At 39.4% G+C, this 144,179-nt stretch overlaps 3 protein-coding genes and 3 pseudogenes across 3 annotated transcripts; 5 read left to right on the forward strand and 1 right to left on the reverse strand.

Moving 5' to 3' along the window:
• Window positions 1–6,652: 6,652 nt before the first annotated feature.
• WDHD1 (WD repeat and HMG-box DNA binding protein 1) lies at window positions 6,653–63,122 on the reverse strand. Its single transcript, XM_030855032.2, has 26 exons — window positions 63,022–63,122; window positions 62,697–62,789; window positions 57,099–57,210; window positions 52,515–52,666; window positions 51,734–51,845; window positions 51,508–51,558; window positions 50,430–50,525; window positions 46,665–46,757; window positions 45,729–45,835; window positions 45,369–45,510; window positions 41,177–41,387; window positions 38,359–38,546; window positions 36,319–36,503; window positions 33,267–33,508; window positions 31,004–31,141; window positions 29,229–29,385; window positions 19,760–19,874; window positions 18,761–18,892; window positions 16,479–16,702; window positions 16,276–16,394; window positions 16,029–16,085; window positions 13,533–13,576; window positions 12,931–13,101; window positions 12,177–12,307; window positions 10,319–10,457; window positions 6,653–7,425 (listed from the first exon to the last, which is right to left on the reverse strand). Exons 2-26 carry the CDS (start codon window positions 62,771–62,773, stop codon window positions 7,225–7,227), a joined length of 3,396 nt encoding a protein of 1,131 aa, XP_030710892.2. The 5' UTR covers window positions 62,774–62,789; window positions 63,022–63,122; the 3' UTR covers window positions 6,653–7,224.
• On the forward strand, window positions 57,761–59,020 carry LOC115852313 (Krueppel-like factor 17; annotated as a pseudogene).
• A 76-nt stretch (window positions 63,123–63,198) lies between the features above and the next one.
• Window positions 63,199–82,457, forward strand: SOCS4 (suppressor of cytokine signaling 4). Its single transcript, XM_030855033.2, has 2 exons — window positions 63,199–63,484; window positions 75,913–82,457. Exon 2 carries the CDS (start codon window positions 76,005–76,007, stop codon window positions 77,325–77,327), a length of 1,323 nt encoding a protein of 440 aa, XP_030710893.1. The 5' UTR covers window positions 63,199–63,484; window positions 75,913–76,004; the 3' UTR covers window positions 77,328–82,457.
• Window positions 82,458–84,028: 1,571 nt separating this feature from the next.
• Window positions 84,029–99,187, forward strand: MAPK1IP1L (mitogen-activated protein kinase 1 interacting protein 1 like). The gene is made up of 4 exons (XM_030855038.2): window positions 84,029–84,170; window positions 92,411–92,432; window positions 93,127–93,834; window positions 94,835–99,187. Exons 2-4 carry the CDS (start codon window positions 92,415–92,417, stop codon window positions 94,844–94,846), a joined length of 738 nt encoding a protein of 245 aa, XP_030710898.1. The 5' UTR covers window positions 84,029–84,170; window positions 92,411–92,414; the 3' UTR covers window positions 94,847–99,187.
• A 14,749-nt stretch (window positions 99,188–113,936) lies between these two features.
• LOC115852025 (large ribosomal subunit protein uL23 pseudogene) lies at window positions 113,937–114,350 on the forward strand (annotated as a pseudogene).
• A 21,662-nt stretch (window positions 114,351–136,012) lies between these two features.
• LOC115852316 (calpain small subunit 1 pseudogene) lies at window positions 136,013–136,847 on the forward strand (annotated as a pseudogene).
• The last annotated feature ends 7,332 nt before the right edge of the window (window positions 136,848–144,179 follow it).

The raw sequence follows: 144,179 nt of genomic DNA on the forward strand, positions 1-144,179 counted from the left end.
TCAGGGAGAGAGATGGGATCACTGAATACTGGGGTCAGTCATGCAATTCTGGTGCAGTGTGGCCTGCGGAAGTGACAGCAAGTGATATGTGACTATCCTGGGATGGTTCTCTGAGAAGGAGGTCTGAGCAAAAAATTGCTGTCATTTTTATTACAAGGACCATAGGAGTTAGAGAGATTAAGTGGTTCCCAGAGCCACATGGCTCCAGTGGCAGAGGCAGTATATAAACCCTAAGCCTACCAAGTTCCAAAGATTACACTGTATCGACTGTGCCAATCACGCCACCAACACAGCTCTTGACCTTGAAAACCTGGGTCTCTTGGTGAGATCAACAAGCATCTACAATTATTGATATAATAGAGACACATACAATCCGACAGAAAAATATACCCGGAGAAAACAGCAGACAGAGGTCTATTAAATGAAATACAATTTACAACTAAAAGAACAATAGCATTCTTCTCTTTTTAAAAAAGTTTGGCAGTAGTTTAAATTTATGCTTATATTATTACCCTCATTATAAAAATACATTAATGTGTTTATGAGCCCTTGGGTGAAATGGTTCAGTAACATACAAAGTTAATTCCATACAGTGTCAGAAAAAACCAGAATGCACAAATCCCTTTAAACAAGATACATGCTTTATGCAAGACACTTTTTGTTCTTTAATCAACATTAACTGACTTTCTAATGTTAGACCAATGTTGTATTCTTGTGATTAAGTCAATGGGGTAACTAAATAGTATCTTTTTTAATACAGTGTTGGATCTGGTCTACTAAAATTTTTACTTAGGAGTTTTCTTCTATGTTCATGAGTGAGATTGGTTTAAAATTTTCCTTCTTAAAACTAACCTTGTCAGGTTTCAACATCAAGGTTATGACAGCTGCTATACTAGATAATTTGTAGAAGATTATAACTTTTACTTGACTGTGATAGAACTTGACTCTTCACCCAGAATTTTAAATATAGACTAATTTTTAAAATTGGTTACAGACTATTCTGATTTTCTATTTCTCTGAGTCAGTTTTTTTCTTCCAGTTTTACTGAGACATAACTGATGTACAGTAGTGTATACGTTTAAGGTGTAAAACATAATGATTTTGGACTTCCCTGGTGGCGCAGTGGATAAGAATCCGCCTGCCAATGCGGGGGACGTGGATTCGAGCCCTGGTCCAGGAAGATTCCACATGCCGTGGACCAACTAAGCCCGTGAGCCACAACTACTGAGCCTGCACTCTAGAGCCCGCGAGCCACAACTCTGAGCCTGTGTGCCACAACTACTGCAGCCCGTGCACCTAGAGCCTGTGCTCCGCAACAAGAGAAGCAATCACAATGAGAAGCCTGCGCACTGCGATGAAGAGTAGCCCCCACTCACTGCAACTAGAGAAAGCTTGCGTGCAGCAACTAAGACCCAACCAGCCAAAAATAAAAATATAAATTAAAACAAAAAAACCCAATGATTTGACTTACAACACGAAGTAATTATCACAATAAGTTCAATGGATATCCATCATCTCATATAGATAAAAAATTAAAGAAATTAAACATTTTTCTTGTGATGAGAACTCAGGATTTACTCTCTTAACTTCCATATATTGATATAACATATAGCAGTGTTAATTATATATATCATGTTGTACTTTACATCCCTAGTACTTATTTGTATCTTACAGCTAGAAGTTTGTACCTTTTGACTGTCTTCATCCAATTCCCCTCCCTTCCACCCCTGCCTCTGGTAACCACAAATCTGATCTCTTTGTCTATAAGTTTGTTTGTTTTGAAGTATAATTGACCTACAATACTTTGTTGGTTCCCATTAACACAACGTGGTGGCTTGATATTTTTATACATTTCAAAATGATCACATAAATCTAGTTATGATCTATCATCAAAGATATTACACAATTATTGACAACATTCTTCACACTGTACATTTCATACCCATGACTCATTTATTTTGCAACTGGAAGTTTGTACCTTGATTCAGTTTTTTTATAACAACTTTATAGAGACATAATTCACATGCCATATGTTCATCCACTTAAAGTGTACAATTCAGTGGTTTTTAGTAAATTTAGAGTTGTGCAATCACTGCCACTATCCAATTCCGGAATATTTTTGTCACTCCAAAAAGAAACCCTGCAGTCAGCCACCCACCCTTTCCTCTTAACCTCCAGCCCAAGGCAATTACCAATCTACTTTCTGTCTCTATAGATTTGCCTAGTCTGGACATTTCATAGAAATGAAGTCATATAAAATATCATCTTTTGTGACTGGCTTCTTTCACTTAGCATGTTTTCATGGTTTGTCCATGTTGTAACATGTATCAGTACTTCATTTCTTTTTATTAACAAATAATATTCCGTTGTATGGACATACCACTTTTGTTTATCCATTCGTCACTTGATGGACATTTGGGTTGTTTTAACTTTTTGGCTATTATAGATTAACGGTGCTCTGAACAATCATGTACAAGTTTTTGTGTGGACATGTTTTTATTACTCTTGGGTTTATACCTAGTTGTGGAAATGCTGGGTCATTTGATAACTCTGTGTTTAACCTTTTGAAGAACTGCCAAACCACCATTTTACATCCTACCAGTAAAGTCTGAGGGTTCCAATTTCTCCACATCCTCACCAACACTTGTTATTGTCCATCTTTTTCATTATAGCCATCCTAGTGGATGTGAAGTTGTATCTCTTTGTGATTTGATTTGCATTTTCCTGATGCCTAAGGATCTTGAGTATCTTTTCACATGCGGATTGGCCATTTGTATATTGTCTTTTGGAGAAACGTTGATGTATTTAAGAGTTGTTGATACATTTTAGTTACAAGTTCCTTATCAGATATATGATTTCCAAAAAACCTTTCCCTTTCTGTGGCTTGTTTTTTGCACGTTCTTGATGGTGTTCTTTGAAGCACAAACATTTTTAATTTTGATGATGTTGACTTCACCTATTTTGCTTGTGCTTCTGGTGCTATACCTAAGAAACCATTACTTAGTCCAAGGTCACAAAGATTTACACCTATGTTTTCTTCTAAGACTTGTAGTTTTAGTTTACATTTATGTCTTGATACAGCTGGGATTTTTTTATATGGTGTGAGAGAGGGGTCCAACTTCATTCTTTTGCATGTTTCCAGTTGTCCCAGCACCGTTTGTGGAAAAGACTATCCTCTCCCCATTTACTTGCCCTGGCACCTTGTCAAAAATCAACTGACTCTAAGTGTGAGAGTTTATTCCTGGACTCTCCATTCCATTGATCTGTAGGTCTATTCTCAGGCCAGTACCACACTGTCTTGATTAATATAGCTTTGTAGTTTTTAAATTGGGAAGTATGAATCCTCTAACTTGTTCTTTTTCAATATTATTTTGGCTATTCCAAGTCCCTTGATTTTCTATATGAACATTTGGATTAGCTTGTCATTTTCTACAAAGAAGCCAGCTGGGGTTTTGATAGGATAGCATTGAAGCTGTGGATCAGTTTGGGGGGTATTGCCATCTTAACACTAGTAAGTCTTCTGCTCCCTAAACACAGGATCTTTCCATTTATTTGGGTCTTCTTGTATGTCTTTCAACAATGTTTTATAGTTCAAAGAATAAGTTTTGCACTTGTTAAATTTATTCCTAAGTATTTTAGTCTTTTTTGTAGAAACTTGTTCATTTCATCAGAATTTCCCAACTTACTGTCAGAAAGCTGTTTAAAAGTCTCGAATTAGTCAGTGTTCAACTGGAGAAACAGAACCGGTAGGAATATATATATTGATTTATTGCAAGAAATTGACTCACATGATTACGGAGGCTGGAAGGCAGGTCTGAAATCCCAAACCATAGGGGAGACCTTCAGGAAAGGCAGGCTGAAAAATCTCAAGGCCTGAGTGGAAGCTGCGATCTACAGGTGTGGTATCTTCTTCTCCCTCAGGGAAGTATCAGTGCTGCTCTTAAGGCCTTTCAACTGATTGAGTTGGGACCACGCAGACTATCTAGGATAATCTCTTACTTAAAGTCAACTGATTATGAACTTTAAGACAATCTATAAAATACCTTCACAGCAACACACAGGTTGGTGTTTGACTGAATAACATCTGTAGCCTAGCCAGTTGACACACAAAACTGACCATCATAAGCCTCGTACCTTTAAAAAATCTGTACTGTTTTTGTAGTTAATAATTTCCTTTTCATTCCTAATATTACTTATTCATGCTTTTCTCTTTGTATCATGATTAATCTTGTCAGATATTTTTCTAATTTATCAGTCTTTCAAAGAACCAACTTTTGGCTTTCTGATTCCATTATGTTTACTTTCTACTCCATACGTTTTTGCCCTTTATGACACAGCTGCAGAGTAGGTAGAAATTGGTGTCAATTACAGGAACACTACAAGCAAAAGGCCACACTTTAAACTGCAGGCTTGAGTTGTTTTGTTTTTTCCTTTACGCCTCTACTCAGCATGAATTTGGACTGCACACCTATGTAACAAAAAACAAAAAACACATATACAGAAAAACGCCTAATGACATACACTAAAATGTTAACAGTGGTTATCTCTGGATATTAGGATTAGGGATGATGTTCTTCCTCACTCTTTCTTGTATTAAAAAGTATATACTTCTAATAATTAAATACAATTCAATATTCTTTTTTAAAAAAATATTTTGTTTGTTTATTTTTGGCTGCATTGGGTCTTCATCGTTGGGTCTTTGTTGCTGCATGCAGGCTTTCTCTAGCTGTGGTGAGTGGGGGCTACTCTTTGATGCAGTGCACGGGCTTCTCACTGCAGTGGCTTCTCTTGCTGCAGAGCACTGGCTCTAGGCGCACGGGCTTCAGTAGCTGTAGCACACGGGCTCAGTAGTTGTGGCTCATGGGCTCTAGAGCGCAGGCTCAGTAGTTGTGGTGCAAGGGCTTAGTTACTCCATGGCATGTGGATCTTCCCAGACCAGGGCTCGAACATGTGCCCCCTTCATTGGTAGGCGGATTCTTAACCACTGAACCACCAGGGAAGTCCCAATTCAACATTCTTGATTAATCCTAGATTTGGCGGGGGGGAAGGCTAAAAAGGGTACTTTGGGGGAATTTTTTTTTTAACATTTATTTATTTGGCTGCACCAGATTTTAGTTGCAGCATGTGAACTCTTAGTTGCAGCATGTGGGATTCAGTTCCCCAACCAGGGATTGAACTCAGGCCCCCTGCATTGGGAGTGTGCAGTCTTGCCCACTGGACCACCAGGGAAGTCCCAAAGATTTTTTTTTCTTAAAAGAAGTTTAATATTATATAGAAAAGGAATAAGTATGATATTTCTTGGTTTCAAAGTTCTGATTTGTAAGTTAAACCAGGTCAATACAAAAACCTTCCTTCAACCAAACAAAAGTAGGAGATTAAAAAAATCTTTTGCAGGGACTTCCCGGTGGTCCAGTGGTTAAGACTCCACACTTCCACTCCAGGGGGTATGGGTTCGATCCCCGGTCGGGGAACTAAGATCCTGCATGCCGCACGGCGTGGTCAAAGGAACAAAAGAAAGAAAAAACCTTTTGAAAATCCTTGGTGTTATCAGGTTCCTATGGATCTGAAATATAACACTCAAGGATTATATCCTTAAGTATTATACACTGTGGTAATAAGCAAGTTGAGGAAGTAAAAACAAAATACATGTCTATAAACATGCTTTCCAAAGTAATATAAATAAACTTTTCCTTCAGGATCTTGAAATCAAAATTAATTCATACATAATTAATTCAGAATCAAACCTAATGACAAAGCAAGATGAACCAGCCAACAGCATAGTAACAATAGCTGATATGTATATAAAACATTACTATGTGCCAGGTAAGTGCTTTTACCTCATTTAATTCTCAGAACAACCCTCTAAAGTAGTTACTATTAATATACCCATTTTACAGATGAGTGGACAAAGGCTAGAACTTACCCAAGGTTATTTAGCTGGTAGTATTGCAGTGGTCCTTTGAGCCCAGGTAGTCCGGCTTTGAAATCTGTGCTCCTAACCTCTATGCTACAATGTTTCTCAATACCAGGTACTAACTAAAAAATCAGAAATGTATTCCTTCGCAACCTTAATCATCATGAGACAAGGAATATCCTTTGGCTCCTATACAACTAAATTTTCAACATATTTTGTTCCTTCCAACCTATAAAACTACCCTAGATTTTGAGCCACCTGATTTTATTTTACTACTATCCCTCTACCCCAACCTCACCCCTTGTACTTTGCCCTCATTAAGTGGCTGCATTTGTATTAAGTTCTGCTTAGAATACTAACCAAAAAATGTATGAACTACTTAATTAAATCTTGTTTGTTCAAAATAAAAGAGGAGTTAAACACTTTCCATTACTCTTCAACCACTCTCTTATCAAGGCTTCAAAGACTTGCTCAGAAAAGCACTGCTGATGCTGATAACCAGAGTAGCTTACAAGGAGCACATTACGTGCTGGGCTGTAATGCTATCAAAACAGTATCTTCAATTCTCTTCTGTGTGTATACTGTGTAATAGGATGGGGGGTGGTAGAAATTACGGTAATAAATATAAAATATATTTTCTAGAAATACTTCCATTTCATGGAAATACAATGTGAAGACCATATCAAGCTAAATATGGAAATGTGAAAAAATTTTATTTTAAAAAAAAGGCTACACAAATAATTAAAGGTAATATATGAAGAAACTGCCAAAACAAACAAAAGGTCTCATCCACAAAATTATTTACATGTTTAGGGCCCATACTAAAAAAAAAAAAACATGGTCCCCTGGGGCCAGTATAGACATAGAGAGCAGTCTATGGTAGCACACTTGGGAAGAGGACTTTTGTAGTACTTCCCAGTACATGACGTGAACCAAAGAAGGAAAACCCTACAAGGTACTTCAATGTTCAGAGGTTTTAAGACCTTGGCTTTGATGATTTTTAAGGTAAGAAACAAAAACAAATCAGCTTCCAATGGGACATGACACTGGCCTCCAGTCAGTGACCATGACCACAATGCTTCTGAATGGCCCTCCATTTGGGGGCAGAGCAATCTGAAGAGATGATAGTTTTTACAGATGCCCTGCTACCTACACCAATAGAATTACTACAGTATCTTATAAAGACAAATAGCAGTCTTTAAACTCTTTTAAAAATATATAAAGAGTTTCCTAAAGATTTTTTTTAAAAGGTCTAGATTCATCAAAGATGAGTAAAAAATCCATTACTTTCCTAAGTACACTTCCTTACTCTATTCCTGATTAAATGCAAAAGCTGACAGTTTCTGATTCGTAGAAAGATCTAAAGGTTTTTGCTTTTTAGGCAAATTCAGATTCTCCTTCGTTTTTTCTTTCTGGTTTTCAGTTTCGTGACTATCATCGACCACACGTTTTCGTTTCTTTTCTTCAGCTCCATCACTTGCAGTTCCTCCTTTGGCCTTGGCAGCCCATGCCTTTATAAAAATATTGCAGGAGAAAAGTTTTTAGGCACTAACAAAGAAATAGGAAGGACATGATTTCGTTACTTTTGCAGGCAACATTCCTTTATGTAAAGCAGCATAATTAGCATTTGAATTGTTAAACTAATCATTAAGGGTTCTTTTTTTTTTAAACAAATCTTTTATTACTTAATTGCAGGGCACGTTAAAAAATTTACATTCTACCTCTATAATATTTAAATCTAAACTCTGCTTGTATTTAAGCATATGAAGTGCAAAACACTATAACTGCAGGTACTTTTTTAGAAAGAAAACCTTTTAAGATTATTATAGATTTCCATGCAGTTGTAGGAAATAATACAGAAAGCCACCGTGTTCCCTTTACTCAGTTTCCCTCAATGGTTGCATCTTGCAAAACTGTAGTGCGCTATTACAACTAGGATATTGACATTGATAAAATCCCCTTTTTTATTTCTACTTGTTTGTGTGTGTGTGTGTGTGTGTGTGTATAATTCTATTGTAGGCTGTGTATTTACCACCACATTCAGGATACAGAACAGTAGTTCCATAAGCATGAGGATTCCACATGTTGCCCCACCCCACTCCTCTCCCAGGCCCTAACCCCTGGCAATCAGTTCTCTGTTCTTCATCCCCATCACTTTGTCATATCAGGAACGTTATATACGGTATACACGCTTTTGGGATTGGTTTCTACTCACTAAGCAAGAACCTAACAAGCTTCACTCATTTCATTTACCTCTTAAACCTCTTTTAATCTATAACAATTCCTCCTCCTCCTACTTTATTTTCCTTCCTAGTCATTGTTGTTGAAATGGGACCATTTGACCTGTAGTATTTTTCACATTAACAGACTGGATTTAAGAAATGTTTAAGGTTTACACTAAAAATATTGATTACATTTTTAAGTGTTCAAGAACACAATCACAACTTTTGCCAAATCTCTTCCTCTTTTCCTAATGAGGTCTTATTCATTCAGATGCCATTTTATCTAATTCTTTACAATTTTTATCCTTTTATAAATACTTATAAAAAATGAGAAATACAAAGATGCTAATGAGATTCTAAAGGAGGCTAGAGGTGGTAAGACCAGTTTCTAGCTTCCTAATTTTGCATTAGTTTTATTCATAAAAACCAGCTTATCAAGGTAAGTAACTATGTCACAAGGTGCCCATGCTGCACGCAGTCATTCCTAGGGAAGGGAAGTCTGAGATTTATTGATACAACACACACAATCCTTCCCCTTGCAAAAGAAAGCTGCTCTTAGCCTTCTTTCACATGGCAGAAACTGACATGAGGAGCAATAGGTACAAGCCACCTGTCCTACTTTCCACATGAACAGAACACCTGATTTTTCCCCCCAAAGCAGTATTCTCATTTAGTATTCAATGTGTAAGTAAACAGCATTTTAAGAAATTCTGCTTACAAGGACTTTAGAGTAGTAGTCCAAAAATGTGAATTAATTTCATTTTTACTTATTAATCTTTTTTGCTTTTGGTAAGTAATGCACTTTTTCTTGGGGTATTCCCCTAACTTACAATATGCAGAAACTTATACAGATGTAAGCAGTACATCTGCCAAAAAATTAACCATCAGCACTAAATAATAATTATTACATATCCATAGGTTCAAAGCTGACATTTTGCTTGTTGTATTTCCTCTCCACCAAGAGTTTATCAGAATGTATTCAATTTCTAAAAACAGAAAAAGGCACTTTCTTTAAGAATTTTTAAAACCTGGGAAATCACTGAAGTCGCCATCTCAGTACAATTATCCTTACAAATGGGACCTAATGAATCTTAAAAGCTTTTGTATAGCAAAGGAAACTATAAACAAGACAAAAAGACAATCCTCAGAATGGGAGAAAATATTTGCAAATGAATCAACGGACAATCAAAGGATTAATCTCCAAAATATATAAACAGCTCATGCAACTCAATATCAAAAAAACAAACAACCCAATCAAAAAATGGGCAGAAGACCTAAATAGACATTTCTCCAAAGAAGACATACAGATTGCCAAGAAGCACATGAAAAGCTGCTCAGCATCACTAATTATTAGAGAAATGCAAATCAAAACTACAATGATGTATCACCTCACACAGGTTAGAATGGGCATCATCAGAAAATCTATAAACAATAAATGCCAGAGAGGGTGTGGAGAAAAGGGAACCCTCTTGCACTGTTGGTGGGAATGTAAACTGACACAGCCACTATGGAGAACAGTATGGAGGTTCCTTAAAAAATTAAAAATAGAATTACCATATGACCCAGCAATCCCACTACTGGGCATATACCCAGAGAAAACTCTAATTCAAAAAGACACATGCACCCCAATGTTCACTGCAGCACTATTTACAATAGCCAGGTCATGGAAGCAACCTAAATGTCCATCAACAGAGGAATGGATAAAGAAGATGTGGTACTTATATACAATGGAATATTACTCAACCATAAAAACGAATGAAATTGGGTTATTTATAGAGACGTGGATGGACCTAGAGATTGTCATACAGAGTGAAGTAAGTCAGAAAGAGAAGAACAAATATCGTATATTAATGCATATATGTGGAACCTGGAAAAATGGTACAGATGAACTGGTGTGCAAGGCAGAAATAGAGACACAGATGTAGAGAACAAATGTATGGACAGCAAGTGGGGAAAGTGAGGGCGGGGGGATGAATTGGGAGATTGGGATTGATATATATACACTAATATGTATAAAATAGATAACGAATAAGAATCTGCTGTATAGCACAGGGAACTCCACTTCGCTGTACAGTAGAAACTAACACAACATTGTAAAACAACTATACCCCAATAAAAAAAAAAAAAAAAAACCCTGGGAATTCACTAAAGTCTCATTCTCAATACAATTATCCTTACTTACCTTCCTTTCTTCAGTTGACAATACTCTAAATCGAACCATTCCTTCTTTTATTATGTCTGCTTCATCTGAAAAGTCAGGATTGTCAGACAAAATATTACATCTGTTTTCTTCCAGCCACATCTGGAACCCGGTCTTTGGCCTAAAATAGCAGTTATGTAAAAAAATTTTATAATTAAGACAGTCTTAAAAGTGCTTCATGATTTTTCAGGTTAGTGATTAACCATTAGCATACCTATATATAAAGTAAGAGAGACACAGTTAATTACACTTGTTAATATTCATAATTACATATTACTTAAAACTGCCTAGAGACTGCAGGAATAATGAGCTGAAAAAATCCTTTATAAGATCAATTCAAAGGGATTACTCACATTTGTATTTTCCAAGTGCAGCAAAACTCTGAACTTTCAACTCTTTTATGAATGTTGACAGGCTCAAGGTCTCCAATCCTACTTCGCCCCTCTAGCCCAATATAACCCTTCCATGTATCTTTGGTAGCCTTTCTCCATTTCCCAAACCAGCTATTGGAAATCGTCATGACTTCTCTCAAGCTCCTCACCCCTGCCCTCACAGTTGACCTGAGAGTGTGGGTCCTTTCTTGTACCATTATTATGTAAAGCATGGACACAGCATACTTGTCAGTTTCATTAGATTTCAGTTCTGACACAAACTGTCTTTAGGTCACAAGTGAAGATTTAATGCAAACATTTAATATTTACTGAGCACTTTGTTTCTGTATAGCCTGTTGATAGTATAAAAAATGGAATCTTCTTAAATAAAAATTTCACTGTTTAATATCTAAATTAAATTCAGAAAATAGGAAAAAATAAAAACCACAGCTATCCCTTCAAATTAAATTGGTTAACATCAGATATTGGTTAAATGAGATACATAACACTAAAAATGAAACGGTGACTTTTTCAATTTAGCTGATGTATTTTAAATAAATCTAACATACAAGAGATCAAGAAATTTGGTAACAAGGAGTTGGTGGACAAACAGGATATGGACAAATAGGAACTCTCATATTGCTGGGGGTGTATAAAATAATACAACATCCATGCAGAACAATTTTGCAATATCTATCGAAATTACAATTGTACATTAGCTTGAACCATACAGGAATCCATCTTACAGCTATAGGTATATAATATTCATATAAAGTTATTCACTGTACTACTATTTGTACTAGCAAAAGACCAGCAACTACCTTTTGTCCACCAGTAGAGAACTAAATAAATTATGGTATAGCCATTCAATGGAAGTAAAAAGATTAAAGAAACTCTTCATGTAGTAATAAGAAATCATCTGCAAAAGCTATTAAATGAAAAAAATAAGGCACAGAACAATGAGTACACTACCATTTCTGTAAAACTAAAAAAAAACAGATAAATCTAAGTGTACATGCATAGGATATTTCCAGAAGGCTACATAAGAAACTTGTGCAGTGACTATTTGTGGAGGGGAAACTGGGTGGGTAGGGAAAAGATTTACTCTTCATCACAAATCTCTTTCTATCTTTTGACTGTGTTTCTCCCATGTAACTATACTAACGATTTGAAAACAAACAAATGAAAAAATGAACTAATTATAAAATACAGTGTCCCAGCAAAACGTATCCACAATTTAAAACATGTATGCAGTTTATCAAAGCATACTTTAATAAGTAATATAAATAGACATTAATCAATATTTGTGGCTTCCCTAAAGTTACAAGTGTTCAGAATGCCTACTACCCGTGCCAATGTATTATTTACATGAATGAATAATAGGGCCACATAATTTTGTATTGCTACTTCTGTATGCCTTTTACTGGAATACTACATCTTGAGACCACTAAATTTCTCTACGTACTGACCTTTGGTTTTCAGTGTTTTGAGGACACATAGCTGGGGTTTCAGATGATGGATTTTTAGGATTTTCTTCTTTTACTTCCTCAGTCCTATCAGCTTGGGAAGTTCTTTTCCGGAAGAAGGATGCTGCAGATGCCTGTAAAAACAAACATAATGAACACCGCAACAAAATCTAGTATGATTTTATATGTTACAAGCGAATTTTGAAAAATGTGGAGAAATATAATTATTTAGAATTCTTACACCAACATGTAAAGTCCCGAGAGGTTCTCTGTTGAAAATAAACATGTATAAACACACACACAAAACCCAAAAAAACTGTACCTCAAATTTCATGTATTCTAGATGAATAAAATTATATGAAATGGAAATTACAAATGATAGGTCTATTTTACTGATGACAAATCTGTGATAAAATACCAAAACTGGGACACAATCTGGGAGGCAAAATCAGAACACAAAACAAGGAAAGATTAGGGCTAGGTACTAAACCAGCTGTCGTTAAATAGGGACATGCATCAGAACCATCTGGAAAATGAAAAAAAATACAGATAGATGCATGAGTCCCTGTCCTGGGTCTACATATTTTTAAAAAGTGATTCTGATGCAAAACCAGAATTGAGAACCATTGCCCTCACTAGACAATCATTTATAAACAACTGGAGCCTCCTGTCTCATACCCGAAAGAGTGAACAAAACTAAAGTAAGACAAACAGACTATGAGTTGTGTACTGCAGATGGGGGCAGGTGAAATCATACCTGCTTAGACTTTGGTTTTGGAACCAGAGGCTTTATAACTGGAGACTTTTCATAATTTGTAGCTCGATTAAGTGCAGTAGATTTCTTGGATGATTTGTTCATATTGTCTAAAATATTAGTTGAACGTACTGAATTCACTGAAATGGATGGCTCTTTGGAATTGCCTGATACCTACAAAGCAAACTAATATTAGCATTTAATGTTTAAAGCAGAAAAAAAAATGCCAAGAGATTTATTTTTCCTTTAAATTTCTGTTAAGTTTGTATTGTAGTCTCACCTTCGGAAATGAATATATTTGGTATAATCCAAATTAAGACTGATGCGCATATTCCCAAATACCACATCCCCAAGTTCTGAAAACCTTCAAAACTGTAGGTTCTCAGAAGATAAGTAGAAAATGTAACTCCTGGTCCAAGCAGGAACTAGTGCTGCTTTCATCTTTGTTTATTTTAAAATATTTACTTATTTAAATATTTTAAAATTTAATCTGTTGCAGTCTTTAATGCCTCTTAAGTCTGGGGAGGGTCGTCTGGTAGTTTGGAAATATTTCTCTGTATGGAAATGTATTTAAATAATAGAAAACATCACTGGAAAGAGTTTACCTTGAAGGGGTTTATTCGTCCTTGGTTGCTAGAGGTAACTGCACCTTTCATAAGAAAGAAACCCTCACTTAATAGTGGTAAAACTCAGAAGACTTATGACTTCTATAAGAATTATGGAATATTTTAATCTGTATTATATGAAAATAATGTACTTTGCAACTTTAAAACTATTAATAACTATATATGACCTCCTTCCTATTTCTAAGACAAAATAAAAGCTATTAGATGATGGGAACTATCCCAATTTGCCACTATGAAATAGACAGATACAATATGTAGAGATCTCTTCTTTTCTCCTGTTACCAGGGAAGAATGGTGCCTTATTTTAGCTAGTTAATAATTCCTCTACAAATGCTCTAGATCCCACCCACTCCTGCTTTTCAAGAAACCTGTGTTATCAATGGCTACACGTGTCATCTTTGACTTTTCCTTCTTTATTGGCTCAAGTTTCCCAACTTAAAGAAACAAAAACCAAACACGCTCTCTGCCACATCCCCTTCTCGCCCCCCACATAATTTTCCCTCACCTCCCCTAAGCAGCCAAATTTCTCAAGAGTTGTCTACACAGCTATTCTCATTTCCTCACTATTCACATGCTCCTCCATCCAATACATGGCTTCCAGCCCTACTACCCTGCAGAATCTGCTCTTGCTAAGAACTCAGTAAACCCTATGCAGCCAAAACTGGTGGATCTTTTCCAGCCATCACCTTGTGTGACCTCTCAACAGCATTCCACATAGCGGAGTGTTCCTTTCTTCTTGATACTATCTCCCCTTTGACTTCTGAGATACTGCATTCCCTGGCTTACCTCCTTCCTCACTTTCTTTTGATGGTTTGTCCTCCTCCTCTCTAGGCCTAACCTCATTTTTCTCCTCACTTTGATCCTCCGCCAGTGCTCACTCACCCATACCCATGGTTTAAACTGCTATACTTATGTCAACAGTTTTCACTTTATATCTCCATCCCAGAGATCCTACTTTCCTGAACAGCCAATAGTAATTCATCGTCCTCCTATCTAAACCCACGTTTTCCTAGTGTTTCCTGACTCAGTAAATGGCACCATCATTCACTCAAGTACTCAAGCCAGAAACTGACAGTTATTCTTCACACCCTGAACTTCCATCCTCTCTATATCATCTTCAGAAACACCTCTTCAATTCCTCCCATGCTTTCTACCAGCAATCACCACCACCCCAGTCTATTCAATCTCACTTGGGACTACCTCAGAAGTCTCCTTATACGCAGTCCTCCTCTTCAGTGTGCCATACTCTGCCCCTCATTAAAACCTACAACAGCCTCCCAACAACCTCAGAATAAAGGTCCAAATCCTACCATGGCCTACATGGATCTGCAAGGTTTGGCTCCTGCTCATTGCTCCAAAACCATTCAGCACCACTTCCTCTTTGCTCTCTATGCTCTTCAAGCCTCTCTTTTAGTCTTCACACATGCTGTTCCTTAAGCCCACATGCTTTTCTTCTGCTTCTGCTCCCACCCACCTTTGCCCGGCTGACTCATTCATCCTTTAGATCTCTGCTTTAAACATTCCACGTGGCAGCTTCCCTGGTGGCGCAGTGGTTAAGAATCTGCCTGCCAATGCAGGGGACACGGGTTACAGCCCTGGTCTGGGAAGATCCCACATGCTGCAGAGCAACTAAGCCCCTGCGCCACAACTACTAAGCCCGTGTGCCACATCTATTGAAGCCCGCGGGCCTAGAGCCCGTGCTCCACAATAAGAGAAGCCACCGCAATAAGAAGCCCGCGCACCACAATGAAGAGCAGCCCCCGCTCGCCGCAACTAGAGAAAGCCCACGTACAGCAATGAAGACCCAGTGCAGTCAAAAATAAATTTAAAAAGTAAAATAGGGCTTCCCTGGTGGCGCAGTGGTTGAGAGTCGGCCTGCTGATGCAGGGGACACGGGTTCGTGCCCCGGTCTGGGAAGATCCCACATGCCGCAGAGCAGCTAGGCCCATGAGCCATGGCTGCTGAGCCTGCGCTTCCGGAGCCTGTGCTCCACAATGGGAGAGGCCACAACAGTGAGAGGCCCGCATACCACAAATAAATAAATAAATAAAATAAAATAAATAAACATTCCATGAGGCCTTCCTTGGGGTCCCAAACCATCCCCCACCACTGACTAGATTACAGCTACCTGTTATATGCTCTTTCAATAATCTGTACACATGTAAAAGTATATTAAAATCAAACATATATATATATGTATACTTTTAAAAGCCAGCTGGTACTATAATGTTTATTCAGGGATCAAACATGCATGTCTACTTGACCACTGTAGCCCCCCACCCCAGGCAAATACTAGATACAAAATAGGCATTTAATAAGTATTTGTTAAATGACCACTGTTTCACAAACATTTCTGATTAAAAACAACAACAACAACAAAACAGGCCCTGAAGAGTAAGGTGTATTTGAGTAGATGTATCACTGTAAAGACTACTTCAAAATTTTCTCAATATTACAAAATCCAAATTTTCTTACCTGACTTAATAGCTGGCATATCAGAGGAATTTACACTTTTGAAAAACGGGTTTTCTCCTACAGAATAATTAAGATAAAACAATACAATGTAAATGGGAAGATAAAGTCATCTTCTGTAATCAACAATCAGACAGGAAAGATGTCTTGAAAAAGTATGGGTATTCAATTCCCCTCAGCCAAGTAAAAGGGGAGAAGTCACACACATGACACATCTCATCTTTCAACTGCCTTCAAGATGTTATCTTACCATGTTTATGTATTTCTGGTTTTTCTTCTATATCATCAGCTTCTCCAGTATCCTCTGAATCTTCTTCAACTTGATTTCTGAGCCTTGGCTGACTCCACTCTGTAGGAGTATTACTGTAACTAAAAGACAATGATATTATTCAATAAAGGGCTATAAAAAGACCAAGTCAATATTCAGGATGGTAAAACTCAAACATTTCTTACCCAGCATTCAACTTTTTTTTGAAATCCTCTTCTTCTTCTTCCTCTTCTTCAGCTTGGGTGGCTGCCGATTCTGCTGCTTTCTCTACAGCCAGTTCACTAAGTCTCTGGGCCAATATTAATCTCCGAGAACGAGAAGCATATTTAATGGCTAAATTCACAGCATTCTGAGTCATTAGATCAGCGAGTTCCACACAACGAAATTCCCGCTCCAGTTTACAAGAAAGCTAAAGGAAAAAAAGGGGGAAAAAAGTCAAATTATGTTGAGTAAAACTTTTTAAAAATAAAAGAATGATACTACTAGTAGAACTGAGAAAAGTTTTCTAGATATTGTATCCCTGATTCTAAGAGGCACATTTTTACACATTTTAACATCTGTCTCTGAAGTTGAGAACCATCTTACAATTGATGGTGAGTCAGTTTAAATGGAAGCATTTCTTTCTGTCTTAGTGACTTAAATAAGTAAAGTACTGGTGCATTTCACAATCAACAATGAAATATGACATATTATTTCAAGTTATTGATTGCAAGGAGAGTAAGAGATTTATTTAAAAATTCAAAAATGGTTCTCCTAAATTTGTTTTCCTGCCCATTCCACCACCTGCACTCACAGAACAGGGTAGCAAAGTGAAAGAAAGAATAAATTGTAAATGATTTGTTATTACTTTGCCTAGAATTGGCACACAAATGCTACTAAGTGAATGTGGGTGGGCAAATAGATTTACCCATTAGCTTTTTAAGTATGATTGTCTATGATCTCTAACTACCAGAAACAGTTATACAACTTCCAAATTAGCAAACAACCTCCTTTTTCTTGCTCTATTTTTTATACTTACAATATAAAATGAAAAACATTCATTTATCATGACTTTTTCTTTTGGTATGAATTTTGACGACTCAAAGTGAGGCAATAGAAGTACAATGTGAGGAAAACTAATATTTTGAAGACTACTAAAGGTCTCATAATTCACAGAAGTATTACTTTGTTACTTAGACATGTCAAGTCTGATTCATCAGCATAGATGCTTTAGATATTTACCTGCATGTCCTTCTCAAGCTTTCCAGAATCGCTTATCTGTAAGCAGTACTTCTCAATCAGGGTAGTACTCTGCCTCAGAGGGCATTTGGAAATGAAAGTAGTATGGTTTTCCCAGTAATTAGGTGGAACTATGGGCATTTGCCTGGGGGCAGGAATGCTAAAGAACTAACAGGATGCTACTAGCACCCTGCTGAGGAACACTGCACTCCAGCGGAAAAGCTCCTCTAAGGCTAAATGGTAAATAAATCAAACACGTTTCCTTACATATGTTGTAGAAAATAAAAAGGTTACTAGTTCATGTTGGTGTACAAATGGGACTTTGTGAATGGAACAAAACTTACTCTATAGTAAACTAATTAAATTTCTTTAATACTAAATGCAAGGCAGTGTTGCATAGAGGTGACAGTAGTGAATATCACCTTTTGGAGACAAGTTACAATAAGCTCTGTGGTCTCAGATATCACTTTGCCCTCAGAAGTTTTTTTCCTCAACTTTAAAATGGAAAGTCTGGGCCATTTACTCTCTTAGGAAATACTGAGGTACACTATGTATCAGACACTACATCAGTGCCTGGCATACATTAGTGAACAGGACATGGTCACTGCCCTCAAGGTGTTTACAGTCTAGTGCAAGAAGAGCACAGAAGAAATTACATTATACTCCTCCTCATAAGCCAACCTGGAATGAGGACACAAACTTATGAATCTTATGTTTCAAAAAGTTTTTTTATCTCTAAAGATAAATGTATGTAAATATCCAGGGGACCAAACCTGGTCACTGGCTACAGACAAACTTTTACCTAAGAGGATAACAAAAGGCAGGCATGTCTAAAAGCCTGATCAAAGTTCTTAAGACTGCTCAGCCTGCAGACCTAAAAGTCTACACTCAAACTTTATTTGCTGCACATGATAAGAGCAGGAGCTAGGGCCAGTCCTCAAACTTTATTAATAAGCATCTGAATCACCTACAGGGCCTATTAAAACACAGACCAGTCGGCAAAAACAAAACAGGGAGGTAGCACCAGAAGAGTTTATTTCTTCCTATGATCTTAGATACGAGGCAATGTCGTAAATATTTAATCTGCAACGTAAACTGGGAAACAGAACTTTTAAGGGAGAAAAACACCACCAGATACAACTTAGAAATTCTAGGCTATGGAACCTGGTGCTAATTCACATACCATTAAGAAATTCAACCTAGAGAAAAAAAATTAACTTTCCTTCCCCACTATACTTATTTTACTCACCGCAAGCATTTTCATTAAAAGTTCCTGTTGTTCTTTTATTGCTTGATTTTTAGTGCTCTCTTCATATTCATAACCATTTTTAGCTAAATAATCAAGGTGGTTGTGAAACATAATTGAACGCCAGTACTGTTCCTGCAAAAGTGGAAAAACTGCTTAGAGCCAACTATCAGCTGAATACCACGCAAGTGTTAAACATTTATCATATGACACCGGTTTCTGAATAAAATATTTTTTGAAATATTCCTTTCTACAGCTTATTTTACAATTCTAATGTGATATTATGGCTTGACTTTATCTTCTATCCTTAAAAAAAAAAAAGGGAAACACAGTGACCCTTGAACAATGTAGCAGGTAGAGGTGCCTACCCTCTGTGTAGTTGAAAATCTGCATATAACTTATAGTCAGCCCTCCATATATATGCGGTTCCTCCATATCTGAGGTTCGGCATCCTCAGATTCAACCAATCTTGCATGGTGCTGTACTGTAGTATTTACTACTGAAAAAAACCCATGTATAAATGGACCCACACAGTTCAAACCCATGTTCTTCAAGGGTCAACTGTATATAGCATTTTAAAGTTTCCTAGCTATCATAGTTGATGCTCAGAGAACTTGGTAAACTAGATTTTTATAAGCTGATTTGTTTCTTGTTTAGAATAACTAACTGCAAGATATCGAATGACTTTTGATGACGCAGGGCTAGGAGTAAGGTGAGGCAAGCCTGGCACCTAAGGGTACAAAATTCATGAAGGCATTGTCCTCTTAGGCACTTGTCCAAGCCCAAGAGTGAGCGCCTTACCCTAGGGAGGCCCTGACAGTCACACCCATTTACCTCTTAGATAAAGTCCCTGGAAGCAGCCCTCCTCCCTCACAGCTACTGCTATTTCTTTAATTATAAAGTAATGAATACTCAACACTGGTCATCAGAATAATTTTAAATGTCTGTGTCACAGGCAGGGTATTATCAAACTCAGAGTGTCAAGGTAAGATTTGTGCATACCTCCATTTGTCCTTTCTCTGTGGCAGTCTGACAGTAAGGAAGCTTAAAGGGTAATACAGCTACAGCGGGGCGTGGAAGGGTGGGAGGAAATCGGGAACCTTTGCAAGGAATACACCTGTCAGGAAAGAAACAGTCTCACCATAAAAACTTTCCAAAATATCATAAAAACTGCTACATTATAAATTTTCCAAAAGTTAGTAACTTGGAATAATAATATTCCAATAGCTGGCTTAATAATATATAAAAGATTCCTCTTTTAAAGAAGTACTTTAGGCCTGATTAAGTATCAAAATTATCCCTCCACATACTTCAAAAATCCCTCCTCACATCAGCTTAATTAAATTAACAATCACTAAAAGTGAAATCAGCTCTTTTCAGATTTTCCTTAGCAAAATGCCCACTTCCAAAATACAGAAATTGTGCCGTAAATACTTGTCATGGGATCCATGTTATAAAACAGATCGCCCTAAGATAAAATGCTGATAAAGCATATTCACTTTCATTCTTCAGTTTGGAAATATTGGTACTGCTGGTAGAAAGTGTCATATAAGAGAAAAAGAGGGTGAAATGTACAATAAGCGTTTATTATTAGATATTGGTGAGAGTGAAGCAGAAAATCCATTATCATTATAAAAAGGTTATACTGTACATCTGCTCTGCTAAATGAAGGGTTGCCTTATGCGGTAATAGTTCCCTTGGCAAGGATTCTTCTGACTAGAATATGTAAGGCACTCATATATGCCCATCAGGATTGAGTACTAATGCAATTTATGAATTAAAAAGTATCCATTCATCAGTGATTTATATATGCAGAATATTCTTTTAATGTATTTACTCCAAATTATTTATAAGAAAAACATAATTGCACACTCTAAGTACTATAGACAAATTTTCTAATTTTCATAAAGTCATTTAAAAAACATACACCCTTGTTCAATGCTTACTAACAGCCATCTGGTAATACAGCCTTTTAATCAGGGCTTTAAGTTATGACTTTCTTGAAGGAAAATACTAAGTAGAAATTAGGCCCTTAGGTTTAAAATTTTTTTCATAAATATCTTCTAATATTATCAAATGTCCACTAGAATAGTTAAAAAATAAATAAGTGGCATTACCCAGGAATATTACATAGGCTCCCTTTCTAGTAAGATTTAAATACTCCCTTTCCTTCTTTTTGCGAAAATATAATAAAAACAAACATGTTTTTAGAGTTACAATATTTTTTAACATAAATCCTCATTTCTTTCTACCTCCTCCCCTTTTATGATTTCACATAAATCAGTGGTTTTCACCACATAGTATGAGGTGGCAATGTGAATACTGAGCATTTGAAAAACCTCTTGTAGTAATTCTGTTATGCACCTATTCACAAAACCATTTTAGTCATGCAAAACGGAAGACAGAACATGTGCATTCAGAAAGGACGAGTGCAATTACATATGCATATATGTATATTAACAAAACTAGGAGGAACATTGGGAATAATCTTAATTGCCTTAACATTATTTTTTCTATAAAGTGACTTAGACTCTGTTTAAAAACATTTTACAACTCAAATACTTTATTTAGGCATAGTAAGCGATTATCATAAAGAAAAATTGATAAGGATTTTACTAATAGCTTTTTTAAAGCCACATTTACATCAAAGCAGAGCACCAATTCATATTTCTTATCCTTTTCTTAGCTCTAAAGACTTGAAGTAAAATGACCTTTTCTCTGTTAGATATCTCTTTCATGGAAGAAGAGGAAAAAACAAACTCATTTGACTGCTAATTTGATGGGTTCTGCCTACAATGAATGAGTTTCCTGGAAACTGGAAACTGTGGCTAAACCATTTGGAGGATAAAATGTGAAAAAATAAACCACAGTTTACTAAGGAGACAAAATTACTTCAATTCTTTTCCAAACAAATCACAAAATTTGTTCTCTTATATTAAAGAGTTGAAAAATATCAAACTGGAGAAAACGGGGGCCAATGTCCAGAATAAGTTTCTAAGAGTTAGTGAGTTTTGCTTGTCATCTGTGTTGCGTGGGACTCTTTTCAGTGTTTGAGGGGATTTAACTCTTTTAGAGCACTGACTCAGGAGTAGATAATGACTTTACCAGCCAACTCTTCCAGGCTGCTGGCCCAATTTATCTTCATGTAGCATAGGACATGTAGTCAGTACTTTTAGCAAATGCTTGTTAAATGAACATAACTTGCAAAAAAAAGTCTGTTTTCAAGTGCATTAAATAACTCTTAAGAGTTTTTAAAAACCAAAGAGAATGCCTGATATGAAGTGCCTGCATAAAATATCGTTAAATAAATATGTTCTAATATCAAAAAATAAAGCAGAATAAGGTAAAAAACTAAACTAAAGAGAAAAGGAACACTGATGTTTGTAGAAAGCAAATTAGATTGTGGCACGAAAATTAGTAAACTCTCAGTTATGTATTAACCAGTGGTGACAATAAAAAAAATCTTCAGAGGAAACCATAAAGACAATTTCTGCTAAACTGAAGTTCATTTCAAACAGAGGTAGGAAATCAGATATGCTACACATCAGTAATTAAAGGCAGGTGTTTTGTACTGATTCAAATGAATTTTTTAAAAATTATTTTTAAAAAAATTATTTTAAATTATTTTTAATAAAATGTATTTCCTCACCAAAAAGAAAGCATAAATACTGCTGAATCTGGGTTAGAAAATGTATTTTAAATGGAAAGATTATAGAAACAGATAATCATTAACCATGAAATACAAGGCCTTAAAGTAGTGACGGTAAGAAAACTACTGTTGTTATTAACAACTGACATTCAATGAACACTCACTAAGGGCCAGGCACTGTTCTAAGTACTCCTACAACACTTCATCTTCACAGTAGTTCTGTGAGATGGGTACTAGCTTCATCCTGGTTTTAGAAATGAGGAAACAGAGGCACAGAGAGTCTAAATGTCATGGCCAGGGCTACACAGTGAGCATTTCAGCCAGGATACTGCAGCAGGCTCCAGCGCTGGACCATTATGAAATGCTGCCTTTCCAGAGGAGCAAGTGGTTTGCTATCTTTACCACGAACACTGAGAGCAAACGGAAGTGTGAGATTTAAATAAATATAAGAATGAATTTCTTTTTTTTTTTTTTCGGTACACGGGCCTCTCACTGTTGTGGCCTCTCCCGGTGCGGAGCACAGGCTCCGGACGTGCAGGCTCAGCGGCCATGGCTCACGGGCCCAGCCACTCCGCGGCATGTGGGATCTTCCCGGACCGGGGCATGAACCTGTGTCCCCTGCATCAGCAGGCGGACTCTCAACCACTGTGCCACCAGGGAAGCCCAAGAATAAATTTCTTGATAGCAAGGATAATTAAGTCTCATTAAACACAGCAGCAGGCTACTAAAGATGGTTGTACAGTTTTCTTCCCTGGGCTTTCACGGACCTCTCTAACAATAGAAAGGAAATTAATATCCTCTACGTGTGACTAAATGTAAGGAAAGCTGGTATGAGAAGCGCAGTAGGCCATACTGAGAAATGTAACTTCCAATCTTTGAAAAACATTCTTATTCAAGTTGATTCTTCCAGAATAAAGCCAGGAAAAAATGAAAAACATTCTGATCAATTTATCACAGTATATACAAGTACATATATTTTTCAGCATTATCTTCTCAGTGTTTCTAATGTCAGCTGTATGAGATTCCCCTCAGTAATTCAATTATTCCCCTAGAATAAGCCAGTCCTTAAGGGATAAGTTTATTCTTTCAATCTATTTATCAACTCAACTTCCACTGTTCCTGTATTTCAAGAGAAAATATAGGAACTTTTTTGCTACTAACTAGCTGTGTGATCCCAAGTTACTTAATCTTTTTGGGCCTCAGTTTTCTCACCTGTAAAAATTGGGGAAAAGGACCAGGAGTAAAGGCAGAGCACAGGAACTAGACCAAAAGAAACTGGTGGTTCTCATTTTTTTATCCCTGTAGGGCTGCTGAGCTATTGCAAAATGACCATGCATTCACAAGGGCACCATGAACTGTCTGCAGAATGAATAAAAGAGTTTCCACTTTATGTACTAGAATTTTCACATGCATGTACATGATGTAACTTATAATACAAATTTAGGTTCAAATATAATCTTTAGGTCTATAGAAACTTCCTGCTATTATGGATTTTCTCTATCAACTGATACTCACTGTACAAGCTGCTATCATCTGTAGTTCATGAAATGCTTTGACATATATAAAAGGACTCTTATGCTTAAAAATGTCAGGAGCCACTGGCCTAGACAATTTCTAAAATCCTTCCAAGTCTAAAAACTGTAATTTAGAGTCCATTATTTTTTTTATCCCATGTTGAAAAATTTTTAAATTAATTAATTAATTTATTTTTGGCTGCGTTGGGTCTTTGTTACTGCACGCGGGCTTTCTCTAGTTGTGGTGAGCAGGGGCTACTACTCTTTGTTGTGGTGCACGGGCTTCCCATTGCGGTGGCTTCTCCTGCTGCAGAGCACGGGCTCTAGGCGTGCAGGCTTCAGTAGTTGTGGCTCACGGGCTTCAGAGCGGAGGCTCAGTAGCTGTGGCACATGGGCTTAGTTGCTCTGTGGCATGTGGGATCTTCCCAGGCCATGGCTTGAACCCATGTCCCCTGCACTGGCTGGCGGATTCTTAACCACTGAGCCACCAGGGAAGCCCTCCCATGTTGAATTTAAGTTAAATGTTACCAGCTGTAATTATCATGTCTTTTAATGAGAGTTACAACTCTTCACAGATCTTAACTATAAAGCAAGTAAGAAAAAAAAGCCAGCTGTAAAAATTATTAGGGGGTGTAAAAATTGAACTTGATAAAATAGTTTTAATATTAAATGAAAAACCAAAATTATTCATTGCAAATGAGTAACTTCATGTACTTCCTTAAGATAATAATATTAACAAACAAAATGAATCATCTTACTTGAATAAACATTAGATGGAACAGTAAAAATCCTTCTAGGTTAAAAACTAAACCTCTGATTAAGATAAAATATGAATTCTTTCATTCAAGTTACTAAAAACTTGATTCCTGGAAACAGACATGTAAAAATATCCCTGAGAACAACCTACACTCTAAGAACTGTTAGAAACAGTTAACTAGGGACTTCCTCGGTGGTGCAGTGGTTAAGAATCTGCCTGCCAATACAGGGGACACGGGTTTGAGCCCTGGTCCTGGAAGATCCCACATGCTGCAGAGCAACTAAGCCCGTGCACCACAACTGCTGAGCCTGTGCTCTAGAGCCCGCGAGCCACAACTACTGAAGCCCGAGTGCCCAGAGCCTGTGTTCTGCAACAAGAGAAGCCTGTGAAGTGCAACGAAGAGTAGCCCCCGCTTGCCTCAACTAGAGAAAAGCCCGTGTGCAGCAACAGAGACCCAACGCAGCCAAAACTTAATTAGAATTTTTTAAAAGTTTAATAAATTCCTTCTGATACTAAATATGTCAATAATGGACTATCTGGAGACTTTGAAAACACACGACATACAGAAATAATAACCAGCAATTCCTCTATGATTTTCTACTAAGCTCAATTTCATATTCTTTAAGAAGACTATGTCTTCTCAAACATCCACACTGCCAACCAATGCCTTCAAAAATACCCTCTATCTTGCTTCAAAATCTGCCACCAAAACAGAAGGCATCAGACAAGAATTCCTGTCACCTTTCATCCACTAAATCTATCTGCATTTGCACCTATCTTCTTCCCTCTCGTTACACCTGATAAAATATCTTAAAAAAAATCATATAGGGCTTCCCTGGTGGCGCAATGGTTGAGAGTCCACCTCCCGATGCAGGGAACACAGGTTCGTGCCCTGGTCCGGCAAGATCCCACATGCCGCAGAGCGGCTGGGCCTGTGAGCCATGGCCGCTGAGCCTGCGCGTCCGGAGCCTGTGCTCCGCAACGGGAAAAGCCACAACAGTGAGAGGCCCGCGTACCGCAAAAAAAAAAATCATGTAGGGCTTCCCTGGTGGCGCAGTGGTTGAGAGTCCGCCTGCCAATGCAGGGGACGCGGGTTCGTGCCCCGGTCCGGGAAGATCCCACATGCCGCGGAGCGGCTGTGCCCGTGAGTCATGGCCGCCGAGCCTGTGCGTCCGGAGCCTGTGCTCCGCAACGGGAGAGGCCACAACAGTGAGAGGCCCGCGTATAGCAAAAAAAAAAAAAAAAAAAAAATCATGTATATATACCACATCTTCTTTATCCATTCAGCAGTTGATGGACACTTAGGTTGCTTCCGTAACTTGACAACTGTAAATAACGCTGCTACGAACACGGGGATGCATGAATCTTGTCCACTTAGTGTTTTTGGTTTTCTTCAGATATATACCCAGCAGTGGAATTTCTGGGTCATTTCTGGGTTTATTTTTACCTTTTTAAGAAACTTCCATACTGTTCTCCACAGTGGCTGTACCAATTTACATTCCCAACAACAGTATATGTGGGTTCCCTTTTCTCCACACCCTTGCCAACATTTATTATATGTGTTCTTTTCCATGGATTATACTTGAAATAGCAAGTACCAGTTTTTCAGAAGGATAAATCCTAAAGACAGATTCACTGGATCAAAGGGCATATGCATTTCTAATTCTGATAGTTCTTGACAAATTGCCTTCCACAGGGATTGTGACCAACTTACACTCCCATCAGCAATACATAAACGTGGTTATTTCCCCACAGCCTCACCAGCTAAGAGTGTTATCAAATTTTCAAATTTTTCTAATTTAATAAGTAAAAAGAGAAATCTCTTTTTAGTTCTCATTTGTGTTTAAGCTTACTTCAAGTGACATCAATCATCTTTTCATATATTTGAAAGCCATTTTAATTTTACTTTCTGATTATTGCTTCTTGAAATAGTCTCCACTTATAGTTTCTATGACATGACCCTCTTCAGGCGATTTTTCTCTTAATTGCTTAGTTAATCTTCCTTTTTCTCATTCAAAAGCTTCTACTCCAATAACTGACCTCTAAATGCTGGAATTTCTTTGGGGTTGGACTGATACCTTTTGTCTCTTTCTTCTCATTTATTACTATAACTTTATATACCTTCTATAATCTGATGATTCCCAAATGTATATAACCAGCCAAAATTTCTGAGTTTGAATCATATATTCCAATACCTTCCTTTTTTTTCTTTTTAAACTTAAGCATTTTCTCTTTCTTTTTTTTTTTTTTAATTAATTAATTTATTTTTGGTCATTTTGGGTCTTCGTTGCTGCGAGCGGGCTTTTCTCTGGTTGCGGTGAGCGGGGACTACTCTTTGTTGTGGTGTGCAGGCTTCTCATTGCGGAGGCTTCTCTTGTTGCGGAGCATGGGCTCTACGTGCGTGGGCTTCAGTAGTTGTGGCATGCAGGCTCAATAGTTGTAGCTGGTGGGCTCTAGAGAGCAGGCTCAGTAGTTGTGGCGCACGGCCTTAGTTGCTCTGTGGCACGTGGGATCTTCCCAGATGAGGGCCTAAACCCATGTCTCCTGCATTGGCAGGCGGATTCTTAACCACTGCTTCACCAGGGAAGCCCCCAATACCTTCTTGATATCTTCCTTTGGATATTGTGCAGGCTTAACACACCCAAGAGAGTATTCATTTTTATCTTCCTTATTTCTATAAATGGTACAACTCTTTATCTAGTAGCTTTAACTAGAAATGTAGGTGTCATTGATTCTTCTCTCATTCCCAACCCCCAAACTACCAGCAAATCCTGTTTCTATCTTGAATCTGCTTCTCTTCATTTCCACTTCCCCACACTAGTTCCAGCCTACTCCGAATGATAGAGTAAGTCCTAATCCTTGTGACAACTAAAAACAATACCCCACATTTCTAAACATCCCCAGAAGAGTGGAAAAACCCCTGGTTGAAAAATTGGTCTCTCTGCTTCCAGTCCTACCCTTGCCAATCCATTTACCACATACGTTTTTCTTTTTATAGTATAAATCAGATTATATCATTCCCCTGGATAAAACACTTGAATGACTTCTTGTTATACTTCAAAGAAAATCCAAACTTCTCTATCATGGCCTATAATGCAGCCTATGTCTAACTTACTGATACCAGCTTGGATTTATATTCCCTGCTACCTCTTGCTTCTTTGTACTCCAGCCATGTTTACATCCTTTTAATTCCTCAAACACACCAAGTTCTTTCTGAACTCACAGCCTTTGTACATGCTGTTTACTCTTCATGGATTGCTTTTCAATCCATTCTTCCATAACAGACCCCCTTGGCCACCAGGTCTCATTCTAAATACTACCTCCATTAAGAGTCTTCTATGACTGGGACTTCCCTGGTGGCGCAGTGGTTAAGAATCCACCTGCCAAAAAAAAAAAGAAAGAATCCACCTGCCAATTCAGGGAACACGGGTTCGAGCCCTGGTCCAGGAAGATCTCACATGCTGCGGAGCAACTAAGCCCATGCACTATAACTACTAAGCCTGCGCTCTAGAGCCCGCAAGCCACAACTACTGAGCCATGTGCCACAGCTACTAAGCCATGTGCCACAGCTACTAAGCCCGCAAGCCTAGAGCCTGTGCACCACAACGAAGTGTAGCCCCCACTTACTACAACTAGAGAAAGCTCGTACACAGCAACGAAGACCCAATGCAGCCAAAAATAAATAAATAAATACATAAATTTATTAAAAAAAAAAACGAGTCTTCTATGACCATACTATCTAGAAAATGCTCTTCTGTTATTCTTTATCATGGGTCTGCTCAGATTAATGGGTAGTATTTATTCTAATAGTAATTAATATTTAGTTGTTTCTGTTATCTGTCTCCCCAGTCAGACTATAAGCTCCATGAAAGCAGAGACTTCTTTGTTCACCAAGTATCTGTCCAATGTCACTGACAGTCTTTTAGACCAAGAAGATATCTGGTGTCAAAAAAGAGGTAAATACTCAACACAATACTGAATAGAGACTATATGTACTGAGAATTCTACACTTGCAGTCAACTACTAAATTTCTACTAGCCCACTCCCCTATAACAATAATTAAGCTAAAAATCTCAAAAAGCAACTAAATTATATATTCAATTCTAAATCAAAGTTTAAAATAAAAGGCTATAATAAAAGATGAAATGTGATGTTTACCCCGAACTCCCCTCCCTATCTGGCTGAAATAATGCTAGTCACACTAATAAAATTGTTTTCTTTTCTTTTTTTTAGGCCATACAGCTCGGCTTGCGGGATCTCAGTTCTCCGACCAGGGATTAAAACCATGCCCCCTGCAGTGGAAGCGCAGAGTCCTAACCACTGGACCTCCAGGGAATTCCCTTAGTTTCTATTTTGCTCAATAGGTTCCAAGTCAAGCAACTGGTTGAAAACTTCAAAGTGAATGTAAACAAATTCCTAATTTAGTGAATATGGAAAGCAAGTAAATGAGCTAAGGTTAAAGATTTTTAAAATACCTTTAAAGATAAGCATAATAAAGAATTTCAAAGTACTTTTTAAAAAGAGTCAACTAAGCATTTTCTAATAGCCCACCTCAGTTGCTGGGGATTTTCATGGATACCAACCACCCAGTAGTGATCAGATTTTCCTTTGCAGTGTTCTCTTGTGTTACATACAGGAGTCCATGTATGACCAAGTCCTCTGTTAAGCATTCGAACAATGCCTTCTGAATCCACGTAAAATGGGGTACCTATATACCAACAGAAAAACAAATCACTTGGAAACATAGCTACATATTTGTTAAATAACCTTTTTCAAATACACACACCAATCAATCAACTTTCAATTCAAAAGCAAAACAAAAAACAAAAAAACCCAAACCAAAAAAATCCTCCCAAAACCCAAAAGGCAAATAATCCAAGATTATTTCCCATAAAATTTCACTAACCACATAGAGTAAGACCTAACTGAATCAAAGGAAAAAAAATTGCATGTGATGTGACTAAAATTTATCCAAAAAAAAGAGGAAAAAAAACCCTGATCAATTCAGAGAAAACTATGCCACCTGCTGGAATACAGCAGTTTTTCAAAGCCAATTTCAGTAAAGAAGTTAAAATTGAATCTGAAGTTTCCTTGGTCAAGAGAGACTTGGAAAAATGAGGAGAACCTAATGCAAGGTGATGATGTAGAGAAATCTGTCTTTAGTACTCTTCTTCCTCCCCCCTCTCTCGGCCTTGTCACTGTTCTGTTCCCCAACAGTTCCCCACTGTTCTGCTCCTAGACTTACCTAGGAAACAAGTAAGCATCCCTGTTTCCCACCTACTCTGCTCCCATTTCAGGAAGTACATGGCAAATTCCCTAATTATCCTTTTTTTATCTACGACTTCACACCCCTCTTACTCTGCAAACAGCAGTTTCCTCAGGGTCTAGATCTGATTGGTAACTGGGAGAAAAAAATAAAGCTATATGAATGGAAGTTATTAATGGTCACATTATTAAAGCATAAGTGACTAATTAATATCCCAATAGAAAACACATCCAGAAATGGTTGGGTTTTTTTAAAGACAAACTGGAGTTTCCAATGATGTAATTAAAGGGCATGAATCTCCAATAATAGAAATATTTAAGCCAGAAGACAGGGTTAACAAGTGCCTTAAAATAAGGTACTCCTCAGTGTCCTTCAAATCATCTGTCATAACCCACTGTTAAGTGAGTCTACAACAGCACACTGTTCAACAGAAATATCATGTGGGCCACAAATGTAATTTTTAATTTCCTCCTGCCACATGACAAAAGGGGAAAAAAAAGTGAAGTTAATAATATATTTTATTAAATCAAATATATCCAAAATATTATCATTTTAACATGTAATCAATATAAAAGAATTATTGAAAATTTTTATTTTTTTAATTTCATACTAAGCCTTCAAAACTTGGAGAGTATTTTATAGTTATAGCACATCTCAACTCAAATTAGCCACTTTTCAAGTGCTCTATATATAGCCACATGTGGTTAGTGGTTACTATAGTGGAAATCAGTAGAAAATTCCTGATTTTCACGTAGAATCCGCTAAAAAAGCCAAAACTTGAACACTGATTTGTATCTCCTTTTTGCTAGCTAATAAACTTTCAGAAAAATTTATTTCCCTCTTTGTAAGTTTTCTAATCAGAATTCTGATGAAGAGATCTTGTACATAAAACAGTGGCTACCTCGCCTGGAAATTCCAGTTTCCAGCTCTGCCAATATTAAAATAAATAAATTTAAACATAAAATATAGACAATTTATCTTTAAGCAAATTAATTAGGAATAAATATTGAAGCAATTTTCTTCTTGAGAAATGACTTTAATATAAATGAATTTATCTTGCCTTCAGCTGAAAAGCCAAGCCATACAAGGTAGGATTTCCTTGTAAGAGGAAGAGGATCACCGTGTAAAATTTGTTTTTTCTTTTTGCCCAGCTCCAGCAGTTGAACTCCAAGGCACTGATCCCCATCAAATCCTGTACCTAGTGAGAAAATGTAAATATAAATCAGGTATCAAAGGTTTTTTAGCTATGATGTAGTTTAAATTATTTTCTCTGAATTGAATTTTATTTTGTGATAAATTCCTAAATTAGCAGTACTTTTTATAGATAATCCACTTACCTGAGGCACCATTCAGGGATTAGAAGCAGAATAGTATGTTACGTGGACTATTTATATAAAGTGTTTATAAGTGGTAATTCATTCACTCAAGACGTATTTAAAGAGAGCTTACTTTGTACCAGGTACTGAGGCTACAATGGTAAACAAGACAAAGTCAGCGTTCTCATGAAACTCATATTCAGGTAGGAGAGGAAAAACTAATATGAAAAGAAAGAAAATACTAAGTGTCATGATCAAAGATGAAAATACTAATGTGATACAGAGTGTCAGACTGAGTGGCTACTTTAGATTGGACAGACAAAAGTGGCCTTTTGAGAAAGTGAAATTTAAACCGAGATATGATTTGCAAGTTGGAGTCAGCCATCCAAACGATAGGGGGAGGGGCACTACAGTAGACAGGGAAAAGCTAATGAAAAGGGCCTAAGTTGAGAACAAGCTTGGTGAGTTTGAAGAACACAAAGAAGCCAGTAGGGCCAGAACCAGTAACAAGAAAAAAAGTGGTAAGAGATGAGGCTGAAGAGGCAGGCAAAGGTCAGATCATGTAGGACCTTGCCACCTGGGATAACAAGTTTGATTTTTATTCTAAAGCAATAGGAAGACATCAGAGGATTCTGAGCAGAAGAGGGAAGTGATTGGATTTGTTTTTAAATCACCTAGGTTGCTATGTGGAGAATGGATTGTGGCAGGCAAGAATTGAAGCTGAAAAGCTAGTTAGGAGGTTATTCCAACAGTCCAAGAGATGATGTCTGGGTTGCACTGGGGTTTTAGTGGAGATAAAAAGAGACAGATGTGCAATGCGTTGTGTGAACTGACGTGATAATGACTTTGCTGACAAAGTCAGAAATGGGGGGATGTGAGGGAAAGAAAGGATAACTCTTAACATTTCTGGCTTGAGTAGCTAGATTGATAGCATGCCGTTTACTGAAATGGAAAAACTAAGAAGCAAGTTTGGAGGGAAAAAGAAAGCCCAGAGGCTTTATTGTGACCAAGTTAAGTATGAGATAAATATCAAAACTCTACATAGAGATTTCAAGTCGGCAATTGGATATGTAAGTCTGGAGACACAAGGAGCGGGTAGGGCTGGTGATATTAATTTAGAAGTCATGAACATATAGATGTATTAAAGCCATGGGTGTTAATGAGATATCCCAAAGTAGTTTCTCAAACTGCATTTTTTGACCTTTGAGTCATGAAATCAATCCAGAGTTACAACCAGAATTTAAAGAAAAATGAAATCAAAGAGTAAATATTGTCCATGAGAATTTCATTCTAGTTATATCTGCAGGTATGTATAGAACAGCAACATAGAATATATTTCTCACTAGGGCTAAGCAGTCGAAAGACTAATAGCTCCTGACCTAGTGAAAGGAAGAGAAGGGGGCTGTGACTGCGCCCTGGAGTACTCCAGCTAAGAGGGGGGCACAGGAATAGGAGCCAGCAAAGGAGCTGAAAGAGTTATCAGCTCCTAAGGAAAAAAAAATGGGCAAGTGACATCACAGAAGCCAAGAGAAGAAAGTATTTCTGGTGGAATTATTTAAATAAATAAGCATAAAAAGATCATCGCTAACCTTAATAAAACCAGCCTTAGCACAGCGATGGGGACTGAGGACAGAATATGAAGTGAGGAAAAGGAGGCAACAACTTTTTAAGTCACATTCAAAGTTGCTTTGGTACTTCACACAAGGAGTTAGTTTATTTTTTGAGGCATTTAAACTCTGATAATTCTTATAAGATATAGACATGGAAGCAATTAACCAAACTCTACCTTAGAATTCTTTCTATAGTACAGTTTTTCTATAAATAAAATGTTTTCATTTTCATTGCTATTAGTGAATACAACAAAATTCTGTACAAAGATTATACTGATTCAAATACTAAAATAAATGCAAAAGGAGATACAATCCAAAACAGAGAGAAAAAAAGCTTAAGTAATTTCCATTTTACTTCAGGTCATGGTAAAACTATAAAATAGTAGAAAAAATCTACCTCTGTGATAAACAATGACAAGCTGTTCTCCATGTCCTGCCACTGACACAACAGGCCCAGGGAGACTGAAGACCTCTTTCTGAACACCTCCAATGGTAAACAAGCGAAGGAGCAAGGCGCTAGTGGCAGCAGCAGCCCATCCCTGACCAAGACATATGGCTTCAATATTTTCATTCTGAGGCATGTCTACTATCCACTCTTTGCTTGAATCCCATGAACTAAAGTGCAGGCAATGAAGCTTGCTAAAAATTAAAACAAGACAGAAACAATCAAACTTTCACATTTGATATTTTATACATATATATAACTAATCATTACACCCAGTAACAATCAAATAGTTTATTTTTCTATTACACACAAATAATACAAAAATGGCTTTAAGAAAGTAATTATGAAATATCCTTAAATTGAACTATGTTAAAACCATTAATAGTCATGTTACTGAAGAATATTTAAAGATACAGGAAAATGCTCACAATATAATGTTAAATGAAAAAAAAGCAGGATAAAATCAGCAGAGTGTGATCCTAGGCTGCAAATACACACAAAAATCACAACCAAATTTTTAAAAAGGAAGGAAGCATCAAAATGTTAGGCAAGAGTCCTCTCTTTGCAAAAAAGAAAATTCAATATGGGAGAACAAAGAGAAAAAGAAAAAAAAAATCATAATCCCACCAGCAAGATTACCAACCACTGCTAACAATCTGATTTGTGTTTCCAGTCTTTTTTCTTTGCATATTTACATACATGCAAGTTATTATGAAACTTAAGCTTCAAAACGTAGATACCATAGTATTTAGAATCAGAGGCAGTACTGACTTCCTAAACAGTAATTTAAAATTCAAATTTAAAATAAAGAGAGATGAGGGACTTCCGTGGTGGTCCAGTGGGTAAGACTCCGCAATCCCAAAGCAGGGGGCTTGGGTTCCACCCCTGGTTAGGTAACTAGATCCGGCATGCATGCCACAACTAAGAAGTCCGCGTGCTGCAACTAAAAGATCCCGCATGCCGCAACGAAGACCCAGTGCAGTCAAAATAAATAAATAAATAAAAATAAAATAAAGGGGGATGGGAATTCCCTAGCGGTCCAGTGGTTAAGATTCCGCATTTTCACTACTGAGGATGCGGGTCAATCCCTGGTCAGGGAACTAAGATCCCCCAAGCCATGCAGCTCAGCCGGGAAAAAAAAAAGGGTGGGGGGGTGGACCTAGACATTATCATGTTAATTGAAGTAAATCAGAAAGAGAAAGACAAATATCATATGATATCACTTATATGTGGAATCTAAAATACAACACAAATGAACATATCCAAGAAACAGAAACAGACTCACAAACATAGAGAACGGACTTGTGGTTGCCAAGCGGGAGGGTGGGTGGGGGAGGGAAGGATTGGGAGTTTGGGATTAACAGATGCAAACTAGAATATATAGGATGGATAAACAACAAGGTCCTACTGTATAGCAGAGGAACCTATATTCAATATCCAGTGATAAACCATAATGGAAAAGAATATGAAAAAGAATATATATAACTGAATCACTTAGCTGTACAGCAGTAATTAACATAATATTGTAAATCAACTACACTTCAATAAAATATTTAAAAAATAAAATAAAATAAATAAAAGGATAACACTGTATATGACTCTGAAATAATATATCTAGGAAAACAAAGAGAAGAACAATGATCAATCAGGAAACCATAACAATCTTAACAATCTGAAATCAAAATTGCACATGGAGCCAAGGGGGAAGGGGGATGTGAGGGGATGGATTGGGAGTCTGGGGTTAGTAGATGCAAACTATTATACACAGAATTGGATAAACACTGAGGTCCAACTGTATAGCACAGGAAACTATATTCAATATCCTGTGATAAACCATAATGGAAAAGAATATAAAGAAGAATGTATACATATGTATAGCTAAATCACTTTGCTATACAGCAGAAACTAACATAACATTGTAAAACAACTATACTTCAATTTAAAAAAATTGCCATGGAAATAAATGTTCTAATTATGTAAGATATTCTGAGTTAGAGACACTGAGTCAACAGTGATTATTTTAGTAAACTGATTTAATTCAATAATAAAGTATTGAGTTGATTTTACAATGTGTAAATTAGGAAACCAATTAAAATATTAAAATGACCCAATTTGGTGTTTCTCAGGCTTTAATGCATACTCTATCACCTGAGGATCTTGTTAAAATGCAGATTCTGACTCAGAAGGTCTGGGTTTGGGTCTGTGATTCTGTGTTTTCAACATGCTCCCACGTGACCCACGCCCCTAGTTTGTGGACCATAATTTGAGCAGCGAGGAACTAACGTATCCAGTCAGAAGGATTTTAATTTCAAATCACCTGGGAGTTAGTAAAATCTATGATCAAGTGTATAAGCACTATGATCAGCTGAAAAAATTAACAGGGCAAACTGGCTGAAATAACAAAGCTGAATAAAATATTTTTTCTTCTTTAAAAAAAATACAGATTCTGCATCCACTGCTTTTCCATCATAATTTTCTTGTCTCTATATCTACCTACCTACCTAGCAACCAATATATCTAAGTTAAAGGTTTTCAAGTTAAAAAGTCAAAATGACAAATAGTACTAATAACATTTTTAGTGTGTTTTTCCTTTTTTTCTTTTAAAGAGAAGTTTCAAATCTAATCTATAGTGACAAAACCCACATCAGTAGTTGTCCAAAGCTGGGATTAGATTAACTGTTAATTGTTAACAGTAGTTATATCTGAGAGTAGAATTCTGGGGGGAATTTTCATTTTCTAAAAATTCTGTACTACTTAAGCTTGCTTGTTTACAATTAATCCGTTTATTACTCTTATGTAAGAAGGGGACAAATAAGCAAAAACAGACATATGTTCTGAGGTATTACGGGTGTGCTGCTATTTGTACTAAACTCTTCCTTCTGAAATTCCATACTATAAAAGACATAATTTTGTTTTTTGTCTTACAAACTTTCTGTACTGAATTTCAACATTTTAGTACAACAGTTCAACAGTAACAAATTCTTCCTAATAATCTTGAATTTACCTTGCTAGTTCATCAGTGCTTTCACATGCCAACAAAACAGCTTCATGGGAAAGATCCGCTACTGTATAATTCGAAGTGTTTGCTAAGTGTGTTGCATGGTGTATGGAGGTATCATGGAACTCCACATCTATGGCATTGTCTTGCTCATCATTATAGCAGCGAATAATTCCAATAGAGTTCCACACCTACAAACATGTAAGGTTAAATACAAGTCTGAGAAAGAGTAAAGTTCTTAGAATCAACAGACTAAAATAGTACAAATTAACAAATAATGTAGTCTGTATCAGGGATTAAGTTATGGGAGCAACCACAGCTTACTTACCTCTAAATAGTTTCAGGTAACAGTAGTAACATCGGAGCAACAATTACTAATTATTCTCTTCCTCATGAGAAGAAGGTACATATATACTTATTTATTAGCAAATGGAATATTTTACCTAATATTTTAAAAAATTATATTACTGTCATAAAAAAATACTTTACAATTCACCTTTGGACAACTGAACCATTAAATTCATCAAACAAAACATTTCAAAAATGTATTTACTTACAAATATGACTGCATATTTCTTTTGGTCCAACTAACTGGTTTATAGTTATGGCATAAATATATACATTTTAAGGCAGCATAGGACTTCCCTCGTGGCTCAGTGGTTAAGAATCCGCCTGCCAATGCAGGGGACACGGGTTCGATCCCTGGTCTGGGAAGATCCCACGTGCCATGGAGCAACTAAGCCCGTGTGCCACAACTACTGAGCCTGCATTCTAGAGCCCGCAAGCCACAACTACTGAGCCCACGTGCCACAACTACTGAAGCCCATGAGCCCTAAAGCCTGTGCACTGCAACTACTGAGCCCACGCGTGGCAACTACTGAAGCCCAAATGCTCTAGGGCTCATGTGCTGCAACTACTGAGCCCGCACGCCTAGAGCCTGTGCTCTGCAACAAGAGAAGCCACCGCAGTGAGAAGCCTGTGCATTGCAACAAAAGAATAGCCCCCGCTCGCTGCATCTAGAGAAAGCCTGCTCGCAGCAGTGAAGACCCAACACAGCCAAAACTAAATAAAAATAATTAAACACACACACACACACACACACACACACACACAAAACAGGAATTAAAAAAAAAAAAGGCAGCATAAATTGATACCATTTGGAAAACCTGTCTTCCACTCATGTACACTACAGGCTCACACTACGCAGGGTAGGCCCTAGTGTTTCCTTTCCCCTACCACAAATACAACTATAAAGTATTTGACAATATTAGAAAAATTAAGATCTATTACTTGATGATGATTACTGATGGCAATAAAAAGGTTGTTGTTTTTTTTTTAATAAAACATCACCTTTAATATTTATCTACAAATTTATGCCAGGACCATACAATTTAAGAAGGACAACTGTCAAAGTCCTCAGTGGAAAACCTCAAATAATCAACAAATAAAAATATTAAACTTTTTTAGCTCTCAAACTTAAGACAAAAAGTTAATATAGTCATTCATCCATAAATATATATTGAATGCCTATTGTGCCATACCTTGTTCTAAGTGCTATCAGTAAACAAAACAGAAAAATCTCTGTGCTTCTGGAGAATATATTCCATTGGCATGGGGAAAAGGGGCAGATAGCTTTTTTTTTCATAGCACTTATCACCTTCTAATAGTATACTATACCAGTGGTTGCTTTCTAAAAAACACCTTCTAACTAGTGTGCTGGAATCAGTACAATCTCCTATATAAAAACTAATATGAGAAGTAAAGTTTGGAAGTATAGCCAAGAGGTACTACAAGATATACAGTCACATTTATTATGTTCATTATATGTCATTTTGCAAAGCAGAATTTTATTTAACACAACATTCAATAATAAGGTTGAAATAAGATTAAAACTGTGAGTTAACCATAAAATAAATCAAGCACAAAATTATAATCAATCAAAGTGTTCCAGGCCACTTTTTACCACACAAAATTAACTACAGTGAGATAAAATGCTTAAAAGTGAGATAAAACTATTTTAAAGTTACATGTAGATGAAAGGCTTACCATGAATCTGTGAGTGAGATGCAAGGGTGTAGAACCTGACTGGAATGGCTTTTGCCGGGGCGTTGGCATAGGACCATCATAAAATGGCCTTTGGGATGTTACAACTGGTAGATTGTGAATGCTGCCTGCCTGATCATCCTCCTCCTCTTCTTTGAGAAAACCAGAACCAGTTTTTATCATTGTAACGTCTAGAAAACAAAGGATTATAATTAGAGAATCATAAATACCTATTACCTTGAAAAAGAAAAGCATTACGAAATCTAATAACCTTGTCCATTCATATTTAGTAATACTAACATTTTAATACTATTTGCCTCTTTCACTGTGTTAACATCTGCAGTGATCATTCAAAAGCAATGGAGGGTATAACTGCTGGTACCTTAGCATGAATCAAAGCAGTGGAACCAATCTGTATTAGTAGTCAGTATATTGTTAACCAATTGCAGTAAAAATAGTAAAAATATTAATTTTATTAAATCTTGATCTTTGCATAGATTTTTAAAAAATGTTCTCTGTGTTAAAATGGGAAGTGTGCATAAAGAATTGTGATGGGGGATTTCCCTGGTGGTCCAGTGGTTAAGACTCTGTGCTTCCAATGCAGGGGTTGTAGGTTTGATCCCTGGTCAGGGAACTAGATCCCACATGCTGTGCAGCACGGTCAAAAAATTTTTTAAAAAAACATGCTGTGTAGTGTGGCCAAAAAATTAAAAAAAAAAAAAAAAAGAACTGTGATGGTTGTCTCAAAAAAAAAAGCAATTCTGCAGTTGAGTTGTAAGCTGAACTAGCTAATTTTTTCATGTAACACCATTTTTATTGGAAATACCAGATAAACTATGGTTTATCAAGTATGTGGCAAACATTTTCTTAAAAATGAAGTGAGCTGGTCATTTAAGAAAAATAACTGACAGAATTTGTGGTCAATGATAAAACTGGAGCTTTCAAGTGAAAATCAGAATAGTGAAAAACCTGTATCTGCCACCATGAGCTTGACTGCTTTGTAATATTTAAAAACTTCTGATGAGATTGGCAATGATACTAACAAATATTATTCTGGATAACGTGTCAATATTAGGAAGGTCTGCAAAGCTCAGGAAACAGTATTTTCCAAATTAACAATGCATATGTGAAAAAATCAAACATGGTAAAAGATCCATTCAAGTTAGACCAATGGATTTTAATGTAATAATAGAGTTGAAAAGTTCACCGAAAAGTTTTCAGATTCCACATTGCAAGTAATCTTTAAGAAATTATCATTTGTTGCGTTTTGGTGCAACATCGAAGAAGAATATCCGCAATTCTTTCAATAGGCTATTAAAATACTTCTCCTTTTTCAAACTACATATTGTGTGAGGCTAAATTTTTTTCACATACTTCAAACAAAAACAAATATATGGCAGTAGACTGAATCCTGAGGCACATGAAAGAATCCAGCTGTCTTCTATGCTAAGATCTGCAAAATGGTAAAATAATATCATTTTTCTAGAGTTGTTTTATTTTCATAAAAAATGTTATTTTCATATAATGAGTTTATTAATGTTACTTTAAAATGAATATTTTTAAAATTTCTCAGTTTTAATTTCTAACATAGTAAATAACAATAAATAGAACTCCACAAACAATTTTCTTTGGGGTCCTCAAAAAATTTTAGGAATGTAATGAGCTCCTGAAACCAAACATTTGAGGAGTGCTATCCTATAAACCCTATATGCTTTAAATGCAGCACAACTTACCACTGTACACTGGCATTTCACTTGGTAATGTTCAAATGTGTTAATTTTAGCATATAAGTTATAACAGTCACTTTATTTAAAGGTTTTTCATTACAATCCCAGTATCTTTAACAGATACCAAACTATTCAGGTTACTTATTTCTTTTTGTTTAAAAATTTTTAATATTTATTTATTTATTTAATTGGCTGCACCGGGTCTTAGTTGCCACTTGTGGGATCTTTAGTTGCAGCACACAGGATCTTTTAGTTGTGGCCAGCTTACCTATTTCTTGAGTTAGCTTGGTAGTTTGTGTCTTTCAAAGAATTTATCTATTTTATCTAAGTTGTTGAATTTATGGACACAAAGTTGTTCATAATATTCACCTATTAAACTTTTGTTATTAATAGCAGTGCTATCTTACAGAAATATAATGTGAGTTACATATGTAACTTAAAATTTTCTAGTAGCCATAAATAGTAAAAAGAAACAAGTATAATTAATTGTAATAATATACTGCATTTAAAATATAATTTCAACATGTACTCAGTGTAAAAAACGACCAAGATATTTTACATTCTCTTTTTTGTACTGTCTTCAAAATCTGGTTGCATTTTATACTTAAAACACACCTCAATTTGAACTAGCCACATTTTAAGTGCTCAAAAGCCATAAGTGGCTAGTGGCTATCATATTGGATAGTGAAGGTCTATGGGATACACGGTGATGATACCCCTTTCATTTCTTATATTAGTCATTTGTGTCTTTCTTTCTTGATCAATCAGGATAGAGATTTATCAGTTTTATTGATCTTTTCAAAGAATAAGCTTTCGGTTTTACTGACTTTTCTATAGCTTTTGGTTGTCAATTTCATTGAATTCTGTTCTTTATCATTTCCTTCCTTTTGCTCGCTTGGGGTTTAATTTCCTCTTCTTCTAGTTTGCTAAAGCAGAAGCTTAGATCATTGTTTTGAAACCTTTTTCAACATACGTATTTAATGCTATAGCTACATTCTACCAATCCAGTACTGACTTTAAATAATAGTTTTAATAAAAAATTGAAAATATTGATCAGTAAGATGGATCATCACATTCACAAAGTCAATTCATACCAACTGAGTTTTCATCATCTTCTAGGATATGACTTCGCTGTCTAGGACGACCTGAAGCCAGCATGAGGTCATCATCATCTTCCTCATCATTTATAATCCGTTTTGAAAAAGAGCGGGTTTCGACTGCATTGTCATTTAGAAAATCACCAGCACTACTTGTATCTTCTCCATCAAAAAGATCATTATAATCCTTTTCTACTCTGCTAGATACCTTGAACAAATTAATACAAATTAGAAAGTATTAGTGAACTACTTAGATAAACACAAGTACTCAAAAGGCAATCTTTTAATATGCGCCTATAAACTCTACCAAGTAAGCAAGTGCCTTGGTAAAAATAATTAACAAATATGTTTATGAGGATTGTATTATATTTATATAAGACCTAGTCCTTACTTTAAATGCCTATAGTCTACGGATAAGGTGGAAGTATAAGACAGACATGTAAAGAAATACATGTGTATACCCAAATATAAAGCAAAATTTTATTCCTCACAATCATTCTCCAGAAAAGAAGTCACCTATGAGTACTTACAAAGTCTCTCATTATAAGATATTCTCTCACTTACTTTTATTTTGAACAAGATACTGCTTAGGTAAGATGTTTACTTTAAATGATCTCAGTTAAAGCTTGTCTTTGGGTTATTTTTTGATGCTTATAGAAGTAAACAAATAGAACCAAAAGAAAAACAAAAGTGGCAAATAAATCCAACATTAATCATTGATTCCTAGGAACATGAACGTATCATTGCAAGTACTGAATGTCACTGTAAACAATTTTTGAGATCACTTTAAAAAGTGAATAGTAAGCAGATACATTGTAAGGATCACAATTATTCCTACAGAATGAATAAAAACTGAACAATGTTAAGTCAATGGAAACTTATAGTTGGGTATAAAAGTCTAATGAGAACACCATTAATGGATTCAAAAGGGACTATATCACAAATCTTTTAGATGGAAGTGCATATAACTGTGTTCTGGAAAGTTGACATTTAAAGAAATGAGAGAACAGAAAAAATACTTCTAAATTCATATGTTTAAACAAATGATTTGAATAATTAAATTAATAACTATTGATAAATGCTATAAGAAGATATTTAACTATTTTATCCATAGTCCTAAAAGCTTATGTACTCAAGTTGGTCAAAACCTTTTTTCGGGAGGGGGCTTCCCTGGTGGCGCAGTGGTTGAGAGTCTGCCTGCTGATGCAGGGGACCCGGATTTGTGCCCCGGTCTGGGAAGATCCCACATGCCGCGGAGCGGCTGGGCCCGTGAGCCATGGCCGCTGAGCCTGCGCGAACTTTTTTCGGACTTTCTTATCAAAAATGAGGGTTTTAACTTACGGTGAGAGGTGTTGTAACAGAAACATGTACTATGAGGAGTAAAAGCAAAAAGGAGAGAGTGGGCAATTCTGGATAGAAGGGTTAAGGTTTTATAAGAAAGAGGTGACCTTTAAACTAAAATCTTTTTAATTTTTTTTTTTTTTTTTTTTTTTTGGCAGTACGCAGGCCTCTCACTGCTGTGGCCTCTCCCATTGCGGAGCACAGGCTCCGGACGCGCAGTTGATTTACAGTGTTGTATTAATTTCTGTTGATTCAGTTATATGTATATGTATTCTTTTTCATATCCTTTCCCATTATGGTTTATCACAGGTTACTGAATATAGTTCCCTGTGCTATACAACAGGACATTGTTGTTGAACTAAAAATTGTTTCTTAATTTAATTTTCTTTTTTATCAACGTTAGACATGCATATAAATTAGTCAGTTATAAGATTTAACATAAAAATGAAAACAATCCTCTGCACAGCCTCCGACTTACTTCTCTGCTCTCAACTGTTTCTTTTGATACTTTCCTCCACACTTGTAAATCATATTCCAGTGAAATATTTTGATTTTTCAGTTTTAATTACCTATTTAATGATGTTACTAACTTCTTTCTGTTAAGAAAGATGAGGATTTGGTGCCATTTTTCAACCACCACTACTTCCCTTGTATGCATATACACCATTCTCCTACTCCTGTCCACCCAATATAGATATATTCTCATTTTGCTTGGATCAATTTACAGTATTTAGATTTATTATGACCATGTAAATGCTATTCATAGCTGAACCCTAAAGTAAAGGAAATAAAAGCAAAAATAAATAAATGAAACCTAATTAAACCAAAAAGCTTTTGCATAGCAAAGAAAACCTTTGACAAAACAAAAGGACAACTTACTGAATAGGAGAAAATATTTGCAAATGATATGACCGATAAGGGGTTAATATCTGAAATACATAAACAGCTCATACAACTCAACATCAAAAAAACAAACAACTCAATTAAGAAATGGGGAGAGGGCTTCCCTGGTGGCGCAGTGGTTGAGAGTCCGCCTGCTGATGCAGGGGACACGGGTTCGTGCCCCGGTCCGGGAAGATCCCACATGCCGCGGAGAAGCTGGGCCCGTGCGCCATGGCACGGAGCCTGCGCATCCGGAGCCTGTGCTCCACAACGGGAGAGGCCACAACAGTGAGAGGCCCGCGTACCGCAAAAAAAAAAAAAAAAAAAAAAGGGGGCAGAAAAGCTGAATAGACATTTTTGCAAAGAGGAAATGCAGATGGCCAACAGGCACACAAAAAGATGCTCAACATTGCTAATCATCAGGGAAATGCAAATCAAAACCACAGTAAGATATCACCTCACACCTGTCAGAATGGCTATTATCAAAAGGAACACAAATAACAAATATTGGCAAGGATGTAGAGAAAAGGGAACCCTCCTACACTGTTGGTGGGAATGTAAATTGGTGTAGCCACTGTGGAAAACAGTATGGAGGGTTCTCAAAAAACTAAAAATGGAACTACCATATGACCCATCAATTCCACTCCTGGGTGTACATCCGAAAAAAACCAAATACACTAGCTGGAAAAGATACATGCACCCCAATGTTCATAGCAGCATTATTTACAGTTGTCAAGTTATAGAACCAACCTAAGTGTCCATCAACAGCTGAATGGATAAAGAAGATGTGATATAGATAGACAGATAGATAGATACTGGAATACTACTCAGCCATAAAAAAAGAATGAAATTTTGCCATTTGCAACAACATGGATGGACTTGGAGCTTAAGGTATTATGCTAAGAGAAATAAGTCAAACAGAGAAAGACAAATACTATATGATATCACTTACATGTGGAATATAAAAAATATAACAAACTAGTGAGTATAACGAAAAGAAACAGACTCACAGATACAGAGAACAAACTAGTGGGGAGAGGGGCGGGGAGAGGGGCAATATATGGGTAGGGGATTAAAAGGCACAAGCTATACTGTATAAAATAAGCTACAAAGATATGTACAACAGGGAATACAGCCAATATTTTATAATAACTATAAATGGAGTACATCCTTTAAAAATTATGAATCACTATACTTCAATAAAAATAAAATAAAATAAAGAATTTCTCTCTTTTGGTTTTTTCTTACACGGATTCCCCAAAGATCTTCCAATCTCCTGCCTGAAAAACATAAGACTGGCTGACAACACTCTGGGAGCCAAGTATGAAAAGTGAGCTGGGAATTTCAACGTTCAAGTATATACATTTTCATTTAATCCTTTTCAGTACAGTATTCCTCCTTCACCCAACACCACTCAATTGTACCCAGTGTCCCTGGATCTGAATCTTTGAGGACTCAGGCAAGCTAAGTGGCACCTCAGGGGAAATAATGAACAAAAACAAGGAAATATAAAACAAGGCAGCCTGTTTAAAGCAGTTCAGTCAGGCTGTGCAGCTAAGCATAAGAAGTATATAGTTAGCTCTAAGAGTTAAGGGAATTCATGACAGAAAAACTTAGGCTAAACTAAGTTACAGTTATTAAGTAATTTTCATCTATAAAACATTTATTTAACTAAAAACACCCAGAACACCAGGATACTAAAAAATTAGTTTTTCACAAAGGTATTCCTTGGAAAGCCATGAAATATTAATGGATATTATATGGAGGGAAAGAAGTTCCTTAGTAAATCGTATTTGGGAAACATTAGGTTAAACAAGTTTAAACGTTCTTTGTGATAGAGCATTACTGAACATCTAATAACATAAATTATAATTTTCAAAGAAAGTAATGTAGTTTGTGGTATTTCCCATATTCATATGACCACAGAAAGACTTTGAAGAAACTGTTCTACCCTATTACTTATTACCTTACTGCTTGACATCTTTCCACTGGGGTCACAAACATTCTCCAGGACTCCCAGATTTCCTTCTGCATCAGTATAAGCTATTTGACCACAAGTAGGATGCCATGACAGGCCACAAATTGCATAACCTTTCTCATGTTTCACCCTAAAAATTAAAAAGTGAATTCTTAAAACACTGTCAAGGAAAATATAAGCTATACATTTCTTTAGGTAAGTTTTAGTTAGAAAAAGTTTTGATAAACATAGCTATATGTCTGCATTTTAACAATCTAATGATTGCAGATGTGAAATGTTTAATAATAAAAAAAACAAACATCTAATAGAAATAAGCAAAAAAGAGACAAAAGATTTACTGAATCATACCTTTCCATGCAATCTTTGGTTTCCACATTCCAAACTATAATTAAACCATTAATACTCCCTGCAGCTAAATATTGTCCACAAGGAGACCAGGTTACTATATTTAGGGTCTAGTAAAGAAAAACAATAAATAAATAATAATTTCATATAATTTAAAACTAAAAACTCATTTTATTACCAAATTCAAATTTTTATAACCCTTATTGTATGCAATTTCTAATTAAATCTGATACATAAACAGCAAGACAAAGTTTGCTTACTTTTTAACTTCCTTTTTCAATAATATTCAACAATCAAAGTAATAGCAGCTTTTACTTTATCACAAGAAAATTACACTAGCACAATTTTAAAAGCAAAAGCTAAAAAATGTTTTTATCCTAGAAAGAAAGACAACACAAGTTATCCTCTTAGCAGTCACCATCAAGATGAAGAGAACTAGGAAGTGAAGTGAATCGTACTAAGCCATTGCTGACCTACTGGGTCTCTGTTTCCTAACTGCAAAATGGGTATACATGAGAGAAGGGGGCGGGGGGAGGGAGAGAGAGAGAGAAAGAAACACAGACTAACAACCTTTCCTGCTCTAAAACTCCAGTGTCTACAGTCACAAGTCTCAGTGAAACTCACTTAACAATAAATATTACTAATAATGTGAGAATTACCTATTCTAATACTATGCTAGGGTTAAATTTGACTTCTTATAAATTAAAAGATTTTTCTTACCAAATTTCACAAAGGAGAAAGGTCAGATAGGACCTAGCAAAGACTTATCTACTAGTTATTCACTAAGTGAAGAAAGGCTGAGGGGTAAAAGGTGGACACGTGCATAGCAGTCCAGAGTTGTTCTCCATTTCCAACAATATTTAGCTGTAATTGTATTAAAGAAAAGTATGCATTAACTATTCCCATTAGCCTACTGAAAGTATCACTTACAAAACCTACCTGAGAGATGAAATTATCTGAAAGATCAAATTGATTACTCCAAGTTTCTCTTCTATATAGCTTAACAGATTTTTCCACAGGAACTGCTAGTAACTATTAGGAAAGATAAATGATTTAAACAAAAGTTTACACTAAATTAAGTTTAAAGAGAAAAAAAGCAGAAAATTCATCTAAATAAGACTAAAAAACATAAAAGCAAATTTGTATTTTAATTGGCAACTAACAAAACTCAGAAAGCTACTTAAAATTTTGATAAAGAATGGGTGATGGGGCTTCCCTGGTGGCGCAGTGGTTGAGAGTCCGCCTGCCGATGCAGGGGACACGGATTCGTGCCCCGGTCTGGGAAGATCCCACATGCCACGGAGCGGCTGGGCCCGTGAGCCTTGGCCGCTGAGCCTGTGCTCCGCGATGGGAAAGGCTACAACAGTGAGAGGCCCGCGTACCACAAAAAAAAAAAAAAAAAAAAAAAAGAATGGGAGATGATCATTATTGCTTGCACTGAAAGACAGAGAACTTATAGTCACTAATATTTTTAACACTATTTTTTAAGGAATATAAGCCCTTTGGATCTAAAAGTTCATCTTATTTGCTGGCAGGAGAGAAACAGAGCCAAAATACTTTGAATATCTTTGGAAAAGGAAACTTATCTTCTTACATATACTTCCAAAAAACAGATTAGTAGAAAATAAAACTGACATATTCTTTCCATGCTTATCAAAAAACAAAGAAAAATGTATTATTTATGAATAGTAAAACTATGTTTAAATTTTTTTTAATTAATTAGATTGTTTCATAAGCAAAGAAGAAATACATACTGGATTTCCCAACTATCACTTTAGTGCAGAATGTACCCTTAAAAGTTTACATGACACAAAAGGTCATACATTGAAAAGAAAGTCTCCCTCCAATCACTAAATCCTATTTCTACTTCCCAAAGGCAAAAAACATAAGCATAGACCATATAAGAATGCATATGTACTTATACACAAGTAGACACACAATTAAACAGTAGCATTCTATCTACTATCTATACCTACTGCTCTACAGCTTGATGTTTTTAATATATCTAAAGACTGATTATTCCATGTGAAGACACACAGATATACCTCATTCTAACAGTTGCAGAGTATTCCATTTTCAGGAATAAATCCCACAGTTTATTTAACCAGTTCTCTATTAATGAACATTCAGGATGTTTACAATCTTTTGCTACTATAAATGATACAACATTTTCATTATACATACTCTGTAGTGCATATGAATAAGTATGTTTATAGAATATATGCCTAGAACTAGTACTACTGGTCATTCATTCTAATAAAAACTGCCACATCCTCTTCCACACAGTATATATCAAACTTCTGATCTTTGACCATCTGACAAATGAAAAATAGAAAATCATATTTCAATTTGTATTTCTTTTAGTATGAAAGGTTGCATGTATTTTCATATGTTAAAAGCCATCTGTGTATCTTTTTCTGTACACTGTCTGCTCATGTCCTTGTTCATCTTTTTACTGGGATCTTATTGATTTATAAGAACTCTTTGAATATTAAGGAAATTAGCTCTGTCATATTGTTTCAAACTTTTTCTCAGTTTATCATTTGTCCTTTGACACTGAAATATTTATTTTTTTACTTTTCATATTGTTGAGTTTATAAATTTTTTCTGGAAATTTTCACATATGCAGAGAAGTTAAAAAGATGATACAGCAAATACCTATACAATGAGATTCACCATGTGATAGGAAGTCTCCAAGATGGTTCTCAGTAATTCTCACCTCCTGGTATTCATGCCCTTTGCCAGTACATTTATTAAATCTCCTTTTCTCCACCTTTATAATACACTAAATTCCCATATATACTGGATCTATCTCTCTGTTTAATAGATATCTATTCATGAATTAGTATCACACTTTTAATTCCCATAGCATTATAATGTTATATCTGATTGAATTAGACTTTACCACTTTTGTTTTTCAAGACTTTTGCTTTTCCATATGGCTTTAGAATCAGTTCTATTTGGTCCCCCCAAACATCTTACTGATATTTTACATTGAATGCTTCAAAACTATAGATAATTCAGGGAAGAACTGACATCTTTATAACAAAAATTCATTTCTAAGAATAGGATATATTTTTCTATGTGTTTTTCTAAATGTTGCCATTTGCAACAACTTGAATGAACCTAGAGGGTATTATGGTTAGTGAGATAAGTCAGAGAGAGAAAGACAAATACTGTATGCTATCACTTACACGCGGAATCTAAAAAATAAAATAAAAATAAGTAAATAAAATGAATAAATATAACAAAACAGAAAGAGACTCAGAAATATAAAGAACAAACTAGTGGTTACCAGTGGGAAGAGGGGAGGGGGTAGGGCAAAACAGGGGTGGGGGATTAAGAGATACAAACTATTATGTATAAAATAAATAAGCTTTTTAGCTTATCCTTTTGGATATATTATATAGCACAGGGAATATAGCCAATATTTTATAATAACTTTAAATGGAATATTATCTATAAAAATTTTGAATTGCTATGCTGTACACCGGAAACTAATATAACATTGTAAATCAACTATACCTCAATAAATAAATAAATAAATAACGAAAAAGAATGGGATACATATTTTCTATTTAAGTCTTCTTTTACTCTTCTTTGTAGCATGTTTAAATTTTCTTTACATAGCTCTTTCACATTTTTTGGTAAGTTTATTCCTAGTTATTTTATCTTTTTTTAAAATTTTAAAATCTTTTTTGATTTCACAGTTAGTGCATTATTTTCTCTCACCATGTTTTCTAAATGGCTACTGTTTGTATATAGGACTATAGGTTTCGTATATTAATTTTGCTTCCAACTACCTTACTGAATTTTCTTATTAGTAATATTTTTCCCCCAGTTGATTTTCTTGGGATTTCCTCATATATAAGCATTTCATTTGCAAATAATGAGCATTCTCCTTCCCTTCTTTCAAACCTCTCATATCTTTCTATTGTCTAACTGTATCAGCTAGTACCTCCAAAATGTTAAACACTAGTAGTAAGAGTTGATATAGCAAGAGTGTTTCCAAAGTTACCCCATTAAACATGAATGTAGGGCTTCCCTGGCGGCACGGTGGTTGAGAGTCCGCCTGCCGATGCAGGGGACACGGGTTCATGCCCCGGTCCGGGAAGATCCCACATGCCGCGAAGCGGCTGGGCCCGTGAGCCATGGCCACTGAGCCTGCGCGTCCGGAGCCTGTGCTCCGCAACGGAAGAGGCCACAACAGTGAGAGGCCCACATACCACAAAAAAAAAACCAAAAAAACAAAAAAACATGAATGTAAAGAAAAAGTTAAAATCAATTCATTCCTGTCAAATGTACTCTTCAAAAAAGAACCTTTAAAAAGTTGAAATGTTTCTTACAGCATTTCAATAATTAATTTGCTTGGAGCTCTAAAATTTATAATCTAAATGAAATAGTTACAATTAAAAAAACTACTCTTACATTCAAAGATAACAAGGACTGGAGCATATAATTAAAACAAAATAAGGAACTTCCCCGGTGGTGCAGTGGTTAAGCCTCTGTGCTCCCAATGCAGGGGGCCCAGGTTCCATCCCTGGTCAGGGAACTAGATCCCACATGCATGCCACAACTGAAGAGTTCGCATGCCACAACTAAGGAGCCTGTGTGCTGCAACTAAGACCCAGCACAACCAAAGAAGTAAATAAATAAATATTTTAAAAACAAAACAAAACAAAAAACAAAATAAGAGTCACTCACCTTCCCACTTTTTGGCTGCCAAGCAAGTCTGCAGATTGATTTTGCATTTATCACATCATTGCATTTTTGCAGCAGTGGCCAACTGATAGCACATGTCTGATTTAGGAAAAAAAAGAAAATGTAAGTCTTGTGACTGAAAAATAATCTTTTTAAATAAATAAAAATGAAAAATAAAATGCCAAAAGAAAAAAAAGAAAATTTATTTCCCCTTATGAAAATTCTTCCAAAAAAGATATGCAGCACTGAGTACATTTAATAAGTGGTTTCTTCAAACTGATAGATAGCTCGGAAAAAAGCAACTTAATTCACTTTAACCTAATTATAATATTTGATTTACCTAAGTTACTTTATGTTTTTCACAGTTATAAAGAGCACAAGTCTTAAATAATTAACTCAAATAGGAGTATTTCCTATGTAGAATAAGCAAACAGTATACTCACCGAATAAACGTACACAAACAAAAAAAACCCCAATACATTAAAATCTTAAAGTAACTATGAAAATAAACTTGAGAGATCTACTACGAAATGTTAAGGTGTCAAAGTCAATCCTTTTAAATAGTTCAAAAGTGAGGGAAGAAACTGTGGCTATGAGCTGAAGCATATCTGTGAGGGATGTTTTCCTCATCAGCTACATCATTCCTAGAAATGCCAAGCCTTCTCTGATTGCCTCAGGAAGAATTCATTGTTCCCTCTGCCAATCCAGAAAGCATTTTCTCCATACCTCCTTTAAAGCTATTACGAGGCTGGATCAGAGTAAGTTATGTGACTCTCCAAATCAAGTGTGGCCCATGCCTTACTTTCGTATCCCCAACATCTGGGGACCAACATATGGTAGTTAGCTTATAAATATATAATGATTGAATTTCCCTTTATGATTAGATACAGAATCAATTAGTCGTCAACATATTTACTTTTGCTTAGATTGTTGGGGAAGTTGATCACAAAACCAGTATTTAATGCTACTCAAAAGAAACAAACTATGAAGAATTATTAATTTGGTCCAATAATACATTATGTAACGTCCAATATATGATGGAAGTAGGCAAAAAGCTTTAAATTCAAATTGATGAGCTTACCTGATCTGAAATTTGCCACACCTTGACAGATCCATCACAACTAGCTGATGCCTGCAGAATAAAACAATAGATTTCTCTATAGTTACAGCCATAATACTATATGGAGACTGGTTCAACTGATAAATTAAAGAGGCTTTTAACAATTGTGTGAAACTTTCTGCTAATTCTTTCACAGTTTTAAACATATTCGCAAAAAATGCAAAAAGAGAGGGAAAAAAATGATTACCAGAAAGATGTCCTTAGGGTCAAAGGAAAGACTTAAAACAGGGGCATCATGTCCTCGAAATGTTTTCTGTTGGCTGCAATCCGCCACATCCACAACTTTGACTAGAAAATCACTAAGAACAAGTGTAACGTACATCAATAAATGTCAATACAAAAGACTCTCAAAAGCTATGACCCAAATATTTCAAAGTAATGAGTAAATGCCATAATTTCTTTATAGCAACATGTGAAATTTGGCACCCGTATTACCTTTTAGTTTTGGTCTATAAAGATGCTAAAAACATAACTCAAGATTTCTCATGTTAAAATATAAATACTTTTAGAAAGTGGCTTCCTTAGTTAGATCTTAAGCTTCTATTATTTGCTAATCTAATTACAGCCACAACCATTTTTAAAAGCATTATGCCTTTTACTCCAACTCAGCAATTCATCAATTACATTTTTTTCCTATGACAAATAAGCAACAAGAAAAACAACAAAAATCCTGATTGTACAGTCTAGGTTGTACCAAAAATAATTTTTAAAATTTTGTATCCAACTATCATCTTTCCCCAGTCTTTTCCAGCATTTACTGAGCAGGCTGTCGGCAAAGCAATATACCTCAATTCACAAAGAAGCACAAGTTTGTCATCAAAAACCTTTACCAGAAAGAAGACTTGAATATAATAATTAAATAACAACAACAAAGACGGTACAGAGTCCTGAAAATGTTACCCTGAATCCAATGAATGAGGCCATTTTGTTCTAATATTATTTCATTTTCTGATATCAAAGAGCCTTACCTAGATCCAGCAGCAATTTTTGCACCATCCCCATTAAAGATCACATGGTTTGCATTTGTGGTGAAGCGAGTCAATATACCATCTGGAACTCCTTCAGGAAACGTGTGCACTTGAACAGTATTGTTAGATACTGCAGTGACCAATTTCCCATTCTAAAAGAAAAATGAAAGAAACATTGGCAAAAATTAGTTAATTAACTGGGAGTCTCTCCATAGTTAAAAATCCGGTAAAAAACAAAAAAAAAAACTTATAAATGTAGTTCATGTCAAGAGAAAAATAATCAATATATAATTTTTCTGAAATGGCTATTAGCAAGAAAAATTTACTTGCTGCCTTTAGAAAACTTAATTCCCTCTTCATCAGCCAAACTTTTAGCCTCTGATTTCTCTTGTACTTCTGGCAAGAAAAATATTTAAATAGTGTTTTTGTGGATTCCCAAATGTCATAAGAAGGAGACTCAGAACAAGAAAACATAGCTAATCTCAATGAGGGAAGAGCACAATGGACACAATTAGTATTGCCCTGTGTTTCCAGAAAACAATCATTAGATGTGTTTTCAGAGTAGGGTAAAGTCTAAATGCGAATCCATAAATCCACGGCTCCTGTTTTTTTTTTTTTTTTGGCCGCACTGCAGGGCGTGCAGAATCTTAGTTCCCCAACCAGGGATCGAACCTGTGCCCCCTGCAGTGGAAGAGCAGTGTTTATTTAGTGTTTTAAAAACACTAAATAGAAAGTTTTAGGATCCGAAAATGATCTGCAAACACTGTTGTTTTGCACAGCTTTTAGCTAAGAATCATAAAAGGTCAGGGATCTGCCCTACCACCTTAATTTTATTACTTACCCAGGAGGAATTAAGTCCTGATGCACTAAATCATAGTCTACCAACCTCATACACAATTCAATATATCATATGGTCAATTTATTAATTTATGTTAAATAACTACCAAAAGAAACAAACTACTCAAGTTTGTTAATGAACATACTTTACCCTATAGCAATAGGTCTCAGCCGTATTTGCGCACTTAGGACCCTTAGCTTATCTACAGCATCTGCTCCCATTCTAATGGGAAAAGAACCTGGTAATACAATGACATGTTACTATATAGCAACATTTGGGGAAATGTGTACATTTGTTCAAATAACAGTTCAGATGATTCAAATTTGAACTGTGATAAACACCTTCAAGTTCAATTACTGGAAAACTGGTGAAAAATACTGTTTATGCCTACATTGCAACTACTGTATATAATTAAATCCATAATAAACTAAATTCATAATGTTGAAGTTAAGCTAACAATAATTTAAATGTGAAAACCAGAAGAGAATCAACAATATGCTATAACCAACTCAACACAACACTGATACTGCTAAGTGTTCTTTGGCAAAACTGCAGAAACACCAACTATTTACTTGTGTGCATGTACAGAAATTTTGCAACCTTGGCTGTGCTTTACTTCACAGACAGATTTCTTAGTAGAATACTGACTAAACATCCTCAGTTAGCTCTAGTAAATAATCTTGGTAATTCTTTAACAAAACTTTAACTAGCCCTCTATTCATGTGAAAATGTTAAAGTATACAACAGCACTAACTCACCTGGGAGATCTGAATAAAGGCCTTGCTTTGAAGTCATTTTCAAACAAATCTACTGGGAAACCAAATCACTACCAGTATACGGTGTCAACTAGTAAAAATTTAAAAAAAAGAAACCATGCAAAGGATCAGAGCTGTGGTCCGGATCTGGTCAGACTATTCTTCTCCCTGGTGGATAGGGAGGAATGGAACCCAGCACAGGATGACTTGGGCCCACTGTGTTCCTAACTATGTCATTTGACTTTCCTCTGAGCTTTGATTTTCCCAAGAATAAAATGGAGATCATTCCACATACCTCTCCTTACCTTTGTTAAAGACAACGTAAAATACTATGCAAGTGTTAACTATTACTACCTACAAATATGTTGATATATCCCAGTTTCACTATTTTGGAGGGTGATTTTTTTTCTGCTTTGTCCTCAAATAAAGCACCTAATTGTACTTCCCTATAGCACTGAATCCATAAAGTATGTATTTACGTATTTATAAGCAATTATGCTTTAAATGAAATTGTCAACTTTGCATGGCTATTTGGTAACATCATTTCATTGAAGAATTATAAACTCCATTCCTAAAGCCAAACATTTTAGCACTGAACATGAGCCTTGTAGTCAGTTGAATAGTGGCCCCTAAAAGACATGTCTAAACCCTAAGCCCAGGTACCTGTTACCGTAGCCCTAGGAAACTACCATAAGTCCACTTTCATTTTTTTCTTCTTTAAAGTCTTTTTCATATACAAAAGCAGTACATACTTATTGTAGGAAAAAAACCACGAAACTGTCCTGAGCAGACAGTGAGTTTTCCTACTCTTGTGAAGCAATTTCCATTAACTTGTTGGGGTTAAGTCTTTTTAACTTTATTCTATAGATATACAAATTACAAATATTTGTGTACTTAAATCCTTTATTTTAACAAACATAAGACTATTCTATAACAGACTGTTATGAAACTCTATTTTTCATTTTTTCAATTAATTGTAAACATCTTTCCAAATGAAGGTATACAGCACTCTCGCATTTTTTTAGTGGCTGCATAGTATTACATTATATGACTACCAAAATTTATAAAATGTATTCTCTATTCAGGGACACTTCAATTGTTTCTTTTGCTATTATAAACAATGGTTTTACTAATATTCTTGTCCACAGAAATGAATGTGTGTACTTCCTTAGGGTAAATAGCCAGAAATGACTGTGTGCATTCTAACTGTGATACACCATTATCAATTTATTCCAAAAAAAGTTCATCAGTTATACTTCCAGCAACTGTTGTGTGAAAATACTGTGAAACAGAAAATATATATTGGTCTCTACCCTCAGTTCCTGGCACAGAGTTCCTAAAACCCTTGAACTGTCCTAAGTGATAAGAGCACCAGGAGCATCTTTTGTTCCAAACTTTGGTCTTTGACTGATTCCTGACACAAAGCTCCCAAATCCCTTGGAACTTTCTGGGTGATAGGAATGTCTTTTGTTCTAATGAGGTGCGTCTTGGTGGGCTCCTGGATAGCTTCAGGATGGTGGCTGGTCACCAGAAAGATCAAGTCATGATCAGAAGCTTGGAACTTTCAGTCCCACACCCCTATCATCCAGGAAGGGGACAGGGGCTGGAAATGAAGTTAATAATCAGTCATGCCCATGTGATGAGCCTCCATAAAAATCCCAATAACATGGGGTTCAAGGAGCTTCCAGGTTGGTGGTGCACCCCAACTCCACATCTCCATTCTCCAGACCTCACCCCATGTTCTCTTCATCTGGCTGTTCATCTGTATCCTTTATTATGTAATAAACTGGTAAACTTATTTCCCTGATTTCTGTGAGCTGTTCTAGCAAATGATCTTATCCAAGGAGGGGGTCATGGAAATCCCCATTTGCAGCCAAGCTGAACAGAAGTTGTAGGTCATCTGGGGACCTAATACTCGCGACTGGTGTCTGAAGTGGGGGATAGTCTTGTGGGACTGAGACCTTAACCTGTGAGGTCTGAGCTAACTCCAGTTAATGTCAAAATTGAACTGAATTGTAGGACACCCAGTATTGCAAAGAACTTATTGATATGGGGAAAAACCCATATATCTGGTGTCAGAAGTGTTGTGAGCATGGTAGTGTGAGAGTAAAGGAGAAACACAGGAAAACAGTTGTTTTTCCTTTATAAATACTTCTCCAAGCCCTCACTATTACTGGGATCAGGAATATTTTTCATCCTTGTCAATCTTACAGGAAAAAAAATCCAATTGTTTAATTTGCATTTCTTTACTTATTAGTGAGATTTAGCTCATATTTAATGTACATTAGTCATTTATATTTTTTCTCCTAGGAATGCATTTTCCATTATATATGACCATTTTTTAAAAAGCATCTAAAGTATCTAAAGACCATCTCATCTACCTTAATGAGTCTGGGTTTGAAAAAAATATGAATTATGTAGAAAGATTTTTTTTTCCTATCCAAATACAATACACTCAACTTAAAATTCATCACAAATAAAAAGGTTAGATAGTTAGTTTGCAAAGTCCTTCTGAAAACATATCTCCATTCTCCAAGTACATCTCATTCTTATATTTACTTTACATAAAACATTAGAAATGTGAAATAAGTATATATCTTGAAAAAGTTAATGAAACAGTCCTTTTTTCCAGTACAATTCCTCATTATCTGAATTAGTGAGCTAAAAATTTGAAACTGCACTGAGTTTTCCTTCAAAGAAAAAAAAAGATACATTTAAATCTCTTAAAAGATAAAGTATAATTTCCTGCATATATTTTAATTGGCTCATCATTACTATCCATTAATCACCTTTAATAAACCATTCAGATTTTACCTGTAAAAGTTTTGGGCAAATTATGGCATTATTACACATTTTTAAATATTATTATTTCATAAGAGAAATGAAAACGTTTATCTATATTCAAAACTTCTATAAAAGTATTTTTCATCCATGTATAAAACATCACATGGCAGTAACACTTCATATCAGTTGCTGTAATTGTTTTAATACCTTCAAAGCACATGAATATGCTTTTTCTCCAACATTAATGGACTTAGGATCATCATCATCCAAGTCTTCCCAAATCCTCACATCACCATCACTTCCACAAGTTACAATACAACTGTGAAGGAAACACACTCGTTAAAAAGTCACCCCATTTTAGGCTTATTAATTTTTTTGGAATGCTACTTTATCTGTTTTCTAATAAAATCAAGGTATTAGCCAATATGTTTCCTCATTTTACATACATAAACCTCAATAACAAGGACTGTTAACCTCCTATTCTGTAAAATGAAAGGTAAATTTATGCTTCCTACAGTTTCTCCTTGGCATAAAATTCCTTATACATTTGTAACAATGTAAGAAAAATGAATGTAATCTCTGTAACAACAGGGACCAGGTCTACTTTGCTTACCATTGTGTCTCTAGCACAAAGTAGTCTCTAACAAATAGAAGCTTTGATAAATGTTGAATGAATAAATGGATGAATGGAAGAGCTCAATTATCCAAAGGCGATTATTCAAATGGCTATCTGTCAACTCCCAAATTGTTTTCTGAGTGCTTTTCTTCATTCGGTATGTGTCCTCTCTGGGCACATACAAAAGCAAATAAAACACAAAAATAAAATGGTAAATGGTGGAGTCTCGATGTGCAACTGATCCCAGGTTAAGATGGAGCAGGGAGCCAAGGGCCTAAGCCAGTGGCATGTGGCTCTGCACCAGTTCAGAGACCTGCCCACAGCATTCCCACTCAGGATACTGAGAAGTCAATGTCCATCTTGGACGTGTCTTCATCTTCCAGAAGCAGTGGAGTGCACACCTCTTGGAATCATGGCCCATCAGGCATTCAACATGCTCCTCAGTGCACAGAGCTGGAGAGGATCCCCTTGGTCTCTGCTGAGGCACCCAGGCAGAATGCCAGTGAAATGGGGCCACACTTCAGTACGTCGCTGCCTGACTACGGTGTGAGCTACTGCCCTCAAGTGACTTTCACTCCTTCCCAGATGATTTACACTCAGGAAATGTCTCCTGCCCAGCCAGGAATGATGATATTCAAGGGGCCCCAGGTGATGCCTTTAGGAGAGCCCAGTATTCCAGGGGTGGCCCCGACCTTTGGTGGGAATCTAAGGATGCCCCCCAATGGGCCGCCAGTTCTCACCTGCCAGTGGAATCCCAATGATGTCCCACATCAGAATGTGAACAATGCCTTATTCTGGCCTCCCAACAGTAACTTCTTAACAGAGGCCCTTTAACACCTAAAACATTATTGGATCCAACCATGCCTTCCACTGAGGCCCCGGCAATGCTCCCCTCTTTGGATCAGATGTTGCCTCCTAGAAACCGCACAACTTTGCGATGCCCCCAGCTGGATCCCCATTATTGCTGGCTTTGGAATCCCAGGGCTCTCTTGTGAGACAGCCAGTCTCCCAGGAAGACCCCTTCCTACCTAAGCAGCCCTTACCTGCTCCACAGAGAGCAGAGCAGTACTCCGGGGCCCAAGAAAGGGCTCCCAGGAGAAGACCCCCAGTTTCAAGGCCTTACCGCTGCGACTATGAGAACTGTGAAAAAGCTTATACTGAGCACTCCCACCTCGTGAGTCACCAACGCAAACACACAGGTGAAAGGCCCTATAAATGCATGTGAGAAGACTGCACTTGGCCCTTCTTCCGTTCCAACGAACTTAGAAGACATACTCGGATACACAGCAAATACCGACGACGTAAATGTGACCAGTGCGGCCGACAATTCATGAGATCTGACCATCTAAGGCAACACCAAAGGACTCGTATGCGGGTGCCAACATCCCCAGACCCACCGGCTGACAGTGGACGTACGGCTGGCTGGTCCTCCTGCTTCTGGTCTTTAGGTCAATCTGCTCTTCTCCTCATTTTGGCTTCTCTGCTCAGATCCTGCCTGCCTCTGACCAGCTAGTCTCTTTGGTAGGTGTAGGCTTTGATGAAGACAGAAAGATTATGAGACAGTGTGGAAGCCCATATGAGCTCTGGACCTAGTCGGGGCTCCTCAAAAACTGTCTTGGGTGTCCTCACATCTCTGGGGCCACCTACTTTTGTGCCAAGTTCAGCCACATGGGAAGATGGAGCAAAGTAGAGATTGGGAGCTTTATAAAAAGCTCTTTATCTTATGTCACTCCCAGCTTGAAACCCTTTAGCCACTCTCCTTTGCCTGCTACATAAAATCCAAGTTCCTTATCTTGGTCTTTGACAGTTTCCAGAGACAGACTATGTTCAAATCCTGAATTTACCACTTACTAGCCATGTGACTTTGGGAAAGGTCTTTGATCATTATGTCAGATTCTCTCTTCTGGTAAAAGAAAAACAGTATTGGACTGTTGTGAACACATCTTATGTACAAAATCAGATTCTCTCCGGCACTCACCAGCCTCATGCCCAGAGTTTGCCTCCTCCCATCATTTGCAGACTTGGATGGAATGCCCCCACTGGACATGGGATCTGGCACCTCAAGTACCCACTAGCAACCCAGGAATGTGGAAGAGTTAGTGCTCCTGGGGTAATATTTAACTAATGGGAGATGGGAGAAATCCAGGACGATAAATTCCCTCTTCTTCCCTCCCTTCCCTGAACTGGAGCAAGACACCATTTCTCCCAGTGGGGAGACCTCCCAAGTAGCCAGTGGACACACCTTCTGTGCCTCTTCCAGGCTTGTCATGAAGCAGACTCAATCTATCACCTGGCATTGCCTCCCATTTTTCCTGAGTCGAGTCCCTTTTCTCACTCTCAATGCTCTGTATTTGCATCACCCAAATAAAACATTGGTACTTTAAAAAAAAAAAAAAAAAAGGTGGGAGGGAGGGAGACGCAAGAGGGAAGAGCTATGGGAACATATGTATATGTATAACTGATTCACTTTGTTATAAAGCAGAAACTAACACACCATTGTAAAGCAATTATACTCCAATAAAGATGTAAAAAAAAAGAAAATAAGCTAATGTCATAAGAAAGCACACATACACACACACACACAAAACGAGATTTTCACATTTAAAAAAAAAAAGGGGGGGCTTCCCTGGTGGCGCAGTGGTTTAGAGTCCGCCTGCCGATGCAGGGGACACGGGTTTGTGCCCCAGTCCAGAAGGATCCCACATGCCGCGGAGCGGCTGGGACCGTGAGCCATGGCTGCTGAGCCTGCGCGTCCAGAGCCTGTGCTCTAAAACGGGAGAGGCCCGCGTACCACAAAAAAAAAAAAAAAAAAAGGTAAATGGTGCGACTTCCCTGATGGTCCACTGGGTAAGACTCCGTGCTCCCAATGCAGGGGCCCCAGGTTCAATCCCTGGTCAGGGAACTAGATCCCGCATGCATGCCGCAACTAAAGAGTTCGCATGCTGCAACTAAGAAACCCACAGGCCACAACTAAGAAACCTGCAGGCTGCAACTAAGAGCCCACATGCCACAACAAAGGTCCTGTGTGAAGACCTGGTGCAGCCTAAATAAATAAATAATAATTTTAAAAAGGTAAATGGCAAAGAGAAGCCATATAAAAAACTATGGATGTTCAGAAGACAAAAATTAATTCCCACTTGGAAAATCAGAAGGGTTCCTAAGAAAAGTATTTACATTGGGAAATTAAAGGACAGGTAGGACTGGATATGCTGAGATTGGTAAAAAGGACAGTTCCAAACAGACAAAACTACATGAACCAAAATATGAAGTTAGTAAAGCATAGGGGAGTTTACATGGAGCAGGCAGGCCAGGAAATTGAGGGGAAAAAAAGTAGATTGGGGTCATCCTATTTAAGATGACCTTAAGGCCAGAGTAAGGACCTTGGTCTCGGTTCTATAAGAAATAAATAAGAGGACTATAAGTCTCAGTTTGCCCAGGACATTCCTGATTTATGCATCCAGCTGGTTTGGCATTCGTCCTGATTTTTCACTTAAAAACACATTAGTATTAGTTGAATCAAAATTGGTGAGTTTGACAGACTTCTTTGCACTTCCAGCTTCTGTCATGATCTTGTTTGGTAGTATAACATGTGCAATGAATAGTGTTCTCACCTCAACATGTAGGTAAATCTGAAAGACAACCAGTGATAACCCATCTCTCCCTTTCCAACCCTTTCCTGATGTAACATAACACCTCCTTTCAAGGACAATAGGTGTTAACTGATAAAAAACTGGAGTCAGACAAGAGCCGCTAGAAAGAGCAATTTCTTTCCGTCTCCAGTGGTGATGGGAGGAGCATTTCATATCCCTGTCACTACTGGCTATTTGGTGTATCAGCTAGGTGCACCGAGGGAGATGTTACAGGTGCCAGCTGGAGACGCCAGTGGGAAATTGCAATGAAATAATAGCGGAATTAATGAGAAACATATGGAAGAATTAGAGTTAAGACGTCCTTTGAAGGGCTTTTGGAGTAGTCTGAACATTCTTCCTACAATGTTTTGTCATTTACTGTAGGAATAAAAGTAACCACAGAGCTTCCCTGGTGGCGCAGTGGTTGAGAGTCCGCCTGCCGATGCAGGGGACACGGGTCCGTGCCCCGGTCCAGGAAGATCCCACATGCCGCGGAGCGGCTGGGCCCGTGAGCCATGGCCGCTGAGCCTGTGCGTCCGGAGCTCCGCAACGGGAGAGGCCACAACAGTGAGAGGCCCACGTACCGCAAAAAAAAAAAAAAAATCAAAAAGAAGTAACTACAGTTCAAGCATTCAATAATGGAGCTGGGTGGCCATTGTGGATACGGTTTTAGACACGTTCCTACATTACTAAGAACTTGAATTTTCTTAACTGTATCATACTCAAGGATACCACCAGCTGTTCTCAAAACAATATCTGAGAGCAGCTGCCAACTGCAACCTTATGGTCTCAAGGTCTCCCCTTATAACTAGGCAACCATATTGGACCCTAATCCTTACTTAACAAGCACCCTTACTTCTTGCAACTCCAATTATAATTCTCACAAACAACATGTAATTTTGCAGTCTGTGCTGTTATAAGCCTCCCCCATTTTGTAGTCCGACAGAATGCAATTCAAATGCTGCTTTAATCTGTGTCTCCTGGGCTATAGTCCTCAGTTTGGCTCAAATAAAACTCTTTTATATTCCTCGCACAGATTGTTTATTGATTATACCCCTCTAACAGGGACTAGAATAACCCTGAGAAAATATCATCATTTAGGAATCAAGCAGAGGAAATAAATTAGAAAAAAAAGCTGTCAGAAAGTTAAAAACAATTTTAAAAAGAAAAGAGCATCACAAAAGGCAAGGGAGGATAAAATACCAAAAAGTTAGAATGGGCCACTAAATTTGACAAGCAGGCAGCTACCGTTCTGACAAAATAACTGATAATGTGAGATGCAGAAACGAAGTGAACAAAGGGGAAATGTGAGGGAAAGCTCATATCATTCCAACTCCTCTGGAAGTAAGATTTGACACTCGTTGGCTTTCTTGATATACTAAAACTGCCATGCTGGTCCGAATTAAACAGTAAATCTAAGAACATTTATGTGCCGTTTTAGATATCAACCTTATTTCTATCTGGATGAGTAATTTTAGGCAGAACTGCTTACATGACATACAAGAATAACTTCTAACATTCACACCTGAAACGTTCTTTTTGTTTCTCAAAGTACCTTACCTCCCAGAATCATCAAAACAGACATCTGTGTGTCCCTCTGTGTGCCCATATCTCATCGGCTTCTTTGTAGCAGGCATTTTTTCCTTTACCTATCTGAAAATGTTTTATAAAAGTCAGTATTATTTTAAAGGACAGGAAAGCCGGGGGCTGAACAGGAAGAAGGGAGGTTAGTCTCCTGCGGGACACGCCCTCGGCAGCCCCTTTTCCCCCACCCGAGGGGCACAAACAGGGAATAGGGATGGGTCTGTCCGACACTAAGCCGGGAAGAGGACACGCTTCTCTTCGTTGGGCCGCACGCACGCGGGCAGCGGGAGGGAGCACTCACCGAAGCTCCGCGACTGAGGAAAGGCGACAAGGAGCAGCACCGGTGGAGGAGCAGCACGGGTGCATGGAGCTTCCCGCGCTCGGCGTGCTCCCACACTGCGCCTGCGCCGGCCCGCCCACGCCCGGCGCGGTCCCGACCCAGGTCGCTGGGCGGTGGCGTCAGCTGCGCGCCCGCCGGCAGGGAAAAAGCCGGTTGCTGGGGGAGTGAGGAAGAAAGGGAGGGACCCGAACACGGAAGTGGCGGCAGCGCCGGCGAAGCAGGTGGGGGCGGTGACTGCGACGTCTGAGATGAGAACCCCGCACCGAAGGGTGGGGGCTTGCAGGCAGGCATCAGTCTTAGAGGACCTACATGAGGTGCCGGAGTGGTTGGGTCTCCCTTCTCCAGCTTAGCGAGCACCCAGAGTGATGGCGGTGGTGATGGCGGCAGTTACTCGGACAGCCCCAGTTAAACTGCGCTCCGAGAGGTGAGTGGGGGAAGGGTGGTTGCTGCTTGGCCTTGCCCAGCGGGGTCTGCTTCTACTTTCCGGGCGCTCCTCACAGGCAGCCATATCCGGGTCCAGCCCCTCCTTGGGACCCGGCTAGAGAACGAGATGTTTGGGCATGTTCTTTCGAGAAAAGGAAGCTGAGACCCTTCTCAAGCCTTTAATCTTGGCATCCTTGGCGCCTTCATCTTGTCATTTCTATACCGGTAAAGGAAGGAAGACTTAATCTCAGTTCATGGTTCCTGGAGGTCTGGCGTGTACATTAATGCTTACTTTATAGGACATTTTACATATATCCCTTAAGAAGAAAGTAATTCGGGTTTCCCTATTCAAACCCCACCTAAAGTTCACTGAAGTGCATATTTAGATGTAAAAGAAGAGCTAGAACTAAAGTATATTGTTGAATACTTCATTCGATCCTTACAATCTTTGCTAAGGTCTTGGCCATTAAGTTTATGCTTTGCTTGGGTCTTCACGTTCTCCATGTTGGGAGACCTGTCTCTGATGAAAACCTTCACAGTGATATTTTTCGTGCTACCCACCTTCTATTCTCAATCGGAACTTGTTTATGACATAAGAGAAACGTTTTTCTGTTGTAGAGTTTTCCCCATTGTTTTTCAGTCTAGTTCCATTGGGAAAACTTGCGAACAGATTTAGACAAACCGTGGTATAGTTCTTACCGTGGTGGCATTGTGAAAGGTGTTGCTTTGAGTACTAGGGCTCCAAATAGGCTTGCTAGACACTTGAGGTTTGGTACGTGAATGAAGAGGAAGAGTGGTTGGCTGAAAAAGAACTTGGGATTTGTGGAAAAATAACCAACCTATCCTTGATTTCCCACAAGAGCAAAAGATACCTGAGATGATTCTTTCCGAGTGACTTAATTTTATTTGGATAGCATTCGTTGTTTAGATAGACTGATTTCTAATTTTTTTTAAATCCAATATCACTGGATAGACTGGGGTTCAAGAAGAAGTCCGATAATACATCAAATAAATCATCGTGAGATTTCAGTGTAGTGCTTTTCAGAGCTCAGCATAAGAAGAATCTGCCAATTTGGAACAAGATTTATAGCTATAAAATGCCGTAACTATAAAATATGTTAACACCATGTGACTTCAAAACTATGAATGGTGTTTGCGCTTCTCTCCTTTCACTCTGCTTTAGCAATGAACACATTTGATTCATAGGGTTTTTTGTTTGTTTGTTTGTTTTTTTACAAATTTCACATGTATGGAAAGAGCTTGGGCCTTAGAGTTGAACAATCCTAGATTTTAATTTTGACTCTGACAGTTACTCGTGTAACCTTGAATATACTTCTTTACTTTTACTGAATGTCAGATTCCTCATCTCTAAAATGAAGATGACACCTTCTTCCATATATAGAAGACACTCATGGATGTATAAAACTAATTGTCTTGTGTTATTAATGGGGTACTTTGGGTGGGCATTTAATGGTTTCATTTAAAATGGAGTTGTTTGAATCATTATCCATTAAATTTTTTCAACTGTTAAAAGATGTATTCTTGCTTTTGCCAGTATGTTTTCACATGTCCATTTCTATTTCAGTCAGATTTTAAAAAGACAAATTTTAAAGTCCTCAGTGAATTCACAATCTTGGTGAGGGAAACAGACATTCAAATAATATGTACAAGACTAATAGTGTGGTAATGAAATGTGTAACTTAAATCTTAAATTGCCTGGTTATTTAAGATAATATAGCTTTTAAAAAGAAACCAGTGTAGCTGTCCGTCACCAATGTGGGTGTCAGGTGCATGTCTCATAGGAGTGGATAGCTGAATGAACTCACTGAAAATCATGCCAAGGTCGCAGCTTCGATTGCAGTGAAGGTTAGTTACCATTTCTCTGTTGTGACCATTCATAGTACCCTTAGGCTCACAAATATTGTTGTTCTCAAGGACAATAGGGTGAGAAAGCATGAATATATTACCGTTCTACTTGTGGCAGTATTATCTATAAATGTCATATAATCTTAGTTTATCCAGGAGGCATATCAGTATTGCCTTATGAGAGGAGTTTTTAAATTCCTTTTTAATAAAATATGTATTGATATTTGATGTAAAAATTATTAATCCTATGAAACATAAGGCTAGAAGAAGAGAGTAATAACAAAACTGAGAACAGAGTATTGGAAAAAAAACATTGAAGGCAGTTTAGAAATATGAAGATTTTTATATCTCTGAAAGTGTCCTGAATCTTACCAGCCTATTTAATTTATTTTGGGGGTAAATAATACTTGTGCATGTATAAACTTTCTAAGGTGTAAAAGGGAATACAGGAAAGTCCTACTCTCAACCTACCCAGTTCCGCTGGCCAAAGACGGCTAATATTTGACTCTTGTGTTGTTACAGTGGCAGTGGATCCTTACTACGGCGAGACAGATATAATCATTGTTTTATGAATGAAAAAAACCAAGGCTCAGAAAGGTTGTGAGTTGTCCAAGGTCACACACCTAACCAACTGTCTGAACTAGAAATAGAACCCAGGTCTATTAACTTCTGATCCAAGTAGTCTACCATACTGCCTCTCCAAGTCATAACTGTTGCCATAAAACTTAGAATTTAGTTTTATCAGAACATGAAAACAATTTTATTTAATTCTAGAATAACATTATACTAGTTTGTAGGTAAAACTTGTTACCCAAGCTTAAATGTAAGCAGACGTAGTTATCATAAAGCAATGAAAAGAATAATCTATGATCGTTTTTTTAAAAAAAAAAACTTTGCCTACTATTACTGTTGAAACCTGTTTATTTACTAAGTTAGCTTGTAAGAAATTACAAACTTTTTATAATTAAGTTTGGTTATTTACACCCATACTACTTTTCAAGAATTTAAAGCTTAAAAACACTTTTTAAAAGAGCATGTTTAGTATCAGGAGTAATAGAAAGTGCTTTATGATATCTCACAAATGCCAAAGCATCCTCAGCCTCAGGCTTTTGAGATGTTTTTGTCTGGATTTTCTAGCCTTATATGTAGCCTTTGTTTCCTTTCATTCTTTTTCCTTAATTTTGCCACTTTCCCATCTCTCATTTTTAGAAATTAGCTTATTCTACATGGAAGGTTCTGAGAAGACAACGTATTACGGAACGTAGTATGTATTCTCATTAAGCTCAATGTATGCTGTTTTCATAGATTTTAATCCTGGCAGGAAAAACATGGGGCAGCTGACGGTATCCAGATTTAACAATGTGAACACTGAAGCTAAATGAGATTCTAAAAGTCAGGAGAGATAGCTAGTAAGTGACAAAGTCTAAATTTTAGATCATGTTTGATGATTTAGCAACTCATGCTGTTGTTTCATCTGCACCATGCTTCATTTTTAAATATGGTATAGTGAAAAACTAGATTGTTAATTTTTTATAGATCTTTATAACTTAAAAATTTCCTCTTTAGACTAAATTGTACTCATAGGAAGAAAGACTACAAGGAAATTGGCCAAAATGTCTAAATTGAGTGCCTCTAGGTAATTGAATTACAGGTTTTTTTCCTCCTTTTTGAACTTTTCTGAATGCTCCATATATTTTATAATGAGCATATATTATTTTTATAATTAAAAAATTACAAATTGAAAGGAAGAAGTACATCTGTACAATCCAATTTATTCTCTAAGAGTCACAATTGAATATCTTAAATATTCTGGTTTCTAAGATTCTGTTAAGGTTCTTGCGCTTTTAATTTTTAAAAAAATTTTTTAAAATAAATTTATTTATTTTATTTTTATTTTTGGCTGCGTTGTGTCTTCATTGCTGTGGACAGGCTTTCTCTAGTTGCAGCGAGCGGGGGCTACTCTTCATTGTGGTGCATGGGCTTCTCATTGCGGTGGCTTCTCTTGTTGCGGAGCACAGGCTCTAGGTGGGCGGGCTTCGGTAGTTGTGGCTCGTGGGCTCTAGAGTGCAGGTTCAATAGTTGTGGTACATGGGCTTAGTTGCTCTGCGGCAGATGGGATCTTCCCGGACCAGGGCTCGAACCCGTGTCCCGTGCATTGGCAGATGGATTCTTAACCACTGTGCTACCAGGGAAGTCCTGGTTCTTGCACTTTTAGAAGTTTATAGTGCCAGCTCTTAGCTTTCTGTTCCCTCTTCACACTAAATTAACCCTCTTCAGTGACAGGTCCTGGACATTCCTCTTAATCTTTAGCTAGCATGCTCAGGGAATGTACACTTATTTTAATGTTAGCCCAAGTTAATGTTTCTCCCACAGTTTCTTCCACAAAACGGCTCTATGATGAGTTAAATAAAGGAAACTGTGGCTTAAGCAGGTTTCTTAACTGAAGGACCTCTTGGAACCTTTTGCTGAAGGTGCCTTGTAATCTTTCAGGGGGGAAGTGATTCCCAAACTTGTTTAATAAGGAAACCTCTGTTTCTCTAGAACATGTATATATTAACATCTTTTAGCACTAGTGTACACAGGAGTTCAGATTGGGGGACACTGACTTAAGCAAAATATAATTAGGAAAGTAAGTGGAGAAAGTTTGGAGAAGGGAAGGAAGGGTGTAGTGGTGCTAATCAGTGTGTGTGTGTGTGTGTGTGTGTGTGTGTGTGTGTGTGTGTGTGTGTGTGTGTGTGTGTGTGTGTGTGTGTGTGTGTGTTGGTAGCATGAAAAAGGAGATATTTTAAAATATTTACTGGAAAATGAACCTGTATTGCTTTCGTAATGAGAAAAAAACACTTTATACTTCAGAGATGTTTCTCATTTGAACAAACCCATTTTTTATGTTTTTTTATTAACATTCCAAGGAATTTACCTCTCTTGTACTATCCAGTATATTCCATTCATGGACTCTTAAGTGTTCCCATAGAATCCAACTCAAATATTAGGCTATGATCAAACATCAAGGGCTCTAACCCACAGAATCCAATTCAAATAACATGGACTGTGATCAGAATGCATTCAAGGAGTTTTGGGGACACATAATGGCAGGTAAACTTTGGAATCATAGATTTGATAAGGTAGTTCCCAGGGTTAAATAACTACCAGAATAATAAGTTATTTGTGAATTCTTTGTAGTATAGTAAATTATTCTTTATAACATCAAATTTAATATTTACATGAATTCTGGCCTTAGGTAGACATCAGCATTGTAGACACAGTAGTTCAATGAATGATTAATATGTACAATAATGCTCTGTTATCCAACATCATAGAGATACAATGCAGTTTCTAGATGAATGAAGTTTAACCCTTTAATTACTGGCTTTTAAAAAAGTTTTCAAGGAATTTGAATTAAAATCACCTTCCCAACCTTATTCAAGAGTACTAACTAAATGTTATTTAAATCTGTTGTTAGCATAGAAGGGTCACATTGGGTATTAATTCGTTTATCACTGTTCAGTGCAATTGATTATAGAACCTGGGATCAAATGGCTAGTGAATCTGAGAACTTGATTTTTTGAAAAAGGTTTAAATAAACTTGCTTTAGACGTTTGCCTCTTGCTCATTAAGAAATAACAATAAAAAAAAGTCACTGTGTATTCCCCAGGGCATTGTAACTTAGATGCCTTCATAAAAAATTAATTATTGAATCAAGAGTCAAAGCACTTTCTCCCAAGTGATTCTTTCACCTTCTTTAAAAAAAAAAAAAAAAAAAAAAGCTTCTTTGCAGTTACTAACAAAGATTGTTGATTTGTGAACATTTTTCAAAGTATCATCGTTGATTTCTATACTACATAAAGTTGGTATTAAAGTCACTTTTTTTCCATTTTGTATCTCATCTTCTACTTCATTTCTATGAAGTTTGTATAAAATTCCAACGATTAATGTTAGGGTATTTAAAAGGACTCATTCAGATTCAGAACCTTACACTTTTTTTTTTAACATTCAGATTTTACATGTATAGGCAAGACACCAAAAGCACTTTTTTAAAACTCATTTTTAGTCTTTAAAAATAAAAAAATTTTTTCACTAAAAGTAATGTTAACACATTGTAAAGCAATTATACGCCAATAAAGATGTTTAAAAAATTAATAATGTTATTTTTATTGAGAGAAATGTGATTGAATTTTTTTAATTTTATGAATTTTGATTTAATGCAACTTTTGGAAGAGATTAGAAGATCTTTTGCCATCTGTTTAAAGTGTAAAGATGCGAGAGTTATATACATGATGCATTTTTATCATTATTGTAATAAAATCATGGGATAGTGAAGGAAATTCTGAATATCTTTTTTTCTAAAAAGATCTCACCATAGCATAAGTTTTTTTTTAAGTTACCTGAACCATGAAGAGACCAGTTAAATGTTTTGTTTTGCCTTTTTTCTTAATGTATCTGCTAAGTAGCTTCTCAGAGCCAATTATTATCCCAATAAAGGTCATCAAACTTAGAACACTTGTCATTTTGTAAAAGAAAAATACATAACTTGTCTTAAAATTTCAGCAACTTAAGTACTTTGCCCTGAAATAACTAGCAAACCTCGTGTGTTATAAAATTTCTGTGATTGTGTCTATTTACAAAGTATTGTAAAGATTCTCTTACCTAGGATAATATAATCCACAAATGTATTCCAGCAACATGGAATCAGTTGCGGTGCACTAAAAGGGCACAAAGAAATGGAGAGGGTTGCCATCAAGTCCTTAGCTTTTTGGAGCTCCCACTCTTCCCTCAGGAATAGCACCTCATCAGACAAATAACCATCTCACAATGAGTGATGGGAACATTGTCAATCATATATTCAATATTCATAAATTTTAAGTTTTCTAATTTTTAGGCAAGTATAAATAGAAGTTAAATTTTCTTCCTACTTTGAAGATTACAACATTAAGTGACATTCTGGCCCATATAGTGATACGGTATGTTTTACCAAATATATATATATAAATTTTTTTTTTTTTTTTTTTTTTTTTTTGCCGTACGCGGGCCTCTCACTGTTGTAGCCTCTCCCGCTGCGGAGCACAGGCTCCGGACGCGCAGGCTCAGTGGCCATGGTTCACGGGCCCAGCCACTCCGCGGCATGCGGGACCCTCCCGGACCAGGGCACAAACCCGCATCCCCCGTATCGGCAGGCGGACTCCCAACCACCGCGCCACCAGGGGAGCTCCACCAAATATATTTTTTACCATAACAATTTATAAAAGTGGGACTTCTGAAGCATGAACTCAGTTTTCTATCACAAGAATGCTATGTAAAATTTATATAAGGCTGTAGTTCTTAGATACAGAAAGATAACCAGTCAAAAGAAGATTTTCTATGCATTAACTCTTTAAGTATAGGTAAATGTGTGGAAAATTCATCTAGGGCAATGGCATTTTTTGCTTTATTTTATGGATCCCTGCAGCATTAGCATACGTAAGAACAATTAACCTAAAATCCAGAGGTACTTGATGGATTGCTACCTATTATGTACAAGTTGGTAAGCCTTGCTAAAGTAAATCTGTTATGTTAGCATGTAAACTTGTATAGAGTAAGGCTGGAAATCAGTTCTCTGAGGGAAAATGTCAAATTGTTCTGTAGCTTCATGGTCTGTTGAGTTTCAGCTGTATTTAGTGTATTGATCCTTTTTCATTTTGAAACATTAGTTATCATCCTGAAAATTATATTTGCTCATAAATTTTATAGTTAGCATGGGCTAGAGACAGAGGTATTTCTGTGATTTTTTCCTTTATGAACCATTTCTATAAAACTGGCTTGGGCGCTATAATAAAACATATGTAATATCTGTTTCTTTTTTTAAAAAAGAAAAAATATGTTAAACTTTATTTTATACTTGGTACATTTAGAATCTGAGCTAGGTATATACTTCACATACATTATTTCATTTAATTCCCACCAGCCTAATGAAATAGATAGCATCAGTAACCTCCATTTTACAGATGAAGAAACTGAGCTTTCAAGGTCATATGGCTAGTACAAAATAAACTGGGCTCAAACCATATTTCTAATGTCTGCCATCATTGTGCTATGGAACTGCATCCTTGTCATGTACATGTATAGAGATACTGAAAATGTTATAACGGTTACTGCTGGGTGGTAGGATTATGGATAGTTTTTACTTTTTTCTTCATAACTTTAAGTTTGAATTTTTCACAGTGAGTATAAAGTACTGTTATTTTTATTTATGGTCATCAAAATGATATGTGTACATAGGTTCAAGTTAAATTAAGCTGAAAAGCTTAGATAAGCTAAGTAATGCCGCATTCCTCTCCTACCCATCTCAAAGGCTTCTACTTTCATAATTTGTCTTTCTGGTATTTATCTTCACATTTCTAAATCATATGCTTATACTTCTCTCTTGATGCATCAATTATTAGACATTATTGGTTGAGTTCCTCTTCTGATAGATGAGGATTTACCTCTCTTTTAGCCTCCTTACTCTCTTTCTATTCTCTTATTACACAAAGAGCCTTACGTCCTTATGTGGTTATACGAACTAGTTGCTCTCCAGCAGCGCCAAACACCCTGTTGTCTGGAAACTTCCCTTCTTAAGCATCCCAGGAATTCACATTTCCTTTCTCATATGTTAAATACCTTGTTTCCTATGTTATGCCATTTGTTTTAGGTTTACACTCTTATTTTAGAAGAGCACATCCTCCAATATGAGGTAAAATTGTTGTTACTTTCATGTCTGAAAATTTCTTTATTTTATCCTATTTGATTGATTGTTAGGCTGGTTATCTTCAAGGTTGGAAACTATCCTCTAGCTTCCACTGTTACTGTTGAGAAAACAGATGTTATTTTATTTACAGTCCTTTGTGACTTTTTTCCCTCAGGAAGCCTTTTTTCTTTTTTTGGCTGGGTTACATACATAAATCGATTGATTGAACACTTAACATGAGGTCTACTCTCTTTAACAGATTTATAAGCATACAATACTTAGAGTATTGTTGTCTATAAGGTAGGAAGACTTCGGTATCACCTCTTTATCTCTAGGGTTCTAACATTTTAGAATAATGTAACTTGGTGTGTATTTTCCCTTGTGCGGGGCACTCATTGTGCTCCTTCTGTATGGAGACTCATGTCCTTCAGTTCTGGGAAATTTTCTAATATATTTTCTTTTATAATTTCCCTCTCCATTTTGGTATTTTCTGTGAAGTCTGTATTGATCCTCTAATTTTCTTGTCTTCTCTGTCTAGTTAACCATTTTTTTCCTCTTTCCTATTATTTCCTCAGCTTACCTCCAACTTTCCTATTGAATATTTTTTTTCCTGCAATCATGGTTTTAATTTCCAAATTTTTCTTATTCTCTGATTGTCCCTACCTCATTTTATTCATTGGTATAATGTATTCTTTTAACTTGGAAGAGATCTATTTTATTACCTGCTGCTTTCATGGTTACTTTTTTCTCCAAGTTCTTTGTTTTATTCGCTTGTTTATTTTAGAGGCTTTCCTCAAAAGTCTGGTGACATGCCATATTCTAGAGTAAATGAAGCACAGCAGTGCTGCCTGAAAGCACTATGTAAGTAGGCTGGGCTTATGGATGGATGAGCTTCACAGCATGCTTGGGTGGCCCTCCAGCTTCTTATTGGAGGATTTCCAGTTATCAGCATCTATAGGTCTTTTCTCTTTGGCCATTCTGTTTCTCCAGCATAGTATCTTCCAGTCTCCTATTAGGAGGTGTAAGTTTGGCTGCTGGAGTTCTAGAAGCTGGATGGAAGAAGGAAGCAGGGAATTTTCTTTCTGATTTTAGTCCCAAGCCTCCCATCTATCCTCACCATGCCTAGTATCCAAAGTCCTGAGCCTCTCTGGTTCAGCTTCTCCAAATAATATTGATAAATTTCCCATCTCCTCTAAGTATGAGAGTAACAACCAGAGACATCTAACTGCACATACGCAAATTTTCAACCTACCTCCCCATTTTCTGCCCTGTTCTCCATCCATACTTTCTGTAGCACCTCGTACCTCTGGGTGTCCTGGACTTTGCCTGCTCTGTTGGCTTGCTTCTCATCAACGTTGCCTTTGTGCCTGGTGTCACCTTCCTCTCCACTGCTGAGTCAGTCATTGCTCCTCTGTTCATTTTCTGTCCTTGTATTTTGTCACTCAGGTTATGGATATCTGCTAGTTTCATTGAAGATGAGGTTTGTTTTTATTTCTCATTTTCCCTTGTTTTGGGCTGACTTCTGAGAGAAAGATGGAGCAAAAAGATTTTCACATAGCTATTTTAAACTGGATCATTATTTCTTTTATAATTAGAGAAAAACAAAACTATTTTCTTTTTGAGAGGAAATCAAGTTATACTACTCATTAAGAAATTTAATATGGAATGCAGCAATTATAACTAAAGGAAGCATTGGAATCACTAAAACAGTTTATAGGAGACTTGGTTGTTTTTGAAGGCAGAGAGAAGTTAAGAGCTAGCAATGGAAGCAGGCCCTGGTAAAGGTGGGAATGTCATCAAGAGCAGAGGTACGGGGTGGGATAGGGAGGGTGGAGGGAGACGCAAGAGGGAGGATACATGGGGATATATGTATATGTATAGCTGATTCACTTTGTTATCCAGCAGAAACTAACACACCACTGTAAAGCAATTACATTCCAATAAAGATGTTTTTAAAAAAGAGAGAGAGAGCAGAGGTACAGACTTAGCTTTGATATAGAAATAAAGGAAGATGAAGATGCTCACACCCAGTGGAGTAAAGTTGATCATAGAGTTAATAATCTGCTACTTTCATATTTTTAAAGTAAATAAAAACACCAGGTATTTTAAACCTTACATGATAACTTTTCACATTATTATGCTGAATAAAAAAGTTGAAAGTATGTAGTGTTAACAAAAAAATATCTGCTTGGGGCTCCTTTTTAATTTTTTATTTGAAAAATACAAGTGTAAGCTGTTAGTAACTAGTGTCTCTTCTGATCACTGACTCTTCATATACTTCAGCCTACTTTGTAGCTTCTGCCTGTTTATTTTTGTTCAGTGGAATTTAGTCAATGAACAACCAAAGCATGCTGTTGAATATAATTTTGGTATACTAAGTGATGATGTTTCTTTCAAATTTAGATTTTCAAATATTTTTTCCCTGTGGATTTTAAATTATTACGTACCAGTGAGCTCACTAAATCAAAATAATACGTATAATCACCCGATGCTATTCATTGTTTAGTAATGGGGTACTTTATATGGCAAGCCTGTGTCATTAGTTCACACTTTTAAGCACTTCCCAATTATATTTGCCTCTGCAGATGCTTGTTTCAAACCCTACTGCCATGAAAATAGATTCACATAGTTCTAAACATTTACTTGACTGTTGGGATTGTTAATGTTCCTCTGATATAATCAGAAGCTTAATCATGATCAGAATGTTGAGTACAACTGATTTTCTCAGTCTCAAAATTCAACTTTCATTTGTAAAATATTTGAGATTATAGAATCCCTCCCCCCAATTCTGGGCTTAAATCTTTTTCCATCTAAGAATAGTTAAGTAGTTTCTACCTATGACCAATCATTACTATTAGTCTTAATAAAACTTTATTTACATTTTAAATTCTAGTATAGCTAGCCAATTTCATAGGAAAGGCATTGCCCTATAGAACTTTATCTGCTTGTTTTTTGAAATTATCAAGAAGAATAGGACTTTCCTGGTGGCGCAGTGGTTGAGAGTCTGCCTGCCGATGCAGGGGACGCGGGTTCGTGCCCCGATCCGGGAGGATCCCACATGCCGCGGAGCGTCTAGGCCCGTGAGCCATGGCCGGTGAGCCTGCGCGTCCGGAGCCTGTGCTCTGCAGTGGGAGAAGCCACAGCGGTAAGAGGCCCGCGTACCGCAAAAAAAAAAAAAAAAAAAGAATATAAGGAAGTGTATGTGTGTATAAAATAACAAATTTTTATCCAATTCCAAATTTTCTACAAACTGCCTAGACTGATAGTGAAGTTGACCAGATATTTAAATGAGTTGACAAAAATTGCATTGGGAATTCTTGCATGACATTCCTAGTATTCAGTGATGATTATTTATTTAATAAATTCTTAACAGCTTTTATAACTTAAAACTGTTCATATTTTCAATCAATAGGAAAGAAAACAGAGAGAAGGAGGGTAGTGGTCATCATACACCAGCTCATAGGTTTCTCATCTCTTAACAAAGAATTTCTTGGTCTGCTGTGAAATTAAAAAATAAGGGGAGGAGAGATGGGCATAAGATGTACCTCAAAACCGGAAATTGTTCATATTTCAGATGTATATTTTGGCTGAGAGGATGCTTAGCTTTTTTGATTCACATCGAAACTAGCTGTGGGAAAGGAACTCAGATTCTTGACTCCATGGCACTATGGAATTATTAGCATAAGGTAAAGTAGTTTATTTAGGTGGGAACAAAATATCTTGGAACTGCCTTCCAACATTTCTAATAGTTTGTTTTTAATGTATTATCCTTTTTCATCTTTTCATCTTATGTATAATTGGGGTTTGATATATAATCTATACAATGTTAATGACAAACGATTAATGATCTTTTTCTTCCTTAGATATATCCAGAAAGTGCCCAGAAGAAACATTCTACCGGAAAAACTGAAAGAGCAGTATTTATAACACTGGAATTTGTGGACAGTTTGTTAAAATGGCAGAAAATAGTGAAAGTAATAGTAAAAATGTAGATGTAAGGCCCAAAACTAGTCGGAGTCGAAGTGCTGACAGAAAGGATGGTTATGTATGGAGTGGAAAGAAGTTATCTTGGTCAAAAAAGAGTGAAAGTTGTTCAGATGCTGAAACAGTGAGTGCTATAGAGAAAACTGAAGTTCCTTTAAGGAGCCAAGAAAGGAAGCACAGCTGTTCATCTATCGAGTTGGATTTAGATCATTCCTGTGGGCATAGATTTTTAGGCCGATCTCTTAAACAGAAGCTGCAAGATGCTGTGGGGCAGTGTTTTCCAATAAAGAATTGTAGTAGTCGGCACTCTTCAGGGCTTCCGTCTAAAAGAAAAATTCATATCAGTGAACTCATGTTAGATAAGTGTCCTTTCCCACCTCGATCAGATTTAGCCTTTAGGTGGCATTTTATTAAACGACACACTGCTCCTATAAGTCCCAAATCAGATGAATGGGTAAGCACAGACTTGTCTCAGACTGAATTGAGGGATGGTCAACTAAAACAACGAAGAAACATGGAAGAGGTCAACTGCTTCTCACATACCAGTGTTCAGCCCTGTGTCATAACCAATAACGATTCTTCGGGTAGAGGTGGTCCTGGGACTGGCTCTATAATGAACCTGGCTTCAAATAACAGTATAGAAGATAGTGATATGGATTCAGATGATGAAATTATAACACTTTGCACAAGTTCCAGGAAAAGAAACAAACCCAAATGGGAAATTGATGAAGAAACCCTGCAACTGGAAACACCTCCTAAGTACCATACCCAGATTGATTATGTCCACTGTCTTGTACCAGACCTCCTTCAGATCAATAATAATCCATGTTACTGGGGCGTTATGGATAAATATGCAGCTGAAGCTCTACTAGAAGGAAAACCAGAGGGTACCTTTTTACTGCGAGATTCAGCACAGGAAGACTATTTATTCTCCGTTAGTTTTAGACGCTATAGTCGTTCTCTTCATGCTAGAATTGAACAGTGGAATCACAACTTTAGCTTTGATGCACATGATCCTTGTGTCTTCCATTCTCCTGACATAACTGGGCTCCTAGAGCATTATAAGGACCCGAGTGCCTGTATGTTCTTTGAACCACTTTTATCCACTCCTTTAATTCGGACTTTCCCCTTTCCCCTGCAGCATATATGCAGAACAGTTATTTGTAACTGTACAACTTATGATGGCATTGATGCCCTTCCAATTCCTTCTTCCATGAAATTATATCTGAAAGAATATCACTATAAATCAAAAGTTAGAGTACTCAGGATTGATGCACCAGAACAGCAATGCTAGGAAAAGGGTAGGAACACAGGAGTGATTATATACATATTTTCATTTAATATTTTATTTTTCTTATTATGCCACTTTGAATTTTTCTACAGGGGCAGTTAAAGTCCAAAATAAACGTATGCCCTAAATTTTACTTCCAGATCAGTTTATTTTTCTTAGGATACAATAATTGTTTAACAATAATAATTGTTTAATAATTGTTACACACTAGGAGTTAATGGATATTTTTGACGAGGTGTTTGGTTTTTGTTTTTACCATGTAGATTGCATACTTAATTTTTTTCTTTTCTTAACTGTAATTTGCATATGATCCAGGGATATTTGAAGTTTGGTAGGCATTGCAAACACAGTTAAATAATCTGTATTTCATACTTTTCTTTAAAAGTAATCCTGTCCTTTCTTACATATAAAATGCTTTGTTAACCTATGCCATTGGCATTCCTATACATAGGATACAGTTTCCCCATCATCCTTTTCATTTGGTTTAAAAGTCTTCAGTAAAGCTGAGTGTGTTGTCATTTACAATCCATACTAATGTAATTGACTTCTATAATTTACTAATAGGGATGTTAAAGGTTAGCAAAATGGCTTAAAATCAAACTTCATGTGTTTTAATTTTAAATATTAACTGTAAAGCAGAATTACTAAATTTGATTAATCAGGTCGGTAAGAATCAAATGAGGACATGATATTTTGGGGGTGAATTTATTCTTCTATAATGTGGCATGGTCATTTATTATTCCTTGAGTAGATCTTTCTCTCAAACTAGGAAGAGTTACCATCTTCAGAACATAAGTATTGTTCCTTTCTCACTGGAAGCTTTAAAAATAATGGTAACACTATTAGTAACTAGTAGTTACTAAAGTAATAAAGCAACTAAGGTTTTTCTGAATTTACTTATGAACTGTTGCTTCTGCTTAGCTCTGTTTTAGAAACTCTGAGCCTGTTAGTTTGGAGAGATGCCACAGTTTATATAAACAGCCACAAATTTCCATTGGTAACCAAAGAGAACTAGGTAGTTTTTCATTATTTTGAATTGAGCTTGAATAAAGATTCAAGAAGTAAACGTGGAGCTCAGTATTCAGGGAGCTTAATAATGGTTTTGATCTTCAGGTTCCAGATAATTATTCCTATTTTCAGAACTAACATGTCTTTAGTATGGCTTCAAAAAGGAAACATTTTGAGAGATACGTGGCTTATGCCATACTGAACAATACTGGGCACCAGGCGTAATATTTTGAATTTAACATCCCCAGAACGGGGAAGTATTTTTAGAAATGTTATATAATAAGATAGATGGAATGATAGCCTACTCTTCTTTTTTAAAGAATCAGTGAATAATAAATATCCTAGACAGTTATTCCTTCTGGTGAGTTGTCTACCCCTTTGTACAAGTTGGCATTTTTAATATCATAGTAACTGATTTCTTGATGCTAGTTTAGCTCTAGTAGGAAGCTGCTTCTACCTGTATTGAAAGAAATTTGACTTAGATTTCCACGTTAGAATAGATGTTTCTTAAGCATCATTGCTTTTGTGTTGAAGTAGCATTTCCCTTTCCTGCAGTTCTGCTGATAACATAAAGATGGCATTTAAAAATAATTGTTTTAAAATAACTTTTTAGCAATTATCACAAAATTAAAATCTGTTACCATTGTCTTCTAACATATTTTTTTCTCAGTGATCTCAAGATTGTCTTGGTTCCAGTGAGGGTTAGCTACTAAAATGGCACCTCTCTTAGCAGTGATGAGGCTCGGGATATCAACACCAGTGTCAGGATAAATATCTCTTCTAAAGATGATATTTCCCTTTTACAAAAGTGGGACAGTCTCATACTACCTCATCTTTATTGTGGCGCTTTTGTAGATCACTGAGAAGCTTATCTTATTTACCAATATAGCACTTCCTAAATGTCCATCTTTGGTGAAAGAAAATTAATAGTATGGTAAGACTCTACCCATAATTATAGTTTTTTATCAGAATTTGATATTGAGACTTTCTGTTTCTATGAAACAATATTGTTTTAAATATTTTTCTTTTAAAAATAACTTTTTATCAATACAGAAGAACCTAAGGAATGACTAGCTAGTGAATATTCTGTTAAAAGGTAATTTTATAAAGAAAAATATTACATTGTCTTTTATAATGGTAAAAATTAGTATTTATATGAAAATCAAGATCTAAGTAGCCTTTCGTATATTCAAACTGGTTGCTTGTGATATATTTTCTCTGGCTTTCTTATTTTTTCACCTTCAAGGTATTGATAGCTGTTAACATTTTCAAAATACTGCCATTTATATAGCCTTGAAGTAGGTGATCTAATAAATGAGAGCAGGAAGGAGACTCATTTACGCTGAAACGGTTTGTATCTTTTCCTTTGGTATTTGCTACAGAAAAGAAATCGGGAAAGTAGAAATGTAAGATTTGAGAAAGGAATTGTTTACCATGAAGGAAAAAGAAGAGTAATAATACATTTTTTAAAGCGTGAAGGAATTGGAATTTAGAAAGGTTTAACCCTTTCTCAGTGACTTGTGGACACATTTGGAAGAGCATTCGGTATTCAGAAACTTAACTCATTAAAAATGTAATTACTGAAATTATGTATAAGTAAATGAGTATAAGTTTTGAAAGGAACAATGTGGGGAGATACAAATGTATCCGGTTGGCCAAAAAGTTCGTTCGGGTTTTTCCGTATATGAAAAACCCGAACGAAATTTTTGGCCAACCCAATAAATTTTGTAACTAAGTTGGACATGGTGAGCGTTTGAAAAGTGTAAATTGCAGGGTTGAGAAAGCATTCAGCATGGTGGGAATGTGTGGCCCTTATTGGTGAGAGAGGATGGGGCTAAAAGAAACAAGATAAAATATTAAAATTAAGACTTTAGGCATTACCTCAGGGGAAAGCCTTGATAGTGAAAGGGGACTACTTGATCACTAATAGCTAGTCTGGACCAGACACTTAAATGTGCTTTGGGAATCATCCTGCCCTAACCAGGAAATAAACTTGACTTTTCTATTTCTCTCTGAAGCTTTCAGGAATACCCCCAAGCCCCCCTCTCCTTTTTTAAGCTACAGCATCTTGATTCATACTATAATTCCTGAAACATGCTGAATGGATTTTTTAGGTTCCTTGAGCATTTTTGTATGAAGAATCATATCTGATCTTTCTATAACCATGCCATTCACTTAAATAATTCACAGAGGGAAGGGTTTAATTTAAAGGAAGACCTAATAGGAAGAAGATTAAAGGAAGCTTTTAGTCAGTCTGTGGCTAGATTTATTGATTTGGTGATCAGACCTGTGTTCCTTCCTGAATGTCAGCTAATGGCAAACTGTGGTCAAAAAAAATGGCTTTCAGTTAAAAGTTTTGACTTCTTATTGTAAATAATATAAAGAATGTCTAAGTCATTAGAAATCCTTTTTAGAAAAGTAGAGTAAATGTGGCAAATAGGACTCATATCATTACACAAATTACATTTCTTTTTATAAGAAAAACACAAACCATTATCATTTATTCATGAGCCAAAGCCATTAGGAAGATAAATCAAGTTATCAGCTTCCTGTCTGTCTGAAGTTTGGATCATTTTATAGATCCATGTAATAGAGAGCTTCCTTCCTATGAAACAAAAGCCTTGAGACCTAACTCTTACAAATATACTCTTAGTTTGCATTAAAAGTCTTTTTTGTCACTTTTAGCTATAATCAGAGTCAAATAGGTTATATATTGATTTTGGTAGAGCAAATTTAACAGGAAGTGGACTTAATTATATAATATTCCTGGAGATAACACAAGGGAAACAGTGTTTAAATGTAAAATAGATTGTGTGTTAGGTAATTTAATGCCCAAATGAATAAAAGATTTTAAGTCAAGCAGATTATTGTTTCTACTTTGGAAGAAAATCTTTACAATCTTAGTTTTACATAATCAGTTTTACATCCATTTTTATTTCTAAAGAACAGAAAGCACAAGAGGTTTTCCTTTTTTAATGGTCTACTAGAAATGAGCAACACTACAAGAGTCTGTCTATACTATTCTTAACACATTAGATATTGGAGACAAAATGGAGGTAACTTTTGGAAATGGTTTGGCTTTTAAATAGAAATGTAGACTAAATAGAATAGTAAACTAATGGATATAACCCAATGGAAAGGAATTTAAGGCACATGACTCCTGTTTCAAATAAAGCCAGTCTTTTTAATTTACTTTTTAATTTTGAATAGATTACTCAATCCTAAATCTTTGTTTACTTTCATTTCCTAGCACATAAAATATAGATAATAATACTTGTCTCTTGACTTCCTGAAGGTTAATTCTTCAGTTAAGAGGTGACCCTTGGAGCATACTTGAAAATAATTTCTGTACAGCTGTTAAGTACTAATGTGATGATAGGTTTTCAACGTATTCCTTTAGTGGACCCTGCAGATTCACATTCACTTCTTTTAGCCTGTAATAGGCTTTCTTGACTTGATTTGACAATAAAGATAATGGTACAATTTGAATTTATGGTTTAGACTCTGCAATTAGATGAACAGTTGCAATTTCCTCCTACCCTTAATAAGGTTTGTGTGAAATTGATGTTTGCCTAAGTTATTTTAAAAGTTGATTACATTTGCAGGAAGTAAAGATAATCACTTTTGCCATGGTTATAATCAAATCTAAGCTTTCAGACTTGAGAGTGTAAAACTCAAGGAGATTTACTTATTCTGACTTTGCTAGAATTGGATAAATTCTGTATAAACCAAGTACGCACTCGATATATACTTGAATATACAGAGTTTAAGTAGTAACTTCACAAAGCTATTAGTACTCTTATCAGGCTTATATCCACCCCTTACCCAAAAAGAAGTAGAGTGTTCCCATTTTTATTTCTAATCCTGAAGTTGAATGTTTCTTCTTGGATGTGAGTTCAAATAAATTGATCTGAATAAATTTTCGTTTCTTATTAATTAAAACTTCATATATAAAATCCAAAAGCTTTGTAGTTTTAAAAACATTGTACTGTATGTTGCCTGGCACATTCAACTTTATATATGAGAAATTTTAAAATCTGTATTACACATTTTCCTTTCAGTTTTTTGTGTCATTTTGGGTCTTCCAGAAACATGTCAAGATGTGATTAAATGTGCAAGAGATTTATTGGAGGGGGATGGACACCTATGAAGAATAAATGAGAATGGGACTTACCTGGCGGTCCAGTGGTTAAGACTCTGGGCTTACACACACATAAACACACAGACAAAAGAATAAAGGGGAAGAGAGCAGGAGAAGGTGGGGAAATCATACCAAACTACATGTCTGACATCTGTGAAAGAAACTGAAGGAAGCATTGAGTAGGGTGGGCAATGTAGTTCTAAAAATGCTAGGCGTGGATGTAGTTCCCAACAGGTTACCTGTAGGAGCCCACATGGGACAGGAATGGCCTACCTCTAGAACTCCCGCCATGCTCGGTTATTGACTGGGAACATGGGAAAAGCTGGAGGTTGTTGGTCACTCTAATGCACGTGACTAGGAGTAGAATGAGACACAACGTGGGCACAAATTTTTTTTGACCATAAACTCAGTAATGAAAATTTTGTGTGCAACATTTAAAAATCAGAATTAATGCAAAACAAAAGGCCCTATGATAAGCAAAATATCAAAAACTTAAATATAGCACTATGTTGCTGACTTACTGTTGCTTCAGGCTTCCTATGGCACTGCTTCCCATGCCACAAGGCACTGCTGATTCACTGCCTCCCATTAGGGCAGGGTAGGTAGTTCACACTAGTGGTATTATTTTCCATAGACCACTGCCCCTAACCAAAAACATGTCTTCCCCAGGCTTAGGTATTTGAAATTTCTCTGTTGCTCATTTTTCAGAATGAGAATTATGTGTACTGTGGAGTAAACCCAAACAAGTCGTTTAAGAAGTTTATATAAAATGTCCACCCACCGATCCACTAACAGCAAATGAAAACAAAGAAGTAAAATGTTGTAAGAATATTGCATACTTTTACGTTTTACATTAAAATATATGTATGTTATGTGTGTATATTTTGTACACCACATAATTATGACATCTTCATTAGTAGCTAGCACGTTCCCTGACGGCTGGGGCCACGTGTCAATCCATCATCTTTTGGGCCTGACATAGAGTAGGTAGGTAAAGGTTTATTCAAAACTGAACTGTGGGAGAAGAAATACTGATCAGAAAAAAATCTGCAGAGACATCCGTTCCTTTAGTTAATATCGATTTGTCAAGCCATTTGCAAACGTCTTCCCCTTCCTGTATTGCTTTTAGCTCTCTCCAATTTTGGCCAACGGATCCATGTCCCGGGGTTAGGCTGCATTCTCACCTAGCCAGCTTCGAGGCCTGGCCCTAAAGACCGCAAGCGTAGGGAATCCAGAACCTGCCTTCAACCTTCTCTTCAGGAGACAAGTTAACAATTTCCGCCAGGGTGCCCAGAACGCCACCGGCCACTGGCGTTTCCTCCAGACTGCTCAGAACTCCGGAACATCGGGGCTCTTTCCTCCCGCCCACCGAGAGAAAACAGCCGCCCGGGAGCGAGCGCAAGGAACAGCCGCGCCGCCGGGGCCGGGCGGGCCGCAGTGCCACCCGGGCCCTGTAGGGAGCGCGCGCGGCCCGGCCCGGCCGACCAGAGGAGAGGCGGAGCGCGGGCGGGGGCAGCGCGCTCGAAGCTCTGCGCTTCCTGTTCCGGCGCCAGGAGGAGCCGCGCGCTGCTGGTGCTGCTGCCGCCCCCATCTCCGTCGCCGCTGCTGTCGGTCGGGCTGCGCTCAGTTCTTCAGCGATCAGTTCCCTCGGACCCATCGCCGCTTCTAGACCTTGCTGCGGGTTCGGATCTTGCCGGGTGAGGCTGCCTCGGCGCTGGCGGGGTCGTGGAGGGGAGCAAAGGAGCACGCCCAAGCGGGACGCGGGCGCAGTAACGGAGATGCCTGAGTCGCTTCTTTGGGGGCCGGGGGCTAAGGGTTTCTCCCTGTCGTCTTCCTCCCGGCTGCGGGATGTCGGCCCTCTCGCCCCCCAAGGAGAAGGCGTCGGAGGCGGGTGACGTCGCGCCCGATGGGTTTCTCCGCGCGTGACGTCAGGCCTGGCTGGGGGCGGGGCGGGGAGCGGCCTGGCCCCTCCCCCACCCCTTCCCGGGCAGGCGCGACCCGCTCGGAGGCCGGTTCGCTCCGGTTGATCCCGGACTCCTTTTGTTCGTTTGGCCCTTTAGGGCTGCCGGCCTCCCGCCCCTTGGCCCTGACCCCCTCCCCCACTCAGTAATTTCCAATGAAAGGGAGAGGGAGGCCTAAACAGATTCTTGGTGGAGTCTGTGACGCTAGTTTAAGATTTTTCGCATTGTGACGTTTTGGTCATTATTTTCTAGAGGAGTTGCTAGCAGATACCTTAGATGAATACCCATGACAGAAACGATGAGAAGTGTTGAGTTCTGTAATACTCCCTTTTTGTAGGATTTAGGAGCACTTGGTGGCTTTGGACCGTTTTCTTCTGAAAACCAAGCGTAGTGCTTTTAATAAATGAGGATTCTAATGTTGGAGCATCGAATCGTACTCACCTGACTGAAAAAAAATTTTTTTATAGCATTGCTACTAAAGAAATACTCGTACACGTGGTGGTTGTATGGGCCTCATTACAGGGGAAGGTAGCCTTCAGAAATCTTTCAGAAGTTCTTTGTTTAGGAGTGTTCTTTGGGCAGGGAGAACAGACATTTTTCTTGCTACTGGTGTCTTGAACCTCCTATTCAAAATTAGTTTGTTTCAGAAACTTGAGCTGTGTGTACTAGAATGTCCTTTTCCCATCTCCAGGAGGAACGGAGACCCAGAGACAACCCCTTAACCGAAATCCTTGGGACCAGTGTGTTTTGGAATTCAGAAATCTTTGGATTTTATCTTTAGATTTTAGAAAGACAATAAGGTGCAAAGATGAGAGATCACACCAGCAGAGTCGGGGCAGCATCCTCTAATCCAACAGTAATATTTGTTCAGCGAATAGGGGAGAATTAATGGAAACTGTAAAATAGCCTCAGGTCAGGTTTTGCCACCAAGTAAGTTTTATGCCAGACCTGGGAGCATTTCTTTCATTTTTAGAGGTTTCTGAACTGAGAACTGTAGATAAAGGTTTGTGGACCTATCGTAGCAATTTGTAAAAGCTAACATTTGTTGAGTTTTCGCTATGTGCCAGACAGTGACCAAGAGAGTTGTTTATTATGTAAGTCTCACAGCAAATCTATGAAGTGGATGCTACTCCTGTCTACTTTCACCTCTGGGGTTGGCACAGCTCAGCTTGTTCAGAGCCAGCCAGTGAAGTGCAGTGTTACGTAGTCTGTCATACTATTGGCGTTCACTCTTTTTAACCATAAGCAATATGCCCACACACAGAGGAGGACAAGATAATGTGTCTGTTTTCCGGGCACTTTTATTATAGGCACTTGATTTACCAGTCCCATTTAGTCTCTCCTGTTACTGGTCCGTTCTTTATAGTTGATGTAACAGGTTCATTCAGGTGAGCTGACTCAGAGACATTCAAACCTTGGTCTAGAGACTCTCTGCTAAGGCTTTCATATTCCTCCATTTTCTACATTCTAACCAATTGGAAGTGCTTACACCAGGGGTCCCCAACCGCGAGGCCACGGACCCGTACGGACCCGCGCGTCCGTGGCCAGTTAGGAACCAGGCCGCACGGCAGGAGGTGAGCTGCGGTGAGCGAGCAAAGCTTCATCTGCCGCTCCCCATCGCTCGCATTACCGCCTGAGCCATCCCCTCCCCCCACCCCCGCTTCCGTGGAAAATTTGTTTTCCGTGAAACCGGCCCCTGGTGAAAAGGTTGGGCCCTGCTGGCTTACACTTCCCACAGATCCCTTGTCCCCCTCTCAGCTTTTGCACAAACTTCTCCTTTCCCTAGGGCCTATCGTAGCTCTTCACCTCATTGTTCTCCCAGACTGCAAAGGCACCACTCCTCGGGACTCCTTGTCTGATACTCCTTTCCTTGATTCCTTTAGGAGCTTTTTGAGGTGCTCCCATAGAGCCCTGCGCTTACCCCAGGTAACCTACTGTTTAAATGGTAGTTCTCCGCCATACTGTGAACGCCTTTAAGCGTTTATTCCACGCAATACTATTCATTTCCCCAAGGCCCAACGCAGTACCTGGCACCTATGTTCCAATAAGTATCTGAGTGTAGAAAATACGGCTGACATGAGGTTGTGGGAAAAAAAAATTTTTAATTACATGTTTTTAAGTAATTTAAAATGTTCAAAAACTTGTAGATCCCCAATTTCTTGAGTTGCCCAAATGTAAATTAGAGTGTATCTGATAAACGCCAATACTAAAATTTATCCTATATGCTCATTCAAAATTTATATTTTCAGTACAATATATTACCACTACTGTTTCCTCTCTCCATACTAAACAAAACCATGCAAAAATCCTGATTTCCCTTAGTGAGTCTTAATAAATGTGTTACTTGTTTATAACTGTAGATTATTAAATATTTTACTTATCTGTGAAGTAGTCGGGAATTATAACTGTTTTGCTGATGGGAAGATGGTCTCTGGTTAAAAAGTTTGCCTTTGTCAAAAGATTCAGATAAAAGGATTGGTGTCCATGTTTCATAACTGTGTAGTCCCATACTGTTTATGACTCCACTACAATTTGATGGCCTGTTGAAATATTCCTTTTACAATAGTCACTAGTAATTTATGGAGTTCAACTTTTTTTAAACCTCCCCATGATGGAATTACCATTTTTACTCTAAAGGCCATACGCTTACAGAAATGTTTTACTTTTCTAGTGCATGTTGAAAGAAATTTTGTACTCTTGTTTTAAAATTGCTCCTCAGAAAATACAATGATTGGGCTTCCCTGGTGGCGCAGTGGTTTAGAATCCACCTGCCAACGCAGGGGACATGGGTTCAAGCCCTGGTCCGGGAAGATCCCACATGCCGCGGAGCAACTAAACCCGTGCGCCACAACTACTGAGCCTGCACTCTAGAGCTCGGGAGCCACAACTACTGAGCCCTCGTGCCACAACTACTAAAGCCCACGCGCCTAGAGCCCATGGTCCGTAGCAGGAGAAGCCACCGCAGTGAGAAGCCCATGCACCGCAATGAAGAGTAGCCACTGCTTGCCACAACTAGAGAAAGCCCACACGCAGCAACAAAGACCCAACACAGCCAAAAATTAAAAAAAATAAAAATACAGTGATTATTCTTCACACATGTACTGCCATAAAGTATTAACAGAAAGTTTTGGAAGTGATAGCTTTAGATTATTCTGAAAAGAAAATTAAAATCTTCCTTGATTTTACACTTTTTTTTCCTAGTTCAAGGTTGCATTGGCCTCATCTTAATTAGCATAATCCATATGTTTGAGAATCGTTTTTTAGAAAATCTAGGGTTTGGAGAATCCCCTGGCTGTCCATTGGTTAGGACTTGGCACTTTCATTGCTGGGATCCCAGGTTCAATCCCTGGTGGGGAAGCTAAGATTCCACAAGCCACGCGGCACGGCCAAAAAAAAGAAATAAGAAAACCTAGGGGTTTTTGTGGTGTTTTTTTTTTTACATTCTGCAACTCTTCTCATATTGGAATAGTGATGTCCAACTCTATTTTTTATTTTTTTATTTTTTATTTTTTATTTTTTTGCGGTACGCGGGCCTCTCACTGTTGTGGCCTCTCTAGCTGCGGAGCACAGGCTCCGGACGCGCAGGCCCAGCGGCCACGGCTCACGGGCCCAGCCGCTCCGCGGCATGTGGGATCCTCCCGGACCGGGGCACGAACCCGCGTCCCCTGCATCGGCAGGCGGACTCCCAACCACTGCGCCAACAGGGAAGCCCCCAACTCTATTTTTTAACCTTTTTATGATGAAAGTATTCTCCAAGTAATAAATTGGAATGTTTCCAATTAATATGAACACTGTTTATTCTAGGCATGGAGAGCAGGTCACTTTACTATGCAGTTCTGTAGAACAGGAAGTGACTTATTTCTAATCCCTTTGGTCAGGGCTTTATTATTTCCTCTGTCTTCCAGGATTTGATTTTGAATTTAAACTTTCGAAAGCCAGAGTTGTGAATCAGTTTGATATTATTAACTAATGGAATATATTTTAATGTAATGCAATGATTAATTAACTATAGTTTTTCAAAAACTAAGAGGGAGATGAGTAATTCTGAAAACGCAAACTGTAAGACCACGTGAAATTCATTGAGTTGCTTACTTGGTTAGGTTTTCTGCTCCAGAATTAGTGTGAACTTTGATACAGAACTATTTTCTGTTTCGAAAAGGCTCACCCTGTTTGAAAAGAATGTTAGTCTTAGGTAGACTTTAAACTTGTGCATGGATAAACTTTAGTCCTAAGAATTTACTATTGTGTGATGTGACATTTCAGTATAAAACAAACCTTAACATGGGAATGACTAGGTAATTGTATTTGCTATACATTCATGATGTGTTTTTTAATATTATGAATTAAGAGCAGGGTTATAGCAGTTGCAGCAGTAGGCTTCCTGTTCATTTTCTTTATCATTCCTCATGATAACCAAGTCATAAATAATAAAATTGTAAATGCAAGGATGGCTCAATATTAAGCAATATATATGTAACTATATTGTGATTGATGGGACAAAGGAGAAGAACTGCAAGATCAACTCATTAGATGCCAAAAAAAATCATCTGAAGAAATTCAGTGTTGGATTTTTTATTTTTAACTAGCAAAATAGGAATAAATAAGTTTAGCAAAATAGGCATAGATAGAAACTTCCTTACTGTAATTTTTTTTAAATCTCAAAACTAAAAATGAGTCATATATAAACATTAGAAGCATTGCCAGGAGAGTTGAGAAGAAGACTGCTGTGCTCACACTATCTTATTTAATATTTCATTGTTTAAGTCCTAGCTTAGGCCAAAGAGAAAAGAGGTGTAAATACTGCAAAGAGAAGGTAAAATGATTTTTTGCTAATGACATAATCCTTTATCTGCAGATTCCAGAGAGTCAACTGAGAGACTTTCAGGATAAAATAATTCAATAATGTCACTGCTTACAAAAGTAACACACTAAAATTTGAAAGGCTTTCCCATATATGAACAACCAATTAGAAAATATAATGGAAGAACCAATTTACAACCACAAGAAAACGTTTACCATTTAGAAATCTAACTCAAAAAATGTGTAGGAGTCTTGATTTTTAAAAACTGAGTGGGGACTTCCCTGGTGGCGCAGTGGTTGGGAATCCGCCTGCCAATGCAGGGGACATGGGTTCGAGCCCCGGTCCGGGAAAATCCCACATGCCGCGGAGCAACAAAGCCCGTGTGCCACAACTACTGAGCCTGCACTCTAGAGCCCATGAGCCACAACTGCTGAGCCCATGTGCCACAACTACTGAAGCCCGCGTGCCTAGAGCCCGTGCTCCGCAACAAAAGAAGCCACCGCAATAAGAAGCCCATGCACCGCAACGAAGAGTAGCCCCCGCTACCAGCAACTAGAGAAAGCCCGCACGCAGCAATGAAGACCCAACGCAGCCAAAAGTAAAATAAATAAATTTATTTAAAAAAAAATAACTACTGAGTGATAATAAATGACAGTGATGGGAACTAGAAAGACATACCTTGTTCTTGAATGGGAATATTTTATACTTTAAATGTATGAAATGTCCCCTAAATTAATCTGTAAATTTAATGTTTTTTTGTTGTGTTGTTGTGTTTTGTTTGTTTTGTTTTTTTACAAAATGATCTAGAAAAAAATAAGCATGAAAATATTCAGGAAAATCTGAAATAAACAGTAATAGTAGGTCATAAAATTTGTTTAAAATTTAAAGCTGCCCTGATAAGATGAGATGTTATAGTGTGGATCAGTAGGAAAGAATAGAGTTCACAATACCTTTGGGAAATGATGGAGGCTCTATGACTTGGTGGTTAAGAGCCTTGGCTCTGGGGGCTTCCCTGGTGGCGCAGTGGTTAAGAATCCGCCTGCCAATGCAGGGGACAGGGGTTTGAGCCCTGGTCCAGGAAGATCCCACGTGCCACAGAGCAACTAAGCCCAAGCACCACAACTACTGAAGCCCACGCACATAGAGCCCGTGCTCCACAACAAGAGAAGCCACTACAATGAGAAGCCAGTGCACTGCAATGAAGAGTAGCCCCCGCTTGCCGCAACTAGAGAAAAAGCCCGCGCACAGCAACGAAGACCCAATGCAGCCAAAAATACATAAATAAATTTATTTAAAAAAAAAAAAAAAAGAATCTGCCTGCCAATGCAGGGGACACAGGTTCGAGCCCTGGTCCGGGAAGATCCCACATGCTGCGGAGCAACCAAGCCCATGCACCACAACTACTGAGCCTGCGTGCCTAGAGCCTGTGCTCCACAACGAGAGAAGCCCACACACCGCCAAGAAGAGTAGCCCCTGCTCACCACAGCTAGAGAAAGCCCATGCACAGCAATGAAGACCCAACACAGCCAAAAATAAATAAGTAAAATAAATAAATTTATTTAAAATATATATTTAAAAAACAAAAAAAAGAGCCTTGGCTCTACAGTCAGACGATACCTGGATTTGAATCTCTTCTCTGCTTGTCACTAGCTCTGACCTTAAACAGGGTAACTTGCTAAGCTTCCTTTTCTCCAGCTGTACACTGGGAGTGGTAATAGAATCTGCATCTATTAAACGAGATTATACACCTAAAGCACTTAGCATGGTGCCTGTTCCATGATATATTTACATATATGTGTGTATGTATGTATATACAGTGTTTGTTGTCAATAGCAACTGTATAATGTGTTAAAGGTAGCTTGTCAAATGGGTTCAAGCCCTGGTCCGGGAAGATCCCACATGCTGTGGAGCAACTAAGCCTGTGCGCCACAACTGCTGAGCCTGCGCTATGGAGCCTGTGCTCCGCAACAAGAGAAGCTCCCCCTCACCGCAACTAGAGAAAAGCCCATGCACAGCAACGAAGACCCAACGCAGCCAAAAATAAAAATAAATAAATAATAAATAAATTTTTTAAAAAAAGTAGCTTGTCAAGTCTGTTGAAATAAGATAGATTATTCAGTAATTGTTGTTTGAAAGAACAGAAAGATTTTAAACAAGTTAAACCATAGAAGTACTATTAGAAGGCATAGGTGAATTTTTTTTTGTCTCATATGACAGACATCTAATTTCCTTAATGTCTTACAACGCATTAAAAAAAAGATGTACTACTAAGTAGTAAAATGATCAAAGTCAAAATAGAGTTCATACTGTGTTATTCTATTTATGTGAAGTCAAGGAACAAGCGAAAACTAAGAAAGTGATTGCTGAGTGGTAAAGGGGAATTGATTGGAATGTGGCATGAGTAAACCTATGGAGTGAAGGAAATGTTCTGTCTTGGATGGTTACAGGGGCATATGCAACTGTCAGAGCTTGTTTACCTGAACACTGATCCGTGCATTTTATTGAAAGTGAATTATACTTCAGTTATAAAAATTGATAAAAGTGGTCCAAGGGCATGAGCATATTCACAGAAAAAGAAGTCTAAATGTGGTATTAAATTTAAATGATGCTCTACTTGCCACTTAAAGAAATGTAAGTTAAAACAAGATGCCAATTTTTAACCTATTATAATGGAAAATGATTTATAAATTTAATAACATCCAGTGGTGAAGAGGAGTTTTAAAAAGGTAGAGTGTAAATTGGCATGGGCTTTTTGAGATGGATCTTAGATGACTTTACCTGTTGACTATGTATTTCACTTCTGTACTTTTTCCTGGTGATAGACTCGAAAAGATAGGTGTTTAAAGATGTTCACTGTGTCATTGTTTAAAACAATTCAAACTGTGAACAACCTAAACTGCCACCAACTTGAGACTGTAAACTAAATTATGGATCACTTTTATATGATGTGCAGCCAGTAAAAAGGGATGAAGTTTACAGAGGTGTATGAACTATTATGGAAATTTTTCCTATATAAAGAAAATCATTATATAAATGATTAAGATTCCATTTAAGTAAAAATAGTGTATGCATAGCTCCTTAAAGAATATATAAGAAATTAAACACTGGTTTTGAAATATTCCTTCTTTCTTTTTTTTTCTTTTTTTTTTTTTTGTTTGTTTGGTCTTGTTTTTAGGAAAATGTCTGATGAATTTTCGGTAAGTTGATGCATTTACTCTTCATAAGTTTTTTGGCTCTTAGAAAAAAGACATGGTCCTAACTGTGGGCCCTAAGTCTTCCAATGTAAAAGAGATGCATTTTGTGATTCTTGGTTTTTGTTTTTGTTTTTGTTTTTTTAGCATGTGATTTTGATAGATGATTTGCCCTAAGTTACTTAGCTATGTTTGAAAATGCATTCTGTCGTATTTATTTCTTTATGAATCCTTAAGTAAAAAATTTTTTAAAGGGTTACTTCTGTTCTCTTTTAACCTTATAGTGTTAATAATAGCCAACATTTATTGAAAATTACATACCAGGCACTGTGTTAAGTGCATTAAATGAGTTATCTCATTTAGGCCTCAGGTTAACCCTAAACTGTTTTGAAAATGAGGAAACTGAAGCTCAGAGAGGGTATATAACTTGTTTGAGGTAAAGCCAGGATCGAGATCACACTATGTTAATCAGTTGTATTTAGAAAACTTGAGCTTCTCTGAGGAATTTGCATTGTAAAGCTGCTGTTTGAGGTAACTCCTAAATTTTGTATTAAATGAGTTGTTTTTTAAAAAACTGAACAGCTTGGCTTTTGAAGAATCCCTGACCCTATAGCTTACTATCCTTTATGGGTTTGTAATTATGTTTGGCATTGCTTGTCCCTGAATAAGGTCAGTAAGACACGCCTGTTTTGTATTCCAGTTGGCAGATGCGCTACCTGAACACTCCCCTGCCAAAACCTCTGCTGTGAGCAATACAAAACCCGGCCAACCTCCTCAAGGCTGGCCAGGTTCCAACCCTTGGAATAACCCAAGTGCTCCACCTTCTGTGCCATCTGGACTCCCACCAAGTGCAACACCCTCCACTGTGCCTTTTGGACCAGCACCAACAGGAATGTATCCCTCTGTGCCTCCCACCGGACCACCTCCAGGACCCCCTGCACCCTTTCCTCCTTCTGGACCATCATGTCCCCCACCTGGTGGTCCTTATCCAGCCCCAACTGTGCCAGGCCCTGGCCCCACAGGGCCATATCCGACACCAAATATGCCCTTTCCAGAGCTTCCAAGACCCTATGGTGCGCCCACAGATCCAGCTGCAGCTGGTCCTTTAGGTCCATGGGGATCCATGTCTTCTGGACCTTGGGCACCAGGAATGGGAGGGCAGTATCCTACCCCTAATATGCCATATCCATCTCCAGGGCCGTATCCCGCCCCTCCTCCTCCCCAAGCACCAGGGGCTGCACCACCTGTTCCATGGGGCACTGTTCCACCAGGAGCCTGGGGACCACCAGCGCCATATCCTGCCCCTGCAGGATCATATCCCACACCAGGACTCTATCCCAGTCCCAACAATCCTTTTCAAGTGCCTTCAGGACCTTCCGGTGCTCCACCGATGCCCGGTGGCCCCCATGTGAGTGTTTAATTTGTTATTTAACATGCAGTAATAGTCCCATAAGCACAACTGAAAGATTGTCTCCACTTTCGGATGGAAGATTAGAAAGCTTTTAAACCTTTTTAAAAAAGGTGTGTGTATATTAAAAAAGAGTAACTTTCAAACTTCAGGTAAACTTAGGTAAAGCATTTAAAAGGATGAAAACAATATTCCTGGTACTAAAAATAGAAAAATTCCCCAAATATCCCCAAAGACTTTGTAATGTAGTAAGCAGTGTCCTCAACAGCATCCTTGAGGTAAACTCAAAGATGTGTTTCATTGGATTTTTTTTTTTTTTTTAACATTTCTCAGTACTGTTTTATAGCATCACACCAAAGCACAAGTTCACTAAAAGTAATCTCTGCCAGTCTGGCTAGATATAGAGGTAGATTTTTAGAGAATCCAGGGCAGTGAATGTGTAACGTTGCCCATCTTTCATGCAACTGTCCATAGTGTTTCTCAGCCAACGTTTTGTTAGATCCTTAACAGTACTGATCTCAAGATTATACCAATCTCTGCATTGCCAATTATATGTAATGCTGTGTGCTTTACTGTCAGCCAGGCTGGAGTAGGGTTGACATCTTAGTTGAGGACCCTTTCTTGGGCGTATGACCAAATAGAAAAGCACCCTGTTTCCCTATGAACTGAGCCAAGTCAGATGCTCCATAGGGGCGAAAAAATCTATTTATTCTTAACAAAGTACTAATCAGATCTCCAGCCAGATTAATCAAACATCCACCTCAATTGTAAAGGAGAAATACCTTAATAAAGTGCCCCTAAAACTTCTTTTCATTAGTGTAACTTTTTGCTCTCTATATATTGTCTTAAAAAATTATTTTTGTAAATTGTATGCCAGAATAAGTGAGATGATTAGCTGTTTGGCTTTATTAAGCAATAAGTTTATTTTAAGCCACAGCAAGGAGTTAATCAACTCCATTTACAAAATCTAGAAGTTTACTTTTTCTTTTTTCTATTGCAGTCTTACCATTAAGTTAACAATGGATGAAGAGATGACGCTTTGCTTTTTGAAGTACATATATATATATGCACTTGAATGCATATATAAAAATTGCTGTTTCACTATTCTTAGAGGGCATTCATGAAAGAACAACTCTTGCACCTCTCAGAAGATATCTGCCTCTTGTGCTTGGATGTATAGTACATCTGATGGAAACAATCAGATAAAAATGTAAAAGTAAATCATTCAAATGTGATTTTTATTCGGTTTTTATGGAAAGTTAAAGTAATTAAGTATATTGAATAGCTCTTTGATACAATTTGTTTAAAACAAATTTTCAATTTGTTTAAATTATGAAACTAAATACTTATCACTTTTTCCCCTAAATAAACACACTTTGAAAACAATCACATTGTCATAATTTAAACAAATGATGCCTCTCAACATCTTGAGCTGCTCTATCTATAGGATAAATAAACCTGGTCCTTCTGAGGTTATCTTTTGGATATACATTTTAAAACTTGGTAATTATTGTCAGATGTTGAGTTCATTTTTATCCTTGAGCTTTTAGTAAAAACTTCATTTTGAGTTCCACCTGATTTATTTTTAGCCATATGGGTCATACAGCTCTAAAATCTGCCCTTTATGGAAACTGTTTTCTTTTTAATGCAGGCTAACATGTATATGTGAATTATATTCTTAGAGAATTGGTGATCTCTTTGTACTTGTAGAATAGATTATGATGTGTCCATATTACTTCGGAAAGAGCTCAAGGACGGAAATATTTCTCTCCTTTGTCTTGAACCTCAAACTAGAAGAGACCCTAGGAACTGCTTCATAGTAACAAGTAATTTGCAGTCCTACAAAACACTCTTCTACAGGAGTCTTCCTGTAGTCCCCTCCCCCTCGGTTCTTTAGAAGGAGCACTTCCCTTCATTCCATCCTGATGCAGAAAACTGGCACACTCTAGGGGTCTATCACAAACACAGAAGTTATGTTTAGAGAACCTTAGTCATACAGACATGACTGTTCTCTTGTACAAGCGTGATCGAAACACGTTACGTCTTTCAGAGTCTGGTTAAGCTATGTCATCGTCTCTTGCATAGTTTTCCTGGATCTGTTTGTAACGTGCTTATGGCTGACAGTTCAGTTCTGTATTTGTTGACAGGTAAGACAGGTAAATAGGTAGAAGAATGAGTGCCATCCTCAAAAATTATTCTCTAGCTGTGACACTGAGGATAATCATAAAGTGTAGATCTCTGCAATTGAGTTTAAAGCAGTGTGACTGTGTTACTTAAAAATAAGTGGTGTTTGTAACCTCCAGAATAGCTTTTTGGCACCTTATCTTTAAATCCGATTTTTAGATTTGGGATAGAACTGACCATGTTATTTGTCAAATTTTGAATGTATTCATTAGGTTCCTAAAATGTATTGTGACTTTCTTGACCAGTATATGAGAGATTTATGCTGGAGCTCTTACCTTTGCTTAGAAATAAAATATTTAGTAGTTTATTTCTCTTACAGTTAAAATGTCAAGAATGCCAAATGCTGCCAATTTAATGGTTTGATAGCTACCTCCTTTTAAGAAAGCAAGATTGTCACCTTTGAGAGGAACATTCAGTCTTTAGGCCTCCCTTAAGTAGATGATAGATTCAGGCTTTCAGAATTGAAACTAATCTGTTTAGATATTTTCAGACTGGGGAATGTTAGACAGCCCTTTCATAGTGGCACAGTCTTTCTTTCACTTCTTTGCAGGGACAAGTGGCAGCTATCTGCAACACTCTTGGAATCTGTTGTAGCCTTCAGTTTATAAGGCAGTAGCCTTAGAAGGTGTCATAGCTTAACTTATCAATCAATATCATAATGTCAGCTAACTCTGGAGGGATGAAAGGCAAAGTGAGATGGCAGCAAAGATATCTCTCCTTTTGGTTATTTTGGTTGTCCTACCTTGGAATAAGTTGACAACTCTGGCTTTAGATAAAATATTTAACACTAGAGAGGATAACGTTTGACTACAAGAAGAATAGGTAGCAAGTTTGGGAATCTCTTATTGTGGAGACCATTTACTATCAGAGAAAATCTTATGCTAAAGGATTTAAAGGGCCATGAATACAAGATTTGGAATTATTACCCCTTATAAGTATATCAACTGCTGGTGACCCATACTGCCCAGTGTGTCCTAGATGATACTGCCGTTTTAAACTTGGCTTTTTGAGGATTTTCCAACTGATTTTTGGGAAATTTTTTTTAAATATAAGAATTGAAATCAAAGGGAATAGAATTTACTTTTACATTCTTTTTAATTTTCAAGCATCATTTCTCAACTTGAGGGAGGGGCATCTCAATTCTTGTGGGTACTTGGGGGCAAAAGGTATTTTTAGGTTCAGGGTGGAGTTAAGAAAAGCAGAAGTTGTTTCAAGGGAGGAATGGAGGAAAGCATCTAAGAAGGTTTTTGTCTTTACAAGGGAATAATGTTGCTTTTAAAACAAGTTATGCTAGGCTGAGATTGGTTTGTGGAAGAGACTGCTTGTTAGAAAGTATGTTTGGTCTTAAAGGGATATGAAGTATGGAATATGCTGCCATTTGGACTTTCAGAGCAGGAATTTTAAGATAAATTTGATGGAGATAGTTGAGATGTGTTGAGAAATAGTGTCTCTGAAGTTAGAATCTTAGATTTTGAAATTTTGAGCCTAAAAATGACAATGAAAAATTAAAGTATAGACCTTAGGTCCTCATTCACACACTCAGTCCTCGAGAATGAAGGCTCCTTAAAGGAGTGCTTACAATGCCTTGGGTTGTCTGAACTGGACCCGGCCTGACACTTTTTCATGCTTTTGAAGATGGCTGTTTACAGCTGTGACTCCATAGCCCTGTTTTCTGTAAAGTAATATATTGATTATTTGGGAATAGACAATACATTTTTTTAATTACCCAAGGGCCTCCTTCATTCTTTGTCAGTTTTTACTGTTTATTGTTTTCAGTAGAGAATAATAAAAGGGCAGAGAAGAAAGGGGGTGAATTTTGGGCCTTGGTCTGTCATACCACTACAATGGGATACTAGAATATTTTCTAGGAAAGAAGTCAGTTTTTCCCCTGCTGTTTTTACCTCACAGTTATTAGTGCTACCTGTTGTAGTCAGATGTACAGCTTTTGAAACTATTCGTGTGTATCAACATAGCTCTACTCAGAGTTTCAGTTAAAATACTGTGCCTAGTTTGCATATCAATCAGTTGCCTACACTTCCAAAAGATTCGTGCCAATGTCTTCCTTCCTCACCCTGAATAATCTAGTGCTAGATTTATAAAATGCCTGGTTTATAAACCTTGGAAATTCAACCTAAGCACAGACCTTCAAGTGTTCAAGTTTTTGAAAAGCGTAAAGCTTGCTTCAGATGAATCACACTGATCCACTGTACTGTGCATAGAAAGTGGTGGGTGGCTTTCAGGGAAGACTATAATTTTATCTTAATAAAGCAATATTTAGTATTGAAGACAGACACTGTTTTATTTTCAGAATTCTGCCAAGTATAACAAAAATTGCCAATAAAATAATCAGTATTAAAGAAATGGCCATGCAAGCTTCTGGCAATAGACAGCATCTGAAAACTGCATTCATTCAGCAGACACTCAGATGTCAATGATCCAGGTGCTTTGCCAGATGCCAGAGATACAGAGACGAAGAGAATGCCTGTCTTTCAGAGGCTTACAGCCTAGGGGGAGGCATTACAGAATTGATGAGTACATCCAGTATTAGTTTACCTGGACAAACATATTTTAGTATTGCCGCTGGTGGAATTTATAGACTAGCCTTTGAGCATTTAAAGAACAAAGTAGGGCATACCTTTTTTTAAAGTAAGAAAATGCTTTCAAGACTGTAGAGTTTGTCAGTGCAACTATCAAGAGTGCAAAGTAATGGGATGTTTTTCCTGTAATTTTCCCCTGGATAAAGGCACTTTCACTGCCTGTCACTGATTAGTAGATCCTGATTTATTGCCATTAAGTAAACTTGACTTCTTATGCGTGTTATATAAAGCATTTTTTTTCCTTGATATTTTTGTATTTTTTCTTGATATTGTGATTTTTTTCATTGACTTAATAATGACAAATTTAATGTATGTAATTGTCTATGCATTTTAAGTTAAACTGCCTAAAATGTGATTTGACACATACACATTTGTTTGTATTATGAACTGTAAGCAATCTGTTTGAGATGTTAGGTTTTATCACCTGCTGCTGTATTTGTAAACAAAGACAAATGTTGCTTTAAGACGTAATTATAATTAGGAATAGTCTATGGATGTGATACTTGATATTTTTTAAGATAAACTTGTTTGCTTTTGTGTATTACACCTGAAAAGTTTTTTTTTTAAATGTATTTTCATGGTTTCACAGTTTTTCCATTTCTTTTAATCTTTAAGCCTAATTCTGGGCTTCCCAGAGCAAGTCCAAAGCTTGATTAACTGCAAATTTGTTGTCATAAAGAGAGAAAGAAAAACAGCCCGAGACATCCCTCTGTATGTGATCTGCCATTCACTAAGGCATTTAAACAGGCTGCCTGGGAACAACCCCTCCTCCACAAACCATCTTTCAGCAACACATTGTCCACTGTGAGGATTTCCTTTTCTCCCTTCAAGGCTAGCCTTGCTTTGTAACCAAGTTATCTACACATGAAGTCAGGGAACTTTCCCTATCTGCCCCTGCTGCCACCACCCCGCTTTCTTTTATGAAAGATACTGCTATGCCTGTAGTAAGGGTCACATTATTAAACTTGGTATATAGTTGCTGTTTTCTTTCCACAGGAAAAGGTTTGCTAGCCTTTCTTGAAACCCATTGTGAGTGGGGCTATAAACAAGTGAATAATTTGTGGTATATTCTGTTTTCGGAAAGGATTTCTGCTTTTTGCCTTTGGACAAAAAAAACATAAATTTTTAAAGTTGCATTTGATGTCTTAACATATCTCCTAAAAGTACCCACCTAAAGTGGAGCTGTGAAATAGGTAGTGAAATATAAGATCACTCTGGAGCAGGGCTGGGGGTTTCCCATCGTGAAATGACATTCCTTTGACCAACACATTCTTGCCTGGGTACCTGACACAAGCAAGTTCTTTTTTTACCACCATTTTAAAACTTAGCACTAGTCCTTTTGCAACAGTCCTTTTGCAAAATAGAATCCTAACTATAAGCTCATTTATTTTAGATAAGACAAGGCAATAGAATTCTAATGCCAGAAGAGAATTTGGGCCTTCTCATAGAGTTTGTTCCTATCGCATTTGAACAGTATTCTCAAATACCATCATGTTGCAGTTTAGGACTTAAACATGGATTAGGGTGGCAGGGGCACAATTTGGTTCATAGCACTTACAGATAAGGTGTTTGAGGGGACACAAAGTTTTGCTGCTTTTAAATTCTTAAAAACTATTGTAGATGACCACATCTCTAGCTGAGGTTAGCTAAAATCAATCGAATCTCCATCCATCTAGAATTCTAAACTATGCTTAAAGTGTTAGTGTCACACAAGAAAAGAGGATTATTTAACAAGTTTTTGCTCTGCCTTGTTTTATATTAGGCCTTATTTTTTAAGATGGTCATTTGGATGAGCATTCCTTAAAGATAGGTAGATTTAAAAGACAGCCTTTTTTTTTTAGGGATAAGGAAATCTTTAAAAGAGGTTAAGTAGGGCTTCCCTGGTGGCGCAGTGGTTGAGAGTCCGCCTGGTGGCGCAGTGGTTGAGAGTCCGCCTGCCGACGCAGGGGACACGGGTTCATGACCCAGTCCGGGAAGATCCCACATGCCGCGGAGTGGCTGGGCCCGTGAGCCATGGTCACTGAGCCTGCGCATCCGGAGCCTGTGCTCCACAGCGGGAGAGGCCACAACAGTGAGAGGCCCACGTACCGCAAAAAAAAAAAAAAAAAAGGTTAAGTAAATCCCAAGGTCTCCTTACATGACAATGGCATCAAAACAGGGTTTGTCCAGTAGATTATATTTTGCTTAGATATCCAGTACCCTTTATATGCAGTTCCTTGATTACCAATCTAGATCCTTGCCTTTTCTCTTCCACAAGACATCCTGACTTGTTCTTGTTCCCTTAACCACTGAGTAGATTCCAAAGCTATGGGAAAACTAGGAAAACACTCAACTGGTTAACTTTTTAGATAAAGAGGCCAAGTTAAACTGAGCTTCATGTATTGTCCTACTTCTTACCCAGCTTCATTTCCTGGGAGCTAGTAACTATAGCTCTTCTGTACACTTTACATACTTTAGCTCATGGAACTCTTAACACCCTGCATTTGAGATATACACAATCTAGGAGAAGACAAGTCTAGTTGACTGTTGAAATGCACTGTCCCAATTAAGACAACAAACCTCTAAGACAAGGACAGTTCTTAATCCTCATTTTACAGATGATGAAACTACAGCTAAGAGGTAGAGATCACATAGCTGGTATGTTATGGAACGGAGAATCCTAGGTGTGACCGATCACAAAGCTTTGTTCTGTTCCAGTTTGCTGCAGAATGCTGCTTTCCTAAGAACAGGTTCTCCATCTTACACGTGCCTGCCATGGTTGCCTTAGTGCTGTAGTTCTGCTTCCAAAATTGTATACCTGGAAAGTCAAATCCATCTAACATGTATTGAATGTTATGTAGCAGACCTTTCACACAGTTTATGTCACTGAATAAGTTTCATTAGATATTCACTTTAAAAATCTAGTGTTTGTTTGAAATGTATATCCTTAGTGTCTGGTGAATAAGCACAGTTCTTAAACTGCTAACTTGGAGAGTTGTATTTTCACAAACAAAGACAAATAATATTCAGAGGTGTAGCATTAAGAGTAGGTTAAAATATGGATGTGAGAATTGTTACAAAAGGTCCTGGATGATCAAATCACTGGTTTCAGCCCTACCGATTATTGAAGACACTGCTTATCCAGCTGCCCCAAAGTGGGAAAGGCTTGGACAAGGCTGTCAGAGCGGCTGAGACAAAAGAGGTTTCTGTTAGTAGTAGATGAGCAGCCAAGATGTACAGGAACTGTACAGAGGGTGGGAGAGTCCAAGGGAGGTTCTACCGAGTATGGCTTGACAGTTCTTTTTTTAAACTTGCCGATGCAGGACATGCTAAGTTAAAACATCTAAACTGTTGCTTAGTTACTGCAACACAAAAAAATCCCAAGTACTAAACTTAATGAATACCTGGATCCCTTCTTGACTGTGCAAAGAAATCTTTACTAAAAAAGCCCAAACTACACGACGAACGATCAGGACTCGGTACTTGGGCTCTTTATAGAAGGGGGATGAAGAAGATTAATGTAAACTAGGAGAAGCCTGTTGACAAACTTCACAAGACTTCTTATCTGAAAGGTGGTAACAAGTCTGCACCTCTGGCGAGTCCGTAATAGAAATCTGATCAAATTCTAGAATGCAGTTTTTCACGGTTCAGTGAGCAGCACAATTGCTAGGGATTCAAGGGCAGAGTTTTTAGTTTTGAGCTCAGCCTGGCAGTGTGATTTGGTACAATTGACTAGCTTCCTGTGCTGATTTACCTTATCTATAAAACAGATAATAACGCTCAAAATACTCAAAGCACCAGGAGGGAAAAATGGAACATTCTTTCTTGGAGGGATTCTATTTAGTGTACTAGCATTAACTAAAAGATTACACATCTAATATATAGTATCACTGTTAATGCTTTTTAAAAAAATCAGATTGTCAAGCTTGAAGGCTAAAATTTACACAATGTGATGATATATTTATTAAACACAAAGATTGCCTTATAAGTGGCCGTACATGCCAGTTTGCCTGGGACAACTCTGGTTTATGTTGTCCAGGCGTAATTATTAACAGTACCCTCCTTGCATTCTCAAAAGTGTCCCGGATTTAAGGATAAATTATATGGTTATCTTAACTATAACAAAATAGAATGCAAGTGAAGATTTTCCATGTTTGTTTCCTGAGATAAAAAACATCCTAAACATGTTTTAGCATAGAATTAACCTTTCCTTCACATATATTATCTAGGGTGCAACTTATACTGCATCTTATAAAGGTGAAGAAAAATATCCCAGTCACTTAATTGCAGCCACAATTGTCTTCAGAAAATCCCCAAAGAAGAGAGCACATTCTAGTCCCAGAACAGGAAGCCATGCCTTTTTTAAACAGAAGCTAGATAGAGAAGGGGAGATGGGAATAAGGCTTTCTACGTTTCTGGGCATCTGTCCAAAGGTTCTTGCCTCATAGCCTCAAATGTGTTTTTTTTCCCCCATTCTGAAAGCAATTTCCCTTAAAGCTCCAAGTTCTTTCCTAACTTAATCTTCTCACAAACTCAGTAGCACTGAAAATCATGTCCAATTTTGGGGGTCTTTAGCTGCTACATACAAACATCACTAAATCTCTGGTAGAACTGCATTTCATTTCCTCCAGTCCTGGGCTGACACGAGTGTTTCTAATTCACAATAATGGTGGAGGGGAGGGGACCGCAAAATTATTAGTTCATAGGGTCCATTAGTGGCAGGAAATAAATGATGAAAACTTAAACCATTTCAGAAATATCTGTTGGCTGTAGTAATAGTTTTCCAGTTTTTGCTATTTAAGCACATTTTTTAATACTAGAACTTGGGATCTCCTGTAAGGTTTCAGTGCTTCAGGGGTTGCCACGCTAGTCTTCATCAAGCTGTTGGTAGAATGTCTGCTGCCACGACCAAGTTCTCAGAACGATCAAGTTCTCTCACATGGCTGCCTGGCGAAGTACTTGGAGTTGCTGGAAACCATGTTTCCTCGGTGCTGGTGTGCTAGCACACTCCCTCGTCCCTCCTGCAGTTTGAGTCCTGCCCTTTACCACAGGCAGCGGCTTCTTAGCTTAGCATTCCGACAGCACTGCCGTAAAAGTACATGTCCCCCACGGTGGTAAAAATCAGTTTTGCATGTTGACCACAATTTAGTGACACATCTGTTCTCAGCACACTATTAGGCTGCAGTGGTTGTGAAGTTAGAATCGGAAACAGCTCACTGAAAACATCCGATTGAATAGAAAGTGAAACCTCAAAATAAGTTTGAATATCCATTTGCTGCTAGTACCTTTCATAACAAAGTACTTGGGAATCACATCTGACTTACTCATCAGAAAATTATTGCTCTCAAACAGCCCATACTCTGTATAATGAAAAGCATATTAGCATTACCAGGGGGAGGGTTGGAAGGAGATGCAACTGGGATGGGTACATGGAGGACTTGTTAGAGTCTGATAATGTTCTATTGAGTGGGGTGAGGGCTATACATGAGTATTCGTTCTATTTATTTAACTCCAAAGATATGTAATACTCTTTTGTATGTACAATTTACTTGTTAAAGCATATGGGGCCTGAGCACCTAATAGTGAAAGGAAACCCCAGTTTCACCCAGACTCCCTTTGAGAAAGGTAGAAAGGCCAGGCTTCAGTGTGACTGATTCCTGAGACATGTAACAGTATCATAGGGCTGTGCCTAGCGTCAGTTTTTCCTTTGTCCTGATAACTGAAGATCTCAATTGCTTTAGGAGACAGATGGTTGTCATTAAGAACACAAAACATAAAGGGTCTGCATAGTGGTCCATTCAGTCTAGCATCCAGGCTGACAATGACAACAAGAAATGTTCTGTGAAAGAGCATAACTGGTACCTAAACCCAGCACGAGACAAGTGGAGAGGCGATTAAAAGCATTCGATTTTATAAGGCATTGTGTTAGGCTAGTACAAAGAGAATCACAGAATGAATATAGCCCCTCCCACACAGGAGGAGATGATAGGGATGGTATGCTCCATGGTGATATTAGGATAAGTGGAGAAAAACGAGGAAAACACAGACTGAGGATGAAGTGGTGCAGGAGCGTGTAAAGAGCACAGGTTCTGGAACCTGACCAGCCATATATACCGCTTACTAGATATGTCACATTGGGTGAGTTACTTAACCTCTTGCTGCCTCCATTTCCTCAGCTATAAAAGGCGGATAACAATAATCCTAACTCCATAGGGTTTTGAGAATTAAATGAAGTAATCCAGGTAAAGCACACAGTGCTTGATGTCATAACCACTCAACAAATGTGAATGTACCACGGGACCCGGAAGGCACTTTTCTAGGTGTTAACAGTCTAGCAGAAGAAAGAGAAAAGTGAACAGGTCGTTTTCATTCGGTGTGATGTTCCAAGTGCAGGAGGTGCAGATGACTCAGAAGACCCAAGCAGCACCTGAGAGTTAAGCGGCTACCATATTTTGAGCACTACAGCCTCCTAAGGGCTTGCATCACATTATCCCGTTGAGTCAGGGGGTAAAATTCAGCTCTGTGAATGCAGAGCCGCATTCTTTCCCCTTTGCGATGCAGATCTCCATCAGTGATTCAAGGCATCTGGCACTTCAGAAAAAGTCCTGTCTCAGAGAAAATGAATACAAGAAGGAGACTGTCTACACCTCCAGCCTGTTTGCCCCTGGCCACATTTTCCTAATCACATCCATACTCTGTTTGAAAGCAGCTGACTTTGGGGTAGGCCAAGGAATGGTTATGTGAGTAAGTTTCCGGAGGGATGCGAGGCAAGCAGCTACTCTGGGGAGGAGCTGATTGAAGCTGCTTGAGTGTAACTATTCTACCGCTGAGGAGCGGGTAGAGTAGAGCCCGTGTTCCCAACATTCCAGAGAACAGCTAGCCCCACCCTGGAACGGCTTTCCCAGCATTATTTCCCAGTGACGTCAGCAGCATACCTGCGAACACAGCTTGTTTCATGGCTGCCCACAGCTACACCATTCCTTCTTGCTGGCCTTTGGGAGTACACAAGACCTATTCATTACAGAGTCTCAGGCCACTAGGAACTCTGAACACCTCATTTTCAAACAGAGAGCCCTGCTTTTCCAAGGCTCCTTTGCTCCAGATTACATGAGAGACTTTAGCCCATATATAGGGATGCCAACTACTACTTTGATCAGGGAATAGATAAGAGAGGCATTTCTTGGAATGAATACGGGAGGATCTGAGCCTCGGATAAAGGGAATTGAGAAGACTTTGACCTAAGACAGAGGAAGACAGAACAGTCCTAACTTAAATGAGCAAAAATGTATCAGCACATAGAGTTTTTCATTCAACTGGTACTTTAAAAAATTTATTTATTTTATTTATTTATTTTTGGCTGTGTTGGGTCTTCATTGCTGTGTGCGGGCTTTCTCTAGTTGCGGCGAGCAAGGGCTACTCTTCGTTGCGGTGCGTGGGCTTCTCATTGCGGTGGTTTCTCTTGTTGTGGAGCACGGGCTCTAGGCTTGCGGGCTCAGTAATTTGTGGTACGCGGGCTTAATTGCTCCGCGGCATGTGGGATCTTCCCGGACCAGGGCTCGAACCCGTGTCCCCTGCACTGGCAGGTGGATTCTTAACCACTGCGCCACCAGGGAAGTCCTCAACTGGTGTTTTTATTAACCACTTGCACTGTGCCATGTGCTAGTAATTCAACAGTCAACTAGTCAGTTTCTGCTCTCAGGCAGCTCACAAGCTAGTGGCAGAGACAATCATTAGATAACATTAATTGCACTTGTGATAAGTGATGGGGAGAGAAGCATAACCTAGTTTGTAGGAGTCAAGTAAAGCTCGCCAGAGGAAACAGCATTTGAACTGCCATCTGAGGGGTGAGCAGGATTTAGGCAGGAGACAAATTGGGAGAAGGGTGCCAGGAAGACAATATAAGAGGGGCAAGAAGGCAGTCCTTGAGCGCAGGGAGGGAGGGAGGGCCGGGAGTGGGGGTACCTGCCTCCCTGTTGACGGTGCTGGGGCAGAGGATGTGAAATGGAGCACACACAATAGGGTGGAAGCCTTGTGATCGGCTCTACTTCTTTCCCCCGTTTTGTCTACTAGATTAAGTCAGCTATCTTCCTATTGACAAATGCAGAGACTCCAATAAACTCAGTTTCAAGTCTTTAGAATCCCTTGACAGTCCAGGGTAACCATACCAGGGAGATCCTTTTCATAGAGATCTGGGTTCCCTGAGGTCTCATTAAACTAATATTTTCCCAGCCTGGTGGAAGAGGAGGTCTTCAGTTTTATTTGTTTGTTTGTTTCTTAATTTCTTCAACTTTATCTTTTTATTTATTTATTTATTGGCTGCTTTGGGTCTTTGGTTGCTGTGCCCAGGCTTTCTCTATTTGCGGTGAGCGGGGGCTGCTCTTTGTTGAGATGTGCAGGCTTCTCATTGCGGTGGCTTCTCTTTGTTACGGAGCACAGGCTCTAGGCACACAGGCTGCAGTACTTGTGACACATGGGTTCAGTAGTTGTGGCGTGCAGGCTCTAGAGTGCAGGCTCAGTAGTTGTGGCACACGGGCTTAGTTGCTCCACGGCACGTGGGATCTTCCCGGACCAGGGATCGAACCCGTGTCCCCTGCATTGGCAGGCGGATTCTTAACCACTGTGCCACTAGGGAAGTCCCCATAGATTTATTTCTAACCCAGAAAAGCTGAAGTCTATATAAGGTACACAAGGGAATTTCAAATCAACTGCTTAGTCTATGGCTGCCTTAGGAAACATCTACATTTCCCAGCCCTCTTTAAGGCCTTGCGCAGAGCAGTCCCCTAGGGGGCATTTCCCAGGATGTGTTCTATAGAACACTAATTGCTAGATATATACCTCGAGTAGAGTTCCATGGGTCAGTAAGTTTGGGAACACTACGAAAGGTACCCCTACATGAGTGTGTTAAGGCACTAACAAGTCCTGCAGTAAAGAAACCCAATAGTTCCCACGTGTATTTTACAGGAACTTTTTGTTTGAATAATTATATTTCTATGGCAAGACTACAAGAGGGTATTGCTTATTTTTTTAAGATTTATTCAGTGTACACCATGTCCAAAGTAGGTGAGTGTGTCACAGAGAGATGAAGGAATAACAGATGGGGAGAGTTTAGGACATTTGGTGTATAGTTTTAATATATTTAATTCTGTAGATGATAAGAAATGGATGGATAAACTCATAAGATACATCAAGTAAAGGTCAGAATTAGTAAATAGAACATGTGTGGGTTAAACATTGATGAAAAGGGGCTAGAAGAACCAAGAGTACATGAGGTAATAAACATACATGAGGGGCGCCTGGGCACTAAATATTCAACGATACATTCGATATCAATATTCATGAGTCCTTAATTCGGCCACCCATTAGTGATACCTAGTCTGGCTCCATGTGCCCTCCATGGCTGTTCAACAGACGATTTGACAAGCTACAACTGTGGCTATAACTTCATGTCTCCAACAGAGCAAGTATGTATCACTGACATAGGACCCCCTAGCTCGAACCTCAACTCTAGTCTTTGTATCTGCATTGCCAGCAAGCAGGGAAAGCTGACACAGCACAGAAAGAGAAAGACAGAAGTCCTAGGAACATAGCACACCCCAGGATTTCAGTAGCACAGTCCTATCAATTCCACTGGTCCCTATCCTAAGTGTTTGTTTAACGTAGCCATTTCCACTCCCTTGTTTCTCAGTGTGTTTTACGTTGACTTAATAAACTTTGTGATCCAAGCCCTTCGATTTGGTGTGTGATCTTTTATATTCCATGAACCCCGGGATAGCTTGCCTAGTAGTGTATTTAGAGGCTACTATTGGATGAAGGTAATTTTCCACGTAACAGAGTGACACACATAGATTTTTTAAAAATTAGCTAATCTAGTCAATAGCATTGGTAAACCTAGGCTAGATTGATCAGGAAAAAAAAAAAGGAAGAAAACACAAATTACCAATATTAGGAATGAGAGAGAGGACATTTCTACACATTCTGCAGATACTAAAAGAATAAGGAAATATCAACAACTTCATGCCAATAAATTCAACAACTTACATGAAAGTGACAAATTCTGTGGAAGACATAAACTATCAGTGCTCACTCAAGATGAAATAAATAATCTAAATAGCCCTATCTTTTAAAGAAATTGAAGTTGTAGTTTAATACCTTCCCATAATTGTACAGCCACTTGGAAAACAGCCTGGCAATTTCTTCAGAGGTTAAACCCAGAGTTACCATATGACCCAGTAATTCCACTCCTAGGTATATACTCAAGAAAAACGAAAACACATGTCTACACAAACAACTGTACACAAATGTTCATAGCAACATTATTCGTAATAGCCAAAAAGTAGAAAGAACCCAAATGTTCATCAACTGATAAATAGATGAACAAAATGTGGTATATCCATACTATAGAATATTATTCAGCCATAAAAAGGAATGAAATACTGATATACGCTATAACATAGATAAACCTTGAAAACATGCTAAGTCAAAGAAGCCAGTCACAAAGGACCACACTGAGTATGATTCCAGTCATATGAAATGTCCAGAATTAGCAAATCCGTAGAAGTAGATTGGTGGTTGCCAGGGCCTGGGGACAGGGGGGAAGTAGGGAGTGACTCCTAATAGGTACAGAGTTTCTCTTTGGCGTAAAGAAAATGTTATGGCATTCTGATTGCAGTAATGGGTGCACAGCTCTATAAATATAGTAAAATCCACAGAATTGTACCCTCTAAAAGGGTACACTTTATGCTCTATGAATTATGTCTTAGTAAAGCTATTATTAAATCAATCTATGTAATTCACCATATTAAAGACTAAAAAGGAAAAAAAATCATAATTGTATCAGTAGACACAGAAAAATACTTGGCAAAATCCAACATCAATTCTTGATTAAAAGAAAAAAACCTCTTAGCAAACTAAGAATAGAAAGGAACTTCCTCAACCTGTTATAGGGAATCTATAGCTAACATCATACTAAATGGTAAAAGACTGAATGCCTTCCCTCTAAAATTAGGAACAAGGGAAGGATGTCTGCTTTCATCACTTCTATTTAATATTGTACTGGTTCAAGTCAGTATAATAAGGCAAGGAAAAGAAATAAAAGACAATCAAATTGAAAAGAAAGTAGTAAAACTATTCATAGAGGACATGATCGTCGATGCAGAAAATCCTATGGAGTCTACAAAAATAGCTTATAAAAGTAATAAGTGAGGTTAGCATGACTCCTGGATATAAGTTCAATATATAAAAATCAACTGTATATCAATATATTAGCAAACAACTGAAACCTGAAATTAAAAATCGTACCATTTACCCTAATACCAAAAATGTCAAATGCAGAACAATAAAATTGACAGAAGTGCATGTCCTGTACACTGAAAACTACAAAATATAGCTGAGAGAAATTAAAGGAGACCTCAATAAATAAAGAGCTACTCTATATTTGTGGACCAGAATACTCAGTATTGTTAAGATGTCAATTCTCCCTGAGTTTACACATAGATTCAATGCTATTCTAATCAAAACCCCAGCAGGTTTTTTGTATAAAACTTGACAAGCTAATTCTAAATTTTATTTGAAAATGAAAACAATCTAATAGCTAAACAACTTTGGAAAAGACACAGTAATCAAGACAGTATAGTATTGGCATGAAGACAGATCACTGGGGGAAAAATAGAGTGTGGAAACAGACCTACACATATATGGTAAATTGATTTTTCAACAAACATGTAAAAGTGATTTAGTAGAGAAAGGATTGTCTTAACAGTGCTGAAATATTGCCTATCCAAGGGGGAAAAAAACTACTTTGATTCATATCTCACACCATACACAAAAATTAACCTAACATTTATAGACCTACATGTAAAACTTAAAACTATAAAACTTCTAGAGGAAAACATAGGAGAAATCTTTGTGACCTTGGATCATAATACCAAAGGCATGACCCATAAAAGAAAAAATTGATAAACTGTATTTCTTTACAATTAATTTCTATTCTTTGAAAGACAGTGCTAGGAGAATAATAAGACAAGTTACAGACTTCAAGAAAATATTTGTAAATCACATAAAGGATTTATATACACAATATATTTTTAAAGTCTCAAAACTCAAAAATAAGAAAACAAAACCCCATCAATATTGCGTAAACAATTTGAACAGATAATTCATCAAAAAGATGAATGGCACAGTGGTTGAGAGTCCGCCTGCCGATGCAGGGGACGCGGGTTCGTGCCCCGGTCCGGGAGGATCCCACATGCCGCGGAGTGGCTGGGCCCATGAGCCATGGCCGCTGAGCCTGCGCGTCCGGAGCCTGTGCTCCACAATGGGAGAGGCCACAACAGTGAGAGTCCCACGTACCGCAAAAAAAAAAAAAAAAATTATATATATATATATATATATATATATATAGCGCGAAAAAGAGCACATTTTAAAATGCTCAACATCATTACTCATTAGGGAAATTAAAATTAAAATCATAAAGAGATACTACTACATACCTATTAGAATATCCAAAATTAAAAAGACTGATCATACCAACTATTGTCATCAATGTGGAGCAGCTGGAACTCTCATATGCTACTAAGGGGAATGGAAAATGGTACAACCACTTAGAAACTAATTTGGCAGTTTCTTGAAAAATTTGACATTTACCTACCTTATGACCCACCCATTCTACTCCCAGGAGAAACATAAGTTTGTGCCCATATAAAGACTTGTACACAAATGTTCATAGTAGTTTTATTTCTAATATTTCAAAACTGAAACAACCCAAATATCCATCAGTAGGTGAGTGGATAAACAAATTGGGGTATATCTGCCTAGCATTTGATATACTCAACTGCGGAAAATTACTAAGCAACTGATAGATACACTCAACAATACAGATGAATTTCAAAATAATGCTGAGTGAAAGAAGCCAAAAAAATAGTGCATACTATATGATTCCATTTATATACAATTCTAGCAAATGCAAGCTAATCTGTAGAGACAGAGAGTAGATAGTGGTTGCCTGAGGACAAATAAATGGATTACAAAAGATATAAGGAAACTTCGGGGGGTTATGGATATGTTCATTAACTTGATTATGGTTTCACAGATGTGTACATGTTAAAACTTATGACATTATATACTTTAAACATGTACAGTGTATATTACATCTCAATTACTTCAATAAAACTGCTTAGGGAATTCCCTGGTGGTCCACTGGTTAGGACTCCGAGTTACCACTGCAGGTGGCGCAGGCTCGATCCCTGGTGGGGGAACTAAGGTCCCACATGCCTCGTGGCAAAGACAAAAAAAAAAAAAAAAAAAAAGGAGTAGAAAGATCAGAGAATAGATAGAGTTTTCCAAAATAAATGGAGTACTTACTTAAAAAATAATAGCCAATATTTATTGAACATTTTTAAATGCCAAACACTATGCTAGTTAAGAGTTACTACTTCCTTTCATTCCCGGTAACTTTATGAGGGAGGTACTATTGTTTCCATTAAGTAGTTCACTCAGATTACACAAGCCAGTGAGATGCTAAGCCAGCATGTGAACCCTGGACCATTTGACTTCACTACCCACAATCATAACCACTTGATAACATGATTCCAGGAGGCCTTCAAGGAATTTAAAGTCCAGGGGAGACAGAGACACCACCCCTCCCCAACTACAAGAGAATAACTGAAGGGGAAAGAAAGAGAAATTTTAGTAAAGCTGAAACTAATCTCTTGCAAGGTTCCAAACCAGACCATTGGCACTGCATGGGTAAGGCTCTAGATACAGAGTCATGGTGCTTCTACAGGGCCACTGGAGAAGAAAGGGGCTGGCAAAAGATGGGAAGCCTCTATGTAGACCAAAGGAGATTGGACTGTGCACACTCGGTGCAGGCAGTCCCACCAGGCAGGGCTCCCCCAGTTTCTGCCCAAGTTAAAGACAGTCAGAAGCAACTGGGCAGACATTGCCTTATCCCACTTCAGGGATAAAGGGATAAAAAAATTTTCTGTTTTGTTTGTTTTTTATTAATTTTTACTGGAGTATAGTTGCTTCACAATGTTGTGTTAGTTTCTACTGTACAGCAAAATGAATCAGCTATACATATACATATATACCCTCTTTTTTGGATTTCCTTCCCATTTAGTTCACCACAGTGCATTAGAGTTCCCTGTGCTATACACAGTATGTTCTCATTAGTTGTCTATTTTATACATAGTATCAATAGTGTATATGTGTCAATCCCAATCTCCCAATTCCTCCCACCACCACCCCCACCAAGAGAGGTTTTTAATTGAAAGACCTAAGATTCAGAACTTCGGGTGAGTCCTTTCACTGCTCAGTATTCCTACTTCCTCATCTCTAAGATGGGAAAGTTGAACTAGGTGTTGCTGTGGTTCCTTCTAGGTCTCACATGCTCTGTCCCAGCCTGTTATTATGGTTTTCCCAAAGAGTATGAAGGCTCTGATGGCCATCCATGCAGTGTTTAGTAAGGTGACTTGACGTCTCTCAGCAGCTCTGCTGATTACAGGAAAATGTACTGCGATTACAAAGCAGCATCATTAAATGACTAAAAAGGAAAATCATTAACTTCAGATGCCTTTATATTATTAGTTACTTTTCTGATTACCAAAGTAACAGAGGTGAATTATAGACATTTAAGAAAATTCAGACTGTGAGGAAAGAGTTAACACAGCAGGTCTGGTTGCCTACTCCCTACCTGTCTTCAAGGACCCATGATTAACCCTTGGCCAACCGCTGGGAATGTGGGCTTAGAGTGTTCTTTTTGTTAGTGATTGATGGGTTTCTTATACACACCTGGAGCAATGGACTGTGTCATACCTGCTTGTCAGGTTGCTTTGCACAAACATCAAAATCTACGACCTGCACCTGGTTTCATTATTAAGGTCGTGAGTTTCGGTTGTCATGGTTGGTTGCATAACAGGATATACCTATGTGACCAGCTCCCCATAAAAGCTTTAGACTCTGAGACTCAAACAGCTTCTATGCGCAAAGACATTTCACACGTGTTCATAGTCAACAGTAAGAGAAAGAGTACTCCTGTGTGACCTCCGAGAAGGAAGGACATCGGAAGCCTGTTTTGAACCTCTCTGGATGCCATTAATGCATGTCTTTCTCCTGCTGCTTTTACTCTGTACCTTTGTTATCATAAATCCCAGTGAGTATATAACCTGCTATTGGGTCTCGTGGATCCCTCTGATGAATCACTGGAGGAAACACAAATATATCTATGTATATATTTATGTATATATTTAAAAATAACTACGTATATAGATATATTTAAAACCCAAATCCCTCCACCTAGATATAGCCATCTGGCTAACTTTAAAAACAGGTTTTGACTGCACGAAGATGGCACGTAAGGCGAAGAAGGAAGCCCCTGTCCCTCCCAAAGCTGAAGCCAGAGCAAAAGCTTTGAAGGCCAAGAAAGCAGTGTTGAAAGGCATCCACAGCCACGAAAAAACGATCCGGACGTCACCTACCTTCCGATGGCCCAAAACACCGAGGCTCAGGAGGCAGCCCAAATATCCTCGGAAGGGCGCCCCTAGGAGAAACAAGCTTGACCACTACGCCATCGTCAAGTTCCCCCTGACCACTGAGTCAGCCATGAAGAAAATAGAAGACAGCAACACACTGGTGTTCATTGTGGACGTCGAGGCCAACAAGCACCAGATTAAACAGGCTGTGAAGGAGCTCTATGACATTGACGTGGCTAAGGTCAACACCCTGATCAGGCCTGATGGAGAGAAGAAGGCATATGTTTAACTGGGTCCTGACTATGATGCTTTGGATACTGCCAACAAAATTGGGATCATCTAAACTGAGGTCAGCTGGCTAATTCTAAATACCAAAGTTTTCCCTATAAAAAAAAAAACAACAAAAAAAAAACAGGTTTTGACCTACTAAATCATCGTGTGAAAGTCCTTCTAAATTGTCAGAAGGCAAACAAAACTGCTAACTGATGATAAGCTGTATTGTGGCGTGAAGATTAAATTTTATGGAAGCCCCATATTAAGACTTAAAAGAATAATTTTGCTGTTTTAAATAATTACCAAGATTTATTGTACTTTGCTTTGGTGACATAATAATGGCTTAGTCCATTAAATTGGAATCCAACTTTTAAGCTTGATTGGGTTCTGATGGGAAGAAACAGGACACTCTATAAGAAATTGCTTTATAATATCCCCCAGGAACAGGTAGTGAAAAGCTGAGACTGCCTGTACATGAGAGTTTGGAGAGACAAGGGGGGGGAGGTGAGCAAGATTAACTCCCGTGCCATGGACCCATCACTCTTTAAATCCCCTTCTTTGACAACTTCCCTCAATAATCTTAATAATAATAACTAACATTTACTGAGTACTTACTCTGAGCCAGACACTATTCTACGCACATGTTTTGTCTTAATCTTCATAATAGCCTATTCAGTAAATATTACTATTTTCTCTTTTATACAAATGAAGAAACCAAGGCTAAATATAATTGAGTAGCTAGTTCATGAAGCTAGTACGTGAACTTAAACCTGAACTGAGAAAGTCACCTGCTATATACTTTGTGTCTCTTTACATTCAATATATTCAAATGAGATGTCACTGATATAAAATGGAATTCGGACTAGGTTTTGCATCAGTCAGGGTTCTCCATGGAAACAGAACCAACAGGAGATATATATATACACACACACACACACACACATATATAATATACACACACACATACATACAGTTGAAACGCTTGAACAATGCAGGTTTGAACTGCGTGGGTCCACTTTTACCTGATATTTTTCAATAGTAAATACTACAGTACTACACGGTCTGTGGTTGGTTGAATCCGTGGATGTGGAGGAACTATGGATACGAGGGCTGACTATATACTGGATTAAAGTGCACACTGTTGAAGGGTCAACTGTATACACACACACACACACACACACACACACACAGTTTTACCTTAAGGAATTGGCTCACATGATTGTGAGGACTGACAAGTCTGGAATTTGTAGAGCAGGCTGGCAACCTGGAAATTCAGGGAAGAGTTGATGTTGTAGTATTGAATTCAAAATCTGCAGGCTGGAAACACAGAGTTCCTATGTTGCGGCCTTGAAGGAGAAATTATTTGGGAAACCTCAGTTTTTGCTCTTAAGGATAAGGCCCAGCCACATTCGGAGAGTAAAAAAAGGACTGATTTAAATGTTAACCACACACAAAACTAACCATCATAGTTGTGATCTTTCGTTTTTGAAGAGGAAAGGAAGGGTGGATCCCCAAATGTGATTTATCCAAGACTAACCCCAAGATGAACCTGCTCCCAAATGAACGACCAGCCCCGTGTCACAAGCCCCTCACCCTAGCCACAGCCGTGCAAGTGTGGCCTTGGCCAGAAGAGGGCACTGCCATCTACTTGTGTGACTATCTGCTTGGGAACCAATAGGGTGGAAGAGGTTTTGACACGACTTTCAATTAATTATTAATTTTGACAGCCCCTGAGTTAGCATAGTACAACCTTTGGGAGAATAAATGGCTGTGAACTTTTAGCGTCACTGTGAGACCAAACACCTCCCTGACATTACTCAAACCTGACATTCAATAATGCAAGAGGGTGTGGAATGCTCGTGTCCTTTGGCTCTCCTGGTGCCTTAAAACTGGCCCAGCTGGGCAGAGTCAAACCAAACAGATTTTCCAGATCAGGACAACTCGGGGTGATGCAGAGGAAACAAAGAAGTTGGGCACTTGGGGACTGAGAGGAAAAACTGGGAGGACCCCTGGGGCTCCAGGCAGGTGAGGAATCTTCTGGTAACATACAGAGGAGGACAGGCTTGGGAGGTTACTCTATGTGTCTGGGTTTGAGAGAATAATATTACAGGCCCCTCTGGCAATACCACTCTGTCTAGCAGAGCAGTTAATCTAATCTCTGGATTCTTCATTGGAAACGGAAATTCACACCAGTATAGTTGTTCTTTAGTTCTCATTAATAATTAAAAGTCTCCCTCCCCTGCTTCCATGTTAATGACAGCTTCCATTCATGCAGCTTGAGACTTTGCAGAGGGCTTTCCCACCCACAGCAAGGAATAGAGCAGGTACTGATTATTTCCAGTTTACAGTTGAGGAAACACGGAGAGTGAGTGGTTTACTCTGGCTCCCCTGTAATCCAAGCCTGGGAGGTGACCAGAGGTCTGGGGCCTGATCTTAGCCCTGTGCTCTGTCCCCTATCAATACTACATTCCTGGGCTTCCCTGGTGGTGCAGTGGTTAAGAATCCGCCTGCCAATGCATGGGACACAGGTTCGAGCCCTGGTCTGGGAAGATCCCAAATGCCGTGGAGCAACTAAGCCCGTGCGCCACAACTACTGAGCCTGTGCTCTAGAGCCCGCGAGCCACAACTACTGAAGCCCATGTGCCACAACTACTGAAACCCACACACCTAGAGCCCCTGCTCCACAACAAGAGAAGCCACCGCAATGAGAAGCCCGTGTACTGCAGCAAAGAGTAGCCCCCGCTTGCCACAACTAGAGAAAGCCCACATGCAGCAATGAAGACCCAATGCAGCCAAAAATAAATAAATTTATTTTTTTAAAAAAACCCACTACATTCCTAACTCTTGCCACTGCTGTTTCCAAGGTCTGTTAAAAGCTGAATGTAGGGCTTGCCTGGTGGCGCAGCGGTTGAGAGTCCACCTGCCGATGCAGGGGACACGGGTTCGCGCCCTGGTCTGGGAGGATCCCACATGCCATGGAGCGGCTGGGCCCGTGAGCCATGGCCGCTGAGCCTGCGCGTCCGGAGCCTGTGCTCCGCTCGCAACGGGAGAGGCCACAACAATGAGAGGCCCGCGTACCGCAAAAAAAAAAAAAGCTGAATGTATGCAAACCCTGTGACTCAGCAATTCCACCTGTAGGAATGTATACAGCAGAAGTGGGTGCCCACAGGCACCAAAAGGTATGTGCAAAACTGTTCATAGCAACATAATGTGCAATAGCCCCAAATGAAAACCAACCCCAAATCCCACCAACATAGAATGGATAAATTGACTGTGGTATACTTCTATCATGAATTCCATGTGGTAATGAGAATAATGAACAGAATCTATGCAAAATGTGAATAAATTTCACAAATATATATAAAGTTCAAAACAGTCAAAATTAATATAAAGTGTTGAAAGGTTAGTGGTTATACCTCAAAGGACTAGTAAATGGGAGGGGGGGGATACAGGGGTCTACTGGGGTGCCAATAATGTTCTACTCCTTGACCTAGGTAGGAGTTATGTGGGTGACATAGGTGTGTTCACTTTGCACAAATTCACTAAGCTGTATGTTTATAATTCATGCACTTTTCTGCATGTAAGTTACACTTCAATGAAAAGCTTTAAAATCCTGATTTGTCTAAATAAATTACTTTTGCATGAGCAACTTTAGTACTGCTCAAACGTAGCTCATCCCTGATTAAAGCAGACTTGCTTGTTGCTCCGCTCTGACAGTGACCACACCACCATTCCCCAGAGAGTTCCCAAAGGGTTGAGAGAGCAGGTCAACATCTGCCTTTGCAGTTGTGCGTGCAAGAATACATTTCAGGAGGCTGCCACATGGGAAGTTCAGCCCCTGCCTCCACTGCTACAAACATATGTGCATTCTGTGTGTCCAGAAAGTAAAAAAGAAGGAAACACGCAAGCAGGATAAGCCAAACACAGCAAACATCTCCCCCAAATGGCAAAGCTCCCCGGCCTGTCCCATTTTTAACAGCCAATGACACTAGCACTATCTTGCAGGAAAAACAAGAACTCTAACCCCAGCACCCTAAAGACGCAGATGGCACCTCTAGACAAGAGACCCAAAGCACAGGGCAGCAAACTGAAGCTGTTCAGACTTCCATGGTAGGGCCCGGTGAAGTCATAAATGGAACCAGATTTCCTGTTTCCCAGAGTACAGCCTGCTTCTCATTAGCCCTTACTGCTTCTTACAGGGCCAGGGGGCTTGAAAATCTTAAAGGACAAAAGTACAACAACACGTTAGATCAAGGACTGGCTATCTCCATCCATGGGCCAAGGACGTTTAGTCTAGGGCCACACACACACACACACACACACACACACACACACCATACTCCCTGGCTCCCTCTGCTGCTTTGGAGAGCTTCTAACACCACTTCAGCTCCTTGTATCTCCTATGTCAGTTCCCAGGGGCAAAAGAGTGAGGATCTTGAAAACCACTTGGATAGGCAGCCACTTTCAGACTTTCTCCAACTGGATTGCATTTGGAAAAGCTGGCCTTCTTTTCTTCCCTCCCAACGGTCAGAGGGACACTAGCCATACTTTTTGCACCTTTGCATGATGTGGTGGTGTTGCCAGAACTCTGGAAGCTGGGCCATAAGGTATTCTCGACCACAACAGCAGAAAAATAGGACGAAAGCAGAGGTCAGGACTGAGCCTGCTCGAGCTCTTCCAAAGCCTAAGTGAGTACTGGCCGTAGTGGAGACACCCTAGGGTATGCATAGCTGAAGCCCAACACCAGGAGTCAGGTAGATGGCACAACAACACGCACACAAATGAGTTCACTGCAGCACTGTCGTCAAAGAGAAAAATGAGAAGCAAGTGAAGCATCCAACAACAAAATGTGTTACATTATATGATCTCATTATATACAATGGATTATCATGCAGCCATGAAAAAGAATCAGACAGCTCTATACTAACTAACACAGAAAGTGGTCTACACTTTAAAGTTAAATGGTAAAGGCAAGTTGGCGATAACTACATATAGCATGATTCCATTTATATATTTTAAAAATCCTGTATGCATACACATACAATCTCACACACGCTAGCACTGTTAAATGATCTAGAAGGATACACACTTATCAGGTTACCTCTGGGGAAGGGAATGGAAGTAGGAGGTGAGGGGGAATCTTTCCAAATTTGCCATTTTTTGTTTCTATAGTATTTGTTTATGCTGTACCAGTAGCTCTATAGTAATTTAAAAAGCAATCTAAAAAACCAAGGCTATGGGAACGGGGTATGGAGGAGGCACATCTGATGGGGGTGGTCAGCACAGCCAGAGGCTTCTGTGGGTCAGGACCAAGGGCTGGGAAGTAGATTCACCCAGAATTTTGGGAGAGGCTCCAAGCTCTTGGTTAGGCATAACAGATTTTTCTCCTGTTTTCCCTCTTTGGGATCATGTGCTCTTGGTTCTCTTTGGGTCACTTCCAACCCAAGGCAGCTGGAGGAGAAGAGCCCCTCTCTAGTAAGGCCCAGGGAGGATGGCTGGGGCCCATTTGGCCTGAGGCCTTCAGAGGAAACCTCCTTTTCTCCTTGGTGCACATTTCCTTGGGGTTCTTTTCCTGGGCCTTCGCCACCCCTGGACAAGATCTCCAAGGGCTGAAGAAAAGGGCCCCCAGCACTGGGCCAACCTTTAGTCAAGCCTACTGTTGTTCTCTTGGGGAGGTTTTTTAAAAAATATAAGCCTCAAATATAGATATACACATTGAAATATAGAATAAATGCTTTGTTATGTTAGCAAATGACCGACGCTGGGTAAAATGGAAATTTTCACCCATTCTGGAACGAGTGTAAATTGGTTAAAAGCCTTTCAAAAAGCAACTGGACAATATCAAGAGTCTAAAATATTTTCAGGAACTTCCCTGGTAGCGCAGTGATTAAGAATCCACCTGCCAATGCAGGGGACACGGGTTCGAGCCCTGGTCCGGGAAGATCTGACATGCCGCGGAGCAACTAAGCTCATGCGCCACAACTACTGAAGCCTGTGTGCCATAGAGCCCTCAAGCTGCAACTACTGAAGCCTGCACACCTAGAGTCCGTGCTCCACAGCAAGAGAAGCCACTGCAGAGAAAGAGTAGCCCCCGGTCCCCACAACTAGAGAAAGCCCGTGCACAGCAACAAAGACCCAGTGCAGCCAAAAAATAAATAAATAAAATAAAATATTTGCATACTATTTTATCCAGTAATAAAGCTTCTGGAATTTCTCCTAATGAAATACATAATGCCTCAAATAGGAAAACTTATGTGAAGATTGCTCTCATTGTTTCCTTTTATTATAGCTAAAAATTGGAAACAAACTAAATGTGCAACAAACAGCAGGTGACTGGTTAAATATGTGTGCTCGGGACTTCCCTGGTGGTCCAGTGGTAAAGAATTCGGCTTCCAACGCAGGGGATATGGGTTCGATCCGTGGTCGGGGAACTAAGATCCCACATGCCACGGGGTAACTAAGCGTGCGCGCCACAACTACTGAGCTTGCGCGCCTCAACTAGAGCCCGTGTGCTGCAAACTACAGAGCCTGCGCGCTCTGGAACCTGCGTGCCACAACTAGAGAAGAGAAAGCCCGCACGCCAAAACTAGAGAGAAGCTCGTGCGCTGAAATGAAAGATCCTGAATGCCACAACGAAGATCCCGCGTGCCGCAACAAAGACCCGACACAAATAAATAAATACATACATACATACATTGGATTATGGTTTTTTTTTAAAAAAAAAATATGTGTGCTCCATGGAACATTGCACAAAAATTAAAATTATAAAGAAAATTTGTAATAATAAGTTCAAATGTACTAGTGATGGCCTTGTAGCGCTTTTTTTATACAAAAGTAATTTTGTACTTATATAAAAGCTCATTTCATAAGAAAGAATAAACATGTTCAGGCCTCATCCTAGTCTAATTAAATCAGAAGCTCAGGAAGCGGGGCCTAGACATCAGAATTTTTTTATGTTTCCCCAGGTGACTCTAATTGAAGCCAAGGGTGACAGAGAACCATTGGCTTTAGATCAAAGTGAGACCGCCCACTTTAGTTGTGGCCCAGTCCAGCTCAACTGGATGGAGTTCTACATGGGGTACTGAATGGCCTATGTTCCCCTGGCCTTGTCTCCAAATATAATGACTAGTGGGTTGGGTGGTGGCCCCCCCCAGTAGGAGGCTAATCATAAATTTGAGATTAGGGCCAGATAGCTTTACACTTTATCACAACCAGCAGGCCGGCAGACTCATTAGGAAGTAGATAGTTCAGATAATCTCAGTAAGATGCATGAGGTCAGAACGGGGTGAGAGGCATGGCAGAGGCAGATCCTCCACAGCTAGGCACCTGAGCTAAAGAGTTGGAACCAAATCCCGTAATGTATGTCATCTGTCGAGGGGGGGATGCAGCCCTACAGAGCCCCTGGCTGCCTGCCTGCTGGTGTCAACCTCCACAGTCTTGCTAGCAGGGATAAAAGCAGAAAGCTTCAGAAGATTTGCCACTAGGAGATTCTGGTTTCTACAGGGCTCTTTAGAAGAAGCTGTGACAGCAAATTTGCTGTTGGGCCAAAGGAAACAAATGAAAATGGAATAGGAGAGAAAACTCAGGAAAGGTAGACAGCAAAAGGGAACCATCAGCAGAATATAATGACCCCTTTATGGCATCCAGGCTCCCTGTTGCCTGTAATTCCACTATGAGATTAATTCCACTTGGGTTATTAAGAATTGCCCCTTCATAGCTGTCCTCTTTGAAAATGTGGACTCCTAAAAGGAACGACACTTTGATTCAGCAACAATTTAATGGAATTAGCTCATGATTTACTCAGCCAATGTGAATGCCTACTCTGGGCTTGGTACTGCACTGGGAACTGGGATACAGTGGAAGGAAGACCTCGTTAAAGTGACTAAGAAGACTCCATTTATTTTATTTATTTATTATTATTTTTGGCTGCGTTTGGTCTTCGTTGCTGCTGTGCACAGGCTTTCTCTAGTTGTGGTAAGCGGGGGCTACTCCTCGTTGCAGTGCGCGGGCTGTAGGCACGTGGGCTTCAGTAGTTGCGGCACGTGGACTCAATAGTTGTGGCTCATGGGCTCTAGAGCGCAGGCTCGGTAGTCGTGGCTCACAGGCTTAGTTGCTCCGTGGTGTGTGGGATCTTCCTGGATCAGGGCTCGAACCTGTGTCCCCTGCCTTGGCAGGTGGATTCTTAACAACTGCACTACCAGGGAAGTCCCAGAAGACTTCATTTAATTCAGAAGTATCTACTGAACATGTCTTGTCACCGGACAGGGAGCTGGTGCTGAGACAGGAGGAAAACAACACTGTTACCTCCCTCAAGGAGCTTCTAACCTTGCTTGGTTAGATATTCTTTGGAGCTGCGTCAAAAGTCCAGTAGGAATGAGGGGTGTAGACTAGTGCAGGAACCGAATCAGCATCTAGCCTGTAGGAGGAGCAGACTCATTGGCACCAGAGATTGCAAAAGACTGGAAGAGGAACTGGAAATCAAATCTGGGATTGCCAAGGAAGAGCAGCACAACAAAATCTAAGTCCAGGCACTGAGGTGGCATGAGCCTTGGAGCGGGAGAGCCCAGAGTAGAGCACAAGATGAAGATGGGGGTTCAAAACCAGGGCAGCTAATTGATGTCTTCAGACTAAGCAAAATACTGGAACAGTGGTTGCCTAAGGTGGGTGGGGGGGACTGATTGGGAAGAAACGCGATGGGACTTTCTGAGAAGATACAGAGATGAATGTCCCATATCTTGAAAGAAGTGTGGGTTATGTGGGTACAGCTATTTGTCAAAAGCCGTTGAACTGTATACTTAGGATTTGTGCATTTCAATGTATGTAAATTTTACCTAAAAAAACAATAAACAAATCGAACCTTGGTTAGGTTTACTTTTAGTAGTGCTAGGAATTAGCAATTCTGAAACTACAAGCTGTATATTCTTGGGCACGAGGTAAGTGGGAGTCTGATTTCCAATTGTTGGGGAGAGAAATTACAGATACAGAAAAGGTGTTTTTTGCATTGGAATTGGAGTTATCCATATAACTATATATGACTAATATAGCTCTATATATGCCTCCAATATATTTCTAATACATTATTAGAAATAATAATCTATTTATAGATAGAAAATAATCTATTTCTGTGTGTTTATGTAGGTAATATAATCTAATTCTGTCTGCTAAAAGGGACTAGAAGCAATGACACAGTGGGAATGAGCATATTTAACTCCCAGACCTTGGTTTCTAAATACCATTCCCCACTGAAGGAACCAGGGATCCTTGAGAAATGGCTTGTTCCAGGGTTGGGGGCAGGAAAAGTACAGGATGAGCCTGGAACATCTTGTTGAGCCAAAAAGTAAAGAAATACTCAAAGAATCATGTTGAAAGGACTCAGAAGCTAGCTTGATGGGGCTCCCACTGGCCCAATCTGGGACAATCTTGCATCAAAATAAATAATATTTGTAATGGATTATACCCCACTAATTGATGCCCCACAAATCTAAGACCAATTAGCTGAAAATAAGACAGGCTTCTTCACACAACCCCTAGGTGGATATCACCACTGCCTTTTCTCAGAGTCAGAGATAGCCAAATGGATCTCACGGACTTCCCTGGTGGCGCAGTGGTTGAGAGTCCGCCTGCCGATGCAGGGGACGCGGGTTCGTGCCCCGGTCCGGGAGGATCCCACATGCCGCGGAGCGGCTGGGCCCGTGAGCCATGGCCGCTGAGCCTGCGCGTCCGGAGCCTGTGCTCCGCAACGGGAGAGGCCACAGCAGTGAGAGGCCCGCGTACCGCAAAAAAAAAAAAAAAAAAAAAAAAAAGGATCTCACTACAGAAGTTCTTCCTAACCCTTAACTGGTGCCGGGGAAAGGCCAAGAGTGGCTGCAGTGTTGGGGAGTGGGACACACCGGAATTCACCTTCCCTTTCCCTCTGCCTGCCTGTGGGGAGTGTTTCTGACTCGCGTCCCGGCTCAGGCAGGGCTCTGGTGGCCTAGGCAGCACCTGGCCGACGTTAGAGGGGGTGCTGCCCCAGGAAGGCCTACAACACACAGCTCGTTAGAGCGAGGCTGAGTCGTGGGGTATGGAGGCTGTTGGGTCCCATTCCTGCAACATAACAAGCAAACAGAGTACTGGCAGAGAAAATCCAGACTGTGGAGTCTGTAAAACTTTTTCAAGGCCAGTTCACGAAGGCATTCACCAGGTCTGTGAGAGTGAAATAAAAGGTTAGCAGAGCCGGTCAGAACTGCACAAGGTTAGGTTAGCCCGGGGCTGACCTGAAAGAAGAGGCCTCTGGAAAGGCAAATACCTTTCGGGGTCTGAAGTCTCCAGCAGAGGGAGGGCATTCAGCCTTACTTATAAAAAGGGCTAAAGGGACTTCCCTGGTGGCGCAGTGGTTAAGAATCCGCCTGCCAATGCAGGGGACATGGGTTCGAGCCCTGGTCCAGGAAGATCCCACATGCCACGGAGCAACTAAGCCCGTGTGCCACAACTACTGAGCCTGTGCTCTAGAGCCTGTGAGCCACAACTACTGAAGCCCACGCACAACAAGAGAAGCCACCACAATGAGAAGCCTGCACACGGCAACGAAAAGTAGCCCCCAATCGCCGCAACTAGAGAAAGCCCACACACAGCAACGAAGACCCAACTCACACAAAAGTAAATAAATAAATTTATAAAAAGTTTAAAAAATAAATAAAAAGGGCTAAGGATTGAGAAGCGACCTCTCTCAGGGCGACTGGGTAAATCTCTTACAAGCCTCTGGGCTCCAGCTTTAACTACTCTTGGTCTTGAACTCCTACCAGGACAGAGTTTACCAAAGCAGGATGTAGCCCTTCGTACCCTGAATACCAGGCAGAGAGGAGTGCTTTGAAACTGAGATCTGTTTCCAGGGCATAATTGGTTCAGATCTCTGAAACTGGAAGATGAAAATACGGTACACCTGAGAAGCAGGTTTGCTGGAACCTGAAGGTTCACGTAGAATAATTGAGACAGACCTAACTTGTTTTCTTCGTAGCTTAAAACTATTTCTTTCAGGCAATGATCTGAAGGGGAACACCTGGCCCTGAGACCAAACTAAGCGTTCATCCTTACAAGGAAATGTTTCCGATTGATCAAATAGTAGGAGTCCACGCAAGCCGAGAATGCGGAGGCTAACACACTGGTGTGATGGCCACGCCCATCTCCGGTATGGACACCACCTCCCCAACAGGACATCTTGAACCTGGCATTGAATATGCTATGAGAAACATGAAACATGTTTGTTTTCACTCTCATGATCAAATGGTGAGAGATGCTTTCTGCCTTCTTTTTTTTGGCCATGGCACGCAACTTGCGGGATCTTAGTTTCCCGAGCAGGAATTGAACCCGGGCCCTTGGCAGTGAAGGTGCCAAGTCCTAACCACTGGACCACCAGGGAATTCCCACTTTCTGCCTTCTTGCCTTTGGTTAGTTTTCTCCCATTTCCCAAGCTTGGCTGAGGAAAAGAAAAGGTAGGAGAAACCTTGAAAGAGAAGAAACTTCCTCCTGTCCTCTCACAAATTTCTGTTCCGCTCCTGTGGCTGCGGAGCCAGGGCCTGGAATGGGTAGTCTGCTCACTCACATTCTGGTCATTTTCTTTCTAAAGTAGGATGACTAGCACCTCCACTTGTGTTGAACGTTTCTGTCCAGGGCCTGTGTATAGTCCTGCAGATGTGTCGCTGGCAGCAAGGAGGTGCCAGGTTTGGCTGTGTGTGGTGAGATGCAAGTCCCTCTTGCCTCTGGGAAAACAAGTCAAAGGCATGCCTTACTCAAGGTAGGCAGACCCCCTCTAAACCCAGTATTATGGGATGCAGAAGAGATGAGAACTAACATTTGTTGGGGGCCAGCTAAGTGTGCTGGACACTTGAGTTATATTCTCACTTAACCTTGCAACAACTCTGGGGCAGACGGCATTATACCCATCTTACAGATGAGGAAACTGCAGCTGTGTATTTGATAAGGTACTAGATGCAGGACCTTAGGTAACCAGCAGAGTTAGGACTTGAACCCAGGTGGTACACGCAGAGGCCTGTGTGCTTTCCAAGGGGCTGTGCACGCTGTGCTTGCCTTTTCCACTGGCTTGACCTCCAGCCATTTGGTCATCTCTGGTCACCCAGAGCATCTTCAATCTTCCATGAGTTTTTGCATATTGTCGGGAATGATGGAGAGGTCACTAGTGATTTGAATTTGATTTGAATTTCACCTTCTAGCTATATTTGATTTGAATTTTATATTTTAAATATACCTGGATTTCATTTTTTAACATACATTTAAAACTATAATTAAAAACACAAACATGCAGCTGTGTTAGCTATCAAATCATAACAATGGAAAACACTGGCACATAAACTTTTTTTTTAATATCTTTATTGGAGTATAATTGCTTTACAATATTGTGTTAGTTTCTGTTGTACAACAAAGTGAATCTGCTATATGTATACATATATCCTCATATCTCCTCCCTCTTGCGTCTCCCTCCCACCCTCCCTATCCCACCCCTCTAGGTGGTCACAAAGCACCGAGCTGATCTCCCTGTGCTATGCAGCAGCTTCCCACTAGCCATCCATTTTACATTTGGTAGTGATTATATGTCAATGTTACTCTCTCACTTCGTCCCAGCTTCCCCTTTCTCCCCGTGTCCTCAAGTCCATTCTCTATGTCTGTGTCTTTATTCCTGCCCTGCCACTAGGTTTATCAGTACCATTTTTTAAGATTCCATATATGTGGCACATAAACTTTTGCTGACAAGTTTATGAGCAAATCCTGGGATAGAGTTTCTTGGGCCCTCCCTGCTTCTCTCTCTTCTCCCTCTCTCTTTCAGCCAATAGGACTTTGAAGTATAATTTACCTACAGTCAAATGCACAATTCTTAGGTATACAGCTCATGAATTTTCACACATATATACTCCATATAACCGCCACCCATATCAAGATATAGACAATGTCCAGCACTGCAGAGAGTCCCCTTATGCCCTTTCAAGTCACTGGCACCCTTCCTCCATCACCATCTGACTCTACCACCATAGACTAGTCAGTCATGTACCACTGATTAGGAAGGTTATGGGTCTGCACTGACCTTTTATGTCTGTTCCTGTAACAAAGTTCTCCAAAATGCAGCACTCAGTCACACCAGACTCAGAAGCATCTATTTGGTCCCTGCTCTTGTCAGGCCTCAGTGATCTTTCACAAGTGAATGCGTAACCTGTCACCTGGCTCTACTGCTTATAAAAAGTGTTGGGTAGTTCATGACTGACTTTTGTATCCTGGACAAGAAATTCAATAGTCTTAATTATGATTATCTGGAAATTTTTAAATGTTCTAGTACTCCTTTTTTCAAATTTCTGGATCAGTTTAAATAACAGGTGATTAGGCAAGCTGTTTTTGTTTTGTTTTCTAATAAATATTTGTTTACTCTTTGCAACTAAAATAATGCATAGAAGTAAATTAAATGCTGAGCTTATGTAAGATTGCAATGGTCATACCTATATTAATTGTTCCAAATTTGGTATTCATCAAGACAATAATTTTTCCTCATAGATTAACTTTACAAGAAGTGAATGTTAAATAAGTTTTAACTTTAAATGTATACAAAAAATTATTTAAACATTAAAAAAAAAATTAGGGTTCATATAAGATTTGTCTGAAAAAGTTATAATACTAAAAATTTGCAACCCACATCCTGGGACAAAATATTTCTAGACATAGAAACTTGATGGCCCTTAAAGTAGCTGGATTTTCTCTTCTTGACATGCAGTTGATCTCAGGCTTACATTCTTCTGGACCGCCCTTGTTCTTTTCCTATCCAGCTTGAAGTGATTTCTCTATTTGTGGGAGCAGTGGAAACAAGGTAGTTAATATTCTACCACTTTCACCAGGAGAACCCTACCAGTCCCCTTCCATGTAAGACTGGTTTTTGAAAGCCCCTTTTGGAGAGTGTGTGTACGTGTGTGTGTGTGTGTGTGTGTGTGTGTGTGTGTGTGTGTGTTATTAACAGCATTAGGGATTGCTGTTCTTATTCTGTGTAAGTGAGAAGTATTTTTCTATTCTTAAAAAAAAAAATAGTGAGACCGTTCTCAAAAGTCATTTCCTGAAATAAAGTGGGGAGGGAAGGCATGGGCGTGAGGGCAGTGAGTCATCAGAAGGCAGCTTGGGGAGAGCACGGGGTTGCTGGCGTGAGCTGGGGGAGCCTTGCTTAATCCTGCACAAGCCTCTCCGATCAGTGAGCTGAGCAGGATATCAGGCCCTTCTGATGTGAGAAGAGGGCCTCGTGAGAGGTCCAGAGGGGGCTGATGTACAGGATGGTGGGCAGCTGGGGGCAGCTGGAGGTACAGGGGGAAGGCAGACAGACAGGTCCTGGGATTTCGGCGGGGGCCACTCAGCTGCTGGAAAATGAGGCTCAGAGAGTTGCTTGGACTGTGTGAATCTGGACTTAGGATAGACCGTGCCGTAACACTTGGTTAGGTAACACACACTTCAGGCACCCTGCACAGGGATGTGAACTGGATCATGGGAAAAGGCAAGACTTCGAAGTGCAAGAGGGCAGAGCGAGCATAAGGGGGCAACTCTACCATCAGCGCACCAGCCTGCGGCCCTGAGAGGAATCACGGGGCTCTCAACTTGGACTTGATTCAAGCAATTGCAGAGAAGAAGGGCCAAAGGGCAACCAGGAAGCCCTAACCAGAGGAAAAACCGAGGAGGAAGTTAAAGAGGTTGCAGAATCCATGGTTGGGCAACTAGGGGAACCCAGTTCTGCTCCCAGCTAAAACTGGAGATCATGACTCTAGCAGCTGACCCTGTAGGTGGTGGGTGAGTGGGAGGATGATATTCTAGATAAAACCTAACTGACAGGGGCTTCCCTGGTGGCACAGTGGTTAAGAATCTGCCTGCCAATGCAGGGGACACGGGTTCGAGCCCTGGTCCGGGAAGATCCCACATGCCACGGAGCAACGAAGCCCGTGCGCCACAACTACTGAAGCCCGCGTGCCTAGAGACTGTGCCCTGCAACAAGAGAAGCCACCACAATGAGAAGCCTGCGCACTGCAACAAAGAGTAGCCCCGCTCTCCGCAGCCAAAAAAAAAAAAAAAAAACTGACAAGTCCCACTAGAGCTTTGAAGAAGGAATTAGGAAAGAGGGACCACGAGTTGCCTAGTCCCACTTGTATCAAATTTAGAGTAAGTCCCACATGACCAGTGACTTAGTCTAAGTTTTTTAGTCTAAGGTTTTTTTTTTAAAATTAATTTATTAATTTATTTTTATTTTTGGCTGTGTTGGGTCTTCTTTGCTGCGCACAGGCTTTCTCTAGTTGCAGCGAGCGGGGGCTACTCTTCGTTGCGGTGCCGCAGGCTTCTCACTGCAGTGGCTTCTCTTGTTGCACAGCACAGGCTCTAGGCACGCAGGCTTCAGTAGCTGTAGCACACGGGCACAGTAGTTGTGGCTCACAGGCTGTAAAGCGCAGGCTCAGTAGTTGTGGTGCACGGGCTTAGTTGCTCCGCGGCATGTGGGATCTTCCCAGACCAGGGCTCGAAACCATGTCTCCTGCATTGGCAGACAGATTCTTTTTTTTTTTTTTTTTTTTTTTGCGGTACACGGGCCTCTCACTGTTGCGGCCTCTCCCGTCGCGGAGCACAGGCTCCGGACGCACAGGCCCAGCGGCCATGGCTCACGGGCCCAGCCGCTCCACGGCACGTGGGATCCTCCCGGACCGGGGCACGAACCCGCGTCCCCTGCATCGGCAGGCGGACTCTCAACCACTGCGCCACCAGGAAAGCCCCCAGACAGATTCTTAACCACTGTGCCACCAGGGAAGCAGCTCAACTGCTCTGTCATTTGCTACCTTTGCTATCTTCTATTTCTCAATAATTAGGAGTGCATTGCAGTGAATAACAGTGGTCAAAAAATCAGACTGCCTGGCTTCATACTCTAGCTCTGCCACTTATTAACTGTGTGGTCTTGGCCAAGTTTTTTTGTTTTTATTTTTGTTTTTGTTTTTAGCCAAGTGTTTTTTTAATGTCCCTGAGTTTCTATTTCTTTAATTGTGAAGCAGAAATATTGATAGAAACAACTCATGACATAAATGTGATTAAATCAAATGTAGAGCCTTTGGCACACGGTAAGGGTTCAATAAACATTTACCCATTGTGGTGATGAGGCTAGAAATAATAGCACTAGGAGTAATGATAGCGACAAACCAAATGGCAGTCAGGGACTTGTTTCAGGGATGGGAGAGTGGAAGAGAAGTTGGGAGTGGTGCCCTATAGGTTTGGGCTTCCTTCCGTGGTTAATCTCTGGGCACCTCATCATCCCAGGTTGGTTCCCTTAAGCCTGCACATAGCTCTGGAAATCCTCCTTTCCTTCAGTCTCTACATTGGAACCATGACAGTGGATTCCTTCTACTGCTGGGACCCTGACTGATCCAGTACCTGATGGTGGTTGTGTGTCTTTCCATCAGTCTTTTATGCTAGGACTCAAACCAGCCCCTTCTTCCAACTTCCCCCCTTGGCTGTGGGTAACAGCATCTGACTTTCAGTCATCCCTGACTGGTTCTTCCCTCTCCCTGAGCCCCCCACAATGCAACATCCTGAGACCCTACATTCCCACCTCACAGAATACCTCACGTCCTCCCCTCATCTCTCTTCCCATGGCTTCTCCTTCCCATTCAGGTCCTTCTTACTGCCCCCTTGGGCTATGACAAGAGCATCCTAACTAGACTCACAGCCTCCAGTTTCCTCCTCCGCACCCCTAATTCAGCCTCTGATTTGTCATCAGATTAGTCTTCCTAACTCGGGGGCTTTCAAAATTTTTTGGCCATGACTCACAATAAGAAATATATTTTAGGGACTTCCCGCGTGGCTCAGTGGTGAAGAATCCGCCTGCCAATACAGGGGACCCGGGTTCGAACCCTGCTCCAGGAGGATCCCTCCACATGCCGTGGAGCAACTAAGTCTGTGTACTACAACTACTGTGCCCTAGAGCCCGCGAGCCACAACTACTGAGCCCTCGTGCCACAACTGCTGAAGCCCGCCCGCCTAGAACCCGTGCTCCACAACAAGAGAAGCCACCGCAATGAGAAGCCCGCGCACCGCAATGAAGAGTGGCCCCCGCTCACCGCAACTAGGAAAAAGCCCATGTGCAGCAACAAAGACCCAATGCAGCCAAAAATAATAAATAAATTAATTAATTTAAAAAAATATATATATATATTTTCTTTTTACCTCACAACCCAGTACACACATACAAAACACACAAAACAATACTGCACTCTGATATTTTTTTTATCGTGAGACCCACAAAATTGAATTTGTGAGCCACTAATGGATCATATCCCACAGTCTGGAAACACTGCCCCTCACAGAGCTTTAATCACGTCACTACCCCAGTGAAAGATGTCAGTAGTCCCCATCATTGACTGAATTTAGTACAAGTTGTTTGACCTGGCATCAAAGGCTTCTATAGGATGCCCTCAATTTGTCTGCCTAAACATTTCTCTCCCTACCTCCATTTATGTCATTTTAACCTCTCTGAGCTTTTGTGGTCTAATATATAGAATAAGAACAAAAATATTTCTCCAGCATGAAGGCCAGGGGTAGACCAGATGATACGTTAAGTTTCCTCTTTAAGGGCTATAATTCTGGGATTCTAAGTGCCCAATATCCAGTAACCAAACATATCTCCTCTCTGGTCTCCATACACTTCCAGATCTATGCTATCTATGTTCCTATTGCCCCCTTTAGCCATCTTCCTCCATCTCCCTCTATCTTCCTATGTTGAAATCCCATCAAAGTCTAGCAAGGGCAAAGGACACAGGAAGGAAGGATCAGAACATACTCAAGCAAAGCAATTAGTCCCCTAAGAGTGGAGCCACTAAGGCTGGTATGTTACACACAGGTGGGAAGAAAGATGAGACTAAAGAGGTGGGCTAGGCTAGATTATGCCAAACCGAGACCCTCAGGCTGAGATTTCATCTTAATTTAGAGGTCATGGGGAGTCACTGAGAGTTTCTGAACAGGTATGATATGACCAAAGGTGAGGTTTAAGAAAACTGATTTGCCTGGAGCTGGGGCATCAGAGGTTTTTCAGTAGTAAAATTGACATAGCCTAGATGTAGTTGGTCTCATGACAGGCCGGGTCAGGGATGGATCCCAGAAATTCAGGCAGGCCGCATCAAGGAGGTTCAGCTTTGGCCACAGATAAGCATCCTGGAGAGCCCAAGGAACATGGTGTCTAGTTATAAGGAGCAGACTTGAGCAGAGGGCCAACAAGGTGCCTGGCTTCCACCAGCTCTGGCAACACAGTGCAGGGGCCCAGCCAAGAATCGGGACTCAGGGGCAGGAGGCCAGTCCTTGACAGGGCTGGTGAGAGCAAAGCTTCTGGCAAAAAAAGAAAAGAAACCACACCCTTTCCTCAGATCCTGTATGTGACAGTTTCTCTGCCAAGCACTTTTGCACACTGGCCTATCGGACTCCAAAGCCTGAAGTGTGAGTGACACCAAACTGCTCCCAGTGTCTCTGAGGACAAGAAGCGAATTCTCTCTCCTCCTGTGACCTGGCAGTGCTTGTACAGAGTAAGCCTAGATAAATATTTGTTGGATCGAACTGAAAAGAGATGATCATTCCTATCACCCCATGGATATTGCTGCTGGTTCGTCTATCTTGACTGGTGATTCTTGATGTCCTGGGCCTTACGCTGTTTAACTGAAAGAGCCTGAATACCAAAGCTCTGTGGAGGATTATACTGATACTCTGAATTCATTAACCTAAACGTATTTCTGGATGAAAGGCTTCAGGTGTGGCTTTAACGACTGACTATGTGTGAACAGCCAAGGGAGAAATGAGCGTTAGTGTCGTCTTTCATCCCAAAGGCTTTGCGGGGCAGCGAGAGCTCAGCTCTGCAGCAAAACAGGAGCTATAAATCATCACGAGATTTGTTTCCCCTCGTGCAGTGGGAGAAACCTGCACTATCATTATGTCTCTTTTCACGTGCCCTCTTCCAGATATATCTTGGTCTCCCCACCACCCAAGGTGCTCAGCAGATGGGTGGAGCCATTCGAGGAGCAACCGGGGTTGGGAGGAAGCTGAGTCTTGTGCTAGAGCTGTTGGGCTCTGTGTGGAGCTCACTGCAGCTCTGGCAGCCCTGGCAGGGGTGGTAGCAGCTGGCTGTGTTCCCTTGGAAGCAGTACATTCTCGGGGGGCGAACAGGAGATATATGACTGCCAGGAAAAGGGTGTAGAACTGTTTCTCTTGGTAAACTGTCCATAATCGTGTATTATTCAGACTCCCTGCCTCCTAGTTATTCAGTCAACACTTACTTACTAACAGCCCCTGTTAGTAAGAGCAAGAAAGCAGAGCGAAGGCAGGTTAATTCTATCTTTGAGGCTCCTAGGATATTTAAAAAATGAACAATGGCTAAATAAGATTTTAAGTCATAGTAAGTTTTAATGTTTGTGTATTTAAAATTAAAATTATATGATGAATACTGTCTTCTTTCCCTCCTGTAACTACAGCTTTGTGTCTGAATTCATAACCTCATTTGCAGGTAGTGCAGAAGTCCAAATTTGAGGCTCTTATGAATATGGGAACTGGATCTCTTGCCCTTAAACCCCCAGGCCTCCTGCCTTGTTGCCTACCAGGCCCAGGTGCACGGAGGACTGAACCACAGTTCATATGGCTTTGACTAACATCAGACCGTCCACTGCATCCATTCAACCACAGAGGCTCCCTTTGACTTCAAGTCTGGAGCTGTGAACTGCCCTGAGGGGCTACACCCAGATGCAAGACTCTGTCCTTGTCTGAAGCACGTCTCCTGGGTCATGAGAGTCTCTACTGCCAACTCAATGCAAGCCAGTAAACCATGCTACTTGGCTTGAGTTCTATCTATGTTTTCCTCACATGCACTTAAGCTGTGAGGACGCCCTATTTCTAAATGCTTGGACACACTCACCTGTAGCAACAGGAGACGAAGGGATTCCCCAGAGAGGCTCTTATGCTTAGGCACATGACACATACCTCTAAACCCACTGAGCCAGGAATAGGAAGTACCCTGATGTCCAAACACAGAAACACATGATTTGATGTCATTGTGATAATATGAGGAACCACCAAGCATCCTCTTTTAAAACACAGCCAAAGGGACCTAACCCAAAACATTAACACATCTACTCCGTAAGATTTTGGCTTTAGGGAACGATGGTCAGAGGGACCCATTTCTTTGGGATGGCTGAATCTGCCTCTTATCCAGCTTTGCGAGGACCCACCCTGGGGGCTCCTACAAGGCCAACTGACCTCCGACTCAAAACCACGTTGGATTTTCCTCACTCAGACCTTTCCTCTAAGAATCTCAAATCTGTTTCGAGAGAATGAAGGAGTTAGCAACCAACCTGTACAGTCCCCATAAAAAAAAACAGGGGTTCTGTCTCTTCAAGAAGTGGGAAATCTGAGGCCCTAGGGCCTGTTCTGTGTCCTGGGGTGGCAGACCTGATTCCTGCCCCAGAGTTCACTGACAGTTGAAAATATAATGAGGTGGTGAGGAACGGGGAGTGACGCAGTTAGAGAGAGCTGTCTAAAGATCTCAGTAACCTGGAAACTACTGACGTGTAAAAGTGCCTACTGTTCCGAAAAAGCAGATAAGCAGATGAGAAAGAGCAGAAGGAATAACATAGACTCTATAGTATCATTAAAGGAATAAAAATGTTTTTTACAAACCTCATCTTAATTATAAGGAGGTACAAATATAATGACGAAGCTGCAAGAATTATGATTTTTTTTTTGGCAAAAAGCTATGCAATTTTGGGGCTTCCCTGGTGGTGCAGTGGTTAAGAATCCACCTGCCAATGCAGGGGACACAAGTTCGATCCCTGGTCTAGGAAGATCCCACATGCCGCGGAGCAACGAAGCCCGTGCGCCACAACTACTGAGCCTGTGCTCTAGAGCCTGTGAGCCACAACTAACGAGCCCGTGTGCCACAACTACTGAAGCCTGTGTGCCTAGAGCCCGTGCTCCACAACTAGAGAAGCCACCGCAATGAGAAGCCCGCACACCGCAACAAAGAGTAGCCCCTGCTCGCCACAACTAGAGAAAGCCCGTGCGCAGCAACGAAGATCCAACACAGCCAAAAATAAATAAATTAAATAAATAAATTTATTTTTTAAAAAAAGCTATGCAATTTTGTTTCCTCACAGGCTATGTCAAAGGGAAAACACTGAAAAAAAATTTTTTAATCCCAAAGGGAAAAAAAGACACAAGTGGAAGAAACACTTTTTTCCCAGACCTGATCGCACTTACATTTGAAAAAATAGTGCACCTGTATTTATTTTAGAAAGTTTCCACCTATCAGAGAAATGCTAGAAGACAAAGCTGGTTATTCTATGTTTGTCTGGGTGTTATCTCTTGAAAGAAAAGTATAAAAGAAGTACCATATCCATCATTAGTCACTGAGCTTTAGAAATACTTAGTCACATCACTTTTAGTGTGTATTTCTAAAGGAAATATTGACTGTTGCCTTTCTTTCTTTGTCTTTAAGAGTGAAAATTCTGGTATAGCTTTTATGTGAATTCTGGTGGATTTGATCATAACTGGACCACCAGTTTCTCTGCCCACACCTGCACTCTTCATCACCTTCTTTATCACCAGTTAAAAAAGATTGTCTCGGGGCCTGGAGGAAGAGGCTTGTCCGGTAAGAACAGAATGGGTGAGGCGTCTGCGCAGTACAACCCAGAGCCCCCGCCCCCTCGCACCCAATACTCCAACATCCAGGCCAATGAGAGTGAGAAGGCCCGGCAGTTCCGGAGGCTCTATGCCCAGCTGGCTGGAGAGGACGTGGAGGTCAGTGCCACAGAATTCGTGAACATTCTCAACAAAGTCGTGACCCGACATCCTGATCTGAAGACTGATGGTTTTGGCATTGACACATGTCGCAGCATGGTGGCCGTTATGGAGTGACACGACCGGCAAGCTGGGCTTCAAGGAATTCACGTACTTGTGGAACAACATCAAAAAGTGGCAGGCCATATACAAACAGTTTGACATTGACTGTTCAGGGACCATTGGCAGCAGTGAGCTCCCAGGGGCCTTTGAGGCAGCAGGATTCCGCCTGAATGAGCATCTCTACAACATGATCATCCGACGCTACTCAGATGAAGGAGGGAACACTGATTTTGACAACTTCATCAGCTGCCTGGTCAGACTGGATGCGATGTTCCGTGCCTTCAAATCTCTTGACAAAGATGGCACTGGACAAACCCAGGTGAACACCCAGGAGTGGCTGCAGCTGACCATGTATTCCTGAACGGGAGTCACAGACCTGCCCCCTCATCACCTCGCTGTAGGAGTCACCTTGGACTCTTCAGTCTCCCCCAGGGCTGATCCTGTTTGCAGTCACATCTTCATGGCTCCTGCTGACCCACAGGCCTTTCTGTTCTCCCAGCCCTTGGCACCCGGATTCTCAGTCAACAGCCAGGGCCCAACATGCTTCAACACACCCTGCCCCAGCACACCCATCTCACATCTACTCCATAACCCCTCTCTTGCATCTGTGCCAAGCCCAACATTTGTGTTGCTTGCACACCCCAAGGGCCCTTCTCTCAGTTCTGGGAGGATCACTCCAGTCCCTACACATCCTGGCACACCCACCCAGTTACCACCCAGGCAGCTGAACTCCAGGCCATAACAGGTCACATGCCCCAGTGCCTTTGTCTGTACTCTGCTCCCAGCCTGCCAGGCCCAGGAGGAAATAAATGCACCCTAGTTGCTGCTCTCTCTGGAAAAAAAACAAAAAAAAAGATTGTCTCCACCCCTTGCTATCAAGAATATTAGTCCTAGTGACTCCTTCCTTCATGTCTAAGAAAAGGGGATGCTATTTAACCATTTATTCACTTTATTCAACATGTATTCATTCAGTGCCTGGTGGTGTTTTTTTTTAAAGACCATTTTTATTTTCATTTATTTTTTAATTAATCTTATTTACTTTTGGCTGCGTTGGGTCTTCGTTGCTGTGCACGGGCTTTCTCTAGTTGCAGCAAGCGGGGGCTACTCTTTGTTGCGGTGCAGGGGCTTCTCATTGCGGTGACTTCTCTTGTTGTGGAGCACGGGCTCTAGGCACGTGGGCTTCAGTAGTTGTGGCACGTGGGTTCAGTAGTTGTGGCTTGCAGGCTCTGAGCACAGGCTCAGTAGTTGTGGCGCACGGGCTTCGTTGCTCCGCAGCATGTGGGATCTTCCCGGACCAGGGCTTGAACCCATGTGCCCTGCATTGGCAGGCGGATTCTTAACCACTGCGCCACCAGGGAAGTCCCAGTGCCTGATGTTTCCCTGGGCACTGTGGATAAAGTAATGACCGAAAAAAGACAGAGCCTTGGACTGGTGGTCAGAATCACACCAATAGATGTAAATTACACTCTGTGATAAGTGCTTATCTTTCCAAGAGGAAATTCTCCCTGTTCTTAATTTGTCCCTTTTGCCTCCTTGTATCCCAGCTGCTTCCCCTCTCCAACATCAATCTCATCCACCTTCTTCCCTGTCAGCAACGTGCTCTGGTTCTTCCCTTTTACCCTGCCTCCAAACATCTTGACAGAATAGTTTTATATTCCTCACCTTCTTTTCAGCCAGCAAACCATGTAAGTTGGTTTCCATCCACCCCACTCTACTGAAATGCTCTCTCAAGGTTGGCAACAAGGATCCCACCATTACAAATCCTCATCGCAGCTTCATCGTGGCTCTGGCATCGTGGTCCTCTCCCAGGACCTAACACCCCAACTACCTCCATCTGCGAACGTTCTTCCCTACCAGACGGTGCTCTCTTCTTTCTCCTTACACTGCCAAGCCACTGGTGTTCCCAGGGTTCTGTCCTCAGCCCTCTCTGTCTTCTCTCCAATCTGGGAGATGCCATTCACTTTCCAAGCGTCAGTGACACTCTCTTTAATCACAGCTCCAGTTTGGGTCTCTCCTGGGCTCAGATCCATATTTCCATCTCAGCCTTTGCTCTTGGATGCCCTGTTGAACTTCAGATCTAAGGATGTGCAAAACAAAATTCATGGTTTTCCCTCCCACCCTGCTTCTCCATTTCTATCACAATCAATAATATCATTTTCCATTCAGGCACCCAAGTCAGAAGCCTCCAAGTTACCTGTGATCACACTTTCCTCCTCATTCAGGCATTCTATCTGCCATTGAGTTCTACACCCAGAATGTCTATCCCAACAAGGGATGGCAAGTAGGTTTCACCTAATGTACCGACTCTAACCAGTTAGTAGTGGCTGCCTGGAGGAGCACTACTGTGTTGGGAAGGATGCTGAGGCAGCTTGTGGCCTAACCAAGAAAAGGCACCGTGATCAGCTGTCGGTTCTACTTTGGGTGGTGGTACACATGCCAGGTATTTGCCATCCAGCTCTAAACCTTCCCTGGTGAACAAATGAGATCACCCTTTACCGTTCCCATTACCCCTGCTCTGGATACTCTCTTAAAACGTATTACAGGGCTTCCCTGGTGGCGCAGTGGTTGAGAGTCCGCCTACCGATGCAGGGGACGCGGGTTCGTGCCCCGGTCTGGGAAGATCCCACATGCCGCGGAGCGGCTGGGCCCGTGAGCCATGGCCGCTGAGCCTGCGCATCCGGAGCCTGTGCTCCGCAATGGGAGAGGCCACAACAGTGAGAGGCCCGCGTACCACAAAAACAAAAAAACAAAAAAAAATGTATTACAATAGTCTCTGGGGGTTGCCTCCTTTCAATCTCTCTCTTCTCCACATCATCAATCATCCAGACCTTGGTTTAGCTCTCCGAAGCAAAGATCTATCTTTTCATGCCTGTTTAGAAAGGCTCCCTCATACCAGAATAAAGCATACAGCACTAAAGGCCATTTAGACTCTAACTACAGCACACCTACCTACTGCCATATGCCCTGTGCCTCCCAGGCAGTATAGCATCGCGGTTCACGGAACAGACTTGAGACTGCCCTGCCCGGTTTCAAACTTCAACTCTGCCACTTTGGTTGTGTGACCCTGAGCGAGTTATTTGACTCTCTGTGCCTCAGTGTCCTCATCGGCAAAATGAGGAGAATAATCCTACCGAGCTCATAGGGATGAAATGAGTTAAAGGATAGAAAACACTAGAAGAGCTCCTGGCATGTGATAAACCCAATATAAACATTGACTCCTATCACTGCTACTACGCCTGGCACACTTACCCCAGTGACTCTGGCCAAGCTGTTTCCACTGACCCTGCCCCACCTTTCCTCACTCCCAGGAAGAATACATGTTCCTTGCTCTGTCCTCCCCCAGAATGTGTCATACTCCTCAACTCCAGCGGTTATCACAGTGTACTGTACTTAGTTGTGCTTTTTGTTTTTTTGGTCGAGCACAGCATGTGGGATCTTAGCTCCCCAACCATGGATCGAACCTGTGCCCCCTGCAGTGGAAGGCGGAGTCTTAACAACTGGACCGCCAGGGAAGTCCCTGTACTTAATTTTTTTTTTTTTGCAGTATGCGGGCCTCTCACTGTTGTGGCCTCTCCCGTTGCGGAGCACAGGCTCCGGACGCGTAGGCCCAGCAGCCATGGCTCACAGGCCCAGCCGCTCCGCGGCATGTGGGATCTTCCCGGACCGCGGCACGAACCCGTGTACCCTGCATCGGCAGGCGGACTCTCAACCACTGCGCCACCAGGGAAGCCCGCTGTACTTAATTTTTAATGTGTGTGCCTGACCCAATAGTTGGGGGCTCCTTGAGGTCAGGGAAGGTTCATGAGAGAAAGTTTAGAGACGGATGGGTGGGTGTCTTATTTACTTCTATGTCCTCTACTTCTAACATGGTGTCTGGAAAATAGTAGATATGATTACGTCTGAATGACGACATGATGGATGAAGGAAGAAATGAGTTGGCAGAGGCAGAAATGAGCACTGGGTAGTGATAACGATTATAGTTGAAACTGTGGTTTATCTACAAGGGAGCTAATAAATAACAGTCAATCTATTGGAATCCTATATCAGTAGCAGGTATATTTGTTCTTACTTTTACACCAGTGCATCACCAGGAATCGATTACCCACTTCTGACCTTTTCTTTGGCCCCAGAAAGGGCTTTTATTCACCTAAATGTTATAGTGCACATTCTCATCTCTATAAACACGAACTGCATTCTTCACGGCCCAATTCCAACGTCACCTCCAATTCTATGCTAGATTTAGCACAAACAGAAGCTCCTTATTGGACTGTAAGACCCTTGAGGATCCCATGATCATGGCTATCAGGAGCCTGTCAATCCTGCTCTAACCCTACAGTTAATGATAAAAAGGGATTTGGAGAGCTTTGACTTACCACTTGGATTAGAAAGAATTAGGTCTCTTCTGAAAAGTACTTATCACATCACTGCCTAACACTCTGGGTATGATTCAGAATGTACTTTTTTTTTCTTAACATTTTTATTGGAGTATAATTGCTTTACGATGGTGTGTTAGTTTCTGCTTTATAACAAAGTGAATCAGCTATACATATACGTATGTTCCCATATCTCTTCCCTCTTGCATCTCCCTCCCCCCACCCTCCCTATCCCACCCCTCTAGGTGGTCACAAAGCACCGAGCTGATCTCCCTGTGCTATGCAGCTGCTTCCCACTAGCTATCTATTTTACATGTGGTAGTGTATATATGTCCATGCCACTCTCTCACTTTGTCCCAGCTTACCCTTCCCCCTCCCTGTGTCCTCAAGTCCATTCTCTAGGAGGTCTGGGTCTTTATTCCCGTCAGAATGTACTTTTGTAGGCAATAGATTTCCACAGTTTATAATAAACAGCCAGGCATACTTATATGCCTCTTAGCTTCTCTTCGAGATTTACCACCTTGGTTCTGCCCTTGTGGGTTCAGGGCACATGGCATGCCCTTCAAACATGCAGAGGGGGGAATCCTCCTCCATGTTCTCTTATTTTCTGCACAAACCAGATCTCCCAGTTCATTCCACAGAGATATTTGTTTGCTGACCAGCAGATGCATTGAAAATATGCACAGCACCTTGCCAGTGTGCAGATTGGAAGGACCTGTGGGCAGGAGCCTGTCAACTCTGTTCCACCCCACCCCGCCACAGCCCTGGCAATGTCCAGAGTTCCCTTTGCTCCGCAGACGAGATGCTCATCTATAGCGGCTGAAGTGCTTTCCAGCTGGCCTTCTCTTTGCTTCCCCTAACCTAACAGACTGGCAGGTTGGAGAAGACACACACAGAGAGTGTATTGACTGTTCCAGTTTTAGCCGAAGGCTGAGGGAAATCCACGTAAAGCAAGCCTATGTGATTCTGTGCTGGGGGGAGAGGAGGTTGCATAATTTGGGTGTGTATATATGATTTGGGGAGGGAGAAAAGAAGAGGATAGAATCTGCTGAGGGATAGGTGGGGAGAAAAATGACAGTCCTGGAGAATGCAGCAAGGTGGAGGCCGTGAGTATTTGTTGGGGACGAAGACCAGATAACCGTGAACCTGAGCAAGCCTGGGCTGACAGTGGACAGGCTACCTTGTAGAGAAGGTGTAGCCCAATGCCAAGTTCCCAGAAAAGACCTCCCAAGAGCAGGGTGTTCCCCAGTCCCCTGAGTTGTGGATGGGCGGTGTGAGATTCAGCAGGGAAATCCTGGAACATGAGTCAAATAGCAGCAGCTATGGCAACAACACCGAAAGCCAGTTCTGGTTCAAGTCTTTCTTTCTTTCTTTTTCTTTCTTTTTTTTGGCCATACTGTGTGGCTTGCAGGATCTCAGTTCCCCAACCAGCGACTGAACCCGGGCCCCAGCAGTGAAAGCCCGGAATCCTAACAACTAGGCCACCAGGGAACTCCCCCATTTTTTTTTTTTTTTTTGCGGTACGCGGGCCTCTCACTGTTGTGGCCTCTCTCACTGCGGAGCACAGGCTCTGGACGCGCAGGCTCAGTAGCTGTGGTGCACGGGCTTAGTTGCTCCGCGGCACGTGGGATCTTCCCAGACCAGGGCTCGAACCCGTGTCCCCTAGCATTGGCAGGCAGATTCTCAACCACTGCGCCACCAGGGAAGCCCTCTCTCTTTTCTTTACTCACCCTCTTTGCTCCCTTCTTTGTCTACTCTCCCCTGGCTCTCTCTAACAAAAGCTCCCCTCATTCAGGCACCCTCAGGATCTTCTGGCATGCCACCAGCTTCCTCAAAGTTCCTCCTCCCCATCCTGGTGAGAGGCCTCTCCCAGGGTCCTTGCTTTCACGGCAGGGTCCTAAAAATCTCTTTATCAGTAGAAATCAGCCAAACTATCGCTCGAGGGCTAATACTGGGCTTGTCCCTTATTTCAAATAGCATAGTGATTTGTATATAGTAGTCACTCAATGATATTTTTATTGATGTTATTAGATTGCTTTTTACACTTATCTTGGAAGAGTTTTATAGGCTTTGGGTAGGATACTGTTGACTCATTTACTGCATGTATACAAATTATAAATTCCTAGGCACACCCGATCATAGCAAAACCCTTTTGTTAGCTCTAAGGGGCATGGATCTGACACCAAAAAGTGGTGCTTGGGGATGTGCAATTAAGGAAGTGAAGCGAAAAAGAAGTTTGAGCACATGATGAGCCCACTAAGTAGCAAGGGCATGAGCTTTATCTATCCCTGAAATGACCGAGGATTACTGGAAAGAAAGGCAAGAGGGTGACTCCTCTCTTGTCTTCATAACAACTGCTTTGGCCATCCCTTTTTCTTATTACCAGAGGCTAGCCCTCTAAGGACAGCGATGCCACTCCTCGCCCTGTGGCCTCATGACTCAGTCTTAAGATTTACAGCATTTTCTGAAGAGGCAAAGGCCCTTCCAGTCGGTAACTCCTTTTTAATACTCATAGGTTAGTCACTTACTATGGATGATTCTTTCAAGTCAATTGGTTGCCAGGCACCCTCTTCAGAGAAGGGGTTATATTTTCATAAACAATCCCCAGCATACAGTGACTTCTATGTATAAGCCTAGAGGGGACAGCAATGAAAAAACAGTACCAGCCACTAAGGCACTTTCAAATGCATCCTAAAGGATGCAAGACACCTTCCCAATTCCATCAAGTGAGTCCTTCATGTGCACACTTCCCTCCTATGGTAGAAAACTGGATGAAAGAATTCATCTTTACACAATGAATTATTTGGTTATTTTAGAGAGGACGGGAATTATTTAGGAACCAGATTATACCTGGTTTCCTCCCTAGTTTACATAAGCCAGTCCCTGCAAGGATTCACTGCTCCGTGTTTGTCTAGATAAGTTGTAAAAGTCAGGACTTCTGTTCTGTTCCTAGACATGGATGAGCTTGGATAACTGTCACTTTCCCTGACAGTAAAAATGAGATGATAATACTTATGTATGTCTTCCAACAAAAGGATAAGACAAAGTTAAAAGGAGAGTATACATAATTTGACTTTCCTGTGCAAAATGTACTAAGGAGGGGCTTCCCTGGTGGCGCAGTGGTTGAGAGTCCGCCTGCCGACGCAGAGGACATGGGTTCGTGCCCCGGTCCGGGAAGATCCCATGTGCCGCGGAGCGGCTGGGCCCGTGAGCCATGGCTGCTGAGCCTGCGCGTCTGGAGCCTGTGCTCCGCAAGGGGAGAGGCCACAGCAGTGAGAGGCCCGCATACCGCAAAAAAATTTAAAACGTTTTTTTTTGCTTTTTATTGTTTTGTTTGTATTTTACAAACATAGCAACCTATTAATTGAATTCTTCATTATTAAAATTTTAATCATTTTAAGAGGCATTAAATAGTTAACTAAGAGGGAAAAGCACTGAAAGTGATAAAATCAAACAGCCACAGGGTTTTTCTCCAGTGCTCACACTATGAATTTATTTACTTAGCAAATGTTGAGTGCCTACTATGTGCCTCTTTGATTCATCAGTGAATAATA

The sequence above is a fragment of the Globicephala melas genome, chromosome 2, assembly GCF_963455315.2.
Source record: "Globicephala melas chromosome 2, mGloMel1.2, whole genome shotgun sequence".
Taxonomy (NCBI): domain Eukaryota; kingdom Metazoa; phylum Chordata; class Mammalia; order Artiodactyla; family Delphinidae; genus Globicephala; species Globicephala melas.

Bases quoted from the DNA above. Each gene is read 5' to 3' on its own strand.
- SOCS4 (XM_030855033.2), top strand. From the start codon at position 76,005: ATGGCAGAAAATAGTGAAAGTAATAGTAAAAATGTAGATGTAAGGCCC.
- WDHD1 (XM_030855032.2), bottom strand. From the start codon at position 62,773: ATGCCTGCTACAAAGAAGCCGATGAGATATGGGCACACAGAGGGACAC. The intron at 31,142-33,266 runs GTAGATTTTTTC...TTTTCTCACTAG, and splicing joins TGTCATTGTTTATCACAGAG to GTACAGGATTTGATGGGGAT. The intron at 10,458-12,176 runs GTCAGTACGTAG...CTGCTATTTTAG, and splicing joins CAAAACACTGAAAACCAAAG to GCCAAAGACCGGGTTCCAGA.